This window comes from Drosophila miranda (genome assembly GCF_003369915.1).
Source record: "Drosophila miranda strain MSH22 chromosome Y unlocalized genomic scaffold, D.miranda_PacBio2.1 Contig_Y1_pilon, whole genome shotgun sequence".
Classification (NCBI taxonomy): domain Eukaryota; kingdom Metazoa; phylum Arthropoda; class Insecta; order Diptera; family Drosophilidae; genus Drosophila; species Drosophila miranda.
The window spans coordinates 20,616,933-20,761,111 of NW_022881603.1; the positions used below are offsets into that span (position 1 = coordinate 20,616,933).

Here is a 144,179-nt window from a genome sequence, read left to right on the forward strand (position 1 = left end):
ATAATCGATGACATTGTCATCGAGCATTGCCGAAAAATCATGCACTTAATAAGCGATGATTTTTACCTAAAAATCATGCATTTTATAAGTCATGATTTTTTGGCTTAAATCATCGCTTATTAAATGCATGATTTTTGACTAAAATCATCGCTTATTAAATGCATGATTTTTGCCTAAATATCATGCACATAATAAGCGATGATTTTTACCTAAAAATCATGCATTTTATAAGTGATGATTTTTCCCGAAAAAGCATGCACTTAATAAGTGATGATTTTTCACGAAAAACCATGCATTTAATATAAAATGTAATACATTGTAATTGTTTATTTTTCCAATTATTTTTATTTATTACTATTCATTATTGTCTACTTTGAATTTTTTTTCCTTGAGGTCTTCTGAAAATGACTATTCTTAATGTTGTGAATAGCCTTCCGAATCACTTTGTCTGCTGGCTCGTCGGGTATTTTCATCTTCACCGCCGCTGAAATAATATGAATAAATTAATTAATTAGTTATTATGTTTTTTTTAAGTTCTTTTTAGACCTACATTCCTGGACATTGTAAAATTCTTTACAATTTTATAGCGAGCTCTTCCCCGAAGTACCGTCTATGTTGTATTCGAAAATGAGCTTCGCGTCCAGCACATTTTTTAAGCTGCATGCCATCGATGTGCTCGTCCCCATTAAGTTCCGTAATTTGTTGATCTAATAAAAGAAAATAATGAAAAAAAATAACAACTAGCTGTCATAGAAGGATAGGCTACCACTCACATAAAAATCGGTCAGCTCTGGAGTTATAATAGAGTTTAAATGCTCCAACTCCATCGTCGACTGTATCGGAAATTTTACGAAATTGTCTACGTCAGGCTCTTTTTTGATCTGAAGCTTGAGCAGAGCCACCACCTCCGCCAATGTTTCAGACAGAACATCAACTTTCTTCTCCAGACCAGAAATCGAAGCATCAACTTTCTTTTCAAGACTAGAAATCGAAGCATCAACTTTCTTTTCAAGACTCGAAATCGCAGCCATTAGTCGGCGCTCTGCCGGAACTGCAATAAAAATTTTCATAGTTATTATGCATTATGCACAAAGTAATTAAAAATTCATGTACTTACGCGAAATTTGCTGTTCTTCTGGCACAGGTTCTGTGAAAACAATGTTAATTGGGTCAATACTTATTTCATACATCAAGCACAAAAATTATATACTTACGCTCTGCATCAAAGATTAAACGGCGAATTTTTTGATTGTTGTTGTTGAATGTTGTATTTTCCATACTGAAAATATAAAGAAAATTCGTCTCTTGCAAACTACTTTTTTTTTTTTTTTGTTCTGTCGGACTCTGGCCGGTGAATCTTCCAAAGATATCTTTAGCGCAGGCGCTAAAGATATGCCCGATTCGTAATTCAATTACGCCTACGGACTAAACACCTCCATTTTATGAATTTAAAAATAAGCAAAAAATACTACAAATGAAAATAAGTAAAGGTAGCAAATAAACCTATGGAAAATGCAACAACGGAACTAAAACTAGTTCTCCCTATATGGCAGGGCAACGGCTTTCCGTTCAAAGTCTTCTACCGAAAACTTTTCCAGCTCCGTTGGTGCTTCTAAATTGACTAAGTATATACCTAACCTCAACTTCAATAACTGTTCTTTCTCTCTCGCTCTTTAAACTTTCTGAGCAATAGCGCTCTCTGCTTAGTAGCTCTCGCTATAACCGCTCTCCACTCTGCTCTCTTTTTTTTACCAATTCCGCTTTGAGCGTTGTCTGGCACATTGGTCTGATACCAATTTGTTTTGCAAATAATAGTATATATATAAATAAATAATAAAATAAAATGGAATACGCTGTGGTCTGTGCCAAAAAAAGCTGTAAGAAGCAGATCACCCACGATCAGCCGAATGTCCCCTGCTGGCTCTGCGACAGCGTAGTGCACGCAAAATGCGCTGGATTTTCTGGCCTCGTGAGTGATGCTATAGCCAAACGTAATGGCTTGCATTACAGTTGCGAGGCATGCCGTGCGGTGGAGAAAGACATGGTGGCTTTCATGAGGCAGACGCGGAGTGGCTTTAAGGAGCTGACCGTTGGTTTTAAAAACCAATACGATCGGCTCCTAGCCATGGAGGCTCAGTTTAGCGGTTTAAAACTGCTGAATGAGTCTCCGAGGCGCAAAAAGGTCACTCCGCGGGATCTGCAATTGCCAACCGTCACTCAGCCGTGCGCCGCCGAAAAACTGACTCCGACCACTCCAAGTGTGCAGCAGTTGATCTCGTTTGCCACTCCAAGGGCAACGACAGCTGCTGGCGACGCAGATTCGGTAGCCGAATTCATCGCCTCGGAGAATGTGCAGCCAAGTACGTCTGCAGCGTCCGTGTCCGTGGTGTCCGCAAGTTCGCTAGTTGTCCCGTCTATCCCGATCCCACCAGTAAATAGACGTTCCGGACCTCCGGATATTGCCACCACAGGTACTAGGCCTGTGGTGACTAAACCACTGGTGGGAGTCCCACCAAAACGACAAGTTTTTGTTTCACGGCTGGCCCCTGACCTCACATCTAATGATGTAATTGCTTTTATTCAAAGCAAAATAAAAGCCGTGGCTTTAAAGGTGGAGAAATTTAACTTCTCTTATGCCAGGGAGATAGCCTCGTTTAAGATAAGCATCTCCCCAACTCAATTTGACACCATTTGCTCCGCCAAATTTTGGCCGGAGCATTTGGTGGTGAAGGAGTTTAAGGCTAAGAAGAAGAATAGGCCCCCCATATCCCTTCCAAATCTTTCCAGTGTGCCACCCTCAACCTCAACTTCCTCTTCCTCAACTTCCCGTCTTGCTTCCACCTTTCCAAAAAACTAACTTCTCTTTTAGTAACCTATCAGAATGTAAGAGGCTTGCGTAGTAAGCTCAGCATTCTTTTTTTTGTGGACGTTGACATGCAATGACTGCATCTTTCAAGAGGCGATGCAGTTACTGCACCGTCAAGTGGCCCGTGTGACACCAGCAGAAGGCTGTTACGCGCGGATCCCAGGCAAAACGCAGCCCTCCTCCCGCCCAACCGACCGAGGGGCGCTGCCGCATGACGCGCGGTGCGTAGCCGAACCAAACGCGAACATGCAAGAAAGATAGCTATTAGACTAACATTCGAGGAAAATTAGTACTAAACTTACTAAGAAACTAAGCATGCAATCAAAGTACAAATACCACTACAGTTACTAATTAATAGAAAGGTGTGTAAGGATTAATAATTTAATAAGAGGAAGAGAATTAGTGGTGGATATAATATGGTAGAGGGAATTATAATCCGAGCATAAGACCCTAAACGGTTCATGCAAGGAATAATTCGATCTACAAAGTGGAAGGAACAACGGTATAAAATTTCTAGTCAGTCTAATAGGAATCGTGAAGTTTATGCGGCTCAACAGATCAGGGCTGTCTATGTCACCCCTGATCAAGTTGTGCATAAATATCACACCAAGCATTTTTCTACGGTTAACTAAGGATGGGAGGTTTACTAATAGTAGTCTACTAGAGTAAGATGGGAGTCTTACACCCGCATCCCAGTTAAGGCCCCGCAGAGCAAAGAGTAAAAAGTTTTTCTGTACTGATTCTATACGGTCCTGGTGTACTTTGTACTGAGGGCACCATACACAGGAGCCGTATTCTAAGATCGGACGAACAAGCGAGGTATAGAGAGTCTTTGTTATATAGGGGTCGTCAAATTCCTTTGACCACCTCTTTATAAACCCAAGCACGCTCATGGCCTTATTTACCATGGTAGAAATGTGTTCGGAAAACTTTAACTTGGGGTCTAACATAACACCCAGATCATCCACCAGGGTAATTCTCTCAAGAGAACCACCAAATAGGGTGTAAGGAGCCAACAAAGGGCTAGAACGATGAAATGTCATAACTTTGCATTTCGAGGCATTAAGGTGTAACAAGTTTGCACAACACCATGACTGAAAGTTATTGAGATCGGATTGCAAGCGAGAATGAAATGAAATGTCCTTGTACTGGACACAGAGTTTAACATCATCCGCATACATAAGTACTCGAGAGTATGTTAATACTGAAGGTAAGTGTGAAGAGTAAGGGGCCTAGATGGCTGCCTTGTGGTACTCCCGAAGAAACCTTTACTGGGAAAGAGAGGGAGTTTTTGAAGAGGACTCTTTGAGACCTAGAACAAAGATAGCTAGAAATCCATCTCAGGAGGTTGGGCGGAAACCCTAAAAGGTCAAGTTTATGCGCTAAAAGGGAATGGTTTACAGAGTCGAAAGCTTTACTAAAGTCGGTGTAAATAACATCCGTCTGTAAGTTACCTTGAAAGCCTTTAATAATGAAAGAGGTAAACTCTAACAAGTTCGTGGTGGTTGATCGCCGCCTTATAAATCCATGCTGAGTTGGAGATATAAGTGACTTGCAGAGATGTTGCAAGTGCGGAGTTAGAACCCTCTCAAACATTTTAGGAATAGCGGATAACTTTGCTATACCTCTATAATTTTTTGCATCGGACTTGCTACCTTTTTATGGAGAGGAATTATAAACGATTCCTTCCAGATCGGGGGGAAGCAAGAAGAATCAATGGATAGGGTGAATAGTTTAAGCAAAGGTCCACACAGAGCCTCGGCGCAGTACCTGAGTACACAACCTGGAACCCCGTCTGGACCCGGTGAAAACACCGGCTTAACTAGTCGAAGATCATGAAGTAGTGAACATTCATTTAACAAGGGACTGAAAATGCCGTTCGACCTCGGTAAACCGTATGGGTACGGATGACCAGAGTAGCTTTCCTCAGAATAGGTGGTTTGGAAGAATTGGGCAAAAAGATCGGCAATTGCCTGATCATTATTTGCCGACGTATTACAAAATGATAGCGAGGATGGGTGTGCGGACGTTCTACGCTTACTGTTTACGAAGCTGTAAAACTGTTTAGGGTCCTGAGAAAAACGTATCCTGCATCGAGATAGGTAGTTCTTATAGCATTGAGCATTAAGAACTGAAAAGTTTGACCGAGCTAATACATAGCGAGAGTGAGAAGTAGGAGAACCCACTTCTTGAAATTTTTTATAAAGTCTTGATTTTAAGTTTTTTAGACTGGATAACTCTTTGGTAAACCAAGGGGGTTTTCCAGATCTAGTCGGACAAGAAAGCGGGACACAAGAATCGAAAAATGTGCCAAGAGCATTGTAAAAAATGTTTGTGCCTTTTATGATATCAGTGCACAAGTACAAAGCGGACCAATCAAAATCCCTAATGAGGTTATTAAGCTTCGCAAACTCGGCTTTTCCGGGATAGTGTTGCATTTGCTTCCCACGTTATTGTGTTTACTGAAACCTGGTTAAAGCCGGACATTCTTAGTTCCGAGGTTTTGGCAGGTCGGTACACAACTTTTAGAAAGGACCGTTCGTCTCGACGGGCAGGGGGGGTTCTAATTGCAGTGGACTCTTACTTCACGTCGGAACACTTCACAGTCCAAGTTCAACAGGAACTGGAATTCCTGTGTGTAAAACTGATTCTTCCCGCTTTCGCTATATTCATTACTTGCTCGTATATCCCACCTTCTTCGGATATTTCAATTTATGAGCAGCACTTGTCCGCTTTAACCGCTGTTTCTTTCTCGCTATCTGATAAAGATCGTATGTTAGTTCTTGGTGACTTCAACTTGCCAGGAACTGTTTGTTCTTCGGTAAACGAGTCTAGTATCCTAGTGCCCATGTCACGACATGACTTTGTTGACGGCTTGCTTGACCTATCCCTGTCTCAAGTCAACCATGTGAAAAATTCCTTGGGTCGATTGCTTGATCTGTGCTTTGTATCGGATCCGACCATAGTGTTGTTAACCCGAGCCCTTCCGCTCACTATACCTGAAGACGCCTACCGCCCTACTTTCGAGGTGTCGCTAGATATAGGACCAACTGTATTGGATCGGTCGAGTAGGCTGCCCGAACGTGTCCGCTGCTTTCGTAAAGCCGAGTTTGCGAAGCTTAATAACCTCATTAGGGATTTTGATTGGTCCGCTTTGTACTTGTGCACTGATATCATAAAAGGCACAAACATTTTTTACAATGCTCTTGGCACATTTTTCGATTCTTGTGTCCCGCTTTCTTGTCCGACTAGATCTGGAAAACCCCCTTGGTTTACCAGAGAGTTATCCAGTCTAAAAAACTTAAAATCAAGACTTTATAAAAAATTTCAAGAAGTGGGTTCTCCTACTTCTCACTCTCGCTATGTATTAGCTCGGTCAAACTTTTCAGTTCTTAATGCTCAATGCTATAAGAACTACCTATCTCGTTGCAGGATACGTTTTTCTCAGGACCCTAAACAGTTTTACAGCTTCGTAAACAGTAAGCGTAGAACGTCCGCACACCCATCCTCGCTATCATTTTGTAATACGTCGGCAAATAATGATCAGGCAATTGCCGATCTTTTTGCCCAATTCTTCCAAACCACCTATTCTGAGGAAAGCTACTCTGGTCATCCGTACCCATACGGTTTACCGAGGTCGAACGGCATTTTCAGTCCCTTGTTAAATGAATGTTCACTACTTCATGATCTTCGACTAGTTAAGCCGGTGTTTTCACCGGGTCCAGACGGGGTTCCAGGTTGTGTACTCAGGTACTGCGCCGAGGCTCTGTGTGGACCTTTGCTTAAACTATTCACCCTATCCATTGATTCTTCTTGCTTCCCCCCGATCTGGAAGGAATCGTTTATAATTCCTCTCCATAAAAAAGGTAGCAAGTCCGATGCAAAAAATTATAGAGGTATAGCAAAGTTATCCGCTATTCCTAAAATGTTTGAGAGGGTTCTAACTCCGCACTTGCAACATCTCTGCAAGTCACTTATATCTCCAACTCAGCATGGATTTATAAGGCGGCGATCAACCACCACGAACTTGTTAGAGTTTACCTCTTTCATTATTAAAGGCTTTCAAGGTAACTTACAGACGGATGTTATTTACACCGACTTTAGTAAAGCTTTCGACTCTGTAAACCATTCCCTTTTAGCGCATAAACTTGACCTTTTAGGGTTTCCGCCCAACCTCCTGAGATGGATTTCTAGCTATCTTTGTTCTAGGTCTCAAAGAGTCCTCTTCAAAAACTCCCTCTCTTTCCCAGTAAAGGTTTCTTCGGGAGTACCACAAGGCAGCCATCTAGGCCCCTTACTCCTCACACTCTTTATTAATGACTTACCTTCAGTATTAACATACTCTCGAGTACTTATGTATGCGGATGATGTTAAACTCTGTGTCCAGTACAAGGACATTTCATTTCATTCTCGCTTGCAATCCGATCTCAATAACTTTCAGTCATGGTGTTGTGCAAACTTGTTACACCTTAATGCCTCGAAATGCAAAGTTATGACATTTCATCGTTCTAGCCCTTTGTTGGCTCCCTACACCCTATTTGGTGGTTCTCTTGAGAGAATTACCCTGGTGGATGATCTGGGTGTTATGTTAGACCCCAAGTTAAAGTTTTCCGAACACATTTCTACCATGGTAAATAAGGCCATGGGCGTGCTTGGGTTTATAAAGAGGTGGTCAAAGGAATTTGACGACCCCTATATAACAAAGACTCTCTATACCTCGCTTGTTCGTCCGATCTTAGAATACGGCTCCTGTGTATGTTGCCCTCAGTACAAAGTACACCAGGACCGTATAGAATCAGTACAGAAAAACTTTTTACTCTTTGCTCTGCGGGGCCTTAACTGGGATGCGGGTGTAAGACTCCCATCTTACTCTAGTAGACTACTATTAGTAAACCTCCCATCCCTAGTTAACCGTAGAAAAATGCTTGGTGTGATATTTATGCACAACTTGATCAGGGGTGACATAGACAGCCCTGATCTGTTGAGCCGCATAAACTTCACGATTCCTATTAGACTGACTAGAAATTTTATACCGTTGTTCCTTCCACTTTGTAGATCGAATTATTCCTTGCATGAACCGTTTAGGGTCTTATGCTCGGATTATAATTCCCTCTACCATATTATATCCACCACTAATTCTCTTCCTCTTATTAAATTATTAATCCTTACACACCTTTCTATTAATTAGTAACTGTAGTGGTATTTGTACTTTGATTGCATGCTTAGTTTCTTAGTAAGTTTAGTACTAATTTTCCTCGAATGTTAGTCTAATAGCTATCTTTCTTGCATGTTCGCGTTTGGTTCGGCTACGCACCGCGCGTCATGCGGCAGCGCCCCTCGGTCGGTTGGGCGGGAGGAGGGCTGCGTTTTGCCTGGGATCCGCGCGTAACAGCCTTCTGCTGGTGTCACACGGGCCACTTGACGATGCAGTAACTGCATCGCCTCTTGAAAGATGCAGTCATTGCATGTCAACGTCCACACATGAGTCGAACTTAATGGTTCACTATAAAAATATCTAATGTTTTTAATTATTCTGCCTATAATAAAAATCTTTCCTAATTCCTAATTAATATAATTTGAACACCGTTTTTTCATAAATTTAACTTTTTATACAATTGAGATTTTTTTTATTTAACACGCGCACGACACATATTATTAATTAATTAAAAACTGCACTTACCTGATAATAATAATAATCACAGATTAATAATCACTTATTAAAACTCCAGATTAATAATCACTTATTAAAACTCCGTCTGACGATTGCAATTAGCAAAGAACAAAGCAAAAGAGTTCTGCGACGCAGGCGAAAAGACGAAAAGATAAAACGAAGTTCTCTGCTACTGCGCACGGTCGGCAGAACCGAATTACGTTCGGCACGCGCGGAAAATAGCAAATGCAAAGCGAAAAAAGAAAAAAAGTGCTGTCGACGCAGGCGCAAAGAAGACGAAAAGATAAAACGAAGCTCTCTGCTTCTGCGCACGGTCGGCAGAACCGAATTACGTTCGGCACGCGCTGAAAAGAAAGAAACAAAAGAAAAAACAAAGGGTTCGATTTGGCTGGCGTCAACGCCTCGATCATAATGCAATTATACAAGGTGGTCTCGTCGGCAAAAGTTAGTCCCTTAACGTATGCTAGCAATAAGTGCGAGTGAAGGGCACATAGTATAGTGAGTTTGAGTGAGACGGTATATGTATGTATGTTGATGTTGATTAACCCTTAGCAGGCCCGTGAGTTTTTAAATTTTAAAATAAAATGATTTTACTGATATATTAATATTTAAATTTTATGCAGCCATTAATAATTTTTCTTCAACATTTTTAGTTATATTAAAATGTTCTTTTACATAATATATAATTTATATGCTTTTTATAATTTTGTTGTTGTCGGGACATGAGGGTTAAGAATATATCAAAAAATTCGTCCGTGAACAACCTTCATCATCAACAAGCAAGCATGCACTGACGATAAGGGACAACACGAACTAACTTTGGCTCCCGACGAGACCACCTTGTATAATTGCATCATGCACCGACTCGACGCTGACCGAGGCATTGACGAAGCCGAGTAGCATTTCGGAGGCGAAGGTAGTAGTGATGTAAAAAAACATCGATGCATCGAGCATCGATGTTTTTCTGCCGATGTTTACTGATGTTTTCCGATGTTTTTGCTGCTACCGATGTTGAGTGATGTATCGATGTTTTGCAAAACATCGATCAATTAATTTCAAATTTGTAAGCAGCAAACACAGCAATGCCTGCCTCATTTGAAAGCAATCCTTCGTGTTTTTGGGACGGTATGAAAAGTACCTATCCTAATTTATACAAAATTGCAATGCAATTTTTGACGTTAATGGCATCTTCTGGGTGTATTTTGAACGGGTGTACTCAGCGGCTGCTAACATATTAAGTCGAAAACGTAATAGACTTTCACCTGTGCGACTAAGCCGCATTTTGGTTTTTGCAAAGCATTGACAAATAGTACTTATTTGAAATATTAGTTATCTCTGATGATATCTACAGTGATATGTAAAAGACTGCTATGAAAGCATAATCATTTCTTTAATGTTAAATATTGTTTCGTTTAGTCCTATGATATGTAAAAGACTGCTATGAAAGCTTAAGTTTAATTTTTCCTTTGTTGAATATTCGGTTTTATAATCAAATGGGAAAGTTTTGAAACATCGGTCATACATCGATGCATCGAAGAATAAATCCGATGTATCAATCCAACATCGATGTTTGATTTTGACAACATCGATGGACATCGACATCGATGTTTTCATTCAAATTTACATCACTAGAAGGTAGTGTAAAAGAGAATTGAAGTACCAGCCCCGCGCGCCCGTACTATGAAGCGTCAAACGAAAATTGAAAAAGCATTTGTTCCTCATGCAACATCTTGGTATTGTATAGTCTTTGGTACGACGTAGTTTTCCCTACACATAGCCACACGTACAGTACATACATGTACATATGTGCTGCGTATATAGGGGGAAACATATAATGTACACACCGAGCACATAACACACAGACACACACGTACGCAGACAGAAGCAAAACAAAGCCAGCCGTGGCGTCGCGAGCGTGTGGCTCCACTCAGCTGTTTTAGAAAGTTGCCGTCAGCAGCGGAGCACTGTCGTCGTCCGCTCATTCAACTTGCGAACCCCAAAGCGACCACACGCGGCCCACTCTGCAGTCACGCGAGAGAGCAAAAGCAGCCAGCGAGAGAGAGGCAGGCAAATCTTGGGGTGTTTTTTTTGTTTTGTTCGTGGAGAGCCAAAAAGTGCAGCCAGAGACAAAAAATAATATTGAAATCTAAGCAAAGAAGTTTCATTTCGTTAACAGTCTGTTGGTATTTGTTACCTGCTGCTGCCATTGCTGGACTCTTGTGTTTCGCATTCGTTTGTATTCCGTTTCGTGCTAGTGAGCAAAATCAAAATCAGTGTGGTGTGGGAACAAAACAGAAACAGATACATATACAACGAGGGGGAACGTTGTGAGTTGCTGCGGACACCGCAACTCTACAGTCAGTATGGCTATACTAAGTCAGTATGGCTCCCCTCCGGCAGACGCCGCTAATATAAAACGACACGACAAAGAGTGCGTGCGAGAGAGACAGAAAATCAGTCTGAGCGTGACGTCGGGCGCTGCGTAGCCAGTGCAAATTGATTTGTTCCTTTTGTGTATAAAAATGATCCGATCTGATCCAGATTCAGCAGTCTGATAGATATGGTCATTATCTATGATTCTGCGTTTTTAGTTTTCACGAATCTGCAATATTGTGGATGCAACAGATTTTCGTCCTTTGTGTGGGCGGAAGGGGGTGGAGCGAAATACTGAGATATACGTTTTATAGTGAGATCTAACAGAAGTGCGGATACCAAATTTGGTTACTCTAGCCTTAATAGTCTCTGAGATTTGTGGATGCCCCAGATTTTCGTCCTTTCCGGGGGCGGAAGGGGGTGTGGCGAAATTTGGACACGAAACGGTCAAGGTCCGATATCACAGGAGTGTGGATACCAAATTTGGTTGCTCTGGCTCTTATAGGTTCTGAGATCCTTGAACTCATATTTTGCAATTGGCAAAGCCGACCATGAAACCTGTGTGTTAGAGAGAGACAGAGCGAGAAAGAATGAAATTGTTTTCTTGATTCTGGCTATAATAATTATACGATCTGGTTGAGATCTTACACTCTAGAACATATAGTCATCCTGTACGATTCTGCGTTTTTGGTTTTATCGTATCTTTAAAAATGTGGATGCCACAGATTTTCGTCCTTTGTGGGGGCGGAAGTGGGCGGGACGAAGTTTTGAAATATTTTTGTAGCAGTGACATATCACAGAAGTCTGGATCCAAAACATCGTTGCTCTAGCTCTTATAGTCTTTGAGCACTAGGCGCTGAAGGGGACGGACAGACGGACGGACGGACAGACGGACAGACGGACGGACGGACAGACGGACAGACGGACAGACAGACATGGCTCAATCGACTCGGCTATTGATGCTGATCAAGAATATATATACTTTATGGGGTCGGAAACGATTCCTTCTGGACGTTACACACATCCACTTTTACCACAAATCTAATATACCCCAATACTCATTTTGAGTATCGGGTATAAGACGATTGTTCTGCAGTGTGTGTCGTGTCGGTGCGTGCAGTGTACTCTTCGAAAACGCGACTTCAATTCGATTTCACATTGAAAACGCTAGGCAAAACCGTTGAGAATTCAAATGCAGCTACGTGAACACCCAATATGTCGACGCTGTCAACGTTGCTGCTGTTGTCAGCCGCTTAGAACTAAGAGCAAACAGACGCAACATCAGCAGCAGAAGAAGCCGCAGCAGCATCAGCCAAGGCAGCAGCGAGTGAATAGTTAAATATGAACAGTTGAAAGGAAATGGGATTTCGAATTCGGTTGCAAAGAAAATCGAAGCCAAATCAAATCAATCAAGAAAATCCACAAAAAGTTTAAAAAGTTTTGGATAAACGTGAACATTTTGGAAGTGGAAAAGTGTTTAGCAAAAGGTTGGTAACTAGAATATATGTAAGATTAATAATAATGTATCGTTTATTAATAGTGTTTTTCGAAAAATAGTACAAAGTGTATGATTTAAGATGTGCAATTAATGAGTCTGTTCTTCCGACTTTTTGTTAAACTTTCTGCTTCTACTTCCAACAACCGACTCCCGTATCGATAACCCCTTATCGGTTGGGTCTTTTAAACATCGGTTAAGTCTGGTTATATCGGTTAGGTCTTATCGATGGTATCTTAAGTTCAAATGTTAATTTAGATGGGATAGTGCTAACTGCTTGATACACTGTCCTATACATTCGGCCCTCCTGCTCATCTTCATCTGTCCCAGATGATAATATATCATCGTTCTCTGAGACAAAACGCCATAGCTTCATATTGTCACTGCTCGTTGCTGTGATATTTGGCCCCTCGACTTGAGCAACCTTTCTGACGTCGTAGCGACCGTTCCGCTTTACCTTGGTGCCTTCATATGGGCCTAGATACTCGCTGGCCAACTTGCGTCCTGCGACGAACTGCGTCCTCTTGATCGCGACCATGTCTCCTAGTCTGTAGCCGTGCTCAGGTCGTCGTTTTTTATCATAATAGCGCTTGTAAACCTCTTGCGCCTTCTCAATGTTTTGTTTCGCTTGGTCACGCAGTTCTTGGCGCTCGTTGTTAAACTGCGTAACCAACTCCTCGTTGAGCACAACCCACTTTGGACTTTCAGCTTGTCTGTGCATCTTTGTCCCAAACATGACCTCGAATGGCGACGACTTCAACGTAGAATGCGCATGCGAATTAATCGCCATCTGGACCTGTGGCACATGCTTGTACCACTTCGTTGACTCCTGAGCTGAGAGCTTTGCGATGATACCCAAAACTGAACGGTTCACCCGCTCAATCTGACCGTTGCCTCTCGCCACACCTGTCGTTGTACACACATGTTCGACTTTGTTCTCGTTGAGAAACTCGCTGAATGCGTTGGATGTAAACGCTGCTCCTCTGTCGCTGACTATGCGCTTGGGAAAACCAAACACAAATGACCAATCGCTCAGCCTCTTCACAACTTCTTCGTGACCTGTTGACTTAGTTGGGAACAGCCACACAAACTTGGAGAATGCATCTACCACAGCAAAAATGTACTTGTATTGCTTGGCTGTCGCATCCATTGGTCCCAAATGATCAACGTGCAGCGTGTATAGTGGTGTGTCACCCTTGTCAATGCAATGAAGATACTTCTTGTTTGCCCAACTTTTTGCTGAAAATTATACAACTGATACAATTAGTAATCAACTTATTTACTTTCCGTTCAAGGTGCGGAATCCAGTATTGCTGCTGAACTGAGTGCATTGTCTTCGCTGTGGAGAAATGACCAACTTCATGCGATCCGTGAATGATTTCCCTTTCCATCAGCCTTGGAACCACCAATACGTCATTGCCATTTACAGATTTGAAGAGAAGACCTCCTTTAAGCTTGTAGTCTTGATATGGGTGCTGCTTCAGGATCTCAACTGTGGCTTTGATGAAATCGTCATCCTGCTGTGCTTTCTTTATCCGAGCTGTTAGCTCCGTCGTCACGAACATGCATGTCTGCGGAAAACGACTGAGACAGTCCACGTGTCTCATTCTGTCCCCTGGGCGGTGTACTGCTTTGAATGTAAAGTCCTCCATATACAGAATCCACTGGGAAACTTCTCTGGGTATATCTACTTTCGTTGTTGTCTGCTTAAACGCCGCACAGTCAGTGGCAAGATCAAATTTAATCCCCAACAGATAGTGACGAAACTTTTTGAGTGCGAGGTATGCAGCTTTGACCTCCAAATAGTAACTGTGACGTTTGGACTCGGCTTTTGTAGATTTTTTACTGCATTTGGAAATCGGGTAGAAATTGCCATCAGACTGCTGGAACAGAACTGCTCCGAAACCTTCTTTGGATGCATCCGTGTGGAGTTCCGTTGGCGCTTCTCGTGAGTATAAATGTAATACAGGTGCGATTACATGCAGATTCTTTAAGGTTTGTAGCGACTGTTGCTCTGCTTTGGCAATGTTGAAAACTGCTTCCTTCCTGAGTAGATTTGTGAGCGGCCGGGCAACTTGTGCATAGCCAGGGATGAACTTTCTGAAAAAGCCTGTGAGTCCCAGAAATGCTTGAACTGCTTTAATGCCTTTGGGCGTAGCAAACCGACTGACAGCTGCTGTCTTCTATTTGCCGGGCCAGATTCTCCCGTCCTCAATGATATGGCCCAGAAAGCTAATGCGTGGCTGCATGAAGCTACATTTCTTCCACTTGATCTTTAGGCCAAACTGCGCAGCTGTCTCCAGGACCAACTTTGTCTTCCTCATGCATACCTCGGGCGACGCGGCGTAAACAATTATGTCGTCCATATAAAGCTGCATAATGTCAGAGTTGATTATTTCTTGAAAAATATAGCTTACGAACCGAATGAACGCAGCTGGCGAGTTCTTGAATCCGAAAGGCGCTTTATTAAACTCAAATAATCCCTCCTTTGTAACAAAGTCCGTATACGACTTGCTTTGCTCTTCCATAGGCACATGGAAAAATCCGTTTTCAAGGTCCATTATGGTAAACCACTTAGCCGACTGCAGCTTTTCCAAGACTTCCTCCATGATCGGGACTGGGAAGCAGTCCAGCAATACCATGCTGTTTAACTTCCTGTAGTCTACGCAAACTCTAAGTGTACCATATTTTTTCTTCACGACGACAACTCTGCTCGCTACATTTGAAGACGACTTGCGCACGATTCCTTGCTCGATCCATTCTTCGACTTGCTTCTTTACGGCACTGGCTTCGTCTGTTGATAAACGACTCGGTGAGTGATGAAACGGCTTGATTACTCCGTCGGGAACTATCTTCAGTTGGATTGGAGACTGCTTTGCAACTTCTGTGGGCATTTGGTAACTGTTTCTTATCAACTGTTCAACGTCTTTTCGATATTGCGGCGGAGCTACAAAGGATGACTCTTCAGTTACATTATATATAAGAGCATGCTCATCTATTGGCACAGGATCTGCGTCATGCTTCAAAAACGTGTATCCTTGCATATCAGCGACGAAACGGAACTTTTTAATGAAATCATGCCCCAAAAGTGCGTCGAAATCAATCTGGCTACTGGGGACTACTAAAAACTTCTGTGTGGTCTGCAACTTATCCACGGTAACTTCTGCATTAAAGTATCCAACAGGCTTTGTTGATATCTGACCCAGACCGCGCAACATAGTTGTGCACTTCAAAAGTTTAACGTTTTTCATGGTCTTCAACATACTCTCTTTGATTAGGGTTACATCTGACCCTGTATCCACAAGACAGTCAACAACAATGCCGTTTATTTGAATTTTTTTCATGCGACTGCGATCCAAAATGACGCGAACTTTATCAACTTTATCAGCTTCATAAGGACAGTTACGCGAAATGTGACCATTCTGATTGCACTTAAAACACTTCGTTTCGGCTTTGCAGTCTTTGCGTTTGTGTTCTCCTGATCCACAGTTATAGCAATATTCTTTTTTACCGCTTTGCCCACTTTGCTGCTTGAAACTCGTTTTATGCTGTTCGTTATTGCCCTTCTTCTCCGATATATTCAAACGATCATAGATATCGAACTCTTCTTTCAAGGCCCTGAAGGTCTTACAGCGATACATGGCATACTTATACTCGTTTCTTATGTCCAGGCCGTTTACAATATGGCTTATAACAGCCGCGTGTTCAACATGTCCGACTGCTGCTATTTTTCTCATCTGCAGCAAGTACTCGTGCATCGACTCACTACTCTTCCTCTTTCTTTCTTGCAGCAGCTTATGAATGTCTGCACTGTTATAGCTACATGTGAATTCATCCAATAATACGTTCTTGAGTTCCTCATAGGTGCACACGCATTCAGCTTCAAGGAAAAGCTTAGCTGCACCGGTCATTTTTCCTCTGGCCTGCACATACTTTTGCTTTTCAGTAAGCTCATATGCGTCGGCATTTTTTTCGAATATCTCAAACCATTTTTCTATGGGAACCGATTTTCCATCACAATCGCTCACAACTTTTGTAAAATTATCTGGAGCGATCTTCATTTCTCGTTGCTCATCGCAAAGCAGTTTCAAACTTAGCAACTTTATCATTTGATCAATCTTGTCATCACTATTGTTTTCTGCATTTTCTAAATCTTCCATCTCGTTTGCACTCGGGCGCGACGTTCCTGGTACAGCTTCTTCCTTCTCTCTCTCTTTCCAGTGCAACGGCGGCGGTGTTTGCATCATTTTGCGGCTCTTTTCGACTTGTGTCTGTGTACCCGACGAGTGCTTGTCTTTTCTGTTTATAAGTGTGTATCACACACAACGTGTCTGTGCGTGTTTTTTCTGCTTGTGTACGTACTGCGCACGGACAAGGCGACGCTGCGGCGCGACAATGAATTTCACAATTTTCCAACCGAATTAAACGACCGATCTTTTATTAAACTCCGTGTCTACTGTTAGGCTCACAGAATTTGGATTGTTCAACTTAATGTTTATAGCCACCAACAACAACTTTATGTAGCTACAAACAACAACTTTAACAACTTTTCAACAATCCTCTTCTTGCATCAGCTTCTGCTTTCTTCTGTTTTTCTTTTTCACGCACTCCGAGCTCTGTATTCGACGCGGACGAGCCCCCAAATGTAAGATTAATAATAATGTATCGTTTATTAATAGTGTTTTTCGAAAAAGAGTACAAAGTGTATGATTTAAGATGTGCAATTAATGAGTCTGTTCTTCCGACTTTTTGTTAAACTTTCTGCTTCTACTTCCAACAACCGACTCCCGTATCGATAACCCCTTATCGGTTAGGTCTTTTAAACATCGGTTAAGTCTGGTTATATCGGTTAGGTCTTATCGATGGTATCTTAAGTTCAAATGTTAATTTAGATGGGATAGTGCTAACTGCTTGATACACTGTCCTTTACATATATGTACAAAAGTCCCCCCTATGTACTCCCTGTGTGTTTTTTTTTTTTTATTCCATATTTTATTAGGTAGAAAAACAGAAAGGAAAAGCGTTTACATGGTATATACAGCAGTATAGAATTAGTAGTATAGAAAGAAGTATTAGGTGTTTAAGTAGGTAGGTTTGGTTTGCCAGGTGCTCCTGCGGGACGACCGTCAAGTATTGCGTCGCAGGGCCCGGGCGGGCACTCTATGCCCCTCCTGTCTGCCGTCTTCTGGCGCGCTCGTCCTCGCGTAGCTTACGCATTACTACGCACGCAAAGTTGCATACAGCATCCCATTTGCGCGTGTCTTCCAGCATCACTCTCACAAGTGTTTCCTTGGTCAGCCTTTCTCCACAGCAATCTCCCTCCGCTTCGAATCTCCCGCAGTTGAAGAGTATGTGCTCCGCATCCTCTGGCGTTCCGTCGCAGGCAGGACAATCTCCGTCTATTTCGTGGCCAAATCTATGCAAGTATGCTTTAAAGCAACCGTGGCCGCTTAAAAGTTGCGTCAGGTAGAAGTTTACACTCCCGTGACATCGCGTGCACCACTCTTCGACTCTTGGGATTAGGGTGTGCGTCCATCTCCCCTTCGTCGACCCCGTCCATCTGCGCTGCCACTCGGCCATTGTTTGCTGCCGCTCGCGTTGTCCGATAGCGTCCCTATTTGGCTCCGCCGGCGCTATATCTCTTCGCTGCGAGTATATTTTGGCCGCCTCCCTTGCTAAAAGGTCGATTGGTGCCGTCCCAGCAATGATCAGAGCCGCGTCGTCGGATACCGTGCGGAATGCACTGCATACTCGCATGGCTCCCAGCCGATATGTTGCCTGAATCTTCCTCATATATGCTTTTGCGTTGGCCGCCTTCGCCCAGACCGCTGCACCGTATAGTACTGTCGCCTTTAGCACGTTGTGTAGTAGGAGCCGCCGTCCTTGCTTCGGGCCCATCGTGTTGAGCATTATTTTGTTTAGTGCCCTACCCAGCGCCGCAGCTCTTATGCTCACCTGGCTGAGGTGCTCACGAAAGCATAGCCGTGTGTCAAGCATCACTCCCAGGTACCGTATGGCTCTCACGGACTCTATCCTGCAAGTTCCCACGTTCACCAGCGCTGTTTCGGTTTTTTGCGGCTGCTGATCAGGACTACTTCCGTTTTGTGGTCGGCCAGTTGTAGCCCAGCGGAGCCCAGCCCCTCTCTGATTCTCCTTATTGAGGCGTCACATTTGCCTTCCGCATCCTTGAAATTTTTTGCTACGGCCACTTGTGCCACGTCGTCGGCGAACCCTATCATTTTCGTGTCCTCGGGTACTTGCAGACGCAGGATGCCATCATACATAGCGTTCCAAAGTAGTGGCCCAAGGACCGAACCTTGTGGGACGCCGCCAGTTATCTCGTGTCTCTTAGTACCTTCTTCAGTCTCATACATTAGCACCCGGTCCCGGAAGTAGTCTTGGACCATGCGAATGAGATGGCCTTCAACTCCAAAGCCCGTTAGGATGCAATCCCAGTTGGCAGTGTTGAACGCGTTTCGTACGTCTAGTATCACCACGATGCAGTATTTTTTGGCACCGCCCTTCCAACGGGTGCCTTCGATTGCCTTTGATGCAATGTCTGCCACCGTTGATAGCGCGTCTAGTGTGGAGTGGCCCCTGCGGAAACCAAATTGCATTGGAGACAGGTCGCCACCTCGCTGGATGGCTCGCTCTAGCCTTGTGCAAATGATCTTCTCGAGGATTTTCCCCGCGGTGTCCAATAGCCATATCGGCCTGTAGGACGAGGGCTCCTCTAGCGGTTTGTCTGGCTTCGGGATCAGCACTAGCTTCTGTAGCTTCCATCGCTCCGGGAAGATTCCTTCCGCCCAGCATCTGCTGAACATCCTTGCGAACATTTCCGGGTGGAGCTCTGTTTGGGATGCCATCTGGGCCCGGAGCCTTAGCAACTGGGATACTCCTAGCTGCGGCCTTGACCTCTGCCTCGCTAATTTGCTCTAGCTCACTTTGGTTCTCCGCATACTCCTGCCTTGGTGGGATGCCCCCCTGAGGCATACGGGGGAATAGAGTCTCCACGATATTCTTCATTTTCTCTGCTTCAACCGGTGCCTTCGGTTTCAGGGCATTCATTTTTATACCCGATACTCAAAATGAGTATTGGGGTATATTAGATTTGTGGTAAAAGTGGATGTGTGTAACGTCCAGAAGGAATCGTTTCCGACCCCATAAAGTATATATATTATTGATCAGCATCAATAGCCGAGTCGATTGAGCCATGTCTGTCTGTCCGTCTGTCCGTCCGTCCGTCTGTCCGTCCCCTTCAGCGCCTAGTGCTCAAAGACTATAAGAGCTAGAGCAACGCTGTTTTGTATCCAGACTTCTGTGATATGTCACTGCTACAAAAATATTTCAAAACTTCGCCCCGCCCACTTCCGCCCCCACAAAGGACGAAAATCTGTGGCATCCACATTTTTAAAGATACGATAAAGCCAAAAACGCAGAATCGTAGAGGATGACTATATGTTCTAGAGTGTAAAATCTCAACCAGATCGTATAATTATTATAGCCAGAATCAAGAAAACAATTTCATTCTTTCTCGCTCTGTCTCTCTCTAACACACAGGTTTCATGGTCGGCTTTGCCAATTGCAAAATATGAGTTCAAGGATCTCAGAACCTATAAGAGCCAGAGCAACCAAATTTGGTATCCACACTCCTGTGATATCGGACCTTGACCGTTTCGTGTCCAAATTTCGCCACACCCCCTTCCGCCCCCGCAAAGGACGAAAATCTGGGGCATCCACAAATCTCAGAGACTATTAAAGCTAGAGTAACCAAATTTGGTATCCGCACTTCTGTTAGATCTCACTATAGAACGTATATCTCAGAATTTCGCCCCACCCCCTTCCGCTCCCACAAAGCACGAAAATCTGTTGCATCCACAATATTGCAGATTCGAGAAAACTAAAAACGCAGAATCATAGATAATGACCATATCTATCAGATTGCTGAATCTGGATCAGATCGGATCATTTTTATAGCCAAAGGAAACAAATCAATTTGAAGTGGCTACGCAGCGCGTGACGTCACGCTCAGACTGATTTTCTGTCTCTCTCGCACGCACACTTTGTCGTGTCGTTTAATATTAGCGGCGTCTGCCGGAGGGGAGCCATACTGACTTAGTATAGCCATACTGACTGTAGAGTTGCGGTGTCCGCAGCAACTCACAACGTTCCCCCTCGTTTTTATTATCAACTTGTAGGCCCTTCCCCAGATGTCATGCTCCGCTGAGTCGCAGAGTTCCATAAAGCACTTCCGCTTGCTATCCCGAATGGCTAGCTTCAGGTCCCTGCGAGCAGCTGTGTATTCGCCCTGGAGTTGCGTATAATTTTCCCGGCCACGCGCTCTCTGGTACTGCCTGCGGGCCTGCAGGCATTTCCGTCGCGAATCCTTAGTCTGCTGGTTCCACCAGTAAACCGGCTGGTGGTGACTCCGGTACTCGTAGCGTCTCTCCATGCTCGCCCTGCAGGCGTGCAGCACTGCCTCCATCACTCTGTCTGCCTCGCTAGAGGCATCGGCCGCTGGCGGTGGGTTGACCAGGTTCGCGGAAAAGTCCGCTGTGTTGAATGATCCGGCTTTGAAGCCCATCCTTGCTACCTGGGGGTTCCTTGCCTGGCGGGCTCTGCTGCCAGTGGTTATTTCGCAACATATTGCAAAGTGATCGCTTGCCGTGTAGGTATCGCTCAGCTTCCACTAAGCCCGCGTATAAAGGGAGCTGCTGACGAAAGTCAGGTCTATGCACGATCCGATGCCGCCCCTGTTCAAGGTGTGCTCATTTCCTGCATTCAGCAGGGCAATATCGAGTGAGGCCAGGCTCTCCAGTAAAATTCTTCCTCTGGCGTTTGTTGACGGGCAGCCCCAGTCTTCAGCCCAGGCGTTGAAATCCCCCGCTATCACCACTCCAGAACGACCTCTTGCATCCTCGGCTAGCTCGTCTAGGACGGCCGAGAACTCGTTAGCCTGCAGGCTCGGCGGTAGGTAGCAACTGTAGACCCAGAGTTTCTCGATCTTAGCTCTGACGTAGTGGTTTGCGGACTCCACTGACTCATCCGGCTCGGCCGTCTTCCGCAGACCAAGATCGCCGCCTTTCCTGAAGCGTCCACTGCAAAGTTAGCGTCACTCCTCTTCCTGTACGGCTCACTAAGGATAGCTACGTCCACATTTTCCTCCCTGGTCGTTTGGCTCAACAGATCTTGAGCTGTCGCGCAATGGTTTAGGTTCAGTTGAAGGAACTTCACTTTATACGCTGGGTACGTGAGCCTCCCTGCACCATTGGGCATCTCCTGCTGCCAACATAGTGCTTGGTGTCCTGACGGTTTCCCTCTGTACATACAGAGCACTTTGGCTCCTTTTGGCACGTTGCTGCTTTGTGGCCGCTCTCGCCACACTTGAGGCAGCAACCCGAGCGGTCTACAGCGCTTGTGTAGTTCGCCGCTATATGGCCGAACTGCAGGCATTTATAGCACCTCCTTTGTGCTTGCCGTTCACTGACCCGGCATCTGGTCCAACCAATCCTCAGCCTGCCCTCTCTGAGCAGTTCCTTGGCGACCGACGGTGGGAGGCAAACTATTGCCATTTGCGTGCTGGCGAAGGACTGTCTAAGGCTTTTGACCGCACTGGTAACCACCTCTTGCCCCGCCTGTTTTGCAATTGCAGCAACAACATCCTCTTTTGTGACCAGGGTGTCGAGATCCCTTATCTCCACGCAGGATTCCTCTGACACGGCTCTGATGCCCACTTGGTTTCCAAACGCCAGCTGGATGTCTTCTTTCATCCTCTCGTTGCTGCTGCTGCACACGCCCTTCAGTTCAAGCAGTAGATCTCCCTTCGCTGTTCGCCTGACCCGGTTGACGTTTTCGCTGACGGCCTTCAGCTTGTCGTCCTGCCGCCTGGTGACCATCCGCAGCATATCGCTGTATGTTAGGTTGCCCTGAGGTTGGATGATTATGACATCCGGCCTGTGTCTCCTCCCGGTCCGCTCCCGCTTTGATTTTCTGTCGACGAGTTGCCACGTCTGCAGCTTACTACTGTGGGTATCCACTCTGGTTACTGGTGCGGTTGTGGGAGTGCTCTCGCCGCCCGCTGTCGCATGTCCTTGACCTGGGTCTGGCAACATCAGTTTGTGGGGGACTCGGCGGCGGTCCCTTGTGTGACTCCTCTCGTACCCGCTTGTACACGCTTCCTCTCTTATCTGCCTCCCTCTCTGGCGAGGTCTGTGAGTCCCTCTCTACCATATGTGGGTTTCCCTTCAGCGTTTTCCCTTCATTGGAGGGTTTCTCCTTGGTCGAGCTCTCTAACCACCGTTGTTTGCAGGTCTGCTATTCCTGCCGCGAGATCCCTCATGGCAGTGTTAACGTGCCGCTGCTCGCTCATCATGGTTGTCAATTCTTTTACTCTCTCGCCTAGGCTGATGAGTGCTTCCCTCATATTGGGCAGGGACTCTTGGGTCTTGCTCCCAGTCCTCTGTGCGAGTCGTGCGACTCTTTCGGCCGCCGGGGCAGATTTAGGTGGCGATCTTCCTATGATATTCCGTCTCCCGAATGCCACGTCCTCTGAAATCTCGATTTGCTAAGAAATCAGCACATCCGTCAATTTATTGATGTTGAAGTCCTTTCCTTTAGTGGGTCCCAACTCTAGTCCGTTGGCGACAGCTGTATTGCGTAGTCACCTTCATGATCCCATGGGTACCTTTCCGAGAGTGAGGTCCATGCGAAGGTTCACTCTGGGCCTTATGGGCTGCAGAGTTCAGTGCCAGATCGGTATTGATTGGGATGGAATCAACCAAACCTACGCAGCCAACTTAATGGTGCAGCTGCCGAGCGTTAGAAGAGGACTGCCATGGTTTTAACGGGACGGGGGCGGCAAGGACATTAGCCCATGAGCCATTTCAACAGCGTATCAAGCTGCCTATTGAGGTCATGGAATGCCGTTGCCGTCAGCCCTATAGCAGAAAAATTCTTAAGTGGCTTCCAGTATACCATACGGAGCACCTTACTGGGTTCGGTGCTACGGGCAGGTTGGTAGCCTGCCATTTCCCTTTTGCTGTCCGCTCGCGTGTGCTTTTAACAGGATGGCCGTCGGTTGGAGCAGCCTTTTGCCCGTCTTTTGCGTCCGTTATAAAGCGCCCTCTGGCGGAGGGTAGTCGCCTGGCGGCTCCGGTAGATCTGCGCACTGCGCCCCCTGTTGGTAGGGCTGCGAAGCACCGATCAGCAGCTGGCGGCTCGATCAGCTGGCATGACTTGTTACAATTTGCAACAAATTGATTGATTACAAGTGTTGATTACAACACTAGTGGCATGCTTGGAATGAGAGACAAAGAGGGCAAAATTTTCCGTTTGCAGCGTCTGGATTATTACGCTGGGCTGAGCTTGTGCGCGCTATAGGTGACCATTTGGTACGTAGTCCTCCCCTGTGTACGCCTGTTTCCTGACCGAGCTTTTTTCCTGCAGGTTTTTCTGCTATTTGCCGTCCACACGGGAGCACCGGGAAAAACGCGTCCGCACCTTGATACTTTAACACTGTATTTTTATACCCGATACTCAAAATGAGTATTGGGGTATATTAGATTTGTGGTAAAAGTGGATGTGTGTAACGTCCAGAAGGAATCGTTTCCGACCCCATAAAGTATATATATTCTTGATCAGCATCAATAGCCGAGTCGATTGAGCCCTGTCTGTCTGTCCGTCTGTCCGTCCGTCCGTCCCCTTCAGCGCCTAGTGCTCAAAGACTATAAGAGCTAGAGCAACGATGTTTTGGATCCAGACTTCTGTGATATGTCACTGCTACAAAAATATTTCAAAACTTCGCCCCGCCCACTTCCGCCCCCACAAAGGACGAAAATCTGTGGCATCCACATTTTTAAAGATACGATAAAACCAAAAACGCAGAATCGTAGAAGATGACCATATCTTCTACAGTGCAAAATCTGAACCAGATCGTATAATGATTATAGCCAGAATCAAGAAAACAATTTCATTCTTTCTCGCTCTGTCTCTCTCTAACACACAGGTTTCATGGTCGGTTTTGTCAATTGCAAAATATGAGCTCAAGGATCTCAGAACCTATAAGAGCCAGAGCAACCAAATTTGGTATCCACACTCCTGTGATATCGGACCTTGACCGTTTCGTGTCCAAATTTCGCCACACCCCCTTCCGCCCCCGCAAAGGACGAAAGTCTGGGGCATCCACAAATCTCAGAGACTATTAAGGCTAGAGTAACCAAATTTGGTTTCCGCACTTCTGTTAGATCTCACTATAAAACGTATATCTCAGAATTTCGCCCCACCCCCTTCCGCCCCCACAAAAGACGAAAATCTGTTGCATCCACAATATTGCACATTCGAGAAAACTAAAAACACAGAATCATAGATAATGACCATATCTATCAGATTGCTGAATCTGGATCAGATCGGATAATTTTTGTAGCCAAAAGCAAGAAATCAATTTTCAGTGGCTACGCAGCGCCCGACGTCACGCTCAGACTGATTTTCTGTCTCTCTCGCACGCACTCTTTGTCGTGTGGTTCAATATTAGCGGCGTCTGCCGCAGGAGAGCCATACTGACTTAGTATCGGGTATAACTGTAGAGTTGCGGTGTCCGCAGCAACTCACAACGTTCCACCTCGTTTTTTTTGTGTGTGTGTGTGTGTGTGTGAGGAATGCGTTAAGTTTAATTTTTACTTATTTAGTTCTTTCATCTGCTAACAAAAATTTCTACAAATTGCCATATTAAAACGTACGAGACGTGGGGAAAGATAAAGCAGATAACTTCCCAATCTCTTGACCAAAAAACAACTGATGCTTCATTTTTCTTTTTCTCTTAAGGGTCGTTTTCATACAGCTTTCTCTTATATAAGACAGATTGATAGTGAAAGTATACGTTAATCGGGTTCCTTGGCCAACATATTCTACATATGTGCATCAATCACATTAAATTGACCTTAAAAAGGGAAGCTTTTTCATCATCGTGCCATTCCTTACGGCGCTTTCTTTTATCTCGAATCCGCAACACATGTGTGTGTTGTCCTCTCTCTCTCTCTCTCTCTCTCTCTCTTCCGTTGTAAGATCTTACACGTGGGTGGTTTTAAATGTTGCGCAATTGTCCATAAATCCGTATGATCTGATCTGGGGGCGCACCCATCCCAGCGACAGCGACGGCACGCCACGATTGTGTGTTGCATGGAAAATACCAGGGGTAAGTGATTTAGCTAAATCTCCGAGCACGATTCTGCATCGTAATCAGCTGCTCAGCTACTCAGTTCTGCTCTCCTCTCAATAGTTAATAGGTGCCTCTCGTTCTGCCTGCATGGGGCACACGAATGTTGACACACAGCGAATGCAACAACCAACAACTGACGCCACAATTAGAAAATGTGTCAATTATATTAACAAACAAAAAAAAGTAGTTTCCCGACTTGACACACACACACACACACCACACACGGACACGCATACAAAAAAAACACTCGGGGCGTTTGAGGGAGTGGAACGGCGTCAGCGATAGTGAGGTGGCAGGAGAGTGAGAGGGAGCGATATTCCAATTGCCTTTTCAGTAATTTATGTGTTATACAACAACAACAACAACCACAACGACAGCTATAATAACGCTGAAGGGGGCGTCGAATAGTCTACCAAAGTGTTTCACCCACACACACACACACACTAGTGCATGAGCGATCTTCAATTATTATACTGTATATGCATGCATATGTATGTAAGATTAATAATAATGTATCGTTTATTAATAGTGTTTTTCGAAAAAGAGTGTATGATTTAAGATGTGCAATTAATGAGTCTGTTCTTCCGACTTTTTGTTCAACTTTGTGCTTCTACTTCCAACAACCGACTCCCGTATCGATAACCCCTTATTGGTTAGGTCTTATCGATGGTATCTTAAGTTCAAATGTTAATTTAGATGAAATAGTGCTAACTGCTTGATACACTGTCCTTTACATTCGGCCCTCCTGCTCATCTTCATCTGTCCCAGATGATAATATATCATCGTTCTCTGAGACAAAACGCCATAGCTTCATATTGTCACTGCTCGTTGCTGTGATATTTGGCCCCTCGACTTGAGCAACCTTTCTGACGTCGTAGCGACCGTTCCGCTTTACCTTGGTGACTTCATATGGGCCTAGATACTCGCTGGCCAACTTGCGTCCTGCGACGAACTGCGTCCTCTTGATCGCGACCATGTCTCCTAGTCTGTAGCCGTGCTCAGGTCGTCGTTTTTTATCATAATAGCGCTTGTAAACCTCTTGCGCCTTCTCAATGTTTTGTTTCGCTTGGTCACGCAGTTCTTGGCGCTCGTTGTTAAACTGCGTAACCAACTCCTCGTTGAGCACCTCCAATAGTCGACTTTCAGCTTGTCTGTGCATCTTTGTCCCAAACATGACCTCGAATGGCGACGACTTCAACGTAGAATGCGCATGCGAATTAATCGCCATCTGGACCTGTGGCACATGCTTGTACCACTTCGTTGACTCCTGAGCTGAGAGCTTTGCGATGATACCCAAAATTGAACGGTTCACCCGCTCAATCTGACCGTTGCCTCTCGCCACACCTGTCGTTGTACACACATGTTCGACTTTGTTCTCGTTGAGAAACTCGCTGAATGCGTTGGATGTAAACGCTGCTCCTCTGTCGCTGACTATGCGCTTGGGAAAACCAAACACAAATGACCAATCGCTCAGCCTCTTCACAACTTCTTCGTGACGTGTTGACTTAGTTGGGAACAGCCACACAAACTTGGAGAATGCATCTACCACAGCAAAAATGTACTTGTATTGCTTGGCTGTCGCATCCATTGGTCCCAAATGATCAACGTGCAGCGTGTATAGTGGTGTGTCACCCTTGTCAATGCAATGAAGATACTTCTTGTTTGCCCAACTTTTTGCTGAAAATTATACAACTGATAAAATTAGTAATCAAATTATTTACTTTCCGTTCAAGGTGCGGAATCCAGTATTGCTGCTGAACTGAGTGCATTGTCTTCGCTGTGGAGAAATGACCAACTTCATGCGATCCTTGAATGATTTCCCTTTCCATCAGCCTTGGAACCACCAATACGTCATTGCCATTTACAGATTTGAAGAGAAGACCTCCTTTAAGCTTGTAGTCTTGATATGGGTGCTGCTTCAGGATCTCAACTGTGGCTTTGATGAAATCGTCATCCTGCTGTGCTTTCTTTATCCGAGCTGTTAGCTCCGTCGTCACGAACATGCATGTCTGCGGAAAACGACTGAGACAGTCCACGTGTCTCATTCTGTCCCCTGGGCGGTGTACTGCTTTGAATGTAAAGTCCTCCATATACAGAATCCACTGGGAAACTTCTCTGGGTATATCTACTTTCGTTGTTGTCTGCTTAAACGCCGCACAGTCAGTAGCAAGATCAAATTTAATCCCCAACAGATAGTGACGAAACTTCTTGAGTGCGAGGTATGCAGCTTTGACCTCCAAATAGTAACTGTGACGTTTGGACTCGGCTTGTGTAGTTTTTTTTCTCCAATAGTAAATCGGGTAGAAATTGCCATCAGACTGCTGGAACAGAACTGCTCCGAAACCTTCTTTGGATGCATCCGTGTGGAGTTCCGTTGGCGCTTCTCGTGAGTATAAATGTAATACAGGTGCGATTACATGCAGATTCTTTAAGGTTTGTAGCGACTGTTGCTCTGCTTCGGCAATGTTGAAAACTGCTTCCTTCCTGAGTAGATTTGTGAGCGGCCGGGCAACTTGTGCATAGCCAGGGATGAACTTTCTGAAAAAGCCTGTGAGTCCCAGAAATGCTTGAACTGCTTTAATGCCTTTGGGCGTAGCAAACCGACTGACAGCTGCTGTCTTCTATTTGCCGGGCCAGATTCTCCCGTCCTCAATGATATGGCCCAGAAAGCTAATGCGTGGCTGCATGAAGCTACATTTCTTCCACTTGATCTTTAGGCCAAACTGCGCAGCTGTCTCCAGGACCAACTTTGTCTTCCTCATGCATACCTCGGGCGACGCGGCGTAAACAATTATGTCGTCCATATAAAGCTGCATAATGTCAGAGTTGATTAATTCTTGAAAAATATAGCTTACGAACCGAATGAACGCAGCTGGCGAGTTCTTGAATCCGAAAGGCGCTTTATTAAACTCAAATAATCCCTCCTTTGTAACAAAGGCCGTATACGACTTGCTTTGCTCTTCCATAGGCACATGGAAAAATCCGTTTTCAAGGTCCATTATGGTAAACCACTTAGCCGACTGCGGCTTTTCCAAGACTGCCTCCATGATCGGGACTGGGAAGCAGTCCAGCAATACCATGCTGTTTAACTTCCTGTAGTCTACGCAAACTCTAAGTGTACCATCTTTTTTCTTCACGACGACAACTCTGCTCGCTACATTTGAAGACGACTTGCGCACGATTCCTTGCTCGATCCATTCTTCGACTTGCTTCTTTACGGCACTGGCTTCGTCTGTTGATAAACGACTCGGTGAGTGATGAAACGGCTTGATTACTCCGTCGGGAACTATCTTCAGTTGGATTGGAGACTGCTTTGCAACTTCTGTGGGCATTTGGTAACTGTTTCTTATCATCTGTTCTTTTCGATATTGCGGCGGAGCTACAAAGGATGACTCTTCAGTTACATTATATATAAGAGCATGCTCATCTGTTGGCACAGGATCTGCGTCATGCTTCAAAAACGTGTATCCTTGCATATCAGCGACGAAACGGAACTTTTTAATGAAATAATGCCCCAAAAGTGCGTCGAAATCAATCTGGCTACTGGGGGATACTAAAAACTTCTGTGTGGTCTGCAACTTATCCACGGTAACTTCTGCATTAAAGTATCCAACAGGCTTTGTTGATATCTGACCCAGACCGCGCAACATAGTTGTGCAATTCAAAAGTTTAACGTTTTTCATGGTCTTCAACATACTCTCTTTGCATATGGTTACATCTGACCCTGTATCCACAAGACAGTCAACAACAATGCCGTTTATTTGAATTTTTTTCATGCGACTGCGATCCAAAATGACGCGAACTTGATCAACTTTATCAGCTTCATAAGGACAGTTACGCGAAATGTGACCATTCTGATTGCACTTAAAACACTTCGTTTCGGCTTTGCAGTCTTTGCGTTTGTGTTCTCCTGATCCACAGTTATAGCAATATTCTTTTTTACCGCTTTGCCCACTTTGCTGCTTGAAACTCGTTTTATGCTGTTCGTTATTGCCCTTCTTCTCCGATATGTTCAAACGATCATAGATATCGAACTCTTCTTTCAAGGCCCTGAAGGTCTTACAGCGATACATGGCATACTTATACTCGTTTCTTATGTCCAGACCGTTCACAATACGGCTTATAACAGCCGCGTGTTCAACATGTCCGACTGCTGCTATTTTTCTCATCTGCAGCAAGTACTCGTGCATCGACTCAGTACTCTTCCTCTTTCTTTCTTGCAGCAGCTTATGAATGTCTGCACTGTTATAGCTACATGTGAATTCATCCAATAATACGTTCTTGAGTTCCTCATAGGTGCACACGCATTCAGCTTCAAGGAAAAGCTTAGCTGCACCGGTCATTTTTCCTCTGGCCTGCACATACTTTTGCTTTTCAGTAAGCTCATATGCGTCGGCATTTTTTTCGAAAACCCCAACCCATTTTTCTATGGGAACCGATTTTCCATCACAATCGCTCACAACTTTTGTAAAATTATCTGGAGCGATCTTCATTTCTCGTTGCTCATCGCAAAGCAGTTTCAAACTTAGCAACTTTATCATTTGATCAATCTTGTCATCACTATTGTTTTCTGCATTTTCTAAATCTTCCATCTCGTTTGCACTCGGGCGCGACGTTCCTGGTACAGCTTCTTCCTTTTCTCTCTCTTTCCAGTGCAACGGCGACGGTGTTTGCATCATTTTGCGGCTCTTTTCGACTTGTGTCTGTGTACCCGACGAGTGCTTGTCTTTTCTGTTTATAAGTGTGTATCACACACAACGTGTCTGTGCGTGTTTTTTCTGCTTGTGTACGTACTGCGCACGGACAAGGCGACGCTGCGGCGCGACAATGAATTTCACAATTTTCCAACCGAAATAAACGACCGATCTTTTATTAAACTCCGTGTCTACTGTTAGGCTCACAGAATTTTGATTGTTCAACTTAATGTTTATAGCCACCAACAACAACTTTACAACTTTATGTATCTACAAACAACAACTTTAACAACTTTTCAACAATCCTCTTCTTGCATCAGCTTCTGCTTTCTTCTGTTTTTCTTTTTCACACACTCCGAGCTCTGTATTCGACGCGGACGAGCCCCCAAATGTAAGATTAATAATAATGTATCGTTTATTAATAGTGTTTTTCGAAAAAAAAAGTACAAAGTGTATGATTTAAGATGTGCAATTAATGAGTCTGTTCTTCCGACTTTTTGTTCAACTTTGTGCTTCTACTTCCAACAACCGACTCCCGTATCGATAACCCTTATTGGTTAGGTCTTTTAAACATCGGTTAAGTCTGGTTATATCGGTTAGGTCTTATCGATGGTATCTTAAGTTCAAATGTTAATTTAGATGGGATAGTGCTAACTGCTTGATACACTGTCCTTTACATGTATATGTGTGGGTGGACACGGGCAGAGCTTTGACTATTGCGATGTTTTTATTTGAGCATTACGTCACAAACACATGCGCAACTGCACAGCTGAGCAGGGAACGTCACAGCAGTTAGTCTCACCCACACACAGGGAGTAGGACAGAGTGTTAAAGTATCAAGGTGCGGACGCGTTTTTCCCGGTGCTCCCGTGTGGACGGCAAATAGCAGAAAAACCTGCAGGAAAAAAGTCCGGTCAGGAAACAGGCGTACACAGGGGAGGACTACGTACCAAATGGTCACCTATAGCGCGCACAAACTCAGCCCAGCGTAATAATCCAGACGCTGCAAACGGAAAATCCCGGTCGTCGGCCAGGGGGGAGGGGTGAGATTTTGCCCTCTTTGTCTCTCATTCCAAGCATGCCACTAGTGTTGTAATCAAATGTCACTCTATGTTATGTGCCGTCTGCTTTGTTGCAAATTGTAACAAGTCATGCCAGCTGATCGAGCCGCCAGCTGCTGATCGGTGCTTCGCAGCCCTACCAACAGGGGGCGCAGTGCGCAGATCTACCGGAGCCGCCAGGCGACTACCCTCCGCCAGAGGGCGCTTTATAACGGACGCAAAAGGCTGCTCCAACCGACGGCCATCCTGTTAAAAGCACACGCGAGCGGACAGCAAAAGGGAAATGGCAGGCTACCAACCTGCCCGTAGCACCGAACCCAGTAAGGTGCTCCGTATGGTATACTGGAAGCCACTTAAGAATTTTTCTGCTATAGGGCTGACGGCAACGGCATTCCATGACCTCAATAGGTAGCTTGATACGCTGTTGAAATGGCTCATGGGCTAATGTCCTTGCCGCCCCCGTCCCGTTAAAACCATGGCAGTCCTCTTCTAACGCTCGGCATCTGGACCATTAAGTTGGCTGCGTAGGTTTGGTTGATTCCATCCCAATCAATACCGATCTGGCACTGAACTCTACTTTGGAACGCTATGTATGATGGCATCCTGCGTCTGCAAGTACCCGAGGACATGAAAATGATAGGGTTCGCCGACGACGTGGCACTAGTGGCCGTAGCAAAAAATCTCAAGGCTGCGGAAGGCAAATGTGACGCCTCAATAAGGAGAATCAGAGAGTGGCTGGGCTCCGCTGGGCTACAACTGGCCGACCACAAAACGGAAGTAGTCCTGATCAGCAGCCGCAAAAAAACCGAAACAGCGCTGGTGAACGTGGGAACCTGCAGGATAGAGTCCGTGAGAGCCATACGGTACCTGGGAGTAATGCTTGACACACGGCAATGCTTTCGTGAGCACCTCAGCCAGGTGAGCATAAGAGCTGCGGCGCTGGGTAGGGCACTAAACAAAATAATGCTCAACACGAGGGGCCCGAAGCAAGGACGGCGGCTCCTACTACACAACGTGCTAAAGGCGACAGTACTATACGGTGCAGCGGTCTGGGCGAAGGCGGCCAACACAAAAGCATATATGAGGAAGATTCAGGCAACATATCGGCTGGGAGCCCTGCGAGTATGCAGTGCATTCCGCACGGTATCCGACGACGCGGCTCTGATCATTGCTGGGACGGCACCAATCGACCTTTTAGCAAGGGAGGCGGCCAAAATATACTCGCAGCGAAGAGATATAGCGCCGGCGGAGCCAAATAGGGACGCTATCGGACAACGCGAGCGGCAGTAAACAATGGCCGAGTGGCAGCGTAGATGGACGGAGTCGACGAAGGGGAGATGGACGCACACCCTAATCCCAAGAGTCGAAGAGTGGTGCACGCGAAGTCACGGGAGTGTAAACTTCTACCTGACGCAGCTTTTAAGCGGCCACGGTTGCTTTAAAGCATACTTGCATAGATTTGGCCACGAAATAGACGGAGATTGTCCTGCCTGCAACGGAACGCCAGAGGATGCGGAGCACATACTCTTCAACTGCGCGAGATTCGAAGCGGAGGGAGAGAGTATGGAGCATTGCTGTGGAGAAAGGCTGACCAAGGAAACACTTGTGAGAGTGATGCTGGAAAACACGCGCAAATGGGATGCTGTATGCAACTTTGCGTGCGTAGTAATGCGTAAGCTACGCGAGGTCGAGCGCGCCAGAAGACGACAGAAGTGTGAAGTGAGAAAGTGCGGTCGCGTTTTCCTGGTGCTCCCGCGCGGAAGGCCATTTAGCCAAGTGTCTGCAGGAAAAAAAGCGAAACCGGTGAATAGACAGACCCACACGTGTGGCCGGTACATACCGAGGAGATTTGCAAGGCAGGCGAGGCCGCATGTCCAATTCCAGACGGCAGGAAGGCGAAATGCGTCCCCCCTTGGTCCACCTGGCCAAGGGGGGGGGTGGTGAGTTTGCCCTCCTTTCTTGTTCTCCCTGCTCTTTCAGCACTCGATATTCTTTGTTGTTTTAATTGTAACTTTTCACTCTTTGGCCCGGCCGTCTTGCTCTTGTTCTTCACTGCAAGTGTTACTCGTCAGGCCAGCTGATCGATATATCAGCTGCCGACCAGTGCACTGCAGCGGAACCAATGAGCCACCGGCAGAGGGCATGCTCATGCTGATCTAGGATTATCTACTCCTACATCTGCTACACCTACATGTAGCATAGATTATGTTCCCCCACCAGAGGCCGCCACTGTATTAAGGTGGCTACACAGTGCCAAAATTAAGTTTTTGGACACTGTACTATTGGTGATATGGGACGTACTAGGAGGCAGTCGTACTAAAGGTAGTGGAACCTAATAATAGTACCCACCACGGCGAGCCGCTGCCTGTCGCAGGAGGCGACAAAACACGGCATCAAGGCCGAGACCAGTACAGCCTTGATTATAAAACTGGAAACACCGGCACGGAAAGACGTTTTTGGGCTGACGGCGTCAGTATTCTAGAACTTCAGTAAGCGGAGTGAAATCCTGCTGAAATAGCTTCTAGGCTATTGCTGAGGCCGCCCCCGTCCCGTTAAAAACTGGCAGTTCTCCTAGGTACGCTTCCTGATTCGTCGCCATTAAGTTGGTGGTGCAGGCTCGGTTGAGCAACGCTCCCGACTAGCGCGGATCCGGCTCTGAACTCTTGACCCCGTTAAGGCAAGAGTCAACCCTAGCATGGCCTCACTGCTTGCATAGACAACCATGGGATTAATAACGCGACTGCGCAAGCGAACAGGAACAACGACACGGGAGTTGGGACCCATTAGAATGGAAACACCACAATCACAACCAAAAATTACAGAGGACGAAAACGCATTCACGAGGAGTGCAAGGATGGCAAGATCACCGGTGGAGGTGAGACCTGCGGGAGAAGCAGCAGTAGCAGTCCAGGAGCGGACTCAAAAAGAGCGGAACAAAAAGGAGCTACAACAGAAGGAGCAGACCCAGATGGAGCAGACCCAGATAGGGCAGACCCAAACGGAGCAGACCCAGAAGGGGCAGAGCAGCACGGCGCTACGCGATCTCGGGCAGGAAATTGCAAAGCTGGTGGAGATGCTGGAAGACGGGAAGAGGCGCTCCATCCACCAGCCTATGAGGGACTCCATTGAAAGTATCCGAGCGCTCTACGAGCCGGTGGCCACCCAGCTTCATGACGATAGGGCAAAGGCGGTGATCCGTGCCCACCAGTCCTCCCAAACTTCGCCGTTGTTTAGGACAGCGGTGGAGGCAAAAAGGAAGCAGGAAAATGGGAAAGCACCGAAAAACAAGAGGAGCAAAGGGGTGGACACCCAGACGAAAACCTGCGCGGTTGGAGTGGATGCGAAAACTCCAACTCCAGGAGATAACGACACAGGGGAGACACCGACGGCGCCTCCGAACAGGGAGTGGAGGAAAGTTGAAAGAAGGCCGAGAGTAAGGAAGCCGAAGCCTTCTAGGGTGATGACGAAGAAGGCACGCCCGGATGCCATCATCATAGCGGCGAAAGACCCGAGCAGCTACGCAGAGATTCTGCGAAAGGTAAAAGGAGACGAGAAGCTACAAGGGCTAGGAGAGGCGGTGGAAAGAATCCGCCGCACCCAAAAGCGGGAACTCCTGCTCCAGCTCAGCAAATCAGGAGAGGAAACCTCGTCCTTCCAGAGTCTGGTCGGCGAGTTGCTAGGGGACGCAGCAGAGGTCCGCGCCCTCCAACAGCGAGTCATCGTTGAATGCAGCGACTTGGACGAGGTGACCACCAAGGAGGAGATAAAGGACGCCCTCATGTCCCAGGTCCAGTTTGGCAAACGTGGCACTGGACGGCATATCAATAAGGAGAGGGTACGGACAGACGCAGATTGCAACTGTCCGACTTCCGACAGAGGACGCCCGCAGGGCACTCAAAATAGAAGGACTGAAGGTCGGCTGGGTAAGAGGCAGACTTAGGGAAAGGGTCAGCGTCACCAAATGCTTCCGCTGCATGGAGTTCGGCCACATGGCCAGACAGTGTAGGAGCGATGTAGATCGTTCTAAGCTGTGCCGGAGATGCGGGAAGGAGGACCACCTTGCAAAAGACTGCGACAAGGACCCCCAGTGCATGTTCTGCAAGGGAAAGAAGGAAGAGTGGAGGCATATCGCAGGAAGCGGCAGGTGACCCCTCTTTAGACAGGCACTTGCAAAGAGGATAGGATGAGGTGCATGCAGTTGAACCTTAACCACTGCGAGTCGGCACAGGCACTACTGAGCCAAGACGCCAGGGAGAGGACACCGGACGTGGTCATCGTATGCGAACCATACAAACCGGTGCCAGGCAGCGGTTGGGCACAAAGTAAGTGCAGGAAGGCCGCGATCTGGGGCGTCGATACCCCGCCGCTCGATGTGGATTCGTCAAAGGAGGGCTTTGTAAGAGCTAGACTCAAGGGTGTAACTTTCTACAGTTGTTACGCACCGCCGAGTTGGGACCTGTCGCGTTTCCAAACTATGTTGGAACACATCGCGGAAGACACTCGTGGGAGGACACCCTTCGTCTTCGCAGGGGACTTTAATGCGTGGGCCGTCGAATGGGGCAGCAAAGAGACCAACGCAAGAGGGTACTGCCTACTGGAGCAGTTCTCGTCTCTCGACGTCGGACTGGCAAACGACGGGAAAAAGAAGACCTTCTGCAGGGCGGGAAGATCCTCAATAATAGATCTGACATTTCTGAGCAGTTCGCTATGTAGACATTCCACCTGGAGAGTGGGTGACGAATTCACATTTAGCCCCAGGAAGCCAAAAACAACGGGGCCAAAGTGGAAGGATAGTCTACTGGACGTCGCAGCCTTCTCGGACTCCTTCAGGCAACACGAGTGGAACCTAGCTGGTATCTCAGCGGAGGAAGCGGCACGGGAACTGACGCAGAGGATAGCCGACGCATGCGACCAGTCCATGCCAAGGAGGAAGCCGTCTCTACGAGGAAGACCTTGCTACTGGTGGACGCAGGAAATAGGCGAGCTTAGAAGGGCTTGTCTCCGAGCGGGACGGCGTGCCCAAAGAGCGAGTGGCCGCTACGCCTTCGAAACCAGGCAAGAGGAATTTCGCACGGCAAAACACGGGCTGAAGATGGCCATCAAGAAGAGTAAGAGCGACTGCTTCCGCCACATATGCGACGAAGCGGAGGTAGACCCCTGGGGTACTGCTTATAAAGTAGTCACCAAAAGGATCAGAGGAATAAACACTCCTACCCCGACGTGCCCGCAACTACTGCATAGGATTGTGACAGCGCTGTTCCCCAGGCACCCGCAGAAGGAAGAAACTAACCTGGACCAGGAGGAACCACCATACGAGCCAGTATCTACACTGGAGGTCATAGAAGCAACCAGGAGAGTTGGCGACCGGAAGGCACCAGGGCCGGATGGAATACCCAACAAGGCCCTAAAGCTCGCGGTGGCCACCCGACCGGAACCCTTTGCGGAGACTTTCAACAGTTGCCTCAGGGAGGGAACATTCCCAAAACGATGGAAGAGGCAGTGTCTAATTCTGCTGCCCAAAGGCAACAAGCCAGCAGACGATCCATCGGCGTACAGACCAATCTGCCTGTTGGACACGGTGGGCAAGCTGCTTGAAAGAGTGCTGGACAACAGGCTTCTAGAGTTCGTGGAGGAAACAGAAGCACTCTCAGAGGCGCAATATGGATTCCGGAAATCCCGCTCGACCGTGGACGCCATTATGGCGGTAGTTAGCATCGCAGCGAAGGCAATAGAAGGAACAAGATGGAGGTGGGGCACCAAGGAGTACTGTGCCATCGTGACGCTGGACATCCGAAACGCTTTCAACTCGGCCAACTGGTCAAGGATCGAGACGGCGTTGTACCGAATCGGGGTACCGGTATACCTTCTGAGGATGATCTCCAGTTACTTCTCGGACAGGGTGCTGGGCTACGAGACGGACCAAGGAGAGATAGCGTACGAGGTTACGGCAGGAGTCCCGCAAGGATCAGTCTTTGGGCCGCTCCTGTGGAACCTCATGTACGACAGCGTGCTCAGACTGCAGCTACCCCCAGGTTGCCAGCTAATCGGTTTCGCTGACGACCTGGCCCTAGTCGTTGTAGCTAAGGAGGTCCAGAAAGTCGAATTGGTAGCCAATACAGCTATTGATCTAATTTCTGGATGGATGCGGGAAGCCGGTCTGGATCTGGCTGGCCACAAGACGGAAGCAGTCCTCATCACGAGCAGGAAGAAGACGGAGTACGCCACAGTGCGAGCAGGAGCAGACTTGATAAAATCGCAAGACTCCATCAAGTATTTGGGAGTGATGTTGGACAACCGCCTAACCTTCCGCTCGCATGTGGAGTATGCTAGCCAGAAGGCAGCGAGGATGCAAGGAGCTCTCTCCCGCATGCTTCCAAATGTTGGTGGACCAAAGACTGGATGCCGAAGACTGATGGCAAGCGTAGTGTCCTCCATCCTTCTCTACGCAGCGCCAATCTGGGCGGCTGCGGTCATAAACAAACAAAGCCTGCGAAGGAAGTTAGCTGCCCCATACAGGCTAGCCGCGCTGAGGGTCATCTCGGCTTACAGGACTGTGTCCGAGGACGGTGGAATCAGAGCGTCAAAGGGAGGTGGACGCATAAATTGATCAGTAGCGCGAAGGAGTGGATCGGAAGGAGAAGAGGCAACGCGGACTACCACATAACACAATTCCTAACCGCGCATGGGGGCTATCGTAGCTACCTATATAAGTATAAACACGATACCAGCCCATACTGCCCTACGTGCCCAACCGCAATCGAAGACCAGGAGCATGCCAGCATGACAGCATCGGAGGATAACTATATATACGTGTACCGTCTCATCAAGCGCATCCAGGATGACCTGAGACGATGCGAGAAAGAGCGGCATGTAGCGGCCTAGAATAGGCCCCCCCTTCCCGCGAAGCAATACCTAACGGTGATCCCGCGGGGGGAAGAGGTGTGTATGTGTAGGGGGTGGTTTTAGTACGTATGACTTGACTAGAGCAAGGAATCGTGCATGCCAATGGCACGGGTCATTGGTATCTCACTCCTCATGGCGCATCCATGAAAAAAAAAAAAAAAAACACACACACACACCGGAGTGACAGTGTTTTCCAAGTGCGGTTGTGTTTATCACGAGCTCCAAGTTTTCCAAAAAAATCCGCGCCACGCCTGGCAACTGAAAGGAAAGCTGTTAAGAGCAGGCCACTGAAGCACCGGTACGTACTGCGTATGAAATCGGCCCTCGCCGACCACCCGTTCTGCTGCAGGGGCATATCCAGTGCGCTCCGTGCAGGACGGGGAGAGGGGTGAACTCTTGTTTGGCGCCTTCCGCTATACACATTGTTGGGGGAGTTGAGGCAAAACAATTTTCTCACTCAAATTTTTCTTTCTTTTTCTGTTTACGGTTCTCGCCGGGAGCCTCCCACGCAGCAGCTGATCACTGAGCTGCCAGTCAGGTGATCGCGCAGGGTGGCAGCTCGGACGGTGTTGCCGGACAGCCTCGTACGGAGTGCCGGAGCAGAGTAACGCGCCAAACGAAATTTGAAATTTCAAATTAAAATCGACCCAGAATTAACTGGAACATCGAGCAAAGGAATGGAAGAGGACGAAAACCTGGCTTTCATGAAGGGCAGCAAGCTCGCCCGATCGCCAGCAGCTGCGTCAGCTCCAGGAGCAGAGTTACAGAGCATGGACTCGGACGCCCGGGAGACCCCTAAGAGGGTACGGGACCCAGCCAGACCAGAGAGTTTGCAAAGAAAAACGCCGCCTAAGAGAAGTAAGGCCTGCCAGGAGGCAACCAACCTACCTCCAAGAGCTGGGAAATATCTTGGATGAAGTCCATAGCAGAATGATGGATAAGAATACGCGCCACATCAACATGGCGACGAGAAACATGTTCGTGCGAATGAAGGAGCTTCACACGAGCATCATCAGTCCTGTGCTCAAGAACCGATTATCTTTCGTAGTGATCAGACGTGTTTTTGTTTTGCGCTCCGCATTTTTTCCTTTTGTTTTGAATAAACAGCCGGTGTTTTCCTAACTAAATTCTAATTATACTTCCTAACCAGACAACAATCTGGAAACCTATTCTATTACGCGAGTGCATGCCTTTTGATTTGTGTTAAAACATTATTTAACTTTTTATTTTTCGGCGTCGGCTTGTGCTTGCGCTTGTGTTTGTGTTGTTGCAGTGAGTGAGTACGCATTACATTGCATTGCAGTCCGCTCTCGTCTGGTAGCTTTTGTTGTTTTATCACTCTCTCGCTATCACCTCAACTTCAATAACTGTTCTTTCTCTCTCGCTCTTCAAACTTTCCAAGCAATAGCGCTCTCTGCTTAGTAGCTCTCGCTATAACCGCTCTCCACTCTGCTCTCTTTTTTTTACCAATTCCGCTTTGAGCGTTGTCTGGCACATTGGTCTGATACCAATTTGTTTTGCAAATAATAGTATATAAATAAATAATAAAATGGAATACGCTGTGGTCTGTGCCAAAAAAAGCTGTAAGAAGCAGATCACCCACGATCAGCCGAATGTCCCCTGCTGGCTCTGCGACAGCGTAGTGCACGCAAAATGCGCTGGATTTTCTGGCCTCGTGAGTGATGCTATAGCCAAACGTAATGGCTTGCATTACAGTTGCGAGGCATGCCGTGCGGTGGAGAAAGACATGGTGGCTTTCATGAGGCAGACGCGGAGTGGCTTTAAGGAGCTGACCGTTGGTTTTAAAAACCAATACGATCGGCTCCTAGCCATGGAGGCTCAGTTTAGCGGTTTAAAACTGCTGAATGAGTCTCCGAGGCGCAAAAAGGTCACTCCGCGGGATCTGCAATTGCCAACCGTCACTCAGCCGTGCGCCGCCGAAAAACTGACTCCGACCACTCCAAGTGTGCAGCAGTTGATCTCGTTTGCCACTCCAAGGGCAACGACAGCTGCTGGCGATGCAGATTCGGTAGCCGAATTCATCGCCTCGGAGAATGTGCAGCCAAGTACGTCTGCAGCGTCCGTGTCCGTGGTGTCCGCAAGTTCGCTAGTTGTCCCGTCTATCCCGATCCCACCAGTAAATAGACGTTCCGGACCTCCGGATATTGCCACCACAGGTACTAGGCCTGTGGTGACTAAACCACTGGTGGGAGTCCCACCAAAACGACAAGTTTTTGTTTCACGGCTGGCCCCTGACCTCACATCTAATGATGTAATTGCTTTTATCCAAAGCAAAATAAAAGCCGTGGGTTTAAAGGTGGAGAAATTTAACTTCTCTTATGCCAGGGAGATAGCCTCGTTTAAGATAAGCATCTCCCCAACTCAATTTGACACCATTTGCTCCGCCAAATTTTGGCCGGAGCATTTGGTGGTGAAGGAGGTTAAGGCTAAGAAGAAGAATAGGCCCCCCATATCCCTTCCAAATCTTTCCAGTGTGCCACGCTCAACCTCAACTTCCTCTTCCTCAACTTCCCGTCTTGCTTCCACCTTTCCAAAAAACTAACTTCTCTTTTAGTAACCTATCAGAATGTAAGAGGCTTGCGTAGTAAGCTCAGCATTCTTTTCCGGGATAGTGTTGCATTTGCTTCCCACGTTATTGTGTTTACTGAAACCTGGTTAAAGCCGGACATTCTTAGTTCCGAGGTTTTGGCAGGTCGGTACACAACTTTTAGAAAGGACCGTTCGTCTCGACGGGCAGGGGGGTTCTAATTGCAGTGGACTCTTACTTCACGTCGGAACACTTCACAGTCCAAGTTCAACAGGAACTGGAATTCCTGTGTGTAAAACTGATTCTTCCCGCTTTCGCTATATTCATTACTTGCTCGTATATCCCACCTTCTTCGGCTGCCCGAACGTGTCCGCTGCTTTCGTAAAGCCGAGTTTCCGAAGCTTAATAACCTCATTAGGGATTTTGATTGGTCCGCTTTGTACTTGTGCACTGATATCATAAAAGGCACAAACATTTTTTACAATGCTCTTGGCACATTTTTCGATTCTTGTGTCCCGCTTTCTTGTCCGACTAGATCTGGAAAACCCCTTTGGTTTACCAAAGAGTTATCCAGTCTAAAAAACTTAAAATCAAGACTTTATAAAAAATTTCAAGAAGTGGGTTCTCCTACTTCTCACTCTCGCTATGTATTAGCTCGGTCAAACTTTTCAGTTCTTAATGCTCAATGCTATAAGAACTACCTATCTCGATGCAGGATACGTTTTTCTCAGGACCCTAAACAGTTTTACAGCTTCGTAAACAGTAAGCGTAGAACCCATCCTCGCTATCATTTTGTAATACGTCGGCAAATAAGGATCAGGCAATTGCCGATCTTTTTGCCCAATTCTTCCAAACCACCTATTCTGAGGAAAGCTACTCTGGTCATCCGTACCCATACGGTTTACCGAGGTCGAACGGCATTTTCAGTCCCTTGTTAAATGAATCTTCCCTACTTCATGATCTTCGACTAGTTAAGCCGGTGTTTTCACCGGGTCCAGACGGGGTTCCAGGTTGTGTACTCAGGTACTGCGCCGAGGCTCTGTGTGGACCTTTGCTTAAACTATTCACCCTATCCATTGATTCTTCTTGCTTCCCCCCGATCTGGAAGGAATCGTTTATAATTCCTCTCCATAAAAAAGGTAGCAAGTCTGATGCAAAAAATTATAGAGGTATAGCAAAGTTATCCGCTATTCCTAAAATGTTTGAGAGGGTTTTAACTCCGCACTTGCAACATCTCTGCAAGTCACTTATATCTCCAACTCAGCATGGATTTATAAGGCGGCGATCAACCACCACGAACTTGTTAGAGTTTACCTCTTTCATTATTAAAGGCTTTCAATGTAACTTACAGACGGATGTTATTTACACCGACTTTAGTAAAGCATTCGACTCTTTAAACCATTCCCTTTTAGCGCATAAACTTGACCTTTTAGGGTTTCCGCCCAACCTCCTGAGATGGATTTCTAGCTATCTTTGTTCTAGGTCTCAAAGAGTCCTCTTCAAAAACTCCCTCTCTTTACCAGTAAAGGTTTCTTCGGGAGTACCACAAGGCAGCCATCTAGGCCCCTTACTCTTCACACTCTTTATTAATGACTTACCTTCAGTATTAACATACTCTCGAGTACTTATGTATGCGGATGATGTTAAACTCTGTGTCCAGTACAAGGACATTTCATTTCATTCTCGCTTGCAATCCGATCTCAATAACTTTCAGTCATGGTGTTGTGCAAACTTGTTACACCTTAATGCCTCGAAATGCAAAGTTATGACATTTCATCGTTCTAGCCCTTTGTTGGCTCCCTACACCCTATTTGGTGGTTCTCTTGAGAGAATTACCCTGGTGGATGATCTGGGTGTTATGTTAGACCCCAAGTTAAAGTTTTCCGAACACATTTCTACCATGGTAAATAAGGCCATGGGCGTGCTTGGGTTTATAAAGAGGTGGTCAAAGGAATTTGACGACCCCTATATAACAAAGACTCTCTATACCACGCTTGTTCGTCCGATCTTAGAATACGGCTCCTGTGTATGTTGCCCTCAGTACAAAGTACACCAGGACCGTATAGAATCAGTACAGAAAAACTTTTTACTCTTTGCTCTGCGGGGCCTTAACTGGGATGCGGGTGTAAGACTCCCATCTTACTCTAGTAGACTACTATTAGTAAACCTCCCATCCCTAGTTAACCGTAGAAAAATGCTTGGTGTGATATTTATGCACAACTTGATCAGGGGTGACATAGACAGCCCTGATCTGTTGAGCCGCATAAACTTCACGATTCCTATTAGACTGACTAGAAATTTTATACCGTTGTTCCTTCCACTTTGTAGATCGAATTATTCCTTGCATGAACCGTTTAGGGTCTTATGCTCGGATTATAATTCCCTCTACCATATTATATCCACCACTAATTCTCTTCCCCTTATAAAATTATTAATCCTTACACACCTTTCTATTAATTAGTAACTGTAGTGGTATTTGTACTTTGATTGCATGCTTAGTTTCTTAGTAAGTTTAGTACTAATTTCCCTCGAATGTTAGTCTAATAGCTATCTTTCGTGCATGTTCGCGTTTGGTTCGGCTACGCACCGCGCGTCATGCGGCAGCGCCCCTCGGTCGGTTGGGCGGGAGGAGGGCTGCGTTTTGCCTGGGATCCGCGCGTAACAGCCTTCTGCTGACGTCACACGGGCCACTTGACGGTGCAGTAACTGCATCGCCTCTTGAAAGATGCAGTCATTGCATGTCAAGGTTCACAAAAAAAAAAAAAAAAAAAAAAAGAAAAAAGGCTCACAGCGCACCAAGAGCATCAGCATGGACAAAGAGCAGCAGACAACGACAGTCTGGAAGAAGGATGCCGCGGCGCAAACGGAGCCGTGGCGTAGGCTAAGCCAGCCACTGGTGGATCCGGGTCCCCCCCCTCCCCCACGCGCCCAAGGCAGCCAAAAGGCGCCAACGCAACCAGGAGGCCGCAGAAGAAAGCCCCGTTGCCGCCACAAGAAGACGTGGCGTTATGAGCCAAACTAAGAGCCCCGAGATTCCGGTCAGCGGATGGAGGGAGGTGGCCAAGAAGACGAGGACAGCCAAGAAGCCGGCTAGGAAACCTCACCGCCCGGACGCCGTGGTCGTCGAGGGGAAAGGAAAAACCTACAGCGAGGTGCTGGCCCTGGTTACCCGGAGAGAAGACGGTCAGCTTCAGGACCTTAGTACGAGCGTCAACAAGGTCCGCCGTACTGCAAATGGTAACCTGCTCCTTGAGCTGAACAGAGGCGATAAAGAAAGCGCAACAAGGATTAAGGAGAGCCTCGAATCGGTACTGGATGGAGTAGCGGAGGTACGAGCCCTTTCCGAAGACACGAGGACGAGGGTGCTAGCGATCAGCGACCTGGACCCGCTAGTAACCGCGGAGGACCTTGTCAAGGCCTTAGCGGAACAATTTGCCATCAAAGCCGACTCGGTGAATGTGAGAAGCCTACGCCCATCATACCGGGACACCCAGACTGCCGTAATTGGACTGCCGAGCAAGGATGCTCAAGTGGTCCTCGGCAATGGCAAGGTCAAGGTGGGATGGACGGTATGTAAGATCAAGGAGAAGGACTCGCAGCCTAGGTGCTACAAGTGCTTGGAGATTGGGCACATTGCGCCAAACTGCCATAGTGCGGTGGAACGAACTGGGTGCTGCATTCGCTGCGGCGTCAATGGGCACAAGATAGCAGACTGTCCAAACAAGGCAACCTGCTTCGTCTGCGCCGGGAGAGGCCGAGAGGACAGAGGCCATCAATCGGGAAGCCGGCAGTTTCCCTTCTCGAAGCTAGGAGAGGTAGCCGGAACAAGAGGATGGAAGTGATCCAGCTCAATCTGAATCACTGTAGGGCCGCACAGGACCTGCTCCTGCAGACGGTGAGAGAACTCAAATCGGACCTGGCCATACTCAGCGAGCCGTACAAATCAGGTGACAACGAATCCTGGGCGACCGACAGAACAGGGAAGGCATCCCTGTGGGCATGCGGAGGCGATCCCTGCAAACTCAGCAATGTGCTGGCAGGAGACGGATTTGTGCGCGCGAGAGCTGGCAACCTATGGGTATACAGCTGCTACCTAGCGCCCAGTCTACCCCTCGAGTCCTTCGCCCGAATCATTGAGGAACTAGCTGAAGACGCAAGAAACCGCGTGGCAGTCCTAATCGCCGGGGACTTCAACGCGTGGGCACACGAGTGGGGCTTTCAAGTCACCAACGCAAGAGGCCGAATCCTGCTAGAAACTTTAGCATCGCTAGACCTAGCGCTGCTGAACGAGGGCTCCCAGCAAACCTTCTGCAGGGGTAGCGCTGGGTCAATCATTGACCTAACGTTCGCGAGCCCTTCGCAGCTGCGCAATGCAAGGTGGCGAATAGGAGACGTGTACACCGGAAGCGACCACGAAGCCATAGTATGCACCATTGGCGAACGCCCCAGGCCCAGCAGATCAAGCGCGAGGAGCAAAGCCTACATCGTGGACACGCTCAACACCAGAGCTCTGGCTAGAAGCCTCGAGACGTGGGAGGCCCTCGGGGACACAAGTGCCAACGAATCGGCCAACCAGCTCGCCTTGCGAATGGAGGAGGCCTGTGACAGGAGCATGAGACAGCGGAAGCCATTCATGCGGCACCACGAGCCAACGAGCCACCACGAACGCCGACAGCGACAGGCTCCGGACAACGTGTCTAAGGGCCAGACGAGCTATGCAGAGAGCGCGACGCACGACTCGGTTCGTCACATCGCATGAGGAGTATAGGACCGCCAGGAAGGCACTGAAGCATGCAATTCGGAGCAGCAAGCGGGAATGCTTTCTCCAGCTCTGCGACACAGCGGAACAAGACCCCTGGGGCAGGGCTTACAACATCGTTATGAAGCGGCTAAGTGCCGGGAGCAAGGCGCCAACGGACCCCAGCACCTTCGAGGACATAGTGCACACCCTGTTCCCCAGCGAGCAACAGAGGCGTCCAGGCCCCTTAGAAAGCGACGCACCGATCACGGACATCGAAATGATCACGGAAGCGGAGATCCTGGAAGCCGGTAGGAGCCTGCCCAGCAAAAAAGCCCCAGGCCCGGATGCAATCCCAAATAGGGCTTTAAAACTGGCATTGGCACTACAGCCATCCGCCTTCGCCGAGGTCTTCAATAAGTGTCTGCTAGAAGGTACCTTCCCCGATAGGTGGAAGATTCAAAAGCTACTGCTGCTCAACAAGCCAGGGAAACCACCAGGCGAGCCTTCCTCGTACAGACCAATTAGTCTCCTGGAAAACGCGGGGAAGGTATGCGAAAAGCTCATTGCACGTAGGCTCAGCCGTGCCATTGAAGATGCCGGCGGCTTGTCGCCCAACCAGTATGGCTTCCGGAAAGGCAGATCAACCCTGGATGCCATTGGCATAGTCACCAACATAGCGGAGAATGCAATAAGTGGGACCCGCTGGAGAGCGGGCCAAAAGCAGTACTGCCTGCTGGTTACCCTGGATATAACAAACGCTTTCAACTCTGCGGACTGGGGTAAAACGATGGAAGCCCCACGGAGGCTACGGATCCCGGAATACCTCCTGAGAATAGTGGACAGCTACCTCAGTGAGAGGGTGCTTCTGTACGAGACGAGCGAAGGGATAAGATCATATAGAGTGACTGCTGGAGTCCCGCAGGGGTCGGTGCTGGGGCCGCTCCTGTGGAATACGATGTACGATGGAGTTCTGCGACTGAACCTTCCCAAGGGCACGACGGTCGTCGGGTTTGCCGATGACGCAGGACCTTGCAGCAGTTGAAGCAGCTGCAAACGGGGCAATCCGTGCCGTGGAGACGTGGCTCGCCATAGCGGGATTACAGCTGGCGGCCCACAAGACCGAGGCTGTTCTGATTAGCAGCAGGAAGAAGGTGGAGACGGCCCGAGTGTCGGTCGGCGGACACGACATTACTTCGCAAAGGGCTCTTAAATACCTAGGAGTAATGCTGGACACTAGGCTTTCATTTAGAGAGCACTTGGAGTACGCCAACACAAAGGCCGCACAGACTTGCCGAGCACTCTCGCGAATTCTGCTCAACACCAGGGGGCCAAAGCAAGCAAGGAGGAAGCTGATCACCAGCGTCGTCTCCTCTCAGCTCCTGTATGCTGCCGCAGTGTGGTCCAAAGCGACGAAGGTGCCGAGCTATATGCGAGGAGTCGAAGCAACGCACCGCTTATGTGCCATCAGGATCGCCTGCGCGTTTAGAACCATATCCGACGACGCAGCACTGGTCATCGCGGGACTAGTCCCAATAGCAGAGCAAGCGAGGGAAAGGGCCGAGGTGTACGAGCTATCTCGCAGGGACACCCACAATCCTCCCACCGGAGTCGAGAGAGAATCACCCAGGCACGAGACCGTCAGGAGGTGGCAGATGAAGTGGAATTCCTCGACTAAAGGACGCTGGACCCACCAGCTGATCCCGGATATCAAGCTGTGGTTGGAGAGGAAGCACGGACAGGTGGACTTCCACCTCACTCAGATTCTGAGCGGCCACGGATGCTTCAGATCGTACCTGAAGCGGTTTGGACACGAAACGGAGGACTGGTGCCCATCATGTGGTCGAGGTATCGTGGAGGACGCTCACCACGTCTTCTTTGAATGCCACCGTTTCGAGTACGAGAGGCGCCAGCTAGAGGATGAGCTAGCCACCAGCATTAGCGTCGGAGGGATCGTGCCGCTCATGGTAGCGAATCCCAAGGCGTGGGATGCCACCACTAGGTTTGCCGCCACTGTAATGCGGGAACTACGGAGAGCGGAGAGGGAAAGGAAAGTGTCGGAGGAGTAAGGAGGAACGGCTGTGCGAAGCACGCCCCATTACCCCACCAACAAACCACAGTCTCAGACCCCCACAACTAATTGCTAACCTTATATAAGAACTAGTATTAAAGCATAATAAAAGTAATAGAATACAAAAAAAACACACACACACACACCCGTGTGGTGAGCGGGCAGTAGAATACCACCACAGCATGTCACAGCTTGTCGTATGAGGCGACTAAGAAGACACGGGGATGTTCTGCTCACTCTAAAGAGCACTAAAGCAACTCGTAACCGCCGGCACATGCCAGGTATCCCCCGGATAGGTCTAACACACTTGTGAAACACCTAGCTAATACGAGAAGGCGACTAAGACGGAGACCAGTAAAGTCTTAGGATAGGAACTGGACCCCCCTTTTTTGGATTGATGACCCCAGGGCTGACGGAAGCCAGCATTCTAGCACTTTAGTACGCGGAATGAAACCCCGCCGAAATGGCTGCTAGGTTAATGCTGCTTCTGCCCCCGTCCCGTGAAAAATTGGCAAATCTCTAAGCACGCTCCTTGTTCCGTAGCCATCAAATTGGACGTACAGGCTCAGTTGAGTCACTCCTGACTAGCGCGGATCCGGCTCTGAACTCCCGACCCCATAAGGGCGGGAGTCAACCCTCGCATGGCCTCCCTGCTTGCATAGACACCCATGGGATCATAACGCGACTGTACAACAGACAAGGACAACGGCTTACGAGTTGGGACCCAACAAAATGAGTAAAAATATCACACCCATAACGACGAACGACTCAGAAGGCTTCAATAAAAGCAAAAAATGGCGATAACGCCAACTGGTGAGCGGACCGACGCCCCGCTGCCGGCCCTCCCTGGCCCGGAGCAGCACCAAAAAGCTCAGGGCAGCACAGCGCTGCGCGATCTAGGACGAGAGATCACGCAGCTAGTGGAGATGCTCGATAATGGCAAGAGGCGATCCATACACCAACCCATGCGGGACTCGATCGAGAGCATAAGGGTGCTGTATGAGCTGGTTACTATCCAGCTGCACAGCTCCAGAAGGAGCTAAGGCGGTGATCAGGACCCACCAGTCCTCTCAGACGTCACCGATTTTCAGACCTCTCCCGGAGCCTAAGAGGAAACAGGCTGCAGGTGCACCAACACCCCGGACAAAGAGGACCAAGGCAGTGGTCGAGGTCCAGACCACACCAGGAGTAGCAGTTGAAAAGGACGCCCACGCTGAAAGGGAGAGAAAGGAGCCGGAGGAGACCCCATTTCTGACGGTGACCAACCGGCGCAGAAGGAAGAGGCCGCAAAAGCCGACTGGAGCGCTCGCGGACAAGACGCGACCAGACGCCATCGTCATTGCCACCAAAGGTGAAAAGACCTATGCAGAAATACTGCGCAAGGTTAGGACGGACGAAACCCTGCGTGGACTCGGTGATGCGGTCGCCAGGATCAGGAGGACCCAAAAAGGAGAGCTACTGCTACAGCTCAACAAGTCGGGAGCCAATACGCTGAAGGAGCACGCAGAAGTCCGTAGCCTGTCGCACCGGGTGACCGTAGAGTGCAAGGACCTGGACGAAATAACCACCACGGAGGATATATGCGAAGCTCTGAGAAGCCAGGTGGAATTGGCGGAGCTGTCTGCGGATGACATCCAGCTGAGAAAGGCATACGGCGGAACCCAGACGGCCACAATCAGGCTGCCAGCGGAGAGCGCTCAAAAGGCTCTGAAAATAGGAGTCCTAAAAGTAGGCTGGGTAAGATGCAGACTGCGTGAGCGAATCAGCGTCACCAAATGCTTCAGATGTCTCGAGTTTGGGCATATGGCACGACAGTGCAGTAGCAAAGTAGATAGGTCCAAGCTGTGTAGAAGATGTGGAAAGGAGAACCACCTGGCAAAGGACTGTAGCCTGGAACCACAGTGCATGCTCTGCAAGGGAACGAGCGCAGACTCGAAGCACGTGGCCGGCAGCGGTAGATGCCCCCTGTTTAGGAACGCCCTGACTAAAAGATCAGCATGAGGTGTACTCAGCTGAACTTAAACCATTGCGAAGCTGCTCAGTCTCTCCTGAGACAAGCAGTCAGGGAGAGGAAGACCGAAGTCGTGCTCATCTGCGAGCCATTCAGGGCGATACCAGGAAGCGGTTGGACCAGCAGCAGTTGCGGCAAGGCGGCCATCTGGGCCGTACAAATCCACCCCCAGGAGATATGCGCAGCAAACGAAGGATTTGTTAGAGCGATGCTTAGAGAGGTAACCTTCTATAGCTGCTATGCCCCGCCGAGCTGGGACCTAGCGCGCTTCCAAAGTATGCTAGCGCATATAGCGGAAGACGCGCGCGGAAGAGCCCCCGTAATAATAGCGGGAGACTTTAATGCGTGGTCCGTAGAGTGGGGCAGTAAGGAAACCAACGCCAGAGGCACGTGTCTGCTCGAGGAATTTGCGTCCTTGGACGTAATACTCGCAAACGATGGCAGGAAGCTAACCTACTTCAAGGCGGGTCGAGGGTCCATTATCGACCTAACCTTCATGAGCGTCTCACTCCATAGGGGATCTACGTGGAGAGTAAGCGAGGAGTTTACGTTCTGCGACCACCAGGCGATCCACTTCGAATGCGGAGCAGCAACGAAAAGACAGCTAGCCAAAATTACCGGACCTAAATGGAAGGGCGTCCACCTGGATGTGGAAACCTTCACGGAATATCTGCGCAACGCCAGCTGGAGCCCTGCGCGAGAAACGGCAGAGGGCCTGGCTCAGAAACTGGCGAAGCTCATGGAGGAGGTATGTGATGTGGCAATGCCAAGAAGGAAGTCTTGCAAAAGAGGAGCGCACTGTTACTGGTGGAATGCGGAGGTTAACCAGCTAAGGAAATCCTGCCTACGAGCAAGACGGTGCTACCAGAGAGAACGAGGTCGGCCTGAGTTTGAAACCAGGGGAGAGGAACTCCGATCAGCGAAAAGAGCCCTTAAACGTGCCATAAAGGAGAGCAAGTCAGCATGCTTCAGGCAGATATGCGAGGAGGCTGACGTCAACCCTTGGGGGACGGCATATAAGGTCGTCACCAAGAGGATAAGGAGCCAGTCAACACCGGAAGTGACCTGACCGATCCTGCTTCGTAGCATCGTGGAGGCCCTATTCCCACAGCACCCGTATAGGGAGGAGAGCGTCTCGAGCCAAGACTCCGAGCTGTGGCAACAGATTTCTGTTGAGGAGGCGATAGCGGCTACCAGGAGAATTGGGGATAAAAAGGCACCAGGACCGGACGGTATCCCAAACAAGGCATTGAAGCTTGGAGCAACCACCAGACCAGAAGTATTTGTTGACACGTTCAACAAATGCCTACGGGAAGGAGTGTTTCCAGAGCAGTGGAAAGTGCAGCGGCTAATACTTCTGCCCAAAGGAAATAAGTCCCCGGAGGAACCATCAGGATACCGCCCAATATGTTTGCTGGATACGGTCGGCAAAACCCTGGAGAGAATCGTCTACAACCGACTGCAAGTTGTGATCCAGGAGAAGGAGGCCTTATCGGAGTCCCAGTACGGATTCCGGAAGGCCAAATCAACGGTCGACGCCATCAAGGCACTCACCGACATTGCATCCAGAGCGATCGAGGGAAAAAGATGGAGATTTGGCACAAAGGAGTACTGCGCGGTGGTGACCCTGGATATCCGTAACGCGTTTAACTCAGCGAACTGGTCTCGGATAAACGAGGCGCTCGGGAGAATTGGAGTTCCCACCTACCTGCTTCGGATAATAGCCAGCTACCTGTCGGGTAGGGTACTGAGGTACGAGACGGAGGAGGGACCAAAGCTCTACAGGGTGACAGCCGGAGTTCCACAGGGATCAGTCTTAGGACCTCAACTGTGGAACATAATGTACGACGACGTCCTGAGACTCCAGCTCCCGCAGGGATGCACGCTTGTCGGTTTCGCTGACGATCTCGCCCTGGTCGTGGTAGCCAAAGAGCTCCGAGATGTCGAGGCGACGGCCAACGAGGCAATCCGGATCGTATCCAACTGGATGGAAAACGCGGGATTGGACCTGGCTGGCCACAAAACGGAGGCTGTACTCATCACGAGTCGGAAGAAGGTGGAGTACGCGACGTTTCTCGTGGGTAATGCGACTATTAAGTCGCAGGAGTCAGTTCGGTACCTAGGCGTGATGCTGGATAACCGATTGAACTACCGGGCCCACATCGAGTACGTGAGTCAAAAAGCCTCCCGGATGCAGGCAGCACTCGCAAGGATGCTCCCCAATATTGGTGGACCCAAGGCAGGTCGACGCTTACTCCTGGCGAGAGTAGTGGCCTCGATCCCACTGTACGCTGCGCCGGTGTGGTCTTCAACCCTTTCCGGCAACATGAGTCTTAGAAGAAAGATTTCAGTGCCATATCGGCTCTGCGCTCTTCGAGTAGTGTCTGGATATAGGACGGTGTCGGATAACGCAGCCCTGGTCCTCGCGGCCATGATACCGGTGGATATACTAGCGCTCGAGATGACGCATGTATATGAAGCGCGCGCAGGGATGCGAACTAATGCATCGCTAGAGACCATCCGTGCGTCGGAAAGGCGGGCGTCGATAGAAAAATGGCAGGCAAGATGGGACACGGCCACAAATGGACGGTGGACCCATAGACTAATCCCGGACATTGAGTCATGGATAGGGCGGAGAAGCGAAGAGATGAACTACCACCTCACCCAAACCGAACCGTGGCGTAAACTTAGCCAGCCATCCGTGGCCGAAGGTCCAATGGGGGAGCCGGGAACCCCACCTACGCGCCCAAGGCAGCGAAAAGGAGCTATCGCAACCAAGAGGCAGCCCAAGAGACCGGGAATCCCGGACAGCGAATGGAGCGTGGTGGCCAAGAGGCCGAGAGCAGCACGCCGCGATCGCCCAGACGCGGTCATAGTTCAGGCCTCCGGGAAGTCGTACAGCGAGGTTCTGGCAATGGTCACCAGACGACACGACAACCAGCTTTCCGACCTGGGAAGATGCGTCTCCAAGGTACGCCGCACCATAAACGGCAACCTTCTGCTGGAGGTGGCAAAAGACAGCGTGGAGAGCGCTGAGGGCATGAAAGCCAGCATCGCACGTGTCCTCGGCGATGGAGCGTCTGTGCGCGCAATGACGGAAGACTCGAAGGTGGTCATATTGGAGATACGGGACATCGACTCCCTCGCGACGGAGCAGGAGATCTGTGCCGCTCTAACTCGCCAATTCAACATTGACGAGGGTCGAGTAAGAGTCCGCAGTCTGCGCCGCGGATACGCGGAGTTCCAGCTGGCGGTGGTCAGCTTGCCCTTCTCCCTGGGCCAAGCGGTCCTGAAAGGCGGCAAGGTGACGATCGGCTGGACCATATGTAGAATCCGGGAAAGAGATGGACTCCAAAGGTGCAACAGATGCCTGGAACACGGGCATATCGCACGGAACTGCAAGAGTACGGTGGACAGGAGTGGCTGCTGCATCAAATGCGGGGAGAAAGGGCACAAAGTTGCCGAATGCAAAAAAGAGCCTGCGTGCTTCATCTGCTCAGCAGCTGGAAAGAAGGAGGTCACGCACCAGGCAGGCACTAAAAACTGCCCAGCCACGCAAAACGGGGTCGGCAAAACCAGGACGACATGCAGTTGATTCAACTCAACCTGAATCACTGCAGGGCCGCACAGGATCTCCTGACGCAGACGGTGCGCGAGCTTGGCTCTGAGGTGGCACTCCTCAGCGAACCACATAAGGTGGGCAGCAGCAGCGATTGGGCCACGGACCTTACTGGCAAAGCGGCCCTGTGGCTCTGTGGCGTCGACGCGCCACAATTGCGCGACTCCAAGTCGGCAGACGGGTTCGTCCGAGGGTATGTAGGCGGCATATGGTTCTACAGCTGCTACCTGGCACACAGCCTCTCACTGGAGACTTTCAGCCGCATTATGGACGAGCTGAGCTGCGATCTGCGAGGACGGAACAACGTCGTAGTCGGAGGCGACTTCAACGTCTGGGCCCTGGAATGGGGGTCCTCCCGTACAAACGCCAGAGGCCGCACGGTGTTAGAGGCTTTTGCCTCTCTGGACGTCGTCCTTCTGAACGTAGGGTCCCAACACACTTTCAGCAGGGCAGGTGTAGGGTCGATCATCGATCTCACCTATCACCTATCAGGATCAGCGACGTATACACTGCCAGCGACCACGAGGCAATACTATGCACCCTGGGCACCCTTGCCCGATCGAGAGGTACCCCGTTCCGGCATGGGAAGGCGTACCGCCAGGACACGCTGAGGGCCCAAGCCTGCGGTGATGCCGCCGAAGAGGACCCCTGGGGAGGCGCGTACAGGATGGTGGTGAAGAGGCTGAACGCGGGCAGCAAAGCTCCAACAGATCCAGAGGCACTGGAGGGAATAGTCAGCGCACTGTTTCCTCGAGGACGGCAGATCCCTAGCTCCCTGCGGTTCGAGCATAGCCCGAGCGACATCTGCGGGGTTACGGAAGCCGAGGTGTTGCAGGCAGGCAGAAACCTGATACCTAGGAAGGCTCCGGGTCCGGATGCGATCCCCAACAGCGCGCTGAAACTGGCACTTCTTCTACTCCCGAGGGAAGTTGCGGGCCTTTTCAACAAATGCCTCCAGGAGGGGACGTTCCCCGAGAGGTGGAAAAGGCAACGGCTGCTACTATTAACCAAGCCGGGCAAGCCGCCAGGGGTGGCCTCTTCCTACAGGCCTATCTGCCTTCTGGACTCCATGGGAAAAGTCTTCGAAAGGGTGATCGGTGCGAGGCTGAGCGCAGCCATCGATGCAGCAGGCGGTCTCTCCCAGAACCAATACGGGTTCAGGAAAGGGAGGTCGACGCTGGACGCTATCTTGAGGGTCGTACAAACGGCGGAGGAAGACATTGCTGGGACTAGGTGGAGAGGTAGAGACCAAGTCCTATTGTCTGGTGGTGACACTGGACATAAGGAACGCCTTCAACTCGGCCGACTGGACCCGGACGCTGGAGGCACTGAGGTCCTTCAACTTCCCGGGCTACCTACTGAATATAGCGCGCAGCTATTTCAGCAATAGGGTGCTGACAATGGACACGTGTCAGGGCTCTAGGGCATACGAAGTCTCAGCCGGAGTCCCGCAGGGCTCCGTTTTGGGACCTCTGCTCTGGAACGCCATGTACGACGGGGTCCTACGGCTCCGGATGCCAGCCAACACTAACCTGGTGGGTTTCGCTGACGACGTCGCAATAGTGGCGGTAGCGAAGGAACTTGCCGCAGTGGAGGAGCTTGCCAACGTCGCCATACAAGCCGCTGAGGCGTGGCTAGCCGCCGCGGGGCTGGAGCTGGCGGCCCAAAATACGGAGGCGGTCCTGATATCCAGCCGTAAAGTGGTCGCGACTGCCAGAGTGCAGGTTGGTGGGACCGCGATCCAATCGCAGAGGTCCATCAAGTACCTAGGAATCCTCATCGACACGCGCCTGTCCTTCAAAGAGCATCTGGAATACGTCCACACGAAGGCCGGTGGGACCGCGGGAGCGCTATCCAGGATGCTGCTAAACACCAGAGGGCCAAAGCAGGCAACGAGGAAACTGCTGACGAGCGTCGTGACGTCGCAGATGCTCTACGCCGCACCGGTGTGGGCAGAAGCCGCGAAGGTGAGGAGCTACATGCGAGGAGTGGAGTCAACGTACAGACTGTGCGCCATTAGGATCGCGTGCTCGTTCCGGACCATCTCAGACGAAGCTGCGTTAGTCATTGCCGGGCAAGTTCCGCTCAGGGAGCTGATAAGGGAGAGGAAGGAGATCCATGATGCCATGATGGACAGTGCAGCCGAGGTACGCTCCAAAGCAGAAATTAAGGACGCCGCCAGAAGGACCAGCATAGACAGATGGCAGACTCGATGGGACCACTCACCCAAAGGCCGATGGACCCACACCCTCATCCCAAGCATAGCATGCTGGGTTGAAAGGAAGCACGGCCAGGTGGATTTCTTCCTTACCCAGGCACTGAGCGGACATGGCTGCTTCCGCGGCTACCTCAAGCGCTTCGGCCACAAGACAGAGGACTGGTGCCCCGAGTGCGGCACAGGCATAGAGGAGGACGCTCGCCACGTCCTCTTCGACTGCCACAGGTTTGACCTCGAGCGTCAGACATTGGAGACAGCAGCAGGGTATAGGGTCAGCACCGAGACTCTGGTGCCGCTGATGCTGGCAGACCCGAAGGTGTGGGAAGCGGCCGCGGAGTTCGCCTCTAGCGTGATGCGAACGCTTAGGTTCTTGGAGAGAAGGCGGAAGGAGCAGACGGAGTAGGTGTCCACGCCACTGCGAAGCAATGCTTTGCGGCAGTACCGCAGTCCGCGGGGCCCCTAGTCCCAACAGTACTCTTGTCCGTTAAATTAAGTTAAATATAAATTGTATAGTATATATTATAGAGCAAATAAATAAGTATATGAAAAAAAAAACAAAAAAACACACACACGCACACAGATAAACCGCGAATTTTTCGAGTGCGGACGCGCCAAACAGCTGCTCTGCAAGACACAGACAAATCGCGAAAGATACCTGAAAAAAATACCCGAAATTAGCTCAAGCTCTTGCTGACACCGCGTGCTCACCTGGGAGGATCGAGTCTCACCCCGACTGGCTTCTGATCCGGGCTGCGCGTACGGCGCGCACGGTCACCCAAAGGGGGCAGGGGCGCTGGGGCCCACCGTGAGTGCTTTGGACGGCGCTTTTCACTCATCACTTGGAGATTCCCACCTTTTTTCATCCTTTCTCTCCTTTGGGCCGGTTCTCCCGTTCTTCTTCACTCCAGGCCTCGCAGCTGATCGACTGGGGTACCAGGGCTGGATAGTGCAGGCCACTAACCAGCTGATCGACTGCAGTGCGGTGAAGGGGCACTAGGTGCCAAAGCATCCAGCCCTCGACAGAGACCGCTGCGGAAGATAACTGCGCCCACAGCAGCTAGCTTCTGTCAGCGACCGCACCTGAGGGAAGGTACTGCCTAACTCCTAGGCGGGATCACTTGCAAACCGCACACACACCTACGCATAAGTTCCATCCCAAATTCACACGCGTGGAGGAATCCCGGGGCGCGGACCCTGGAGGCCCTGAGAGATGTTCCCCCGAATCCTGCTTCGCCGGTGGCACACTTGGCCGACGAAGCAAAATGCGCTACAAGCCAAGGAGCAATGGCTTTCCAAAAAGCCTCAAAGGTGGCCCGAACACCGCCACAAGCAGCTTTAGCACCGCCAATGAAGCAGAGCTCGTTGCACAGCTTTGCCAGTGGGGCCACGCAGGACGGCGGCAAGGGCACTGATACTCCGAAGAGGCCGAGGGACCCCCCTACACCATCGAGTAGCGGGAGAAAAACCCCCCCAAGCGAAGCAGGAACCGCTTACAGGACATAGACGAGATTGGCGCAATTCTGGACGACTCTACCAGATGAACGAGAAGGGCCAGAGGTCGATCAGCATGGCCATCAAGAAGATGGTAGCACGCATGAAGGAGTTGCAAGTGGAAGTCAAATCCCATCTGCAGGCCCCAGAGGATAAAAGGGCAGCGCCAGGAGGATGCCAGTGCCATGATCACACTGCAGGCCCAACTGGCCCCCTACCCAGGATGACCAAGCCCAGTGCAACTAAGGCGACGCAAACGGCATCAGGAGCCCACAAGACCGAGGCAACACCCCGAACTGAGGAGAAGAGCGCGCGCGGAAGGCCCCGGCAAGGCCACCAAGCTGACGCCACTCGACAAGAGGAAACCAAGATGCAGTGCGGCAAGGCGGAAGACACCAACCGTACACAGAAGTGGAGTGAGGTGAGAGGCAGGCGTGCGAAACGCAAGCAGACAGGCCGACCAGACGCAGTGCTGGTCAAATGCACCGAGGAGGCATCATACGCCGACATCCTCAAACTGGTGAAGGCAGCACCAACGCTCCAGAACCTCAAAAACAAGGTTCAGGGCATCAGGAAGACAGCCTCGGGCGAGCTGCTTCTAAGGATGCAACAATCCTCAGACCCCGCCACCCAGGAGCTACAGATGGCCATCCAGGCAGCGCTTGGGGACAAGGCAGCCGTGAAGGCCATGCAGGAGACAGTCGCGGTTGAGGTACTCAACATAGAAGAGCTCACGACAGGCGACGAGGTATGTGAGGCCATAGCTGCAGCGATCGACGGCGACTTACCACAAGGAGCAGTGCCGTACATGCGGAAAGCATATGGCGCAACGCAGGTAGCTACGCTGAACCTTCAGCCCGCACTCGCAAAGAAGCTCCTGGAGCTCGGAAAAGTTCGGATCGGCTGGGTTGTCTGCCGCGTGCGGCAACGGATTGCGGCCTGTGTCAAGCAATGCATGCTACAAATGTGGTGGGGAGGGGCACAAGCACAACCAGTGCAACAACCCGCCAATGTGCATACTATGCGCTGGCAAGCCAGGAGACGTCCGCTCAGCAGCCCACTCGGCCCTCAGCCGCAGCTGCCCTGAGTATAAGAAGGCACTAGCCAAACTGGTTGATGGTTAAACTCCTGCAGCTCAACCTAAACCACTGCCGAGCTGCTCAGGATCTGATGGCGCAAACAGTCCTGGAGCAGAAGATCGACATAGCGCTACTCAGCGAGCCGTACGGCAAAAAACACGAAGGAGTCTGGCAGCAAAGCTCAGACGGAGGAGCAGCAATCTGGAGCTGTGGCCCACAACCAGGCCAGCTTACCCACAGAGCATCCAGAGTGGGATATGTGAGAGCTAAGCACAGCGGGACTTTTGTCTACAGCTGCTACATAGCACCAAGGTTCACGCAGCAGGAGTATGAGGCGATCATCAGCAACATCGCTAACGACGCACGAGGCAAATCGCCGGTCCTGATAGCGGGCGACTTTAACGCCTGGGTCACGACTTGGGGCAGCGCCAAGAACACACCCCGTGGAACATCGCTCCTGGACGAGTTTGCAAGCCTGAACGTGTGTCTCCTCAACACAGGAACCACACCTACGTTCAGCAAAGCAGGGCGGGAGTCTTTTATAGACCTCACCTTTGCAGGCCCAGAGCTCGCACGCCACGCGAAGTGGCAAGTGCTGAGTGCTTACACCCATAGCGACCACTTAGCCGTAATGACGGAAACCTTTGCACCCAGGAACACAACAAGGATACAGAGGGCGCTCCAGGCCGGGTACAAGGGGGAAAGCCTGAGCAGAGCCGCGCTCCTCTCGGCAGCAGAAAACCTAAGCGCCGCCGGGGATGCTTAAGCATCCGCGCTTGCCGTTTACAGGACCGTCAAAGCGGCCTGTGATGCAGCCATGAAAAAAAGAAAGATCGGAGGAAGCAGGCACCGGCCAGTACCGTGGTGGAATGAGCACATTGCCAAGGCCAGGAGGGAGTGCTGCGCAGCTCGGCGTGCCTATCAGCGAGCAAGAGGCTCCGCCCAATTTGGCATAAATGGCGCGGCATTCAAGGCCAAAAGAAAAGAGCTGAAGGAGGCCATAAGAAGCAGCAAACTCAAATGCTTCAATGAGCTCTGCGATGCGGCCGATGCGGAACCTTTTGGTGGAGCATACAAACTAGTCATGGGGAGATTAAACAGACAGCCTATGCCCAAGGATCCGGTGCATATGAGAGAGATAGTCGGCACCCTATTCCCTAGACAACCACCCTTACAAGAGGGAGCTAGGGTAGAAGGAGCTAGCCTGAGGGACACCACCACCATCATCACTGCCAGAGAAGTACTCGAGGCCACGGGTAAGCTGAAGATCGGGAAAGCGGCAGGTCCAGATGGAGTCCCTAATGCAGCACTAAAATGCATAATTAGAGCCCATCCGGAAGCATTCGCCACAATGTACACCCAGTGCCTAGCGGAGCGGACAGTCCCACGAGCATGGAAACGGCAAAGGCTGGTTCTGATACCCAAGCCAGGCAAAGAGCTCAACGACCCATCGTCATACCGGCCGCTGTGCATGCTGGATACCATGGGCAAGATTTTCGAGAGGATGGTATTTGGAGAGGGGTATATCTCAACAAATCACACGGACTCTGCGAAGCTATTTTACGGACCGCGTCCTGATCTACGACACGGAAGAAGGAGCAGAACCAAATCACCGGAGGCGTCCCACAGGGCTCGGTCCTAGGGCCGATACTGTGGAACGTGATGTATGACGATATCCTGCGGCTTACATTACCGGAAGGGTGCACCCTGGTGGGCTTTGCCGACGACATAGCACTGGTGACAGTGTCGAAACACGTAAGAGACGCACAGGAGAAAACCAACGTAGCAGTCGGGATGATAGTTGCCTGGCTCGCAGCCAACGGGCTAGCTTTGGCGGAGAAGAAGACGGAGGCCGTGCTAATGAGCAGCAGGAAAAAGGTCGAGCAGGCATGCGTGAGAGTCGGTAGCACGATCATCAGGACCAAGCCTGCGCTAAAGTACCTAGGGGAAATGATGGACCAGTGGCTGAACTTTAAGGCCCACCTCTATAATCTTATATGGATCAGCAGTGTGGGCACCAGCAATGATGGTTTCCACATACAGCAGAGACTGCAGAAGCGCATACCGACGCTGTGCCCTGAGGGTTACATGCTTCTCCTGCAGCTGAGCGGCAGAGCGGAGTGGAGGTAGCCAGCGAGCGGCGAGAGCGCACCATCGCCCAGTGGCAACGGCGCTGGGACCAAGCGGCAAAAGGGGGGTGTACCGGACGTCTCCTTCCCCAGCTTAGCCCATGGCTGCGAAGAAGGCACGGCCAAATTAACCATTATTTGGGCCAACTGCTGACGGGGCATGGCTGCTTCAAGCAGTACCTGCATCGCTTTAGGCATGCTGACGACCCGTATTACAGCTGCTGCGGGCCTGGAGTCGACGAGGATGCACAGCACGTCTTCTTTGTATGCCCCTGCTTCTCGCAAGAACGAACGAGGCTAGGGGAGACACTTGCAGAAGTGAATGTGAACACCCTCACCGACCAGATGCTAGCCGATGAGCAATCATTGAACGCGGTCGCCGACATGGCAGCAAGCGTGATCAAGGAGCTGCGCAGGCTGGAGCGAAGCCGGACAAACTAAGCCAGAAAGATGACCCCACAGCCCGCACCGCGAAGTAATGCCTAGCGGCAGTCCCGCGGGAGTACTGCGTATGAAATCCGCCCTCGCCGACAACCCGTTTTGTTGCAGGGGCATATCCAGTGCGCTCCGTGCAGGAGGGGGAGAGGGGTGGACTCTTGTTTGGCGCCTTCCGCTATACACATTGTTGGTGGAGTTGAAGCAAGACAATTTTCTCACTCAAATTTTTCTTTCTTTTTCTGTTTACGGTTCTCGCCGGGAGCCTCCCACTCAGCAGCTGATCACTGAGCTGCCAGTCAGGTGATCGCGCAGGGTGGCAACTCGGACGGTGTTGCCGACCCAGAATTAACTGGAACATCGAACAAGAGGAATGGAGGAGGACGAAAACCTGGCTTTCATGAAGGGTAGCAAGCTCGCCCGATCGCCGGCAGCTGCGTCAGCTCCAGGAGCAGAGTTACAGAGCATGGACCCGGACGCCCGGGAGACCCCTAAGAGGGTACGGGACCCAGCCAGCCCAGAGAGTTTGCAAAGAAAAACGCCGCCTAAGAAAAGTAAGGCCTGTCAGGAGGCAACCTGCCTCGAAAACCTCCAAGAGCTGGGAAATATCTTGGATGAAGTCCATAGAAGAATGATGGACAAGAACACGCGCCACATCAACGTGACAACGAATCCTGGGCGACCGACAGAACAGGGAAGGCATCCCTGTGGGCATGTGGAGGCGATCCCTGCAAACTCAGCAATGTGCTGGCAGGAGACGGATTTGTGCGCGCGAGAGCTGGCAACCTATGGGTATACAGCTGCTACCTAGCGCCCCGTCTACCCCTCGAGTCCTTCGCCCGAATCCTTGAGGATCTAGCCGAAGACGCAAGAAACCGCGGGGCAGTCCTAATCGCCGGTTACTTCAACGCGTGGGCACACGAGTGGGGCTGCCAAGTCACCAACGCAAGAGGCCGAATCCTGCTAGAAACTTTAGCATCGCTAGACCTAGCGCTGCTGAACGAGGGCTCCCAGCAAACCTTCTGCAGGGGTGGCGCTGGGTCAATCATTGACCTAACGTTCGCGAGCCCTTCACAGCTGCGCAATGCAAGGTGGCGAATAGGAGACGTGTACACCGGAAGCGACCACGAAGCCATAGTATGCACCATTGGCGAACGCCCCAGACCCAGCAGGTCAAGCGCGAGGAGCAAAGCCTACATCGTGGACACGCTCAACACCAGCGCTCTGGCCAGAAGCCTCGAGACGTGGGAGGCCAACCAGCTCGCCTTGCGAATGGAGGAGGCCTGTGACAGGAGCATGAGAAAGCGGAAGCCATTCATGCGGCACCACGAGCCAATCGTGTGGTGGAACGCCGACATCGACAGGCTCCGGACAACGTGTCTAAGGGTCAGGTATAGGACCGCCAGGAAGGCACTGAAGCATGCAATTCGGAGCAGCAAGCGGGAATGCTTTCTCCAGCTCTGCAACACAGAGGAACAAGACCCCTGGGGCAGGGCTTACAAAATCGTTATGAAGAGGCTAAGTGCCGGGAGCAAGGCGCCAACGGACCCCAGCACCCTCGAGGACATAGTGCACACCCTGTTCCCCAGCGAGCAACAGAGGCGTCCAGGCCCCTTAGAAAGCGACGCACCGATCACGGACATCGAAATGATCACGGAAGCGGAGATCCTGGAAGCCGGTAGGAGCCTGCCCAGCAAAAAACCCCAGGCCCGGATGCAATCCCAAATAGGGCTTTAAAACTGGAATTGGCACTACATCCTTCGCCGAGGTCTTCAATAAGTGTCTGCTAGAAGGTACCTTCCCCGATAGGTGGAAGATTCAAAAGCTACTGCTGCTCAACAAGCCAGGGAAACCACCAGGCGAGCCTTCCTCGTACAGACCAATTAGTCTCCTGGAAAACGCGGGGAAGGTATGCGAAAAGCTCATTGCACGTAGGCTCAGCCGTGCCATTGAAGATGCCGGCGGCTTGTCGCCCAACCAGTATGGCTTCCGGAAAGGCAGATCAACCCTGGATGCCATTGGCATAGTCACCAACATAGCGGAGAATGCAATAAGTGGGACCCGCTGGAGAGCGGGCCAAAAGCAGTACTGCCTGCTGGTTACCCTGGATATAAAAAACGCTTTCTACTCTGCGGACTGGGGTAAAACGATGGAAGCCCCACGGAGGCTACGGATCCCGGAATACCTCCTGAGAATAGTGGACAGCTACCTCAGTGAGAGGGTGCTGCTGTACGAGACGAGCGAAGGGATAAGATCATATAGAGTGACTGCTGGGTCGGTGCTGGGGCCGCTCCTGTGGAATACGATGTACGATGGAGTTCTGCGACTGAACCTTCCCAAGGGCACGACGGTCGTCGGGTTTGCCGATGACGTCGCCATCGTAGTGGTAGCTTAGGACCTTGCAGCAGTTGAAGCAGCTGCAAACGGGGCAATCCGTGCCGTGGAGACGTGGCTCGCCATAGCGGGATTACAGCTGGCGGCCCACAAGACCGAGGCTGTTCTGATTCGCAGCAGGAAGAAGGTGGAGACGGCCCGAGTGTCGGTCGGCGGACACGACATTACTTCGCAAAGGGCTCTTAAATACCTAGGAGTAATGCTGGACACTAGGCTTTCATTTAGAGAGCACTTGGAGTACGTCAACACAAAGGCCGCACAGACTTGCCGAGCACTCTCGCGAATTCTGCTCAACACCAGGGGGCCAAAGCAAGCAAGGAGGAAGCTGATCACCAGCGTCGTCTCCTCTCAGCTCCTGTATGCTGCCGCAGTGTGGTCCAAAGCGATGAAGGTGCCGAGCTATATTCGAGGAGTCGAAGCAACGCACCGCTTATGTGCCATCACGATCGCCTGCGCGTTTAGAACCATATCCGACGACGCAGCACTGGTCATCGCGGGATCCCAATAGCAGAGCAAGCGAGGGAAAGGGCCGAGGTGTACGAGCTATCTCGCAGGGACACCCACAATCCTCCCACCGGAGTCGAGAGAGAATCACCCAGGCACGAGACCGTCAGGAGGTGGCAGATGAAGTGGGATTCCTCGACTAAAGGACGCTGGACCCACCGACTTATTCCGGATATCAAGCTGTAGTTGGAAAGGAAGCACGGACAGGTGGACTTCCACCTCACTCAGATGCTGAGCGGTCACGGATGCTTCAGATCGTACCTGAAGCGGTTTGGACACGAAACGGAGGACTGGTGCCCATCATGTGGTCGAGGTATCGTGGAGGACGCTCACCACGTCTTCTTTGAATGCCACCGTTTCGAGTACGAGAGGCGCCAGCTAGAGGATGAGCTAGCCACCAGCATTAGCGTCGGAGGGATCGTGCCGCTCATGGTAGCGAATCCCAAGGCGTGGGATGCCACCACTAGGTTCGCCGCCACTATAATGCGGGAACTACGGAGAGCAGCCAAGGGGACAGGCGCTCTTAGAATGCTTTGCGACGTTGGATGCCGTACTGCTGAACACAGGCACGCAGCAGACGTTCGGCAGAGCTGGAACGGGGTATATAATAGACCTTACGTTCGTGAGCAGCAGCCTCAGCCGCAGGACAACGTGGGAAGTTAGGGGCTTATACACCGGGAGTGACCACCAAGCCCTCATATGTGAAATCCAGGAAGCGGGCGCACCTAACCCGTTCATTGGCAAGCAGATCGGTTAAAAGACCGAAACGCTAGAGCCGGATATGGTCCGGGCCATGTTTGAGGACTACGAGACCAACGGTACGGCTGAAGAGAGAGCAAGCCAACTGGCCAAACATACGCTGGAAGCATGTGATGCCTCCATACTAAGGAAAAGAAGAAGCCGGAACAACCGCAGGCCAACGTATTGGTGGAACGCTGCAATAGGTAGCGCCAGGCAGGAGTGCCAGCGGAAAAGACGACTATACCAGCGTTCGAGAGGTTCCCCGGAATTCGAGAGGCTCCAAGGAGAATATAAGGAAAGCAGACGCTGCGTGAAGAGGCAGATCAAGGATGCCAAGCGCAAATGCTTCGAAAAGCTCTGCGATGACGCAGATGCGAACCCTTGGGGCTACGCATACAGGCTGGTAATGAAGAGACTGCGAGTGTTCAGTCCCCCGCCGCCAATGTGTACAGATGTGCTGGTTAACATAGTAGAAACCCTATTTCCAGAGAAAGTGGCAGCCCAGAGGGTGATGGATAGAATTCCGCCACTTGAAATAGAAGCCACCACGGGAGCAGAAGTCCTCGAAGCTCTACAACGGAAGCGACAGCGGCTAGTCCTCTTTCCCAAGGGGAACAAGCCGACCGAGGAGCCATCATCCTATAGACCACTCTGCATGCTCGACACAGTGGGTAAGATCCTCGAGCGCATAATCCATACCAGGCTGGAGAAGGCAGTAACGCGTCAGCTCTCACCGAGACAGCACGGGTTTCGCAAAGGCAGGTCCACGGTGGACGCAATCGGCGAGGTATGTGAGATAGCAAAGCGAGCTATCGATGGCACCCGATGGATGTACGGGACCAAAGAGTATTGCATAGTGGCAACACTCGATGTCCAAAATGCATTAAACTCTGCCAATTGGGATCACATACTAGAAGAATTGAGAAACTTTCAAGTACCGCCGTATCTGCAGAATATCATCACCTAAGAGACCGAGTGCTCATATATGAGACGGATAAGGGGACACGTGAGCACCAAATCACTGGAGGAGTTCCCCAAGGATCGGTCCTCGGCCCGCTGCTGTGGAACATCATGTATGATGGAATCCTCAAGATGGATATGCCAATGGGCGCCACGGTGATAGGCTTTGCCGACGACATAGCAATAGTCGTAGTGGCAAAACAGAAAGAAGCGGCGGAATAAATCTGCAACGACGCGGTAGAGAGAGCCAGAACATGGCTATCGGGGAGGGATCTCTCATTAGCCACCCACAAAACGGAAGCGGTGCTCATAAGCAGCAGGAAAGTAGTGGAGACGGCCACGATCCGAGTAGGAGACTGCACTTTTAGCTCCAGTCCAAGCCTGAAGTACCTGGGGGTGATTATTGACCACAGACTCAGCTTCAAGCATCACATGGCGTATGCAAGCAGCAAAGCAGGAAAGACGGCAGTGGCCACGGCAGCATGGCCAACACTGGAGGCCCGAAACAGCCAAGGCGAAAGCTACTAGCGAGGGTAGTTGGCTCAACGCTAATGTACGCTGCACCAATATGGGTTGATGCAATGAAGCATAAAACATATGCCCGAGAATGCAACGCAGTCCAGAGGCTGTGTGCCCTGAGGGTGTGTTGCGCATTCAGAACGGTATCCCAAGACGCCGCACTAGTGGTAGCAGGAATGATTCCCATCCATCTGCTTGCAAGAGAAGCCGCAGGAATCAGGGCACAGCGAACCCTGGGGACTACGGACCAGGACACCAGAGGTGCCTTAAGGCAGCGCACAATCCTGCAATGGCAAGATTCGTGGGATAACAGCAGCAGAGGGCGATGGACCCATAGGCTAATCCCAGACCTGAAGAGTTGGCTGAACCGTAGCCATGGACAAGTGGAGTATCACCTGACACAACTGCTGACAGGACACGGTTGCTTTAAAGCCTACCTGCATAGGTTTAAGCACGAGGACGACCCCTTCTGCGTGGTCTGCGCAGGGGTCATCGAAGACGCAGAGCACTGCTTCTTCGAATGTCCAGGATTTCGGCAAGATCGAGAGGATCTAAGCAACAAGCTTGGAAGAATGCCAGCTGTGACAAACCTGGCAGAATGCCTGCTGGAGTCGGAAGAAAACTGGGCCGCGATTAGATTCATGGCCGTAACTATGGCTACCAAACTGCGTCGCGAAGAAAGAGCACGCAATGCAAGGAGATAAAGGATAAAGGAGATTATTAAGAGAAGAGCCCTACGGGCATCTCCCCCCGGCGAAGTAATATCTCGCGACAGTACCGCCGGGATCCGGGATAGGTGTGGTTGGTTTTAGAGCGGTTAGAGTCCCTCACTTCGGCTTCGGCTGAGTCGGCATGAAGCTTTCCTATAGTCACACAAAAACAAAAAAAAAAAAAAACAAAAAAACACACACACATCCAATTATAATCGCGGGCAGTCCAACAGTCTCGATGTAATTTTATACGTGCGCAGTTGGAAATTTAAATGAAGTGAGCGGCCAGAACGGAGAGCGGAGCAGAACATAGTGAGGAGTGGAGTGGAGTGGCGGGGGGCGCTGGGGCTGGGGTAGGGGCTGAGTGAGTGGAGCACAGAACGAAGTTGTCGCACTCTGGAAGTGGAGGTGGGGAGGAGAGAGCGGGAGAGCGAGCAATGGAACTACTTGCGGTCATTTGCTTTTGCCTGCTGCTGTGACGGAGAAGAACGAATGTGCGTGCCCGTCCGTTCATTCTGTGCTCTCGATTTGCAAGACGGGTATAACGTTTTGGCTAAAAATAAAACGTGCCATCGGTGTCTTCAACTTACTCTCACTCACACTCACTCGCAGTTCTTTGGCTAGTCCTGTCCTGTGCGTCCTCCTCCTCTAGCTGGCGGTTACTTCAATTCTCTCACACACACACACACACACGCACTCAAGACAGTGTGAGCGAGACGGTCTCACGTGCTCTCGTTACAGACCTCTCACACACCACACACTCTCACACGTGGGGAAGAAGAGCGCCGAGAAGAGCCATAACTGGACTGCGTTTCTTTACAATTTTTGTTTTTGCTGCGCACATGTGAGCAGAGCCAGAGTATATTAATAGTAAGGTGCAAAGCAGCCGTTGACAAACTTGATTCAGTGTGTGCTTGTCCCATCTTCTATTGCGATACCTTGAGCAATGTTGTGTGTGTTTGTGCTTGCGAGTGAATGATTGAGCGAGAGCTGGCTCGAATGCCGTTTAACTTTATTTGTTGTGTAAGAAACAGGGTGTCTCTGTCTCTATCAGTATCTTGCTCTGTATAATGGATTTAATTACGCTTTAGCTTACAGTATAACAATGTTGCTCAATTATTTAATTTTCGCTGCTATTTGTTGTAATTAATCTTGGAGTATTTCCTTTTTTAATCATTGGTCTTGCTTTCTTGCACTCTCTCTCGTTGCAGCAAACAGCAAAAATAATGGAATTTTAGCGTTTTGAAAGGTTAGTTGTACTGCAAAACCTTGAAATATTACAACTTTCAACTGTTTTGTTCAAATGCCTCTTATCTCATGGCCCTCTCTCACTTGTCCGTGTCAAAAGAGTCGATAAAATCCCCTACAATATCATGCATGTGCCTGTTCCATGTGTGTATCTGCTACACAACAAAGCGAGACAGATGGAGAGAGACAGTGAGATAGATATTGATGGAGGGGGAGGTAGGCAGGCTGTGTGACCATGTAACCCATCAAAGGTGCAGCCCCCTCAAACAACGACACAACGCTCGCTCAGCTGTGAAGCCATGGGACGGTTGATCACATACACACACACACACACCACGCGCGCATACAGACAGATAGAATAATGGGTATTTGTAAGGTCGACTTCGAGGTCAATCAGCGACACGAAGAGTCTCGATACACTTCTAACGATCATCCCAACAGCCAGATGGAGTGGTGTGTTGTCATATTGTAAAACGAACCCGAAGAAGGCCACGACTCAACTCCACCGCTTCCGCCTTAGATGACACATTTAATGGGGCGATGGGAGGAAAGATGGAGAGACAAAAAGAAAGAGGGAATTAATGACTGCAATGAATGAAGCTTTTGTCATGACGCATCTTTCTGGATGACTAAGGGAAAACGAATTTGATGATAATTGCCATAAATGTTCGTTCGCGAATTCGTTCTGCAGCAGTCACGTGTGCAATATTCATATCCAACCTTTGGGACCATTTCATAAGACACACAACAAAGAAAAAGAAAAAGAAGAAAAAAAGGGGAAGCAAAAAGCAAACGAAAGGCGCACACAGACGGACGCGACACGGAGGGACAGAGGACGGAACTTGTTTTCAAAAGTTGCAACATATTTTTTATTTCCACTGGCTTTAGTTGTAGTTGCTGTTGTTGCCGTTTTCTTTGAACGGGTTTTCTGTTGCTGTCGTGCAGCGCCCTCTGGTGGTATGGTGCCTGCTGCCGCCTGCCTTTCACTTGGCGCTCGCTTGAGGCGCACGGGGGGCCAACAAATATAAAATGCAATGCTGTAATGTGCGTCAAAAAAAATACATTCATAGGCAAGCATGAGACACTGAGAGACAGGAAAATGAGCAATAAATAAATAAATTAACCAAGACCAATGCAAAACGCAAACCGTATTGCAAAATCAAAAAGCATGCCAAGGACGGTGGCCAAGCCAAATGAAATTAGTTCAACAATGCGCTCTCTCCCCCCGTAACCAGATTCCCTGCCCCCATGCCTTCCTCCCTCCTCCCTACGCCACCTGTCGGACGGAGGCAGCGTGTGGCTGGCGCGATCGGCTTGCCAAGAAGTGCATCCAATCAGCGCTGATCGAAGGGGGAGGGGTGGAACCCTGTGACAATGTTTTTTATACCCGATACTCAAAATGAGTTTTGGGGTATATTAGATTTGTGGTAAAAGTGGATGTGTGTAACGTCCAGAAGGAATCGTTTCCGACCCCATAAAGTATATACATATATTCTTGATCAGCATCAATAGCCGAGTCGATTGAGCCCTGTCTGTCTGTCCGTCTGTCCGTCCGTCCGTCCGTCCGTCCGTCCCCTTCAGCGCCTAGTGCTCAAAGACTATAAGATCTAGAGCAACGATGTTTTGGATCCAGACTTCTGTGATATGTCACTGCTACAAAAATATTTCAAAATTTCGCCCCGCCCACTTCCGCCCCCACAAAGGACGAAAATCTGTGGCATCCACATTTTTAAAGATACGATAAAACCAAAAACGCAGAATCGTAGAAGATGACTATATGTTATAGAGTGTAAAATCTCAACCAGATCGTATAATTATTATAGCCAGAATCAAGAAAACAATTTCATTCTTTCTCGCTCTGTCTCTCTCTAACACACAGGTTTCATGGTCGGCTTTGCCAATTGCAAAATATGAGTTCAAGGATCTCAGAACCTATAAGAACCAGAGCAACCAAATTTGGTATCCACACTCCTGTGATATCGGACCTTGACCGTTTCGTGTCCAAATTTCGCCACACCCCCTTCCGCCCCCGCAAAGGACGAAAATCTGGGGCATCCACAAATCTCAGAGACTATTAAGGCTAGAGTAACCAAAATATGAGTTCAAGGATCTCAGAACCTATAAGAACCAGAGCAACCAAATTTGGTATCCACACTCCTGTGATATCGGACCTTGACCGTTTCGTGTCCAAATTTCGCCACACCCCCTTCCGCCCCCGCAAAGGACGAAAATCTGGGGCATCCACAAATCTCAGAGACTATTAAGGCTAGAGTAACCAAATTTGGTATCCGCACTTCTGTTAGATCTCACTATAAAACGTATATCTCAGAATTTCGCCCCACCCTTTTCCGCCCCCACAAAGGACGAAAATCTGTTGCATCCACAATATTGCACATTCGAGAAAACTAAAAACGCAGAATCATAGATAATGACCATATCTATCAGATTGCTGAATCTGGATCAGATCAGATCATTTTTATAGCCAAAAGGAACAAATCAATTTGCACAGGCTACGCAGCCCCCGACGTCACGCTCAGACTGATTTTCTGTCTCTCTCGCACGCACTCCTTGTCGTGTCGTTTAATATTAGCGGCGTCTGCCGGAGGAGAGCCATACTGACTTAGTATCGGGTATAACTGTAGAGTTGCGGTCTCCGCAGCAACTCACAACGTTCCCCATCGTTTTTTATTTTGATATGCCCTTGTTGATGATATTGAGAATAGAAGAAGTATTTCTTATAATGTCGCATATAATCAACAGTTCCTCGATTGCAAAATAATCTATCTGCAAGCGAAAGTTGAAGATTTCGTGGCTAATGACATTTTGAGTACCGTCGGGGGACTGCTTGCCAAAACCGAAACCGTTACCCCGAAAATCACAGCCACTCAGCAAAATGTTTCATAGCGTCGTCGTCTCGTCGCCCTGCCACCAATAAATACTTTACACGTTCCAGTCCAATCCGTTCCCTTCCGTTTCGTTACGCTCGTTTTGTGATAGTGTAGCGGATTTCCACTGCTTCATAGCAAAGACTATACAATACCAAGATGTTGCATGAGAAACAAATGCTTTTTCAATTTTCGTTTGACCCTTCATGGTACGGGCGCGCGGGTCTAGTACTTAAATTCTCTTTTACGCTACCTTCGCCTCCGAAATGCTACTCGGCTTCGTCAATGCCTCGGTCAGCGTCGAGTCGGTGTGAAAGCATGTCAGTGCTGCGTGCCGAAACCGTAGGGCAGCGTGGTCGCTGATGTCTTTGGCGCGGCAAAGTGGGGACTCAGCCGAAATAGTCAAAAAATTGTATGAGTGCTTTAGATAAATTTAATGTACGCATCTAATAGAGAATTTTTCAATCGAATTTTCAAGATAGTTTTAGTTTAGAAGATATAAGCACTCAAAGTTTAACATTTTTTCAGTGTGAAAATATTTATTGAACTCATATTCACTAACTAATTTAGTAAGCTGAGACGGTCAAAGGTCCCACTGTGCCGCTCCAAAGACATCGGCGATCCGCGACCACCGCTTCGACGGTGCTGAGGCTCGAGAGTCCAGAATTATTTCGTTGCTGGTGAAGGCATTGAAGGCCCTAACAGACGAAACCGATGGGCAGCGGGGTCGCGATAGAGACGAAGTACAGGCGAAAAGGGAATTGAAACCCCGCGCGCTCCCTCGTGCCTTTTGGGTCCTAATGTTAGGACCCGCCATAGAACAGCTTTTTGGTCGCTCATGCAGTATCTTGGTATTGTATAGTCTTTGGTCATAGGCAACGCGCGCTGAGCGAAATTTTCGAAAAATGATTTTCCCGTTTTCGCTGTAACTTTCGGGCGGAGTGATGAAATATAAATGATAATGGACAGATGAAATGGAATAATCGAATACATAAACACTAACAATATTAGTATAATATATGTATGTAAGATTAATAATAATGTATCGTTTATTAATAGTGTTTTTCGAAAAAGAGTACAAAGTGTATGATTTAAGATGTGCAATTAATGAGTCTGTTCTTCCGACTTTTTGTTCAACTTTCTGCTTCTACTTCCAACAACCGACTCTCGTATCGATAACCCCTTATCGGTTAGGTCTTTTAAACATCGGTTAAGTCTGGTTATATCGGTTAGGTCTTATCGATGGTATCTTAAGTTCAAATGTTAATTTAGATGGGATAGTGCTAACTGCTTGATACACTGTCCTTTACATTCGGCCCTCCTGCTCATCTTCATCTGTCCCAGATGATAATATATCATCGTCACTGCTCGTTGCTGTGATATTTGGCCCCTCGACTTGAGCAACCTTTCTGACGTCGTAGCGACCGTTCCGCTTTACCTTGGTGACTTCATATGGGCCTAGATACTCGCTGGCCAACTTGCGTCCTGCGACGAACTCCGTCCTCTTGATCGCGACCATGTCTCCTAGTCTGTAGCCGTGCTCAGGTCGTCGTTTTTTATCATAATAGCGCTTGTACACCTCTTGCGCCTTCTCAATGTTTTGTTTCGCTTGGTCACGCAGTTCTTGGCGCTCGTTGTTAAACTGCGTAACCAACTCCTCGTTGAGCACCTCCAATAGTCGACTTTCAGCTTGTCTGTGCATCTTTGTCCCAAACATGACCTCGAATGGCGACGACTTCAACGTAGAATGCGCATGCGAATTAATCGCCATCTGGACCTGTGGCACATGCTTGTACCACTTCGTTGACTCCTGAGCTGAGAGCTTTGCGATGATCCCCAAAACTGAACGGTTCCCCCGCTCAATCTGACCGTTGCCTCTCGCCACACCTGTCGTTGTACACACATGTTCGACTTTGTTCTCGTTGAGAAACTCGCTGAATGCGTTGGATGTAAACGCTGCTCCTCTGTCGCTGACTATGCGCTTGGGAAAACAAAACAAAAATGACCAATCTCTCAGCCTCTTCACAACTTCTTCGTGACCTGTTGACTTAGTTGGGAACAGCCACACAAACTTGGAGAATGCATCTACCACAGCAAAAATGTACTTGTATTGCTTGGCTGTCGCATCCATTGGTCCCAAATGATCAACGTGCAGCGTGTATAGTGGTGTGTCACCCTTGTCAATGCAATGAAGATAGCCTTCTTGTTTGCCCAACTTTTTGCTGAAAATTATACAACTGATACAATTAGTAATCAACTTATTTACTTTCCGTTCAAGGTGCGGAATCCAGTATTGCTGCTGAACTGAGTGCATTGTCTTCGCTGTGGAGAAATGACCAACTTCATGCGATCCTTGAATGATTTCCCTTTCCATCAGCCTTGGAACCACCAATACGTCATTGCCATTTACAGATTTGAAGAGAAGACCTCCTTTAAGCTTGTAGTCTTGATATGGGTGCTGCTTCAGGATCTCAACTGTGGCTTTGATGAAATCGTCATCCTGCTGTGCTTTCTTTATCCGAGCTGTTAGCTCCGTCGTCACGAACATGCATGTCTGCGGAAAACGACTGAGACAGTCCACGTGTCTCATTCTGTCCCCTGGGCGGTGTACTGCTTTGAATGTAAAGTCCTCCATATACAGAATCCACTGGGAAACTTCTCTGGGTATATCTACTTTCGTTGTTGTCTGCTTAAACGCCGCACAGTCAGTGGCAAGATCAAATTTGATCCCCAAGAGGTAGTGACGAAACTTCTTGAGTGCGAGGTATGCAGCTTTGACCTCCAAATAGTAACTGTGACGTTTGGACTCGGCTTGTGTTGTCTTTTTAATCCAATAGTAAATCGGGGGGAAATTGCCATCAAACTGCTGCAACAAAACTGCTCCGAAACCTTCTTTGGATGCATCCGTGTGGAGTTCCGTTGGCGCTTCTCGTGAGTATAAATGTAATACAGGTGCGATTACAAGCAGATTCTTTAAGGTTTGTAGCGATTGTTGCTCTGCTTCGCCAATGTTGAAAACTGCTTCCTTCCTGAGTAGATTCGTGAGCGGCCGGGCAACTTGTGCATAGCCAGGGATGAACTTTCTGAAAAAGCCTGTGAGTCCCAGAAATGCTTGAACTGCTTTAATGTCTTTGGGCGTAGCAAACCGACTGACAGCTGCTGTCTTCTCTTTGCCGGGCCAGATTCTCCCGTCCTCAATGATATGGCCCAGAAAGCTAATGCGTGGCTGCATGAAGCTACATTTCTTCCACTTGATCTTTAGGCCAAACTGCGCAGCTGTCTCCAGGACCAACTTTGTCTTCCTCATGCATACCTCGGGCGACGCGGCGTAAACAATTATGTCGTCCATATAAAGCTGCATAATGTCAGAGTTGATTAATTCTTGAAAAATATAGCTTACGAACCGAATGAACGCAGCTGGCGAGTTTTTGAATCCGAAAGGCGCTTTATTAAACTCAAATAATCCCTCCTTTGTAACAAAGTCCGTATACGACTTGCTTTGCTCTTCCATAGGCACATGGAAAAATCCGTTTTCAAGGTCCATTATGGTAAACCACTTAGCCGACTGCAGCTTTTCCAAGACTTCCTCCATGATCGGGACTGGGAAGCAGTCTAGCAATACCATGCTGTTTAACTTCCTGTAGTCTACGCAAACTCTAAGTGTACCATCTTTTTTCTTCACGACGACAACTCTGCTCGCTACATTTGAAGACGACTTGCGCACGATTCCTTGCTCGATCCATTCTTCGACTTGCTTCTTTACGGCACTGGCTTCGTCTGTTGATAAACGACTCGGTAAGTGATGAAACGGCTTGATTACTCCGTCGGGAACTATCTTCAGTTGGATTGGAGACTGCTTTGCAACTTCTGTGGGCATTTGGTAACTGTTTCTTATCATCTGTTCAACGTCTTTTCGATATTGCGGCGGAGCTACAAAGGATGACTCTTCAGTTACATTATATATAAGAGCATGCTCATCTGTTGGCACAGGATCTGCGTCATGCTTCAAAAACGTGTATCCTTGCATATCAGCGACGAAACGGAACTTTTTAATGAAATCATGCCCCAAAAGTGCGTCGAAATCAATCTGGCTACTGGGGACTACTAAAAACTTCTGTGTGGTCTGCAACTTATCCACGGTAACTTCTGCATTAAAGTATCCAACAGGCTTTGTTGATATCTGACCCAGACCGCGCAACATAGTTGTGCACTTCAAAAGTTTAACGTTTTTCATGGTCTTCAACATACTCTCTTTGATTATGGTTACATCTGACCCTGTATCCACAAGACAGTCAACAACAATGCCGTTTATTTGAATTTTTTTCATGCGACTGCGATCCAAAATGACGCGAACTTTATCAACTTTATCAGCTTCATAAGGACAGTTACGCGAAATGTGACCATTCTGATTGCACTTAAAACACTTCGTTTCGGCTTTGCAGTCTTTGCGTTTGTGTTCTCCTGATCCACAGTTATAGCAATATTCTTTTTTACCGCTTTGCCCACTTTGCTGCTTGAAACTCGTTTTATGCTGTTCGTTATTGCCCTTCTTCTCCGATATGTTCAAACGATCATAGATATCGAACTCTTCTTTCAAGGCCCTGAAGGTCTTACAGCGATACATGGCATACTTATACTCGTTTCTTATGTCCAGACCGTTTACAATATGGCTTATAACAGCCGCGTGTTCAACATGTCCGACTGCTGCTATTTTTCTCATCTGCAGCAAGTACTCGTGCATCGACTCACTACTCTTCCTCTTTCTTTCTTGCAGCAGCTTATGAATGTCTGCACTGTTATAGCTACATGTGAATTCATCCAATAATACGTTCTTGAGTTCCTCATAGGTGCACACGCATTCAGCTTCAAGGAAAAGCTTAGCTGCACCGGTCATTTTTCCTCTGGCCTGCACATACTTTTGCTTTTCAGTAAGCTCATATGCGTCGGCATTTTTTTCGAATATCTCAAACCATTTTTCTATGGGAACCGATTTTCCATCACAATCGCTCACAACTTTTGTAAAATTATCTGGAGCGATCTCTCGATTTCTCGTTGCTCATCGCAAAGCAGTTTCAAACTTAGCAACTTTATCATTTGATCAATCTTGTCATCACTATTGTTTTCTGCATTTTCTAAATCTTCCATCTCGTTTGCACTCGGGCGCGACGTTCCTGGTACAGCTTCTTCCTTCTCTCTCTCTTTCCAGTGAAACGGCGGCGGTGTTTGCATCATTTTGCGGCTCTTTTCGACTTGTGTCTGTGTACCCGACGAGTGCTTGTCTTTTCTGTTTATAAGTGTGTATCACACACAACGTGTCTGTGCGTGTTTTTTCTGCTTGTGTACGTACTGCGCACGGACAAGGCGACGCTGCGGCGCGACAATGAATTTCACAATTTTCCAACCGAATTAAACGACCGATCTTTTATTAAACTCCGTGTCTACTGTTAGGCTCACAGAATTTGGAGTGATAAACTTAATGTTTATAGCCACCAACAACAACTTTACAACTTTATGTAGCTACAAACAACAACTTTAACAACTTTTCAACAATCCTCTTCTTGCATCAGCTTCTGCTTTCTTCTGTTTTTCTTTTTCACACACTCCGAGCTCTGTATTCGACGCGGACGGGCCCCCAAATGTAAGATAATGTATCGTTTATTAATAGTGTTTTTCGAAAAAGAGTACAAAGTGTATGATTTAAGATGTGCAATTAATGAGTCTGTTCTTCCGACTTTTTGTTCAACTTTCTGCTTCTACTTCCAACAACCGACTCTCGTATCGATAACCCCTTATCGGTTAGGTCTTTTAAACATCGGTTAAGTCTGGTTATATCGGTTAGTTCTTATCGATGGTATCTTAAGTTCAAATGTTAATTTAGATGGGATAGTGCTAACTGCTTGATACACTGTCCTTTACATGTATACATATGTGGAAATAAAAGCGTGGCAGACTGTAAACTAATCAAATATTATTTAACTCTGTCCGCATTGTACCGTCGTTCCGTTCGCTTGCCCCCATTTTAATACAAGTTTTCTTTCGTCTGTGTGCGCGCGCGTGTGTTGAGTGTGAATGTTGTCTATTGTGGGCCAAGTGTATTTGTATGTATGTATCTATGGATGTGCCATAAACAAAACGTGACACACACTCACACTTACGCGTATGTACATACAAATTCACACGCTCACATTCATGGAGCTGAACAAACATTGCCAACTGATTGCAAAGCAATACAAAAATCAGATGTTTTCTAACACACATACACACACACACACAAACTTAGCATATAGAGAGCATTAAACGAGAGCGCGTTGCCACTCTCCTCTCTCGTGGTCACTCCCTTTCGCGTGCCAGTTATATATTGTCCATGCAGGTCAAGAAGAAACGCAAAAACAAAAGCAAAAGTAAAGACAAACATGTTAACCTAACCACCAGAGAGCGAGCACGCGCTCTCGCAACATGCTGCCAGAGCGCACAAATACATGTGGAGCGCGCGGAACGCGTTGCTGCAACAGCTGTTTTTTGCATACAAACTTTTTATACCCGATACTCAAAATGAGTATTGGGGTATATTAGATTTGTGGTAAAAGTGGATGTGTGTAACGTCCAGAAGGAATCGTTTCCGACCCCATAAAGTATATATATTCTTGATCAGCATCAATAGCCGAGTCGATTGACCCCTGTCTGTCTGTCCGTCCGTTCGTCTGTCCGTCCCCTTCAGCGCCTAGTGCTCAAAGACTATAAGAGCTAGAGCAACGATGTTTTGGATCCAGACTTCTGTGATATGTCACTGCTACAAAAATATTTCAATACTTCGCCCCGCCCACTTCCGCCCCCACAAAAGACGAAAATCTGTGGCATCCACATTTTTAAAGATACGATAAAACCAAAAACGCAGAATCGTAGAGGATGACTATATGTTTTAGAATGTAAGATCTCAACCAGATCGTTTCATTATTATAGCCAGAATCAAGAAAACAATTTCATTCTTTCTCGCTCTGTCTCTCTCTAACACACAGGTTTCATGGTCGGTTTTGCCAATTGCAAAATATGAGTTCAAGGATCTCAGAACCTATAAGAGCCAGAGCAACCAAATTTGGTATCCACACTCCTGTGATATCGGACCTTGACCGTTTCGTGTCCAAATTTCGCCACACCCCCTTCCGCCCCGCAAAGGACGAAAAACTGGGGCATCCACAAATCTCAGAGACTATTAAGGCTAGAGTAACCAAATTTGGTATCCGCACTTCTGTTAGATCTCACTATAAAACGTATATCTCAGAATTTCGCCCCACCCCCTTCCGCCCCCACAAAGGACGAAAATCTGTTGCATCCACAATATTGCACATTTGAGAAAACTAAAAACGCAGAATCATAGATAATGACCATATCTATCAGATTGCTGAATCTGGACGAGATAAGATCATTTTTATAGCCAAAAGGAACAAATCAATTTGCACTGGCTTCGCAGCGCCCGACGTCACGCTCAGACTGATTTTCTGTCTCTCTCGCACGCACTCTTTGTCGTGTCGTTTAATATTAGCTGCGTCTGCCGGAGGAGAGCCATACTGACTTAGTATCGGGTATAACTGTAGAGTTGCGGTGTCCGCAGCAACTCACAACGTTCCCCCTCGTTTGTTGTTGTTTTGCATTTTTTTGTATGTGCATGTTTCTGCAGCTTCCCTCCATCCTACGTATTGGTTTAATCCACCATTGAAAATTGGTAGGGATTCTATTACCTTTAATGTGGTGTCATCTTTTATTGTCTCGTCTATTGTTTCTGCCTGATAATCTGATACCTGATCGGATTTAGTTTCTATTTGTTGTTTTAAATTTACAATTTGCTCCTGTACTTGTGAAATTTGAAGTGCTATCAATTGTTTGACCAGATCTGCAGTGAGATCGGTCCTTGTTTGTGAGTTAATCATTTTTAGTTTTTCAAAATCTAAAGTTAGTTGATCCACCTTAAATTTTTCTTATATGTTTGTTTTTATAATCTAATATAACCTAATTGAACTTATATATTTATTAATACAACTTTTGCTCACGAACTATCCGGTAGGGGTCGTCCTTCTTAGTTTGGCTGACAGATCTTCGAACGGGTCTTCCTTCTTGATTTGGCTGACAGGTCTTCGAACGGGTCTTCCTTCTTAAATTTCTTTGTTTAACTGGGTCTTCTGGGAGTCTTCCTTCTTTGGTTTAGCTGATAGTTTCACTTTCTTTGTGTTTTGGTTTGGTTGGTTTTGTTTAAAAACTTTGGTTTTTTTGGTTTTTTTGTATTTTTGAATTGTCTTGATTAGCTTTTGTATTTATTTGTATTGTATTTGTATTTGTAGTTGTATTGTATATTATATTTATTTTTGCACACCCTAAGCTCCGGTTTGTTTCCTTTTTATCTCACTTTTTCTTATCTTATATCTCACAGTCACTCCGCGTTTTTATATCTGAAGGATTTATTCCATTAATTAATTGTCCTTCGGGTTTCGGCACGACGCAACACTTTTATTATTCGGTGCTTTTTATACAACGTCGCCCCACGTTGGGCGCCAATTAAATAACTGCGGTAGCGGATTGTGTTTTTAAAAAGTTTTTATTTTACTTCTAACTTCACTGATATAGATTTAAGTAGAGGGTCACAAAGGATTCCGGGCAAAGGGCTTGCTCTTTCTTATTTTTTAGCTCGACTTTGCGGTGTCGCTTCTGGATCAAGACTGACTTGAACTTTCTGATCTTTGCATCGTTGATCCCTTTCGGGAATAGTTTTTCTATAAACATTTCAATTGATTTCGCCATCCCGAGTATTGGATTTCGTCATCCAAAGAGAGAACTGTAAAATGCCTAAAGTGCAGGATCTGCAGAAAGCCGGGAGTGAGATTGTTTATGAGAAGCCGGGTGTGGGCAAACATTGGTTTTCCATTTAGGCGAGTGTCAAAGATTGGGATTGCGGCGGGAGCCCTTGCAATTGTACATCTTAGAAATCAATTAGGCGGAGGCCCAAGATTGAAATTGTTTTCGTTTTGGAAAGCCAAAGATTGTTTACAACTCGTATAAGAGCTCAATAGAATTGGGTACGTTAACTTGTATGTGCATGGCGTCGCTGCTGTTGCTAAGCGCGGTTTAAGAAGAACAGAATTGCGTCAGAGTAGACGAGAGAACGGAACGCGAACTAGTCGAAGCTTTGGTACTCTTACATGAGCTTTTACTCGCCTTGAGTGGGACGACAGCCTTGGGCTGCTTAATGTATTTGCAGCGACCTTCAACGTACCATACAGGCACAATTTTGGTGCTGCTGCAAAGCTTGGCTTGGCTCGGCACTGACGTCACAGCGTTAGCAACATGCTGGCCTTAGCTTTTGAGTGGGAAGAAGAGTGCGCTGCGCGTGCCGAAAGGAGGGATGGCGATGGGGTAGGGTGGATGGTGGGAGAGGGGGGTATAGAGAATTGTGCTTTGCCAAATGCACGACATGTTGCACACACAACTGGGCTTCAGTCTGGTTAAGTAACGACCTGGTTTTTTTTATACCCGATACTCAAAATGAGTATTGGGGTATATTAGATTTGTAGTAAAAGTGGATGTGTGTAACGTCCAGAAGGAATCGTTTCCGACCCCATAAAGTATATATATTCTGGATCAGCATCAATAGCCGAGTCGATTGAGCCCTGTCTGTCTGTCAAAGACTATAAGAGCTAGAGCAACGATGTTTTGGATCCAGACTTCTGTGATATGTCACTGCTACAAGAATATTTCAAAACTTTGCCCCGCCCACTTCCGCCCCCACAAAGGGCGAAAATCTGTGGCATCCACAATTTCGACGATACGAGAAAACTAAAAACGCAGAATCATAGAAGATGACTATATCTTCTAGAGTGCAAAATCTGAACCAGATCGTATAATTATTATGGCCAGTGTTAAGCTATTAAGCGTTTTTAACAACTGTTGCAATTTGAAGTTAATGAAAGGCTGTTTATAATTCACAATTTATTTGCATATGTAAACCAACTTATCGCGTATTCCAGATGACGTCTTCAGCACAGCAACTCGGGCAACGCCATCTCGTCCAGGCAAAAGCTCGACCACTCTCGCCAGTGGCCACTTCATGGGAGGAAGATTCTCATCCTTGACAAGAACCAAATCTGCGACTGCTAAACTAGGCTTCGCAGTGCGCCACTTTGAGCGCTGCTGCAGTGACGTTATGTACTCCTCCTTCCACCGGGACCAAAATAGCTGCTGCAGGTACGAAACGCGTTGCCAGCCGTCCAGGCGATCGAAGTTTAGCTGCGTGACGTCAGGCTCAGCGAACGAAGCAGGAGGGCCACCATTCAAGAAATGCGCTGGAGTTAGTACATCTAGATCGGCAGGGCTCTCTGAAATTGAAACTAAAGGTCTTGAATTAATCACTGCCGTGATGTGGCACAACAGCGTCCGCTGCTCGTCAAATCCAAGAACCGAGTTGCCTATCGCACGGTAGAAGTGGTACTTGGCCGTCTTCACTGCAGCCTCCCATAGACCACCAAAATGAGGGGACCGCGGAGGAATGAAATGCCAGTCTATAGCCTCGACCAAGCAAAAATCCAGCAGCGCCTTCTGATGGTCATCGCTGAGGACCAGGCGCTTTAATTCCATCAGCTCATTCTTAGCGCCGACAAAATTGGTTGCGTTGTCTGACCAAATTTGCCGCGGCTTCCGTCTGGTACATATGAAGCGCTTTAGTCCATGTAGAAAAGCAACTGTGGATAAGTCCTTTATAAGCTCCAGATGAACAGCCTTGGTAGCGAAACAAATGAAGACGTAGACGTAGCACTTGATTGGTGCCTTGTTGCGTGTCTCCGGTTTGTAGAAAAACGGCCCACAGAAGTCCACGCCTGTGATCTCAAAGGCATGAGAACCATCGAGCCGCTCCTTTGGAAGATCCGCCATAATATGCTCCAATACCCTGGGCTTCAGTCGAAAGCATCTTACGCATTTGTTTACTGCCTTGTTTACCGTCTTCCTCCCCCCAATAGGCCAATATTGGGATCGAATTAGTCCAAGCAAAGCTCGAGGACCAGCGTGCAGATTCCGCTCATGAAAATGGGAGATTATTGCAAGAGTCAGTGGATGGCTGCTGGGCAAGATGATGGGATGGCGGCCATCAAAATCCAACGAAGAGTTTTTCAGTCGACCATCTACCCTGAGAAGTCCAAACTGATCCATGAATGGCGATAACGATGCGATTGAGCTCGATGAGGAGACTGCTCCCCTTGCCCGCAGTGACTTCATGTCCTCCCATAGCTGAGTACGCTGGACTAGTCGTAGCAATACCTGGGTTCCATGTTCAATGTCTGAGACAGTGAGTCCGGGGCGCCGAATTAGGTTGCAAAACTTGTGAATGTATCCGAAAACGCGTTGCAAAGAAGCAAACGAATTCGCATACTTGGAATCTGCAATAATGTCCATGTAGGGCGATTTGACCAGAAGATCCTTCCGAAGTTCAAGGGCTGGCTTATCAGGTAGCACAGTGGATGGCCAGTCATCTCAGGAGCCGCAAAGAAATGGTGGACCATGAGCCCAAAGAGGTGACTCATTCAGCTCAGTCGGATGAGCCCCTCGAGACAGAATGTCGGCTGGGTTTAAAGCTGTGGGAACATAGCGCCATTCCATTTTTTCGGTCATTTCCTGAATCGTTGACACTCTATTTGCAACAAAAATATTAAATCTTGACGGCTCGTCCCGAATCCAAGAGAGCGCAACGGCAGAATCACACCAACAGTAACACCTTCCCTTGAATACATTCATTCCAGCTATCTCAGATATGAGCCTAGCCAGCAACTCCGCTCCACAAAGCTCCAACTTTGGTACTGTAAGTGTCTTCAAAGTAGCCACACGAGATTTGGCACAAAGTAAGTGACTGCTGAAATGCTGACCCTTAGAAACGACATAAATGCATGCACCATAAGCCTCAATGCTGGCATCGCAAAATCAGTGAATTTCCAGCGTAGAGTCTGGAAGGAGCGCAAGCCGAGGAAATTCAAGTCGACGAATCTGACCAAAACTGGTGCATATTTCCTGCCACTCGGTGTTCAGTGCGACTGGAAGGCTTTCATCCCAGGACAACTTCTCTTGGCACAAACGCTGGAGAAAGATTTTGGATTTAGTAATTACGGGACCAGCTAGTCCGAGAGGATCGTAGAATCGCGCTATGGATGACAAAACAGAGCGCCTGCAGGAATTCAAAGAAGATTGAAGGGCCGAGAACGAAAATAATAGTAAATCAGAAACCGGATCCCACGCAAGTCCTAAAGTTTTAGTCACATGGCTGCCATCGTCGAACTTCAAAAATGTTTCCTTGTCCTCTTCCGGAACTCCATCCAGCACAGCAGGGACGTTCGAACACCATTTCCTCAATCTGAACTGACCTCTAGACAAAATTCCAGTAGTTTGCTCCCTAATCCGGATAGCCTCCTCCTGCGAGCTGGCTTTAGATATCAAGTCATCCACGTAGAAGTCACGGCGAAGGATTTCAGCTCCAACTGGAAACGCCATCTGCTCGTCTATTGCCAACTGATGCATCGCTCGCACAGATAGATAGGAGGCAGGCTTCGTCCCATAAGTAACGGTGTCCAATTGAAACACACGCAAGTCTTCTTCCCTGGAGTTTCTCCACAGAATACACTGCAAGTTGCTATCCTCGGTCGAGACTCTTACACAACGATACATCTTACAGATATCTCCCGTAATCGCAACGGCGTATGACCGAAATCGAGCAAGAATATGAAACAGTTTGGGTTGGATTACGGGACCAGCCATTAAAACGTCGTTCAGGGAATATCCTGATGAGGTTGAAGCGGATCCATCAAAAACGACGCGAAGCTTGGTTGTAGAACTATCTTTCTTCATGACGCAATGGTGAGGCAAAAAATATCGGCAGTTGCTGATTGACTGGGTAGGAACCTGAGACATATGGCCTAAATCAAGGTACTCCTTTATAAATGCTGCATACTGAGATTTAACATCAGGGCGACGATCTAACTTTCTCTCAAGGGTCAGGAATCTACGAACCGCTTGATTGTAAGATTCTCCAAGGAGATCCAAATTATATTTTGCTGGCAGCCGAACACAATAATCGCCTTTATGTAGTCGACGGAAATGCTGCACAAAGTGTGCTTCACAATCTAGCTCTTCTTTGGTAGACTTTATTATTGGTTCGGTTCAATTTTCTACCTCCCAAAACCTCCGAAGAAGCACCTCAAACCGATCCTCTGGACTATTATCCTCAGCAGCTACGGCCCGAGCGCGAGAGACCATCAACGAGGAACCTTTTAAACGTGAACAACTTCCAGACACAACCCATCCCAAGCGCGTTTTCTGAATTGAAGGCAATCCTGGCAGTAGCTTGACCTGACCAACACACAGGAGCTCGAAAAACAGACTTGCGAAAATTAGCAGATCGACGCGCTGCGGCTTATAAAACTCCGTATCAGCTAGTGGTATGTTAGATGGAATGTTCCAGTTTTGAGTGTCAATTCCAAAGCTTGTCTGTCGATCGATTATGCTAGAGGCTACAATGGCAGTGATGAGAGTTGAGTAATCCGATGAGCGAGAGTGCAGGCTAACGTTGACCGAAAATCCATCCGTGACGAAGCTAGAGTCGCCTATTCCCGAGACTGCAGTCGATTATTTCATTTTTCGAAGCTGAAAAGCTGATTCGCGAAACGAGAAGTTATTAGATGCAACTGGGAGCCGGAATCCAGCAACGCTCGGCAGGGAACTAAAACTCCGGAACGATTTTTGACTAAGACCGTGGCCGTGGCAAGTAAAACAACACCATTCCTGAGATCTTGGGCAATAAGGGCAGACGAGGTAGCCGCTGAAGTAGAGGGCGCAGTGGTATGCTCAGACGGCGTAGACTCAGACAGTGCAGACTGAGATGGAGTATACGGCGCTGATTTCCCTTGTACTGCGGTATCTTCAGGGCTACTTCTACTTCTGCCCACCTGATTGCTCAACGCATAGCTTGCCATAGAAAAGTCCATCGTCTCCAATGATCTGCATCGCTGCTCCAAGAACGAGGCCATAGATTCCCACGACTGAATTAAGTTTGCGAATGCGGGGTCGTTGAATCGTTCCTCCCACTTCTCTTGGCTCGCTGGATCCAGTTTTTGGAGAATTTCCTGCACGACGATGCATCCTGCGATCTGCTCAGTGGTGCCCAAACCCTGGAGCGCGCGCATATGTGAATTGAACTTGTCTGAAAGCTCCCGAAGCATGACCACTGACCCAGGTTCCACAGCCTGGAGCACCAAGATCTCATTGATGTGTGCCTGAAAGACCAATCGCCGATTATTGAATCTGTTTTCCAAAAACTCTAATGCCACAGCATAATTGCCATCTGAGATTTCCAGCGACCGAACAGTCTCCAATGCCGAATCCCGCAGACAGGAACGCAAATGCTGGAGCTTTTCTATGTTTGTTAAGTCCGGATGGCTGTCGATGATGATGGCAAACATTGAATAAAAGTCCGTCCAGTTCGCATACCCGCCGCTAAACGCCGGCAATTGTATAGGAGGCAGGGATGGTACTTGTCTACGGTGAGGTAGAAATTGCGAGCCGGCAAACTCAACCGTAGTATTTCCTCCGGCCAAGGTAGAATGAAACGGCATGCGGCCGCTACTCTAAGCCATTTCCCTCATAATCGCCGCCTTCAGCGAGCTTGAAAGTGACTCAAAAATGTCACACAAACCACTGTGAATTTCGCTTCGATCCAATTCCTCAAGCTCGCCGTGAAACATCTCAAATTTGCTGATCAACTTCTCAACTTGCTCTTGCTTTACCACGAGCATGTAGTAGTCACAGTCTGACGACTCATTCTGCCAAGCGGTAGCTAACCCTTTAATTTTCTCGCATAATTCCGTTGACTTAAGCTTCAAAAAAGACACCCTGTTTTGCTCACTGGTCATTGGAATTTCATTAGCAGCATTAATTTCCATGGTAGCGGCAGCGTTAGCAGAAAGACCAACGTCTCTAGCGGGAAGATGATCGCAAAGAGTAACACCAGCAATAGACGACAAGAACCGAGCCCAGCAAGCGAACAGCTATGTACGAACTGTATATACAAAGGCGACCGGTGTATGAAACGTTTCTTGCGGGAAGATGACCGAAAAGAGAAGCGCAAGCCAACAGCTCCGTGCACTACCGAATATGCAGGGGAGGCCGGTGTATATATGTATGGATAACTTATGTGGTCGATGACACTGGTTGAAATGGCAATTAGTTAAGATCTTTGAATGCTATATTAGTTTGTGATTGCACTGATGGATTATTTATTGGAAAATCACGTCGGGGTCACCAAATGTTAAGCTATTAAGCGTTTTTAACAGCTGTTGCAATTTGAAGTTAATGAAAGTCGAGAGGCTGTTTATAATTCACAATTTATTTGCATATGTAAACCAACTTATCGCGTATGTACACATATGGGGATGATTGGGGCGAACGATTGATGCGAGGATGTTAGTCTAATAGCTGCGACGATTAGCTCAAGACTGCCCATGCAAGGGCTGACAGGCCAAATTGCCGGGCCCTATGCAGCAAGCTTAGACGCGAGCGAGAGCGTATGAGCTGCTCGGGGACGATGTTAAGCCGAGTCCGAGAGATTGCGACATAAGGAGACGAAAGAATTCCGCTGCATGCGCATATGCGGTAGCAAATGATCTTTTCAGTGGGGGCATTGGAAACGACAACACCAAAATGCATTTCCTTTGGGCCGCACCACTGGCAATAATTTAAAATATTTAAGCTGCTTGACCCGACAGCCAGAATCAAGAAAACAATTTCATTCTTTCTCGCTCTGTCTCTCTCTAACACACAGGTTTCATGGTCGGTTTTGCCAATTGCAAAATATGAGTTCAAGGATCTCAGAACCCATAAGAGCCAGAGCAACCAAATTTGGTATCCACACTCCTGTGATATCGGACCTTGACCGTTTCGTGTCAAAATTTCGCCACACCCCCTTCCGCCCCAACAAAGATCGAAAATCTGGAGCATCCACAAATCTCAGAGACTATTAACGCTAGAGTAACCAAATTTAGTATCCGCACTCCTGTTAGATCTCACTATAAAACGTATATCTCAAAATTTCGCCCCACCCCCTTCCGCCCACACAAAGGACGAAAACCTGTTGCATCCACAATATTGCAGATTCGAGAAAACTAAAAACGCAGAATCATAGATAACGACCATATCTATCAGATTGCTGATCTGGATCAGATCAGATAATTTGTATAGCCAAAAGGAGCAAATCAATTTGCACTGGCTACGCAGCGCCCGACGTCACGCTCAGACTGATTTTCTGTCTCTCTCGCACGCACTCTTTGTCGTGTCGTTTAATATTAGCGACGTCTGCCGGAGGAGAGCCATACTGACTTAGTATCGGGTATAAGTGTAGAGTTGCGGTGTCCGCAGCAACTCACAACGTTCCCCCTCGTTTCAATTATATTCTTTTTAGGCCAAATCGGGGCCGTGTCAGTGTGTCGTGTCGGCAGTGGCAGTAACAGACATCGACAGACAGACAGGCTAGCCTCTGGTTCTGGCCATTGTTTGGGTCGTGTGCGTTACTTCCGAATCTTAAGGATAAAAAGTAAACCATGTCAGCCTTATATAATACATAAGAAAAAAAACGGTGGAGGGGGAGGGGGTGGAGACCTTCAAAACATAATTCAGTTTGATTTTTCCCCATCAATGGACTTGTCCGCCCCCGCCCCCCGCCGTGTTGTGACCTCATTCGCATTGTGACATTTGACATTCAGAGTGGGTTCGAGGCCACAGAGGGGGAGTGAGTGAAGGCCTCTTGGTATATCCTGTGGGCAGGTATTTTATTGTCCTCATCTCAGTTCCCGAATAAAGTCAATGATTTTTCTTTCAGTGTACTTCCGGTGCAAGAACAACTCAAGCAGTAGCAGCAGCCGAGGCTGAAGCTGCGGCAGAGGCAGCAGTAGGAGCAGTGCAGCAAGGACATCAAGAAGGACACCCGACCATGATACCCACCAGCGTCACCAATTCCCGCCGCCCGCCAGCCTGGCCCAGAACGGAGCTGTTGCTTCATCCCTGGTCTCGGCGGCAGGCACTGCTACCGCAGGTGGCGTCGGGGGTGGAGCGTCTGCATCACCATCTGCAGCAGCAGTAGCAGCAGCAGTACCAGCGACAGCGGCACAGAACAACTACAGCTCGATTGTGTTGGGACTGGCGTCGCTGATCCTCGAGGGCAGACCCATTGCGGATGACGAGTACCAGCCGCTGGCGGTAGCAGGTGGAGGCGGAGGCATTGTAGTGGGGGGCGGTGCAGCACCAGTCAGTGGGGGTCGACTTTCGCCGCGACCCTCCACTTCCCGGGCGGCCATTAATATAACAACGAATCCCTATGCAGGCGCCAGCACTCCACGCTCTCCCCATGGCAACGGGGCAGGTGGCGTAGGCGGAGCAGGAGCAGGAGGGGGAGCTGGGACACCGACCAGCACTACGACGACGCACCAACGTTGGACGCAGAAGCTCTGCCAGCTGCGACAGATATCGCCGGCAGCGCAGAGCATGAGTGCCGAGCCAGAGCTGGTGTCCCTGGCCATCAATGATCTCAACACTGGGGATCATGGAGACTACGAAATAGTCCGTCGAGTGATGCTGAATCGAGCTGGAGGATTGGGCATGGGAATGGGCATGGGCAATGTAGGAGTAGGAGTAGGTGGAGGTGGAGGAGGAGGAGGAGGAGGAGCTGGTACAAACAATTCCAGTGCCGCCAGCTCCCCCGGCTCCAACTCCTCGGACAACATATTGCACTCGCTGCAGTCACTGGCCACCACCTGCCTTAGAGGCGGCCCAGCCATGCCCATAGCCCAGCCCTCGCCATCAGAGACGCGTAACCTGAGTCTGACCTTTGGTTGGACAGCATCAGGATCAGTGGGACCCGGAGCAGGAGCAGGCGCAGGCAATGGCAACAACACGATCAATACCAACACTGCCAGTGCCACTGCCAGCAGCGGAGCAAGCAGCTCTGCCACCACAACCACCACCAGGCCCAAGCACGGGCCACACTGTGATCAGTTCCTCAGGAAGATGGGTCTGGCCAAGGGCGAGGCCACAGCCGAATCTGAGGAGCACATCTGTGATATGTCCTTCCTAAATATGACCGTAAGTAGTCGGAGACTCCCCTCTACTCCTCGAGACTATCCACTGATACTCCTCCTGCCTCTCGCTTTCAGTGTAATCGTTGGCGTGCGCACTGCATGAAGATGGAGGCCATTCTGGCCCGCCGTGATCCCGTTTGCATTGAGGTATACCTGGGTCCAGTCAGCCACAAGCTGCTGCTTGAGCAGTGGATCATCAGCGGCAAGGAGAAGTAAGTAGATCATCCATCTGTCCAGCCCCCACTAATGTCTCTCTCTTCCGATAGAGTGCCGCCTCCCAAGATGACCCTGCCCTCGCTGTGCAGTGCCATACTCAGCCAGCTGTACTTCTCCCAGATCGTGGCCTGGTGCGACCTGCTGCGCAAGTGCGATCCCTCTGTCTACGACAGCGGACGCGTTGTATTTGCCAGCCACAGCGCAGGTGATCTGGCTGGCAGCGGCTGTGGCTCCCATGGGTCGCGTCGGCCTCGTCTCAACATCTTCTACAGAATCAGGCAGCATAATCCCGCGATGTCGACCAATGGCTGTGGCAGCCAGTACCTGGAAGAGAGCTGCTTCAGTGCCAAGGCTTTAGTGCACAATTTTCCCAACGTGAACATCTCGGAGAGCTTCAGCGTGTCCGTGTGCGTGAAGAGTCTGCCCCGGATCAATGGTGGCCTGCCGCACATAGAGCCCCCGCCCCTGCCCCTGCCGTTGCCGTTGCCGACACTACCAACGCGATCTCTGCGTCCGCCGACGCAGCCAGCCAGCACTCCCACAGGTGGCGGGGGCTTTCATGCGGCTTCACCCACGGGCCTGGGGGCACGCACCACTGCGATGAGCAGTTCGCCACCGACAACACCTGCAACACCAGCAACACCAACAACGCCAACGACGACGACGCTGACATCCAGCTCCAACTGTGATAATAATGGCAAGCAGCTGGTGGTGCCGTCAGGCGATGAACTAGACGTTGGATCGGGAGAGTTTGGGAGTGTGAGCCACAGGGAGCGCCAGCTGCAGAAGTACCGCAAGCGGATGCAGCGACGGGACAAGAAACGAGACCAGAAATCATCGACTGAGCGCCTGCAGGTGGAAGAGCCCATGGAGGAGGGTAAGGAGACGACTACACAGTCAGCTTCCCAATCCCACTCCCAATCGCAGTCGCAGCAGCAGGTCATGGTAATGACCCTGTCGTATCCACACCCACGCCGCATAGCCATGATATCCACTGGGACCCAGACCTCCCTGAGCAGCTGCCAGCTGTGCGGGAGCGAGAAGACGCTACTCTGCTTGAACTGCACAGCCGGGGAGGGGGAGAGGGAGGAGAACGATGACGATACGACGGCCTCGGAGATTGAGGACACGTCCAGCTGCAGCCTGAGCAGCGGTGATCTCATTGTGGGCACGCCACGGAACAAGGCCGAGCTCCTCCTTCAGGCCATACAGCGCACCCCAAAGAACCGAAAGCCCCACCAGGCGGCACAACATGATCTCAATGGAGGGCAGAACCAGCCCAAGGCGGTGCCTGCCAGCGGATGTCAGGTGTGCAAGCGACAGAAGACGCAGCACAACTTTGCCAACGGCCGGGGGCATGCCAATGGAGGCCGCAGCAATGGCTACACCCGAATGGAACAGGAGCCAGAGCCAGAGGCAGAGGCAGAACGAGACGCGGCACAGGTAAGCCCAAGCAAGTCTTGCTTAGAGATTGATTCCAGTGATTGATTCCAATGCCAATCCCACAGGTGGCGTGCACCAAACTGTCGCCGAACATCGAGCGCTGCTCCCTGCTCAATCCTCAGTCCACAGATCGCTGCAAGACCCCACCGCCAGGCGTGGCCGACCACATTGTGGTTCAGTTCAAGACGCCCATTAGTCATCTGCCCCTCACGCCGCAGCCCGCCCCGTCGTTGGGACGTCCGTCGCCGAAGCCCAGCCAGCTGCGTCTCAACTGCAGCGGATTGGCGGCGGAGAGCGAGACACCGCCCCCGACATCCTCGCCACTGATGCGCAAGCCCCTGCCCAAGGTGAATCTGACGACCATCTTTATCAGCTCGGATCCGGTAGCCATTGGATCCGGGAGTAGAGGAGGTGGCGGAGGTGGTCAGAGCAGTCCAGCATTCTCTTTCGATTTGGCTGCCCTGAGCCACGCCCACTCACAGCTAATCACCCCGGAAGCGGGAAATCTGACCGTGCAGAAGTCCTTCTCGGCCCCCACGCTCCCCAATGCATCGCTGTCGGTGTCGCCGCGGTTTGCCAAGCAGGCGGCGGCCTTCTACAAGCGACGCTCTCGCCACCTGAGCGATCGCTCGGACCGCAGCTCCCTGGGATCCGACGAGCAACTGTCCGACGAGGATCTGGAGTCGGGCATGTGCAGCCCAGCGGGATCACCGCTCAAGAGCCTGGCGCGACTGGCCACGCAGTTTGCAGGCCGTCCGCTGCTGGGCAACCTGGAGGAGTCGCTGCTGCAAAAGCGTCTGATGCCCAAGATCGAGGTGATGCGATTCAAGCTGCAGCTGGGAGCCTCCGGCGGCTTCTGTCCCACCCAATTGACCATCCCGGCTGTCTCCTACTTTTACGAGCTGCATGGCGAGACCCTGAGCACCCCCTACCTGGTGAGTAATCCACGTGGAAGTGCATCTGGAAGCTGGATCTCAACAATCTGAACTATCCCCTTTTCAGTGCGAGATTCGCTTGCCACGCAAGGGTTACTCTGTACCCAGGACGGGCACGGTGCAGGCCACGCTCTTGAATCCGATGGGAACGGTAGTGAGGATGTTTGTGATACCATATGATATGCGGGATATGCCGCCCCTGCATCGGACCTTCATCCGTCAGCGGATACTGGCCGCGGAGTGCCCGCCCGCGTGCAATGGCCAGCAGCAGCCGCAGGAGGAAGTGCACCAGGACCAGCCACCGATTCCCCGCAGTCCCACAGGCAGCACCACGAGCACCACCACCAGCAAATTGGGACACTTCATAACAGCTGAGGAGATGAAGCGCCTGCGCTACTCCATACACCTGAGGTAGGATTGGGTAACTGACAAGTTCTCCGGATATAGCTGATTCTCTAAACACAACCTCTTTTGCCCTCGAAAACAGGTTCCAGACATCCCGCTCGGGACGCCTCTCGCTGCACACGGACATCCGTTTATTGATCTCACGGCGCACCGACTGCGACACGGCCGCTGCCCACGCCAAGGGCGTGCTGGAGGCACCCAATGAGCTCGTCACCGACACCCTGACGCCCACAGAGCCGCGCTACAGTGCGTGGCAGGAAAGCGCCGGCAAGATTTAGTAGTTGCTAAAGGCCTTGGGGGCACCTACCAGCTCATACGCCGCCTTTGCCTGCAGCTCCACGCCCAGCTCTGGCACCGCTTCCAGCAATATCCAAAATATCAATTGTAGTAGTCCCTTGGAAAGCAGACGGACGGACGGAAAGAAGGAAGGAAGAAAGGGGGGGAGAGAACAGGAATCGAAAGAAATTCCTATGTGAAACACCAATCGCTTTCTTAGTTATTCTTTAATCTACCAAAATAATTTAGTTTTTTTTTGCAAATTTTCCCCACTATTTCCCATTGCGTGGAAAGTGCGTTTTGTTCTAGTTTAGTTTTGAATTTTTTGAAAATTCGTGGAGAAAACATTGCGTTGTAAAAATGTTGAACAAGTTGAATATTTAAAAGCAATCGAAAAGCCAGATAAAAGCCACTAAACTGGGTTTTGATCCTTCTAATCGGATACACACTGTGCCTCCGGCTGCAATCGGGCAGAGACGGAGACACCTAGAGTTGTTATTATATAGGCATTTTGCTATGGGACAGTGTTAGGTACACAAAGGAGGAATATAAATTATAGAGAAAGTAGAAAGGTTCAAGGGCATCGAATCCGTTTTTCAGGAAACACTTAAAAAATACCTCTAAACTATCACATTAGATTCATTGCAAAGGGATGACCTACCTGTTTGAGGCTTGTTTGAATCGCAACACGGGACCAATCGTAAAAACAGGTTCATTGACAGTAAGAGGGAGGAGAGAGAATATAAATGAGCGAAGGATCGATTTGAGAGGATTTTCATGGTTGAGAAACAGGATGGAGATCGAAGTTAGTTCACATTATCAGCGATAGGTGGCGCCACCAAGTAGTAAAGGATACGGGACGGTCATATTTTAGACTGAATTACCAAATTCGCAGCATGTTGCAGCAACATATGCTTAAGAATGTGCAGCTTGGCAGCATGTTGAATGTAAATGTGCATCATATTGCTATGTTATTACGTGATCATGTTAAATAAATACTTATAAGATATTTTATTAACATTGAATTGGGAAACAATTTCTGCTATGTTATTAACTGGTCAAGTTAAATAAATACTTATAGGATATTTTATAAGTATAGAGGGTTGAATGGTAAGAGAACACAAATTAATGGAGATATATACAGGAGCACACAAAGAATAAAATTATAATAGGAAGACATAAAAATTAATTAAGCTACTTATATTAAATATACGGTCGTCCCTTATCCTTTACTACTTGGTGGCGCCACCTATCGGTGATAATGTGAACTAACTTCGATCTCAATCCTGTTTCTAAACCATGTAAAATCCTCTCAAATCGATCCTTCGCTCATTTATATTCTCTCTCCTCCCTCTTACTGTCAATGAACCTGTTTTTACGATTGGTCCCGTGTTGCGATTCAAACAACCCTCAAACAGGTAGGTCATCCCTTTGCAATGAATCTAATGTGATAGTTTAGAGGTATTTTTTAAGTGTTTCCTGAAAAACGGATTCGATGCCCTTGAACCTTTCTACTTTCTCTATAATTTATATTCCTCCTTTGTGTACCTAACACTGTCCCATAGCAAAATGCCTATACAATAACTACTCACAGCTAACAGCTAGTACATAAACTAGTAATCTTTCAACAACGATGGATGACCTTGAAATCATTTTTATCGATTCCCAACCGGAATCAACCATAAATCTGGACTCTCAGCCGAGCTCCGAAGACCTGTCCTTGATTTTTGGGATTAAGACACAAACCTATCTCGAGAGCAACTTGACCTGGTTAAGTGACATTAAATGGGATGATGACGACGATGACCCAAGGAATGCAACGCCTAATAATGATAATCCATCATACATTTTCCCGGATGATGACAACATTTTCGATTTAGTAGATAATCAGGATGATGATAAAAGATCTCAACTCCAGGAACTACTTCGGGATGAAGATGATGAACCCTTAATTGCTGCGGTAAAATTAGCTGAGGCGAAATTTTAATAATACGAATACATATTTATATAATAAGAATATTTTATGTATTTTTCTAAAAATAATATAAACATATGTATATAATAAATATAACACATTTAACCACTATTTACTTTAAATGTTTGCTGTTTTACTTTTGATTGGTTGAATTTCACTTCCTCTTATTACAAGAGAATCATAGGATTCGTTTGAAACAGGTTTCTTCCAAGTGAGGATTACATAAAAAGAATAAGTGGATTTCAGGTAGAATAGAGGTTGTAACCTTTCCCTCATATTATTAGATTGACCCAGTAGGAATCGTTTGAAACAGGTTTGTGAGCAGGTACTGTTTGTTTTGGATATAAAAGATTAAGAAGGTGTTTGGGGGCCTAAAAAGATACCATTTAAAAAGGAAACCCTTAGTCCTATTTCAATAGTAAAAGTGGTTAGTTCGATAAAAAAAAAAAAAAAAAAAAAAAAAACAACTTAAAATGGCATCAAAAGTTAAGTGCAACATGTGTGATAAGTCCGTTGACTTTTCAGAGTTTCAATCTCATTATGAGAGATGCTCTGATTATCGTAATAATGTGGTGTGTGATCTTTGCTCTAAGTCCATCGATTTAATAGAGTTTGATAGTCATTATGAAGCATGCTTGGGACCTAGGAATGCTTTTGAGATTCTTATGAGCAAAAGATCTAATTCAAGTGATCTTCAAGGTCCTTCAACGTCAGGAGCTTCAAAACGGCCTCGATTGGATACTCCGATGGAACTAAGGATTATTGACTGTTCAATTTGCGGTGAAAGTTACCCTTCGTCTAGGGAAAGACGCCATATGATGTCGGACAAACATAAGAATGCAAGAGCAGCTCAACTAGAGGAAAATGAAAACGTTATTGTGGAGATAATGTTTTTTATCCCCAATCGGCCGACTAATTATTTCGAATTAAATAAAACTCGGCGCAGAAATAAAATTACGATATGTTATTTAATGCGTGACATCCAAATTGCAAGTGTGGCTTGCCTGCCCTTTACATTGCCGCTCCGATCGCTAAGCGCAGCTTCGCTCGGCCGACGTCGGTAGGCAGACGCAAAGCGGAGATAGCGAAGAGCGAGCTGGCAGAGAGCGTTTAGCAGGGCAAAAAAGCGTAGAGCTTTAACAAACAAATGAGTGACATAGACATAAGTAACAAACAAAATAAGCGGCTGAGGGCCAAGAATTAGGTGCTATTTGGCAAGCAGCTAATCGGCTGGGTTCTGCTCCGAACATTCACCCCCCGTTGGAAGGCAAAGGCTTTCAACAGATCCATCCTGAAGGGGCAGAACCGCTATTTTTCCAACGGCCCTCTTGAAAAGGCCTTTTTGAGTGCGGATGACGGCTACTCTGATGGTTCCATCTTTTCCTGGGATGACGCTCTCAATGCGGCCAAGCGGCCACCTTAATGGTGGCAGCGTTTCCTCCTTGATCATGACGAGCGCTCCTAGCTTGATGTTTGGAGACGATGACCGCCACTTGCTCCGCTCCTGAAGAATCGAAAGATACGCCGTGCTCCATTTTCTCCAAAACGCCTGCTTCATTTGACACAGCCGCTGCCATCGACTAAGTAGGTTGACCCGGAGATGCGCCACATCTGGCTCGTCGAATGCAGCTTTCGGGGCTCCATTGAGAAAGTGGTTTGGCGTGAGCACATCTAGATCATCGGGACTTTCTGTAATTGCATAAAGCGGACGGGAATTTAACAAAGCAGAGATTTCACAAGCCAAGGTCTGAATTTCATCAAGAGTAAAAATGTAGGTCCCGACGATGCGATGAAAATGATATTTAGCTGCTTTAACAGCCGCCTCCCACAAACCCCCAAAATGAGGTGAGCGAGGGGGGATGAATTTCCAGTCGATTCCACTAGAAACGCAGAGATGTGACACAGCCGACGTATGAGGATCGCTGAGGAACATTTGCCGAAGCTCCAAAAGCTCATTTTTTGCTCCTACAAAATTTGTAGCGTTGTCTGACCAGATGATTCGAGGTTTGGGACGTAGACTTATAAAACGCCTTAATGCTGCCAGAAAGGATTCTGTAGATAGATCCCGAACGACTTCCAAATGAGTTGCTTTGGTGCTAAAGCATACGAAGACAGCGATGTAACATTTGATAGGAGGCCTGCTTCTGACTTCCGACTTGTGATAAAAGGGTCCGCAAAAATCAACGCCCGTTGTGTGGAATGCTGGATTAGTCCTTACGCGATCCGCAGGCAAGTTTCCCATGATATGTTCCCTCAGCACTGGCTTCAAACGAAAGCATCTAACACATTTGCGAATGATTCCCGCAACATATTTGCGTCCGCCAATAGGCCAGAATTTTTGCCGAAGCAGTCCGAGCAATCCTTGAGCTCCTGCGTGGAGAAACCTTTCGTGAAAGAAGATAATAATAGAGACAGTGACAGGATGTCCCTTAGGAAGCAGGATCGGGTGCTTCGCGTCGTAGTCCAATTCGGCATTTTGGAGGCGGCCTCCAACACGTAGCAATCCAAAGCTATCCAGAAATGGATTCAGTGAGGCCATCGTGCTTTTTGGGGGTAGGGCCTGTTTGCTGGCGAGGGCCCTTATCTCTTCCGAAAATTGTTGCTGCTGTATTGCCCTTATGAGCAAATGCGTACCATTTTTGATGTCGATTACGGTAAGTTGACCCTTCGACCGCGCTATGCCTTTGTCCTTGAGAATGTAGAATCGATATATGTAAGCAAAGACGCGCTGCATGGATCCGAATGAGTTTTGAAATTTGCAATCGTACGATACATCCCTTTCGTTTGAAACAACCAATGCTGCATGACGACGTTCTGGTACATCGGTCGGCAATTGCAAGCCTGCAGGCCACTCTGAGCTCTCAAGACGCAAGAATGGTGGTCCAGAGATCCAAAGGCTGCTATCCATTAGTTCAGCGGGCGTGGCTCCACGTGATATGATGTCGGCAGGATTCAACTTTGTGGGCACGTGATGCCAAGTCATTCCAGCGGTGAGCTCCTGAATCCGCTGAACTCGATTAGAAACAAATATATTAAAACTCAATGGTGATTCTCGAATCCAGGCAAGGGCTATGGACGAATCCGACCAGCAATGTATTTGGCATGGAGCTGATAATCCCTTAACTATGGTGGACACTAGTTCGGCTAATACGAGGGCAGCGGACAGCTCAAGCTTGGGGATAGTCATACTTTTCAAGGGCGCGACTCTGGATTTAGAGCATAAGAGATGACTTTGCACAATGCCAAGAGCTTCCGAACGCATGTATACACAGGCGCCATATGCTGCTTGGCTCGCATCACAAAACGCGTGCATTTCTAATCTGGCTTGCTGCCGAAGCACGTAACGTGGAAACTTAAAGTTTTTAACCATCGACAACTGCGAAGTCAGCTCAATCCAAGTCGTATGTAGATCCTGGGGCAGGCTTTCGTCCCAATTCAATTTTAGGCTTTCGTTCCATAGCGACTGCATAAATATTTTAGCTTTTGTGATGATGGGAGAGATGAGCCCTAGAGGATCGTAGAACCTAGCTAGTGTAGACAGGACCGAACGCTTCGATATTGGGCCTGCAGCGGTTCCGACGTGAGCGAAGCTAAACAGAAGATTGTCCGTGGTGGGATCCCAAACTAGACCAAGCGCCTTGGTTACTTCAGTCCCATCATGAAAGGTAAGGAACTTTTCGCGATCCGCCTCCGATACGCCTTCCAAAGCAGCGGGTTCATTGGAACACCATTTACGTATGGGAAAACATCCTTTCGAAAGTAGCTCCTTTACCTGCTGACGAATTTTGATGACAGAATCAATGCTGTCCCCTCCAGATATGAGATCATCGACATAGAAATCTCTTCGAACAACATCAGCGCCAAGCGGAAAACGCAACTCTTCATCATTTGCCAATTGATGCATAGCACGAATTGCTAAGAAAGCGGCAGGTTTGGTTCCGTAAGTAACAGTCTCCAACTTGAACACCTGAATCTCCTCCTTCGGGTCATTGCGCCATAGGATGCACTGCACGTGCGTATCGGGATGGGAAACGCGTACACAGCGGTACATTTTGCAGATATCGCCACACAAGGCGACTTTAAAAAAGCGGAAACGAAGCAGAGTTATCAGAATTTTAGGTTGGATGGTGGGTCCAGCCATAAGCGCATCATTCAGTGATACTCCAGACGCTGTTTTGGCAGATCCATCGAACACTACGCGTAATTTGGTGGTTGTACTATCCTGCTTGTGGACGCAATGGTGAGGCAAGAAGTACTGCGGGAGGTCTGACTGCCGCGAAGCTGGCGACATGTGTCCTAAATCACGATACTCCTGAAGAAACTCCATATATTTTGCCTTAAGCTGTGCACTTTTTGCTAGCTTCCTCTCCAAATTGAGAAATCTACGTAGCGCCTGCTGATACGATTCTCCTAATTCCTCTAGACTGAATTTGGTTGGCAAACGCACGGAGTAAGCTCCGGACTCTAGGCGAATGCAGTTTGTGACGAAATGCTGTTCGCAATGAACATCTTCCTCCGAAATTGATGAGGGCGAATAATCTCCATCGACTTCCCAAAACCGCCTTACAATATCGCACAAATTAGTCTCGCAAGCGGAGATGACAGGGGGATCTTCAACGGCTGCTAGCGCCGCACGGGCTTTCTCAGAGTTTTTAATACTTCCTGACACTATCCAGCCAAGTTTCGTCTTCTGCAATGTTGGCAATTGGTCTGACAGTCGAATCTGTCCAACGCACATTAATTCGAAAAACAAACCAGCACCTATCAACAGATCGACACGCTGGGGCTTGGCGAAATTAGGATCAGCTAGTTTTAGGTTATTTGGCATTGGCCAATCCTTTGCGTCTAGGCCGAAGTTAGGCTGCATTCCTGTGATTGAGGCAGTGATAATTGCAGAGAGGAAACCGCGATAGCTTTCGTCTTGAGATTGCAGGACGATGTCCACAGCCTTGCTGGATGGTAGAATTGACTCTCCAATACCGGCGATTTTAACGTGAGACGGGTGAGGATCTAACTGCAGCTGATTGGCGAGTCTCGATGTTATAAAGTTAACCTGAGAAGCGGAATCTAAAATGGCACGACATGGAATAAGCGATCCAAAACGGCCCCTGACATATACGATTGCAGTAGCTAGCAGCACGTTTTGGCTAGGCAGAGATTTTTGACTCGAGGGGGAGGGCTAATATATTTGCTTGCTACTAGGGCACTTGCAGGATCATGCTGGGTCGATTCCGTGCTCGGCGACGGCAACTCAGCGTCAGCGCCCGACTGCATGTGGAGCAGTGTGTGATGCTTGGCTTGGCAATTTCTACATGCCCCTGACTTGCAGCGTTGCAATGAATGGCCTTTGTTGAGGCAGTTTAGACATAAATGGCGCTTCTTCACCTCCTTGTATCGAGAAAAAACAGGGAGATCTATAAATGCCTGGCATCGGGATATGTAGTGCTCGGAGGATTTGCAATACTTGCATGTTGAGCTATTATGATCGTTAATGGAGGTGATTAGGGTGCTAGGTTTACTTTCTCCCACCTGCTGGCTAGGAATTGTTACCATAGCCGATCCCAAATTTTCCAGCATCCGACATCTTGCTTCCAAGAATGAGGCCATGCTTGACCACCGAGGCAATCCTGACGTCGGCAAGTTCTCTTCCCATTTCTCCTTGGTCTTGTGGTCCAATTTCGTGCCTATGATGAAGATCAGCAACCCATCGGAAATCTCCTGCGGGGTCGCCAAGGTCTGAAGTGCACGCAAGTGCGAATTGATTTTATCGCTGAGCGCGCGCAAGCCGATAGCCGAGCCCTTCTCCACCCCTTGCAGCCCGAAAATAGCCTTGACGTGTGCCTGAAAATGTAACAGTTTATTATCGAATCGCAACATTAGTAAATTCAACGCCTTGTCGTAATTCTCCTCAGAAAGCTCCAAGGAACGAATCGTATCCAGCGCAGCACAATCTAGACATCCACGAAGGTCTTTGTGCACCATTGTCGAAAACATCGCGTGGAATTCTGGCCAATCCATGTAGCTCCCACTGAATCGCGGAAGCTGCAACTCGGGCATTCGAGAACGGCCTATACTATTATAGGCGAACAACGACGAATTCCCCTCGAGAGTATGCCGAGCCGTTGAATTGGCAACATTTACCGTGCGAGCAGCCATCAACTCCCGCGACAGCCTGGACCTAACCTTGACATAAACATTCGAAAAGTCCAGCCGGGCATCATGGGCTAACTGCAGGAAATCCAGCCTTTCAAGGCTCGTTTGAGCGGCATCGAAATCCGCATTCATTCGCTCGATTTGCTCTAAGCGAGCTTGAAGTTCTGCCTCATCTAACTCGGCAAGCTCTTCCTTGGTAAGAAAGCGATCCATGGCCTTTAGTTGGCGCGCGATGGACTCGGCCTTGTGCTTGTAGAAATCTACATCACTCGGCATTGCTGCGTTCGCGACATTGGTAGGCTCAGGTGCTGCCATGTTGAGGTTTTAAAAGAGTCACTCAGCACGACCGAAAAAGACACCCTGTATACGTATAAACGTGGGAACCGAAAGCAAAGGGATTACAGCTAATGCCTTTAGCGGTGCGGCTGTGCGAGCTGTCCGACTCCGCTTTGTACTCCGCTTGTGTGTATTAGTGAGTTCGCTGCACTGCCTACCGCACTGCACTGACCGAATTGTCGCGACAGAGAAATTAATAGCCAGCAATGCGTGTATGTAGGTGTATGTAAGTGTGTTTTAGCACCGAATTGTGCTTAACCGCCGAAAATTTGCTAGGGCTAACGAATGTCGATCGCGAATGATTATTAATTGACACTGCAACTCAGAGATCACGTCGGGGTCACCAAATTTTATGTGGAGATAATGTTTTTTATCCCCAATCGGCCGACTAATTATTTCGAATTAAATAAAACTCGGCGCAGAAATAAAATTACGATATGTTATTTAATGCGTGACATCCAAATTGCAAGTGTGGCTTGCCTGCCCTTTACATTGCCGCTCCGATCGCTAAGCGCAGCTTCGCTCGGCCGACGTCGGTAGGCAGACGCAAAGCGGAGATAGCGAAGAGCGAGCTGGCAGAGAGCGTTTAGCAGGGCAAGCAAGCGCAGAGCTTTAACAAACAAATGAGTGACATAGACATAAGTAACAAACAAAATAAGCGGCTGAGGGCCAAGAATTAGGTGCTATTTGGCAAGCAGCTAATCGGCTGGGTTCTGCTCCGAACAGTTATTTTAATTTCAACGGAGTCGCGATTTCCTTTAAAATCATATCGTGTTCACTCAAATAAAAGTGAACAGATTGATTTAAAAGAGTTTTTTCATGATTGCAAAAATGATATTATCAATTTATTGCGTCACTGCATGAGTGAGTACAGATCCATAAAATACAATTTAAAAGTATATGGATTATACGTTAAAAACACTGATGATGAAAGCTTAACAGAAACAATGAAGCATTTCATTACTCCATACAAACCAATATATGAAAACGAGCTGATTGATGATCATCTAAATGATACCATAGAAAATTTGATAACTCTCAGCAGTGAATTCCAGGAGAAGGATTCAGGTTGGGCAATAAAGTGTTTTAAATATTTTGAACTTACCATGATAAAACTAGAGCATATCGCTGCAAACAGGTTTATCCAAGCTCCCAAAAAAATTAAGTCACGAAATGCACTCATAAATGTTAAAAATGACGATGATTTTTGTTTCAAGTGGTGTGTTTTAGCATCATTGGCCTATGAAAAACACCTTAAACTATATATCAAACAGCAGCATTAAAAAAAATTTCCCGAGATAAGTTAACAATACCATCATCCTATCGATGCGGAAACATACGGCAAGACATCATTTATTATGAAGGAGTAAGATTAAATTTTTCCGGAATTGAGTTTCCAATAACAAGCAAAGGAATCAAGCGATTCGAATCAGCAAATGAGGATTTTAGCATCAATGTTTATGAAGTCGATGAGAATGGAAAAAACGTTGTGGGACCCACAGTGAGGACTAAGAAAATTCGGACTCACCACATAAACTTGCTTGGAATTAATAGTGATAATATGCAAATGATGCATTATGCATATATAACGTGCATGAGAAAATTATGTTATTCACAACATAGTAAATCCCATAATACTGCATATTTTTGCGAGAACTGCTTGCAATTTTATAGTACAACAAATACTATACATGACACTAAAGAGTGTGGAAAAGTTGCTGCTTTGTATCCTGAACCTAATACCAAAACTGTATTCAAAAGTTTTTCTAGAAAACTATCTCCACCAGTAGTAATTTATGCTGACATCGAAGCAGTTTTGGAAAATTACCATATAAATCTTAATGATCCATCAAAATCATCAACTACTATGGCACAGAGGCATACAGCATGTGCAGCATCATTTTATATTGTACATAAATACAATGAACATCTAAATGAGATGTGGACATACGAAGGTAAATAATTTAACATTCCAGCAAAGGCAATAAACTCATAAACATTATGATTTCGTTATTTCAGGACCGGATTGTATCCAAAAATTTTGTCAAGCACTTAGGATGAAAACCGATGGACTTTATGAGATGTACTGGAAGTCCTATAAAAAACCAATCTATCAGTTTAACATTTGGGATGAGGATTATCAGGAACACGGTGATTGCTATGCCTGCGAGAAACAAATTTCTGATGATGATCGAGAAAAATTCTTTGATCAGTTTACAGGACAATATGTAGGTCCTATTCATAAGCTGTGTAAACAGACATTTAGATTAAGCGATCCCTTTTTCCCGGTAGTTTTTCATAACTTGTCTCGTTATGATATACATTTATTTGTTACGTCAATAAAAGATGAACTAAGACCCATTCCTTGCAATAAAGAGTTATATATTGCGTTAACTCAAAATTGTAAGCTCGATGAATCTTATCTTCATCAATATAAAATTAGATATATAGATTCAAATAGATTTTTAAATTCAAGCTTAGAAAAATTCGCTAGTTATATGAACATAGCGAATTTTAAAATTTTGAAAACTAAATATCAAGGTGAAAAATTTGATATGCTACGACGAAAGGGAGTATTTCCCTATGATTATTTGGATAGTTTTAAAAATTTGATGAATCCCTGCTTCCTTCGCGAGATAATTTTTATAATTCACTGAATGATGAGGAATGTAGTGTTGAAGACTACAACTTTGCTCAGAAGGTTTGGAGCGCATTTAATTGCAAATCTATTAGAGATTATTTAAAATTATATTTGGAAAGCGATGTTTTAATTCTTGCTGATGTATTTGAGAATTTTAGGAGTCTTTGTTCCCGAGTGTACAGGTTAGACCCCATTAATTATGTTACTGCTCCTTCAGTTTCATGTGATGCAATGTTAAAATACACAAGGGTAGAATTAGAACTTGTTAGTGATCCTGACATTTATAATTTTTTAAAAACTGCTGTTCGTGGAGGGTTGACCCAATGTACTCAACGGATTGCAACAGCAAATAACAAATATTTAAATAATAAATTTAAGCCTACCGAACCCATAAATTTCCTTTCATATAGTGACGCCAACAACTTATATGGATGGGCTATGAGTCAACCCCTTCCATTTTCTAATTTTAAATTTCTAAGTAACGATGAAATTTCATCTTTCAACGTTCTTAGCATATCGGCATCTAGTGATGTTGGATATATTTTAGAAGTAGATACAGTTATGTATAGAGCAAGGTATGATTTTAGAAAAAATATCTAGAGTTTTATCATTTAATCAGTCCTGTTGGCTGAAACCTTATATTTTCCTCAATACATCTCTTAGAAAATTAGCTAGCAATGACTTTGAGATAAACTTTTACAAATTAATGGTTAATGCCGTTTCCGGTAAAACAATGGAGAATGTAGAAAAACGTCGTGAGGTTGCATTAGTTAAGCATTATGATTCAAGACAAAGCTCAGCAGGGTTTAGACAACGCATAGCAAGACATAATTTCCACAGTGTTGAAATCTTTGGAGATAATTTGGCTGCCATTGAATCAACTAAGTCCCGAATTTTTTATGATAAGCCCATATACATTGGAGTTAGTGTACTAGAACTTTCAAAATGGTTAATGTATGACTATTTCTATAATTTTCATTCTGTAAAATGTCCATCATCAAAAATACTCTATATGGATACAGATTCATTTATTATATCATCAGAAGAAGATTTTTATGATTTAATTAAATTCAATCCTAATCGATTTGATACAACCAATTACATAGCCTCAAACAGATTCGGTATCAATCTCGCTAATAACAAAGAGCTTGGATTAATGAAAGACGAAAATGCAGGAAAAATAATGACGTCGTTTGCAGGATTAAAAGCGAAAGCATACTCATATTTAATTGCTAAAGATGATAACACTGACTATAACGTAAAAAAGGTTAAAGGCGTAAAAAAGTCAGTAGTGAAACGATTAACTCATACTCATTATATTGAATGCATTAAACATAAAAAAACTTATTATGGACAACAGAGAGTTATTAGAAGTAGAGGTCATAAAATTTATACTGAAATTGTAAATAAGATAAGTCTAAATTATAAGGATGACAAAAGATTTATATTACCTGATAATATTTCAACATTAGCTCATAATCACTATGAAATTAAAAATATTTTAGGTGCTAGTAATAATACACAAAATATGGTATAAGTAAATTTAACATTATATTATTATTATTTTTTAATTTTTGTATAATTAAAACTATATTTCAATGTAAAAAATACACAAAAATAAATTAAATCTGATAAATATTTTGCGTGCTTAATTATTTTAATATACTCTTTTTATCTATCCATGAATTGTGTGTTTCATCGAAACCTAACCATTTAACAAAAACTTGTTCTTTTTTCCTTCTGATTATTTTTTCCACTAAGAAAGCATTTTCATCTTTAACTTTTTGGAGTTCTTGATCATAAAATGAGCCTTTGATCATTTCCCCCTTATAGTCCTCCAGTACATATGTTACAGGATTAGTAGACTTTACTTTTAAAATTTTAAAAACTTCGGTTGTCCAGTTTGGATCATAGCCCTTTGTAAAAATACCTTTATATTTACTTTTTCTAACAGGATCACCAATGGAAAACTTGTGTTTAGGAAATACCTTACAAATATTATAAGCTGTTTTCAAAATAAACTCTTCATTTTGTTTGTTTACATCTATAGGCCTCATTTTTATAGTACGGTGATATGAATTATTATAATCTTTTAGTAAGTCATGCAAGGTATAAATCCACGTATGATTACCCTGCATACTAAAGATTTTCCACATACGATTTTTTAATGTTCTATTAAAACGTTCACAAATAGATGCCTTAAGGTGTGTATATGTGTGTATATGTATACATTAAAAAACTCCTTTCCTTGATCAGACTGAATATTTTTAGGTTTATGTTTAGATATTTTTAATATTTTCTTCAATGCTGATAAAACATCTAAAGCTATTTTAGACTTAACGGGAACTGCATATGCATACTTCGAGAACGTGTCAATTACTGTCAGCAAGTACCTATATCCTTTGTTTTCCTTATAAAAGGGTATCATTTCAACTAAATCGATTTGCCACGTGTCATTAATTCCCTTTTGTACGAATTTACGACGAATGAAATTTCTTCTAGCAGGCTTATGTATTTCATTAACAACTTGTTGCTTACTCATTTTTAATATAATTTTTATTTTCTATTGTTATGTTGGGATGATTGCTTATTTAAAAGTGTTTGCTTATACTCAAGAACATTGCGTTTTATTTGATTACACATTTTTTTGGAAATTTCAAAGCATAAACGGGTTAAATCTATTTGCACATTTCTATCATAAGTACCGTCAAAATCAGCTAGTTGAACATCAAATTTTTGTAAGGCTGCACACTTAGGAATAATATTATTATAGTAGAGGTATATAATTTGTTGCTTAAGTATCGTATTCCAATATAAAAATGTGGTAAAAAAAATGCCTAATCTTAAAAACGATCTCCAGGACTCACTATCAAATTCAATTTTATTTCCAAACTGATTTATTATAAACACATTCTGCTTATCTGATTTTCGAAATCTAAAATTACACTTAATTGTGGGCAATAATGGATGGTCTATAATTGTATCAGGCATCAAAAAATCATACTGATCAAGTTTCAATTGGATATACTCCTTGTATGTAACCAATTGCATCCATTCATCTTTATCTAAACCGACGAAATTGTTTTTGCTTTGCTGCATCCATATCATTGGAGTGAATTTTCTTGTAGTTGAAAAACCGCATTTAAGTTTTAAATTATGTACTACATAATATTCGAGACCGAAAATGACTTCGTGATCCTGCTTCTTTCTAGTGGACCTAATTCTTTTTGATTGAAGCGTGTCCATTTGGGTTGAATGCTTTTGTTAAACTAAGAACTCTTACTAAATTGGGCTGTATATAAAGGAGATAGGAATCAACGACTCATTCAGTTTATTACAAAATCTCAACCCAACATGAACACAATCGACAGGAATTCAAGCGTTATAGTTGATTTTCAATATCTCTTTGGAAATAATAAACAACTTTTTATTAAGGAATTGGCGTTTATGCAAACCGGAACAGTAACACCAAACTTCTTTCATTTCAAACCACCATTTCAACTGAATGAATTGGATAATGAAATGATTAAACAACAAAATATTAATCGTCAAACCATAAATGGATTGGAATGGTCAGATGGTGAAATATCATATTTAAGTTTAGGTGAACTACTTTCACCACTAAATAGATTTAGCACCGTTATTGTACGTGGTGAAATTAAAAAAAAGTTTTTATCTAAGTATTTAACAAATAATATTATTGATATCGATATAGGAAAAAGTCTCACATTTTATCCAAATTTTTTTACAAACTGTAGAATCCACAAAAAAATTCCTCTGAGATGTGCTCTAAATAATTTATTTAAGCTATTTGTTATCTTGGAAAATTCTAACTACGCTATCTACTGTAATAGTGACTCATATGTTTAGATTTTCAGTTTATATTCAGCACTTGTAGTAACTAGTTGTTTAAAATGGATTCATTTAAGCGTTTGTTTGAAAAGGATCCTCACAAAAGCGGATACACACAAGTTGTTTATTGTAATTATTGCGGATCTGATACTCACTTAGAAAAAAACTGCCCCAAAAAGCGCGATCAGGAGACGCGTAATTAGAATATCTTAGATGTTAGAAAACATTTATAAAATATTAATAAATAAAACATAACCCAAAAATGTTTAAGCAATTTATACATCCTTTTACAATGCTTATTTGCGGACCTTCAGTATCTGGTAAGACAACGTTCTTAGAAAATTTAATAAACAAAAGGAATGATTTGCTGAGCATTTCAATTAATTGAATAATTTGGTGTTATGGAGAGGAGCATGCTAAGCCAAATTTTAATACCATCGAATACTATAAAGGAGTTCCCGAAACAATTGAAAATGAAAATCATGAGCCTATTCTTTTAATACTAGATGACTTAATGATGGGTGCATTTAATAAAAATGTCTGTGAGCTATTTACAAAAGGATCACACCACAGGAATTTATCCGTAATAGTGGTTACACAAAATATATTTCATAAATCATCACATACTCGAGATATTTCACTAAACACAAAATACATCGTTGCGTTCAAAAATCCTAGAGATAAGCTACAATTTCAATGCTTAGCAAGACAAATTTATCCTGAAAATTCTCAGTAGCTCTTCAGAATATATAAGGAGGTGACAGATGAACCACATGGTTATTTACGTATTGATCTTACTCAGGGAATAAATGATCTCCTTAGATTTCGTACAGATATTTTTAATTCTGAGTATACGGTTTGCTTTTCAGATGAAAATGGTTTACAAAAAGAATCTAAATCGACTGAAAGCGAACAAACATTTATTGTATGTGCTCAAAAGGGCAAATAATAAACTTCGAAATGCAATTATAAGTAATTGTGACATTGAGTTAGTAAAAGCATTAGTGGAGATAGTGTTGAATACTCTACGAGGAAATCATAAGATATCAAAAAAGCAACTATATGCTCTAAAAAAGTATAAAAATGCATTACGTCTTATTTCATGTCCAAAACGGTCAATAAATTCTAAGAGAAAAGTTCTCATCCAAAAAGGAGGATTTTTACCTGTTTTAATAAGTTCATTGCTCTTGGGGATTTTTGGAAAAATATTGAACAATGCTTAAAAATAAGCATCAATTAACCAAAGTTATTTTAATGCATCCGAATGCATATCAAAAATTGGTAAATAATGCCCAGAAAAACGATTTAATAAATATAACGTTTTTGCCTATTTTAAATGATAAAAAAACTAGTGACTTTAATAAATGGATTAAAATACGTCAAGAATTGTGTTACTATCAAAATAAAAAAATAAATAAGACAATGGATATACGAACTACGCAGAACAAACGACTTTCACCATCTCAAAGCATTGGAATACAAACACAAGACGAGTCAGTTTGGTTAAATGTAAAACCTAACACTTCCATTCTTAACAATACAAATAATGAGTCCTCAAAAAAGGAACTCTCTATCACAAATGAGTTCTCTGATTTACCTAACGACATCGATGATGAAGATTTTCTGACCGAAAAATCTTTCAACTCAAAACCTAATAAGCGTAAAGTTGAGGATACTTCATTTTTAGACACTCAAGCATCAAAAAAATCAGCATTGACTAAAGTGAAGCTTACTGATAAATAGCGAAAGCTAAGAGTAAAACTTAAGAGGTATAAAAGTGAACCAAATCCATTTCAAGACTTGAAATACGTAAGTGGACGAGAAAAGTTGATGAGGGCTGTTAGAAACAGTAAGGCCGTGCAAATTGGAAAAAACAAAATTAATTGGTTTTCCTATAATTAATAAGCTGCAAAGAACGTAGAACTAAAAATGGTAAATGTAACAGAGTTTTTCGTGACAGTACTTAGTAATGATTCGTTAAATGTATATCATGATAACGTTAAGTGTGCATTTACAAACATTGTAAATATTCCTGAAAACATGAACGATGACTGGGAAGTAGGAATTACAGACTTATATCTAAATAAATGTATAAAAAGCAGGCCTGAGAATACCTCAATCGCATCTGAAGAAACAACAGAATTCGTTATTAGCTTAGTAAATGGAGAAACATTTCGATATGAAAATGAGTCAATAGAGTCTGAACAGTTTCAAAATGGGTTCATTTTTGTTTACACTGACATTATCAAACCAAGATGTGTTGGAAATAAAAGACCTCGATGTCTTCGAGTATTACATTATAATGGAAAAGAGCAACTTATACAATTCAACAATATTGAATATTATCCCATTGAAATATGGTCTCCAAAAGAAATTTCGATCTTAATTACCGATTCCAAAGGGTATAAAGTACCATTTGAATCTTCAGCAATTCCAATTTTTGTTACCCTTCACTTTAAAAAACGAAAAGAAATGCTATAAATAATACTGTAAAGATGGAAATTTATTCAGAGTAGAAATAACCACCATGACGAAATCTTATCAACAATATTATTTAAATCAGTGTGGAGGAGGGTTGAATCATATAGGAAGTCTTTATGTTTCACCCAGAGTTATCCAACAAGGTAGAGGAATTGGGAATTTTTTTAGTGGTCTTTTTAATTACATAAAACCACTATTCCTTTCGGGGATAAACGCTATTAAAAACCAAGCTTCTGAGACTGGAAAGGCAGTAATAAATGAGTTTGGTCGAAAACCTTTAAGAACTATTATCCAAGAACAAAGTAAAATTGCTTTGCAAAACCTGTCAAATAAAGCCATTAATAAGTTAACCCGATTCCAGAATGGGGCAGGTAAAAAGAATAAAAAGAGAAGGTCTAGGAAAAAACGATCTCATTTATCATCTAAAGAAGGAAGCAAACATACGCAGTCGAGACCCAAAAAAAAAAAATCAACAAAGAAATTAACTATAAGAGACATTTTTTCTAAATCAAAATGACCACCCATATTGAATGTATGAAAAGCGAATTGGATCTCTTTGAGCCACATCCTACACAAAGCTCTATTCTGAGAACAGAAGAAGTTTCATATAACCCCATAGCTTCGTTGGACAGTGCTTCTTCAATTGAATTCGTTTGCTTAGGAAATGGGGAAACATATCGAGACCTGTCAAGTGTTTACTTAAGACTTGTTGTGCAACTAAGAAAAAGTGATAATACCAACATTGAAGGAAACGATGTTGGAGTAGTGAATAATATTTTGCATTCAATGTTTAGAAGTTCGTCCGTATATTTAAATAATATTTTGGTTTCTCAGAGTGATAATAACTATCATTATAGATCGTATTTGCAAACAATTTTAAACTATGGTAGTGATGCCAGTGAAAGTCACTTAGCCACTCAAGGTTATTATCCTAATTATGGTAAATTAATATCTGGTAGATACGTTAACACCGATGGATCCATTATGCTCAAAAATATTTTTCAAAACAGTAATAAGGTTGAACTATTCGGAAAAGTTCATGGAGATATATTTAATCAACCAAAACTGCTTATAAATAATGTAGATTTGAGGATTACTTTTAACATTGAAAAAACAGCATTTTATTTAATGGAATCTGAAACTGAATCAAATCTTAAAATATTGGAGGTCCAACTATTCATGAACCACATAACTATTAATCCGAGCATTTTATTGGCTCATCATCATGTTTTACAAACTAAAAATGCCATTTATCCATACAGCAAAGTTCAAGTAAAATCATTTACAATATATCCAGGAAATAATACATTATCAATTGACAATGCAGTTATTGGACAGCTTCCCAATTTTTTTGGCTTTTTGCATGGTAAAAAACAAATCATATTCTAGAAATCGGGCATTAAACCCCTTCCATTTTGATCATTTTAAAATTCAACGCTTTAATCTATTGGTTAATGGAGTACAAGTACCATCGCAGGCACTTGAGTTTGATTTCTCGAACTCTGAAAATGCTCAAAGCTCTAGAGGATATAATATGCTATTCAGATCAAATGGAATAAAACATTATGATCGAGGCTTACAAATTACAAAGGAAATGTTTGATAAAAATAGTTTTATATTAGCATTTGACCTAACTGCAGACCATCACAATTCAACAGTATGCTCAAATTTAATATCACAAGGAGCCATCCGAATTGAAGGACGATTTTCGGAGCCTCTTACAGAAGCAGTTACTTGTCTGGTATACTGTGAATATGACTCAATGATTGATATTGATAAACATAGAAATATTCGTGTTCTATTGTAAAAATGAATACATTTCAAATCGATAAGTTGCTTCCAAGCATTCAAAAACAAAAACAATTTTTAAAGGAGTTTATCCCTCTGATCAGCTGCCTCAAGTAATTTCGAAATATCCTGCTTTAATAATAGCAAACACAGATTCTTCAAGCCATTCAGGAACTCATTGGGTTGCTTTTTACTTTGAAAACAAATATTCAGCAGAATTTTTTGATTCATATTCATATCCCCAAAATAAAGATTTTTTTAAAATATTAAGGAAAAATTCCACAAAGTTTACATTTAATAAACAACCACTGCAAGGTTATTTTTCAAATACATGCGGTCATTACTGTATCCTATATGGAATATTTAAAAGCAGCAAAAAAACATTAAATTGTTTTTTAAAACAATTTAAGAAAAATGATTTTAACTATAATGATAAGTTAATAATACAAATGTTTAAGAAAATTCGTTTAAAATAAAACACAATATTATTTCAGAGACATTTAAGATGTTTATTGATTTTTTGAGCTGGGATACAATCTTTTATTTAAGTTATAGTACTTTAACATTAGGTCTATAGCTTCTGCTTTCTTATTTGGTAGGGTATGCCACAGGCATGTGTCAGGTCCGTCCGTTGCATCGTCATCACTCCAGGGGCATAGCTTATAATGAAAGCCAAACTTGGAGTACTGAAGCTCCTTTTCCTCCAGATCCTCCAAAATGCTCATCAAATTTTCAAGAATTTGTACGTGCTCCTCGAAGATCATCTCCTCGAATTGCACTAAAAAAAGTTGTATTTGTTTGGCATGCATCTTGCAGCTGTCTTCTTGACTCTATTACTGATAATGATTCAAAGAGCAGGACTCTTTATATCCACGTCTTTGCTCTGTTTCCCTTATTTTTTTTTTTACCCATGTATTGGAAATGATAAGTACTATATCTAGCCATCTCTTTTTTACATATGTATATTCTTAACCTTTTTGTTTATTTTTGTCTTTACATGTATAGTTGTCTCTTCTTCTCTTACATATATATATAATGGGAAATCTTTATTTACTCTTTACATATAAATTGGAAATGGGCAGTGCTATATCTATTCATCTCTTTTCCTTTATATATAAGATGTGAGATTCCATGCTCCTTCAACATCTTAAAGGGCGTTTTAGTGGAAAATTTGGTTACATAACTTTTAGGTAAAAATATCCAAAGCGGTTCGTTGTCCTTATCAGTTAAATAAAGGACTACTTTATTTCCAAATGATGGTTTTTTTATTTTACATCCTTTGATCTTGTACTCAAATCCTATGCACAGGTCCTCAACCTTTGTGTATCCAACCGCCGGCTTTGTCTCGTTAAGTAATTCTAGGAAAGCCTAGGTATATATTTGATTAAGTGCTTATAATTTTCTATATAGAGATTTAAATATTCTTACATACCATTATAGTAATAGAAACTATTCAAACTACTAATGATTTTATACTAAATTATTTGAAAGATTGCATGATCTTTTATACTCTCATTAATTAAATTTTATACAAATGTGATCTGAGCAGATTGGTAGTTGAGTGATAATAAGTAAATGGTTTTAAAGCTGTAATGGCCAGATGTCTTAAGTCTGATTGGTGGTTAAGTAATAAGGGATGAATTATGGATACACTGCTGTATATTGGTCCAAATATTATATTTACATTTTTGGTCTTATATAACAGTCAACATGACAAAATTATAAAACGGAACAAAATGCATCGAATTTTTGTTTATATTCTGATCACTTCCTATATAAGAACTGTAAGTTACTGAGATAGGTTAGTTCACTTTTACTTCGAAATGAGGACATTTCATTGCGAGTTGTGCTATTTAAAAACATCTTTTAGTTCCCGCAATGAACTGAAAAAACACACCTTAAAAATCCACAACTTTAGTTATTCAAAATCAAAATCATAATTTTATCGATGTTACTTATGTCCAGGAACTGAACTGTTTTGGTTGAGAATTGACTTCAATATGCATATTTTATTTAAGCATAACATGGAATTAAAGCGAAAAATATAAAATAAATATTCAGAAATGAAATAATCTGTGCGTTTTTAAATATAAATACCTTTACATAAATTTACCAACTAAGTATAATATGATGTAAAAATGACTCAATAAATTCATTCAAAAGCATCAGTATTCTACCTGAAATCCACTTATTCTTTTTATGTAATCCTCACTTGGAAGAAACCTGTTTCAAACGAATCCTATGATTCTCTTGTAATAAGAGGAAGTGAAATTCAACCAATCAAAAGTAAAACAGCAAACATTTAAAGTAAATAGTGGTTAAATGTGTTATATTTATTATATACATATGTTTATATTATTTTTAGAAAAATACATAAAATATTCTTATTATATAAATATGTATTCGTATTATTAAAATTTCGCCTCAGCTAATTTTACCGCAGCAATTAAGGGTTCATCATCTTCATCCCGAAGTAGTTCCTGGAGTTGAGATCTTTTATCATCATCCTGATTATCTACTAAATCGAAAATGTTGTCATCATCCGGGAAAATGTATGATGGATTATCATTATTAGGCGTTGCATTCCTTGGGTCATCGTCGTCATCATCCCATTTAATGTCACTTAACCAGGTCAAGTTGCTCTCGAGATAGGTTTGTGTCTTAATCCCAAAAATCAAGGACAGGTCTTCGGAGCTCGCCTGAGAGTCCAGATTTATGGTTGATTCCGGTTGGGAATCGATAAAAATGATTTCAAGGTCATCCATCGTTGTTGAAAGATTACTAGTTTATGTACTAGCTGTTAGCTGTGAGTAGTTATTATATAGGCATTTTGCTATGGGACAGTGTTAGGTACACAAAGGAGGAATATAAATTATAGAGAAAGTAGAAAGGTTCAAGGGCATCGAATCCGTTTTTCAGGAAACACTTAAAAAATACCTCTAAACTATCACATTAGATTCATTGCAAAGGGATGACCTACCTGTTTGAGGGTTGTTTGAATCGCAACACGGGACCAATCGTAAAAACAGGTTCATTGACAGTAAGAGGGAGGAGAGAGAATATAAATGAGCGAAGGATCGATTTGAGAGGATTTTACATGGTTTAGAAACAGGATTGAGATCGAAGTTAGTTCACATTATCACCGATAGGTGGCGCCACCAAGTAGTAAAGGATAAGGGACGACCGTATATTTAATATAAGTAGCTTAATTAATTTTTATGTCTTCCTATTATAATTTTATTCTTTGTGTGCTCCTGTATATATCTCCATTAATTTGTGTTCTCTTACCATTCAACCCTCTATACTTATAAAATATCCTATAAGTATTTATTTAACTTGACCAGTTAATAACATAGCAGAAATTGTTTCCCAATTCAATGTTAATAAAATATCTTATAAGTATTTATTTAACATGATCACGTAATAACATAGCAATATGATGCACATTTACATTCAACATGCTGCCAAGCTGCACATTCTTAAGCATATGTTGCTGCAACATGTTGCGAATTTGGTAATTCAGTCTAAAATATGACCGTCCCTTATCCTTTACTACTACCTAGCAATACTGGAGGAGAGAGTATGCCCTGTGCATAGAGGAATATAACATATAAATATACGAGTATATATATTTATATATCATATATATGTATGTATAATCGTCGTGTAGCGGTCATCTAATCTAAACAATTTTAAATGCAATTTATCGAGTAGAAAGCTAGAATTTTAGTGCATTGAATTGATGGATGGAAGGGATGATGTGATGATGGAATGAGAGGATGATGTGAAAGTGGTATTGGGATGCGCTCATATCGATCGTTGTTGTTAGTGTCTAGTGTGTGTTTTTAATCAGCCTAAAAGACGACGCACTGCCCCCCTCCTCCGCAGTGCAGTGCGTCTGTCGAGTGGCAATCAAATTCTAAACGTATTTTTGAGTGCAAATTTGTTTGAGTCTGTTCCGTTCCGAATTTTGTGTCTATTAAGCGTGCCTGTGATACGATATGAGCCGCATGAGCGCGGGGTATATTTCTAATAGGGTTTTTCTTTAGTTAAATACAATTGACAAATTACCATATGGTAGTTTTTGGGTTGTTTGCAGTTGTGTCTCCTTTAATTAGTTTTCACTGTTTTTTTGGTTTTCAAATATGCAACAAGTGCTTATGGATGCACCCACTATATACTTCAATAAAAAAAAACTATTACGGATATGTGTTGAAAGTCTTGACGACAGTTCTTATTCTATTTTCCATTGATACCTGACTATAACTACAACTATAATTGATGTATACTTACTTACAGCTATTAACAAAACAAGCAATTGCAATCTATGTAGGTGGTATGAGCAATTAAACTATATACGATTACTAACAAGTCCAGTGAGCAGAGTTTTATAGCAAGCAGCTTCAGTGCAGTTGTAATTTCACCAACACCAGTGCAATTAAATTCGTTCCTTCGAACCAGTTTTTAAACTGTTTATAGCTAAAGCAGGAAAAAAGTGAATGCTTTTGAGCCTTGTTTTACACACAATCAACCAATGGGAGTACCTGAATTTAGCTAGTCAACTAGAAAATTAATTCGTTAATCGGAAAAAATTATGTGGGCATGGCTAAATGTTCTATATAGCTAATAATATTCGTCGGAACATCAAAATTGAGCAATATGGTTTCCAATCCGTGACGGAGAACGATTAACCTATTATAGGCCAAGGGGTAATTCAATTTTCCACCGAAAATAATGAAATTTTTTTTAAGTTCAGACGTAAGATGCTATGTATCTACAAGCAGTATTTACCTCAAGTAGTTGAACTATTTAAATAGAAGGGGCTTAGGTGGGCAAAGTTCGGTTTTTCATCAAAAGAGACGCTATATTGTTGTTGAGGCTATTTCAAATCGTGCTACCGTGCATCATTTATTCCAATGGATTGCATCTAAATACTTGACGCGCATTTCTATTTGGCGCTCAAGTTTGGTGGGACTTTTTTGGTATTTTCTCTGATGGAATTTTTCCTCGCCACAATGTCCCTTTTCAGCTCAACAATGTCCCAACATTCCATACTTACTTACTTTTTCTTAAGTCTTATGTTGCTGGCAACATTAAAACAGCTTGGAAAAAAGTTTCTTCATATAATATTAGCGAAACAGGGTATACTTGTTCAAAAACTCCGGTTGACGTGACATTTCATACTCACTTGCTGACCTTTTTTGTTTAAACCTTGCTGTAGTCAATAAAAAGGAGTACTTAAAAATAGCCAATCTTGTAGAGAATTCATCAATGGCCTAAAATTATATGGGCAAAGCTAAAGATTTTACTTAGTCCGCATTATTCAACGGAATATAAAAATTGAGCAATAGGAACGATTTTTCTCTTACGGTTTATTACGCTATTACGTTTTATTTTTTTTTACCTTTTTCGCTAGAACGTTTTTTCAGGCAAAATCCAAGCAAAAGCAAGTATTAAGAATGAGCCAGTTAAGTAGAAAATTGATTCATCAATCGGATAAAATTATGTGGGCAGGGCTAAGGGTTCTATTTAGCTAGTAATATTCCACGGAATATCAAAAGGAAACAATACAGCTGGAATTCGTCAGTATATTTTCAAAATGAGACGGAACATTTTGGTATATTCCTGAGGGTCGGACGGTATCTTTTATCTATAAGTTCGCTAATAATACTAAATAATATTACCTAATTCTCCAGAATGATACGTTCCCAACTGTTTTCTGGGGCAGCACGATTGCTGAGATACGACAGAACAAGGACACTACTGATACGCGGCAAGCGCAGCAAGGCCACCACACACAGCGGCGGCGGCCGGTGGCAGCGAAAAACCGGGCGGCGTGCAAGAGGCAGCGGATCAGCAGAAACAACAACAGCTGCCCGCACGTGCACCGCTGGTGAAGAACTTCTTCATTGGGGCCGTGGACAAGGAGCTGCTGGCCTATCCGGAGGTCATAGCCCGCGAGGACATGTCGCAGCTGCAGAACGCGCTGCTGCCCCTCAAGAACTATTTCAGTGAACGCAAGAAGCAGGAGCCAGAGCAGACGTCGGGGGACAATCTCAAGCAGCTCGGACTCTACGGTCTGAATGTGCCCACCGACTACGATGGCAGGGGCTATGGCTGGAGTGCCAGCTTGATGGCCAGCGAGCCGGACTCGGCGGAAACCAGCATAGGCCTGGGATTGCAGGCTCATCGGGTGGTTGTGGACCTGTTGCGCGAGGTGGGCACCCAACAGCAGCAGCAGCGTTATCTGCCGGCTCTGGGCAGTAGACAGCTGATTGCCACCGAGGCCATCTATGAGTATGCCCCGCCCGAGGACGACTACTTCTGCACACAGGCCACATTGACGCCTGAGTCCAACTCGTGGCTGCTCAACGGAGAGAAGGCCTATGTGGTGTGTGCTCCCGGTGAACGGCAACTGTTCCTGGTGCTGGCCCAGACACAGCAGCCCAACGTTCCCGGATCCTTGGGCCGTGGTACTACCATCTTCCTGGTGGATTCCCAGCAGCCCGGCGTTCGGCTGGGCGAGCAGCATCCAACAATTGGCTGTGGCGGGACCCAGATGCGGCGTGTTCAATTCGACAACGTACAGATAAGCGGGGATCAAGTGGTGGGACTGCCACATGACGGCAATCGACACTCGGAGAAACTGGTGCGTGCTTCCCGACTGCGCAGCAGCCTCGTAGGTCTCTCCCTGGCCAAGCGGCTGCTCAACGAGCTGACCCAATACAGCGTGGACACCACCCAGTGTGGGGTGCATATCAAGTGAGTGGGCAGCAGCCCAGCCGGATGTGAATTCATCTTCGACTTACTCTTATTAATGTTTCACCTCTGCAGAGACCTGGAGATGACCCGCGTCCACCTGTCCAGGGCCATGTGCTCGGTGTATGCCATGGAGAGCATGCTTTACCTAACCGCCGGACTGCTGGACGAGTTCCAGGGCCAGGACGTGACGCTGGAGAGTGCCATAACCAAGTACTACACCCTGAAGCAGCTGTACGCGATTGCCTCCGACAATCTGGGCATCGTTGGGCCCAAGAGTCTCCACAGCGGTCAACCCACAGAGCTGGGACTGAGGGATGCCGCCCAGCTGTACACCCAGGGGGAATCCATCGACACGTTGAGTATGTTTATTGCCCTCACAGGACTGCAGTATGCCGGGGTAGGATCTCCAATGGATTGGAGTCCCACATCAAATAATTACCACTGTTCTTTTGTTTCTCTTAGCAACATAGCTCGCAAATAACTGTTGACACTTTCGGCGTGTCTGATAAAAACCTCTCATTGACGGACACATTGAGAAAATGGACTGAAAAGACCCGATCAAATCTGTTTTTGCTCAACTCGCTCTTCGCTCAAGCAAAGACCGATTTTTTCACTTCTCTTTTGTTCCTGTTTTTCACTAAGCATCTTGTCGCGAGTGAACGAACAAAGTGTCTTTTGCGTATGTATGCGTGCTTGTACGTGTGATTCTTATGGCAACTATCAATTTTTGTGAATTCTATACGGTTTGACTATTCGAGCTTAAAATGAATCGTGAAAAGCAAAACGAAAATGTTCGTTTGCCAATTTTGCAAATAAATATACATATTACAATACAATAGCCCAAAAGATGCGGAAAACATGAATAAATAAACATACACACGAAAAAAAAACTAAAAACACTTTACTCAGACACTTTTTTTGTTCTGCTCATCTAAAGACACTTTTGCTTTGAGCGCTTGACCAAAGTGTCTTTCTAAGTTGTTATTGTGAGACACGATCGTGTGTCGGGCTCACCCGAAAACCCGAAACACATAACACAAGCGAAGAGACAAAAAGTGTTCTGCTCAGTGAGAGACCGTGTCTTCGTGGTCTTTTTCGGTTTTGTCAGTGACGAGACAGCAAAGGGAAAAAGTGTTGACCGTCGTTTGCGAGCTATGCTTAGCAAGCGATGAATTCGGGCGTGCGCAAGTCCAGGAATCCGCTCTTCCATCCTGGCCACATCTTTGGCAAGTTCCTAGAGACCACCAGCGTTGAGAACCCGAAGACCAAAATGCTATTATCGGAGCATGTGCATCCCTCGTTGGACGCGGCGGCCCAATGCATTGAGCAGTCGGTGGCCCGCCTACAGATGGCCGTCGAGCTGATGTTCACCCGCCACGGCAATGCGGTGGTGGAGCGCCAGAGCGAAATGCAACGCCTGGCCGAGATCTCAACGACCATCTACGCGATGTGGGCCAGTGTGGCGCGTGCCTCGCGCTCCTACTGCATCGGCCTGCCGCTGGCCGATCACGAGCTGCTCGCGGCCACCGCCGTCTGCTCCCAGGGCCCTCCCAGGGATGTGGTCAAGACCCTCTGCACAGAGATCTTTGGCGGCAATTTCGTGAACAACGACAACAACCTGGTGCGGCTCTCCAATCAGCTGACCAAGAGCAAAGGCTACTTTGCCGTGCATCCGTTGACGTTTAATTTCTAGGTTGTTGATGAATAGTTAATATCATAAATTCTATATAAAGTAAACGATAGAACCAACTCCCAGTGCAGTGTACGATTAGACGGAAGGGAATTCCCAGAGACTGCTTCCCCGATGATCCCATATTTCGAAAGAGAAAGGAGACAACGAAATGTGCGACTCGAGAAACGGAAATTCCTCTCCCCCAAACGCAATTTAAACCCCGCCTCCATCGCACCAGATACACCGGGCCCCCAGAGGACTGATTAGAGTAGAAAATTTGAATTCGTTTAACTGGCAGAACGACTTAAAGTGTGTGTGTTTCAAATTTTGCTGGGACCTAAAAACGTTGCCCGACAACACTATTATGGTGAAGATAATGGTATATTTCATCAATATAATTTTAAGGGTATGTTAAATAACATACGGAATAGAAACTTCCATACGGTGGATTATTTAACTTCCACTCTCTCAAACCGCACTGCATCATTTATTCCACTGGATTGCATTCAAATCCTTGTCACTCATGCACTTTCAAACAATTTCTCTTTGGCGCGCACCTATCGTAACCAGTCGATAGTATCGATTTTACTTCTTTTTCGCTTAAACCTTATTTTAGACACAATCCATTAAAAAAGATTCCCTAAATTAGGGAATCTTTTGGATTCATTAATTGGATAAAATTATATTTTCAAAGCTGAAACTCCTATTTAGATAGTGTGGAGATAATGTTTTTTATCCCCAATCGGCCGACTAATTATTTCGAATTAAATAAAACTCGGCGCAGAAATAAAATTACGATATGTTCTTTAATGCGTGACATCCAAATTGCAAGTGTGGCTTGCCTGCCCTTTACATTGCCGCTCCGATCGCTAAGCGCAGCTTCGCTCGGCCGACGTCGGTAGGCAGACGCAAAGCGGAGATAGCGAAAACGAGCTGGCAGAGAGCGTTTAGCAGGGCAAGCAAGCGCAAAGCTTTAACAAACAAATGAGTGACATAGACATAAGTAACAAACAAAATAAGCGGCTGAGGGCCAAGAATTAGGTGCTATTTGGCAAGCAGCTAATCGGCTGGGTTCTGCTCCGAACATTCACCCCCGTTGGAAGGCAAAGGCTTTAAACAGATCCATCCTGAAGGGGCAGAACCGCTATTTTTCCAACGGCCCTCTTGAAGATGCTTGCTTGGGCGCAGCTGGCGGCTACGCTGGGATGATCGTCGAACGCAGCAATCGGCGCTTCTTTACGAAGGCGGCTTGTCGTGATTACGTCTTGATCATCGGGAACCTCTGTAATTGCATAGAATGGCAGGAAATTTGGCAATGTAGCAATTGTTGAAAGTTGAATTTCATTTAGCGTGGTTATGTAGGTTTTTAATATATGGAAAAGTTCGCGCTGCAGTTCCTGATTCTCCGATCGCAGTTTTTCCACTTGCACCTGGCACTCGAGCAGCTGCTTCCTGCATTGCTGCTCTAAGTTTTGGGTCTCCAGCGTTGTGGGTCGAAAATCGTCAATAGAGATGCACGAGGAATTTTCAAAAGCGGTTAAAGCTGCACGCTTATTCTCCGAGCTATCAATGCTTCCTGATACTATCCAACCAAGTTTTGTCTCCTGCAATGTTGGCAATTGGGCTGATAGTCGAATCTGTCCGACGCACATTAAATCGAAGAACAAACCAGAACCTATCAACAGATCGATACGTTGGGGCTTGGAGAAATTAGGATCAGCTAGTTTTATATTATTCGGCATTGGCCAATCCTTTGCGTCTACGCCGAAGTTAGGCTGCATTTCCGTAATTGAGTTGGTGACAATTGCAGCGAAGGAAGCTCGATAGCTTGCGTCCTGGGATTGTACAACTATATGTACAGACTTGCTCGAAGGTAGAATGGAATCTCCGATTCCAGAGATGTGAACATAAGACGAGCGATGATCCAACTGCAACTGATCAGCAGGTCTAGATGTTACAAAGTTTGCCTGTGATTCATAATCCAAAATGGCACGACATGGGATAAGTGCTCCATAACGATCTGTTACATGGACGAGGGCAGTAGGTAGCAACACGTTCTGGCTAGGCTGAGATTTCTGGATCGAGGGGGGGTGGGCTAGAACACCCGCTTGCTAGAACACCAGCACAGTTGCGGCCTCTTGCTGGATCGATTCCTCGGCCTCGGAATGTGGAGTAGCGTGTGATGTTTGGCCTGGCAATGCCTGCAAAGTCCTGACCTGCACCTCTGCAATTCATGGCCTTTGTTGAGGCAGTTCAAACACAAGCGGCTCTTCTTTGCTTCTTTGTATCGTTCAAACGCAGAGAGATTCAGGAATGCCTGACATCTAGATATGTAATGCTCGGAGGAATTGCAATGGTTACATATGGGGTTAGGATGGTCGTTACTGGAGGTGATAAGGGTGACAGGTTTGTCTTCTCCCACCTGTTGACTAGGACTTGTTGCCATGGCTGATCCCAAATTCTCCAGCATCCGACATCTCGCTTCCAAAAATGAGGCCATGCTTGACCACCGAGGCAATCCTGACGTCGGCAAGTTCTCTTCCCATTTCTCCTTTGTTTTGTGGTCCAGTTTCGTGCCTATGATGCGGGGTCGCCAAGGTCTGAAGTGCACGCAAGTGCGAATTGATTTTGTCGCTGAGCGCGCGCAAGCCGATAGCTGAGCCCTTCTCCACCCCTTGCAGCCCGAAAATAGCCTTGACGTGTTTTTGAAAATGTAACAGTTTATTATCGAATCGCAACATTAGCAAATTCAACGCCTTGTCGTAATTCTCCTCAGAAAGTTCCAAGGAACGAATCGTATCCAGCGCAGCACCATCTAGACATCCACGAAGATATTGGAATTTTTCGATGATTGGTATACGATGGTCTTTGTGCACCATTGTCGAGAACATCGAGTGGAATTCTGGCCAATCCATGTAGTTCCCCCGAATCGCGGAAGCTGCAACTCGGGCATTCGAGAACGGCCTATACTATTATAGGCGAACAACGACGAATTCCCCTCGAGAGTATGCCGAGCCGTTGAATTGGCGACATTTACCGTGCGAGCAGCCATCAACTCCCGCGACAGCCTGGACCTAACCTTCACATAAACATTCGAAAAGTCCAGTCGGGCATCATGGGATAACTGCAGGAAATCCAGCCTTTCAAGGCTCGTTTGAGCGGCATCGAAATCCGCATTCATTCGCTCGATTTGCTCTAAGCGAGCTTGAAGTTCTGCCTCATCTAACTCGGCAAGCTCTTCCTTGGTGAGAAAGCGATCCATGGCCTTTAGTTGGCGCGCGATGGACTCGGCCTTGTGCTTGTAGAAATCTACATCACTCGGCATTGCTGCGTTCGCGACATTGGTAGGCTCAGGTGCTGCCATGTTGAGGTTTTAAAAGAGTCACTCAGCACGACCGAAAAAGACACCCTGTATACGTATAAACGTGGGAACCGAAAGCAAAGGGATTACAGCTAATGCCTTTAGCTGTGGGGCTGTGCGAGCTGTCCGATTCCGCTTTGTACTCCGCTTGTGTGTATTAGTGAGTTCGCTGCACTGCCTACCGCACTGCACTGACCGAATTGTCGCGACAGAGAAATTAATAGCCAGCAATGCGTGTATGTAGGTGTATGTAAGTGTGTTTTAGCACCGAATTGTGCTTAACCGCCGAAAATTTGCTAGGGCTAACAAATGTCGATCGCGAATGATTATTAATTGACACTGCAACTCAGAGATCACGTCGGGGTCACCAAATTTTATGTGGAGATAATGTTTTTTATCCCCAATCGGCCGACTAATTATTTCGAATTAAATATTAATGCGTGACATCCAAATTGCAAGTGTGGCTTGCCTGCCCTTTACATTGCCGCTCCGATCGCTAAGCGCAGCTTCGCTCGGCCGACGTCGGTAGGCAGACGCAAAGCGGAGATAGCGAAGAGCGAGCTGGCAGAGAGCGTTTAGCAGGGCAAGCAAGCGCAAAGCTTTAACAAACAAATGAGTGACATAGACATAAGTAACAAACAAAATAAGCGGCTGAGGGCCAAGAATTAGGTGCTATTTGGCAAGCAGCGAATCGGCTGGGTTCTGCTCCGAACAGCTAGTAATATAAAACCGAATATCAAAGTCGAGCAATATGATTTCGGACCATCGAAAGATAACGATTAACCCATTGTCGACCAGAAGGTATTTAAGCACACACCACGAAAGTGATGAAACTTGAATAATTTAAGCGCAGTTCAGAAGAAAGATATCGTGGGTTTCTTGTAATTAGAAATTAATGATAGGATGGATCTACAAAAATACTTTCAAAACATTACTATTTTCCACAGTTCAACTCAAGTTGTTCACCTGTTTAAATAGAGGGGGTTAACGTGGGCTAAACTCGCTTTTCATGGTGCATATTTGAATGAACGGCCTTGCCGCCATCACATTTTTCTGTCGAACCGCTCGGACGTGTGTGGAGGATACATTTAGCAAAGACAATTATGCGGGGATCTACCGCTTAGCTTCGACCCGCGGTCGCGCGATTTATTAGTTTTATTGGAGAATTATATTAAATCAAATTTAAGCAGAAAAAACGTTGGAAATTGCGCGTGTGCGGGTGGTGGAAGAACAGTGACATTTTGTGGCGACCGTGTGAAAATCGCCAAGAAAGAGGCAAAATAAAGAGCAAAAAAGAAAAAGAAAACCGCCCGCGGCGAAAATTGTTTCCCGTCGCTGAGCGTTTGCGTCTGTGTGTGTATGTGACTGTTCTGTGCATGTGTGTGCAAAACGTGAAAAAATTGGAATATAATATTTGCACAAAAGTTTAAATCAAACCAAATATAAAGAGAAGCTCCAGAAATTAAAAAAAAATAAGAGTATATGTGGGCGATAAATGATTGGGCGGCGGCAGGCAAAAGTCAATCAACGATAAGCGTCGCGTCGCTGAGGAGGAGGAGACGGAGAAGCGCTTAAACTGGACACAGGTAAGGTACGTTTTTTTTTTTTTTTTACCAGGGAATCGAATTTGAGCTCACATTGTGGATCGAATTGCGTGTGTGTTTGTTTGTGTGTGAGTGAGCCTGGTTTTTGATGGGGCGGAGAAGCCCACAAAACAGAATAAACTTACGATTGGAGTCGCGGAAGGGGTGTAACGATTTTTGTAACAGGATTCCATATCTTCTCCTATTATTAGACATCCCCCCACACCTGACAGCAGTTGCTTCATAGCCAGCGTCCGTGGCCTACAGTTGATACCCTACAAAATAGTTATGTATCTTTCAGGACCTATTTTCCGGCAACTATGACGGCTTTCTATGACATATATCGACGAACGTAGTCGAAGATGGCTGACAAAATTCGGTGCACATCAATATACCTTCGACAAGGATATAACAATAAAATGAGTAGCATAAGAAGTAAAAGAAGCAGCAGGAGGCAGGCAGTCGCAGCAGCAGCAGCGTCGCAGAGTTCAGCAGAGGGTTCTGCTGGCTGCTCTGCTTCTTGTAGGTGTATTTCTTTTCACGGGCTTTGACTTCGACGGCGGAGGCGGCGGTTGACAGTGGCACACGACACAGGCAAACACACAAATACAAATACAAATGCAGCGGCGGCAGAGCCAAGCAAGGCAAGGACACTGGAGAGAGGAGTCAGTCCCAAACTTCGGGTTTTCTTCTTTTTTTTGCGCTCTTGCCCTGTCCGCATATATGTGCCTTGTGTGTGTGTGCCTCGCTCGTACAAATACAATTCATCAGCAGAAGAGCTCCTCAGTCAGCGGGAGCAGAGGCAGAGGGCAAAGGCAGCGACGTCGCGTTCTGCGCGCTTTTATTTGAGATTTGCGCACGAATGGCTTTTGCCCAATTGAAGGGGGGAGCTGGGGAGGGAGTTGTGTGTATAAATTGTGTTTGTTGTTGGATGGAGTGGGGGGAAGGGAAGCAGAAGGTGGGGTGGCTAGTTATACCCGATACTCAAAATGAGTATTGGGGTATATTAGATTTGTGGTAAAAGTGGATGTGTGTAACGTCCAGAAGGAATCGTTTACGACCCCATAAAGTATATATATTCTTGATCAGCATCAATAGCCGAGTCGATTGAGCCATGTCTGTCTGTCCGTCTGTCCGTCCGTCCGTCTGTCCGTCTGTCCGTCCCCTTCAGCGCCTAGTGCTCAAAGACTATAAGAGCTAGAGCAACGATGTTTTGGATCCAGACTTCTGCGATATGTCACTGCTACAAAAATATTTCAAAACTTCGCCCCGCCCACTTCCGCCCCCACATAGAACGAAAATCTGTGGCATCCACAATTTTAAAGATATGAGAAAACCAAAAACGTAGAATTGTAGAGAATGACCATATCTTTAAGACTGCGGAATCTGAATTGGATCGTATTATTATTATAGCCAGCATCAAGAAAACAATTTCATTTTTTCTCGCCCTGTCTCTCTCTAACACACACGTAGCATAGGCGGCTTTGCTTAGAGTAAAACATTAGCGCCTAGATCTCAGAGACTACAAAAGCTAGAGCAACCAAATTTGGTATCCACACTCCTAATATATCGGACCGAGACGAGTTTGTTTCAAAATTTCGCCACACCCCCTTCCGCCCCCGCAAAGGACGAAAATCTGGGGATATTAAAAAATCTCAGAGACTATTAAGGCTAGAGTAACCAAATTTGGTATCCGCACTCCTGTTAGATCTTACTATAAAACGTGTATCTCAAAATTTCGCCCCACCCCCTTCCGCCCACACAAAGGACGAAAATATGTTGCATCCACAATATTGCAGATTCGAGAAAACTAAAAACGCAGAAACATAGATAATGACCATATCTATCAGATTGCTGAATCTGGATCAGATCGGATCATTTTTGTAGCCAAAAGCAAGAAATCAATTTTCAGTGGCCACGCAGCGCCCGACGTCACGCTCAGACTGATTTTCTGTCTCTCTCGCACGCACTCTTTGTCGTGTCGTTTAATATTAGCGGCGTCTGCCGGAGGAGAGCCATACTGACTTAGTATCGGGTATAACCGTAGAGTTGCGGTGTCCGCAGCAACTCACAACGTTCCCCCTCGTTTTATACTAGAGTCGTGGACCCACACACACCCGTGCACGTACACGTACATAGGGCCCGCACAAAAGAAAAAAGAAGCAGAAAAAGGAAGGAAAGAGGATTGGGTCTTTGGATTTTGTCTTATACGCTTGGCCCTCTCCCCCGCGGTTTCTTTTCAACGTTTCTTTTGCACCTCCTCTACTTCGCTGTAAATTAACAAAGCATATTTGTATCCCTTGCCCCCACCACTATCCCTTCTCATTGCGTTTGTTGTTTCTCAAATGTTAATTGCTGCTTTTGAACTTTCAGTTGTTAATCAATTGCTTTTGAGTGTGGGTGTAGTGCTTGGGAGCTTGAGAGCCGTTCGATTTCGGATTCGGTCAAAGTCGTCGTAATCAAGGCAAATATCCGAGAGTTAACCCGAGCGTTCGTCCAGGGCTAATTAGGCACCGTTTCGTCTGGGGGTTGATTAATGATGATTGGTGGCTTTGCGGGACAGGTGGAATAATGATGGCCATCTTCTCTCTCATAACCAGTAGATATTCAATGCGCTGACGGTGGGTAAGCAGTCTGTTCCCATTGTTTTCCTCACTGTACATACTTATGTACAGATTATATGACATCTTGTTTTGCATAGAATTAGCTAAGGTGTTTGCAAAGAGCAAGTAGTCCATTCAGTAAGCAGTCAGCATCAATCTGATTTTTTGCTAAGCAGTTTCTTTTCCCATGCTTTTGATAGCAATGCACTGCTTCCGGTTTAAACAGTAAATTATCTTGTATATATGTAGCTTGCTTCTCCCTCGCAATGTTGTCGATCACCTGCAAGCAGTACATGAACTCGGTTTTTCGCTTAGTGTAAGGTAAGCAGGGTAGAGTGGAGAGCAAAGGTCGCCTGAAGTTGGGGGACGATAGTAGATGTCGCTACCGTTGCCGCAGTTGCGTTGCTGTTCTGCTGCCTGCCCACAAATCGATTTCAATTGAGCCCTTTTCTTTCTCTCTCTCATTCAATTACCCCCCCCCCCCCCCCTCCCGCTCACTCCTCTATCACCCATGCACACATGCACTCACACTCCCCTCAAGATTGAGTGTTTGTGGGCTTGTGTGAGTGGGTGGCCTGCCAATAAGCTTCCCTCTAGTACCAGGCAACTAGTTCCGCACTGGTGCCGCACTGGCTACCATTCTCACCTCCCTGGTTCCAGATCGATTACCCGCAATTTATTTCAGCGGAGAATTTAACACATGCATGTCCTAGGGCGGAACCACCCCTGGTTCCCGCTCGATTACCCTTCGATTACCTGTAGCTAGCTCTGACCTAGTTACCAGTAACTAGTTCCGAACTGACTACTGGTAGTAGTCAATCTGACAGTCTGGAATAATACAAAAATAAAAACACAATGTCTTTCAATATAACGAATAATTTTTAATTATATGATGCTTAGCCTACTCCTGGTTTTTGGCACCATTTTCTTCATCCTTTGCATTGCCTTCCGTACAGTGTTTTCGGGGGGCTCATCGCCAGGCGGAATACATTCTGTAATTAATATTTATTTTAATTTATATGAAAAATTTTTAAATCTCTAGAAGTGTAAATGGTATTTTACCTAGCAAAGCTGCAAAAAATTCTTTGTGGGTCCTAAGGGCCTTCTTCCCTTGGACCCCATCGACGTTATATGCCAGAACAATGTCCTCACTCAAAAAAAAGTTCAAGCCGCTCAAAACGCCAGCCGGCTGGAGAATTGATTTCATTGCTGTTATCTGTAAGTGAAACATTAAAATATAAAGATAAGACAGAGAAAAAAAGTCATAAAATTTAGAGTTTAGATTTACTTACATAAATGTCCCTATTTAATTTTAATTTTTCTTCCAGTTCTATAAGCTCTTCCTCACGTTTTATTGGGAACTGTCCCCGAATGGGATTCAATTCCCCCTTCTCCTTTACCAGCTGCTTTATTAAAACAGTTTGATCCGCTAAAATTTGGACCACTGCTTTCAATTGATCTAAAAAAAATGTTGTTAATTAATTTGATTATAAAAATATTTTTCTATTAATCTTTTAATTGATTGATGTTATAGGTTCCTCATAGGAGCTCCTAATATTTGAAAGCCTTTGCCCTATAATTGCCCCTCCCTCTTCTTCAGTAAACCCTTTCACCATAATTGGAATATTTCCGTTAATAAAAAAAAAATTATCTGGTTCCTTTACTGACAAAAAAAATTATTAAAATAACACTTACTACCCACTATCTAAGGATGTGTGTCCTGGCGTGCCGCTAATAAGCGCTCTTGCTGGAGCATCGCAAACTACTGCCCTAATAACTATGTTTATATCTCTGCCACAAATGGTGAGCCTGCCATTCCTTAACGCTTTAAATTCTAGACAAAATTTTGCTAAAAACTCTTCACAGCTATGGGGCTTACTTTTCCCTAAAAATATACCGACTGGAAATACTGGAACATTTGGATAATTGTTAACTCTAACTAATATTGGCCATAGCTGTGCCCTTGAACTTCTAAATAATGGAAGTCCGTCAACATTTATATCAATATTGAGTTCTTCCATTATATCTATATTCTGAAAATGTCGTTCCAGCTGCCAGGCTAGGCCTATGTGAAGATAAGATCCGCCACCAACTAACTGAATATCACCTCTGTGCTGGCGTTTTGATTTATAAAACGGACAAACATCTATATTTTCCCCTTTCAAAATACTTACTAAATCAAGTGTACATTCACGCGTTGGCCTATGCTTCATAAACCACTGCCTAAGTTTGTCATTTAATGACTATTCATTTGGCTGAGTTTTGGGATTCTCATAGATGAATTCCTCCTCTTCTATCAGAATTTCTTTTTCTTCCACGTTTTCTTCCACGTTTTCTGCCACTTTTCCTACCACTTTTCCTGTCACTTTTTCTGCCTCTTTTTCTTCCCTGCACAACGCTAACTTTGCAAGGTTAGCTTCCCTTTCACTCTTACGGAGTCTACGCAAATGCCTATTGCTCATCATTTTATTTGAAATATATAATATATATTTGCACGTACCTGTTTATATTAATTTGATTTATTTTGTTAATTTATTAATTTCTTTTCTCACTTTTTTAACAAATGTTCACACAAAAGACTCTTCCAGCGATTAGATCTTGTACAGAAGTGAACAAAATCAACGCATAAAGCAAACGAGGAAAACAACTGCATTATGTTTGTGTAAATTCTTGTCTCTTTCATTCCACGAGCGCAACTACAGTAAAATATCACGATTAACTTACCATTTCGGTGCTTATTGCATGGCGTGGCTCGGTAAAAACTAGCTAAGTGGGCACTGTAACTCCACGGAATTGCGGTTATTTGCCGACTTCGAAAACAAAACGAAGGCGGCTTCGTTTTTCGGTTCTTTTTCGACTGGTCCGCGTTCGCTTCCCGCGTAACTAGTTGCAGAACTAATACATTGTAGTCGACGAAGACCTGGTCCGCGTTCGCTTCCCGCGTAACTAGTTACAGAACTAGTACATTGTAGTCGACGAAGACCTGGTCCGCGTTCGCTTCCCGCGTAACTAGTTGCAGAACTAATACATTGTAGTCGACGAAGACCTGGTCCGCGTTCGCTTCCCGCGTAACTAGTTGCGTAGCTAGTTGCGCGGTAAACAGCGCAGAACTAGTTAGAGAGGGGTCAATTGACCCCTTTGGTTCTACAGGGTTAACATAAATCATTATAACGGCACATCCATATGAGAGGCGAGCACATGCATACATAAATACATATATACATACATACATACACCATGTACTCTGCTCCTCTTTCTGCTTTTTGCTTTGACTGTCTCTCTCTCTCTCTCTCTCTCTCTCTCTCTCTCTCGCGGCAGAGGCGGCAGGTCACATGTGTGTACTTTTCTTCTTGTGTATTCCGTTTGTCATTTCATATTGAACATTATATGGGAATCGCATAAAATCGATTTCTAATCGTGTAAATAAATGGCGACAAATGCTCTACTCCTCCTTCCCAAAAAAAAACGAGGGGGAACGTTTTGAGTTGCTGCGGAGACCGCAACTCTACAGTTATACCCGATACTAAGTCAGTATGGCTCTCCTCCGGCAGACGCCGCTAATACTAAACGACACGACAAAGAGTGCGTGCGAGAGAGACAGAAAATCAGTCTGAGCGTGACGTCGGGCGCTGCGTAGCCAGTGAAAATTGATTTGTTCCTTTTTGGCTATACAAATTATCTGATCTGATCCAGATTCAGCAATCTGATAGATATGGTCGTTATCTATGATTCTGCGTTTTTAGTTTTCTCGAATCTGCAATATTGTGGAGGCAACTGATTTTCGTCCTTTGTGTGGGCGGAAGTGGGTGGGGCGAAATTCTGAGATATACGTTTTATAGTGAGATCTAACAGAAGTGCGGATACCAAATTTGGTTACTCTAGCCTTAATAGTCTCTGAGATTTGTGGATGCCCCAGATTTTCGTCCTTTGCGGGGGCGGAAGGGGGTGTGGCGAAATTTGGACACGAAACGGTCAAGGTCCGATATCACAGGAGTGTGGATACCAAATTTGGTTGCTCTGGCTCTTATAGGTTCTGAGATCCTTGAACTCATATTTTGCAATTGGCAAAACCGACCATGAAACCTGTGTGTTAGAGAGAGACAGAGCGAGAAAGAATGAAATTGTTTTCTTGATTCTGGCTATAAAAATCATACGATCTGGTTGAGATTTTACATTCTAGAACATATAGTCATTCTCTACGACGGACAGACGGACAGACAGACAGGACTCAATCGACTCGGCTATTGATGCTAATCAGGAATATATATACTGTATGGGGTCGGAAACGATTCCTTCTGGACGTTACACACATCCACTTTTACCACAAATCTAATATACCCCAATACTCATTTTGAGTATCGGGTATAAAAACATCGAACAGGCTTGACTGAATGTCAAATGGGTAGTAGGAAAGTGCACAGTGGGGGGAGATTGTGGAGAGTAGCTGCCCGCAGATTGGGTTTTGGTTGGGGATAGGAGGAGGTCCGAGATACGATAGGTTGGTCCCTGTCACAGTGGAGGGGGGGTTCCAACGATTGCGTTTTGTAATGCACACACACGAACGCAGAAATTTTATTTGTGTTTTTCCCTTTGCCAACCTACACCCTACACTCCTCCAATGGCACTCTTCAAACACAATTCAAACTGTAAAAAGAAAGAGAATGGTAGCCAGACTCTCTCTCTCTCTCTCTCTTTGGGGGGCTATAGCTACATGGCAGGATAGCTGTAGATTGAATTTATTGTTTTGGGCTGCAGTTTGGATATATTTTCAGTAGTTGAATGAATGCCCCGTTTGTGTCGGACTGGGCGGGCAGAGAGAGGTGCTAGGCATACGGTTAGGCATACGGCACAACACTATCGAAAACTGCAATGGGTAAGATGAGTGAGCACCGACCCCCTCGCCGCACACCCGTATCAAATCCGATGTGGCATTGTCCACTGCAGCAAAACATGAAATTTAAAAAGGGTATTGTAACTATTGTGACACGTTTGACCCAATCATCGACGTATAAATTCAAAGAGTAAAATATCTTCGGTGCGTTGCAGCTTCAACTTTTCTGGTGAAATTTTGAGGTAGAAATTCTTTCATTTGCCAGTTTTATCCCGTTTATTTGCCGGTCTTATTTCTGTGTTACGAAATATTCTTTCATTGGTTTGTTTTTAATTAAATTTTTCTTCGACTGTCGGCGAAACTGTTAGTCGATAAACTTTATATATGTACATATACAATATTTGCACATTTTATACATACATGGAATGGGTGGAGTATGGATTATTGGTTGTTGCACGCCCTCGACGAACGCTGCATAAATTACGACACTTCGGTTGGGGCAATATATTGAACGTGTCCTTTGTGTTTGCTTAATCCGGCTTTAATAACGGAATAACTTGCATTCCTTACTAGATTTTGCTTGGAAATCTATTCCTAGGCAGAAAATAATAATTCTTGGTTTAATCTGAAAACAATTAACAGAAGGTGTGTGTGTGTCCTTATTGTTAATGTGCTTTTTTTAAATTGACAGATATTTCCGTTATTTTTGTTGTTTTCATCCTTCCTTCATCTCTTTTTGGCTTCTTGCTCGGCTCGGTGAGTGGGCAACCCTCCTGGTGGATGCCTCTACTTCATTATGTGAATGTGCACACCCATAAGCATGGCCACAGCATATGTGTGTGTGTGTGTCTGTCTTCTCTCTCTGTCTCTGTCTCTGGCTCCCTCTGTTTCTGTATGGGTGGGCAAAAGGTAGCGTCACCATCTCCGCCTCCGTCCACGTCGTCTATAGAATCCTGCTTATTGCCAGAGCGCGCAAGTGGCGGCATTTTCGTTGCACCCATTTTTAGAAGTGATGGGCGGGGAAACTATGCAGAAGCCAGAAGATTGAAGCGGGAGGCGGTGGAGGCCAGGACTTTTCGTTGTTGGTCCTGGTCGTCAGATGGCGGCCGTTATCCCAGCCACGAGTTATATGCATCCTAGATGCTACATGTGCTGTTGTTGCTGCTGCTCGATGCGCACTGTGTGCAGCATGCCCTGTCCAACAAAAGCGGGGGCCCTTCGTATCCACTTCTGGGTTTCGAATAAAATATACAAATCAGTAAGTAAGCGGCATGCTTCTTTGGAGAGTAGACCCTTGCGATACCCTGTGGCTATTGTGGCTCCTAATGTTGCTCTTGGGGTCTCTATTTCCCACAAACCCTTGTTGTGTGTTGACGAGTGTAATGCAGGGTACTATCACTGTTTGCATGAAACGAGAGCTCAGTCGAGGACCAGAACTCTGCTCGGGTCGTTGTCGGTGCCGCTGCCACTGAGGCACCTCTCCGCTGCCAATGCCTGTGTGCCTTCTGCTCCTGCTTCCAGTCCTTACCTCCTCTGCTCCATCGGCATGCAGCGAAAACTTTGCAATGTCGCTTTTGTGGTACTCCCGCTGCTGCTGCTGCCCCACGTATCACCATATGTGTTTTGTGTGAGTGTGTGGGTATGTGGCGTACATGCATGTACATATCTGCAACTGTTGTATCTGTATCTGCGCAGCGAGCATTTTCTTGACTATTGTACAAATTATACAAATGCAATGCTCTGAGACGCTGGCGATGCGACGGCAACGGCAACGGCGGCGCTGTCACCATCCTTGCCACTCACATCTCATACTGTTTGACTCTCGCATCTGTGCGATACATTAGAACGGGCTGGCAGATACAGATACAGATACACATTCTGTATCTATTTCTGTGCGGTGTACGGGAAATTGTTGTAATTTGCATGGCTTAACGCTGGATGAGCAGCCGCTGCCGCTGTCACTGCTGCTGGCTGTTGTTGCATCTGCAAGATGCGTGGGCGTGGCTCTCCAATCATTAGATTCACTTGAGATACGTTCCTTGGAAACCCGCACTACACCTGCAACCTCCCTCATTTTCTCTCTCTCTCACTCTCTGTCAATAATTCATCGAATACATAAGAGTTGGCATCCGTTTTGTATTTATCTGCTAATTGAGATAGTCTTGTAGCCCCCCTCTTAATGAGGATCAGACTCCCCATAGTCATTGATAGCATTAGAGAAAAAGCCAATTACGACTTTCCTGATTTCTGGCTCCCGTAGAATGGTGTGTTGAAAATCATGGATTATAAATAATTTCTACAAAGGGAGTCCCCCATTTAAGCAGTGCTAAACAGATGAATTGAAAGCCAGAACGAGACAAAAGTAGGCAAGGTTGTTAATGAAGAGGTGTGCTTTAAAGCAGTGCCTGGAGTTAACGCGAGTGTTGAGGCGGCTATCCTTAAAGCAGTTCGTTGCGGTTATTTGCTTGCTGAGAAGGAGACTAGCCCCTACGTTAATTTTCAAAGCAGTTCTTCTTTGTTAAATTATTTATAGCAGCGTTTTAAGCAGTTCCTGGGGGAAAGCAAATTAAAGTTTGCTCTTTTTGTCCACTTCCGTTGGCTGTCTCTCTGCTGTCGCCCCTTTTCGGTAAAAACTAAAATCCCAACTAATCATGGCGAAACGTGTGCCGCCGACTGCTCTGCTGGGATTGCTTTTGAGCTGCGTGCAGCGACGGGGACACAATCCCAATCAGCTGCCCGAAAAAAGCTCTCCGCAGTGCCAATTAAGCTGACTTTGAGGAACTTCGTGGTGTGGCCAGCATGGTAGAATACCTCTCTCATCCGCTCTCTCTTCCTCTTCTCTCCCCTTTGGCTTGCGGCTTGCGCCACTCACTCATTTGCCGCTTTGTGTGCTCCACTGATGAACATTAACAAAAAGCAAAAACGTTGCTCGAGCTTTTTTTATACCCGATACTCAAAATGAGTATTGGGGTATATTAGATTTGTGGTAAAAGTGGATGTGTGTAACGTCCAGAAGGAATCGTTTCCGACCCCATAAAGTATATATATTCTTGATCAGCATCAATAGCCGAGTCGATTGAGCCCTGTCTGTCTGTCCGTCTGTCCGTCTGTCCGTCTGTCCGTCCGTCCGTCCGTCCGTCCGTCCGTCCGTCCGTCCGTCCGTCCGTCCCCTTCAGCGCCTAGTGCTCAAAGACTATAAGAGCTAGAGCAACGATGTTTTGGATCCAGACTTCTGTGATATGTCACTGCTACAAAAATATTTCAAAACTTCGCCCCGCCCACTTCCGCCCCCACAAAGGACAAAAATCTGTGGCATCCACATTTTTAAAGATACGATAAAACCAAAAACGCAGAATCGTAGAAGATGACTATATCTTCTAGAGTGCAAAATCTGAACCAGATCGTATAATTATTATAGCCAGAATCAAGAAAACAATTTCATTTTTTCTCGCCCTGTCTCTCTCTAACACACACGTAGCATAGGCGGCTTTGCTTAGAGTAAAACATTAGCGCCTAGATCTCAGAGACTATAAAAGCTAGAGCAAGCAAATTTGGTATCCACACTCCTAATATATCGGACCGAGACGAGTTTGTTTCAAAATTTCGCCACACCCCCTTCCGCCCCCGCAAAGGACGAAAATCTGGGGCATCCACAAATCTCAGAGACTATTAAGGCACTTCTGTTAGATCTCACTATAAAACGTATATCTCAGAATTTCGCCCCACCCTTTTCCGCCCCCACAAAGGACGAAAATCTGTTGCATCCACAATATTGAGGATACGAGAAAACTAAAAACGCAGAATCATAGATAATGACCATATCTATCAGATTGCTGAATCTGGATCATATCAGATCATTTTTATAGCCAAAAGGAACAAATCAATTTGCACTGGCTACGCAGCCCCCGCGTCACGCTCAGACTGGATTTTCTGTCTCTCTCGCACGCACTCCTTGTCGTGTCGTTTAATATTAGCGGCGTCTGCCGGAGGAGAGCCATACTGACTTAGTATCGGGTATAACCGTGAGTTGCGGTGTCCGCAGCAACTCACAACGTTCCCCCTCGTTTTTTTTATATTTATATACTTATTTATTTGCTCTATAATATATACTATACAATTAATATTTAACTTAATTTAACGGACAAGAGTACTGTTGGGACTAGGGGCCCCGCGGACTGCGGTACTGCTGCAAAGCATTGCTTCGCAGTGGCGTGGACACCTACTCCGTCTGCTCCTTCCGCCTTCTCTCCAGGGACCTAAGCGTTCGCATCACGCTAGAGGCGAACTCCGCGGCCGCTTCCCACACCTTCGGGTCTGCCAGCATCAGCGGCACCAGAGTCTCGGTGCTGACCCTAGACACTGCTGCTGTCTCCAATGTCTGATGCTCGAGGTCAAACCTGTGTCAGTCGAAGAGGACGTGGCGAGCGTCCTCCTCTATGCCTGTGCCACACTCGGGCACCAGTCCTCTGTCTTGTGGCCGAAGCGCTTGAGGTAGCCGCGGAAGCAGCCATGTCCGCTCAGTGCCTGGGTAAGGTAGAAATCCACCTGGCCGTGCTTCCTTTCAACCCAGCATGCCATGCTTTGAATGAGGGTGTGGGTCCATCGGCCTTTGGGTGAGTGGTCCCATCGAGTCTGCCATCTGTCTATGCTGGCATAGCGTCCTGGACGCTGGCGGCGTCCTTAATTTCTGCTTTGGAGCGTACCTCTGCTGCACTGTCCATCATGGCATCATGGATCTCCTTCCTCTCCCTTATCAGCTCCCTGAGCGGAACTTGCCCGGCAATGACTAACGCAGCTTCGTCTGAGATGGTCCGGAACGAGCACGCGATCCTAATGGCGCACAGTCTGTACGTTGCCTCAACTCCTCGCATGTAGCTCCTCACCTTCGCGGCTTCTGCCCTCACCGGTGCGGCGTAGAGCATCTGCGACGTCACGACGCTCGTCAGCAGTTTCCTCGTTGCCTGCTTTGGCCCTCTGGTGTTTAGCAGCATCCTGGATAGCGCTCCCGCGGTCTCACCGGCCTTCGTGTGGACGTATTCCAGATGCTCTTTGAAGGACAGGCGCGTGTCGATGAGGACTCCAAGGTACTTAATGGACCTCTGCGATTCGATCGCGGTCCCACCAACCTGCACTCTGGCGGTCTCGACCACTTTACGGCTGGATATCAGGACCGCCTCCGTTTTTTGGGCCGCCAGCTCCAGCCCCGCGGCGGCTAGCCACGCCTCGACGGCTTGTATGGCGACGTTGGCAAGCTCCTCCACTGCGGCAAGTTCCTTCGCTACCGCCACTATTGCGACGTCGTCAGCGAAACCCACCAGGTTAGTGTTGGCTGGCATCGGGAGCCGTAGGACCCCGTCGTACATGGCGTTCCAGAGCAGATGTCCCAAAACGGAGCCCTGCGGGACTCCGGCTGAGACTTCGTTTGCCCTAGAGCCCTGACATGTGTCCATTGTCAGCACCCTATTGCTGAAATAGCTGCGCGCTATATTCAGTAGGTAGCCCGGGATGTTGAAGGACCTCAGTGCCTCCAGCGTCCGGGTCCAGTCGGCCGAGTTGAAGGCGTTCCTTATGTCCAGTGTCACCACCAGACAATAGGACTTTGTTCCGCCTCTCCACCTAGTCCCAGCAATGGCTTCCTCCGCCGTTTGTACGACCCTCAAGATGGCGTCCAGCGTCGACCTCCCTTTCCTGAACCCGTATTGGTTCTGAGAGAGACCGCCTGCTGCTTCGATGGCTGCGCTCAGCCTCGCACTGATCACCCTTTCGAAGACCTTTCCCATGGAGTCCAGAAGGCAGATGGGCCTGTAGGAAGAGGCCACCCCTGGCGGCTTGCCCGGCTTGGTTAATAGTAGCAGCCGTTGCCTTTTCCACCTCTCGGGGAACGTCCCCTCCTGGAGGCATTTGTTGAAAAGGCCCGCAACTTCCCTCGGGAGTAGAAGAAGTGCCAGCTTTAACGCGCTGTTGGGGATCGCATCCGGACCCGGAGCCTTCCTAGGTATCAGGTTTCTGCCTGCCTGCAACACCTCGGCTTCCGTAACCTCGCAGATGTCGCTCGGGCTATGCTCGAACCGCAGGGAGCTAGGGATCTGCCGTCCTCGAGGAAACAGTGCGCTGACTATTCCTTCCAGTGCCTCTGGATCTGTTGGGGCTTTGCTGCCCGCGTTCAGCCTCTTCACCACCATCCTGTACGCGCCTCCCCAGGGGTCCTCTTCGGCGGCATCACACAGCTTAAGGAAGCATTCCCTCTTGCTTTTCCTTATGGCGGTCTTCAGATCCTTCCTCGCCGCTTTGTAGGTCTCGCTGCATCGGGCCAAGCGCGGTGTGCCTCTGGCTCGCTGGAGCAGCCTTCTGGCCCGGTGGCAGGTTCTACGGAGAACCGCAATCGCTTCGCTCCACCAGAAAACTGGATCCTTGTGCTTCCGGAACGTCCCTCTCGGTAGCATGCTCTGGTCGCAGGCGCCTTCAAGTGCGTCCGCCAATTTGGTCGCCATATCGTTGGCTCCGTCTGCATCGTTTGCAGAGTAGCTCTCAAGGGCGCTTGCGAAGGCTTGGGCCCTCAGCGTGTCCTGGCGGTACGCCTTCCCATGCCGGAACAGGGTACCTCTCGATCGGGCAAGGGTGCCCAGGGTGCATAGTATGGCCTCGTGGTCGCTGGCAGTGTATACGTCGCTGATCCTCCATCGGGAGTGCCGGACCAGCGTGCTGCTGGCATAGGTGAGATCGATGATCGACCCTACACCTGCCCTGCTGAAAGTTTGTTGGGACCCTTCGTTCAGAAGGACGACGTCCAGAGAGGCAAAAGCCTCCAACACCGTGCGGCCTCTGGCGTTTGTACGGGACCCCATTCCATTCCAACCCCATTCCAGGGCCCAGGCGTTGAAGTCGCCTCCGACTACGACGTTGTTCCGTCCTCGCAGATCGCAGCTCAGCTCGTCCATAATGCGGCTGAAAGTCTCCAGTGAGAGGCTGGGTGCCAGGTAGCAGCTGTATAACCATATGCCGCCTACATACCCTCGGACGAACCCGTCTGCCGACTTGGTGTCGCGCAATTGTGGCGCGTCGACGCCACAGAGCCACAGGGCCGCTTTGCCAGTAAGGTCCGTGGCCCAATCGCTGCTGCCCACTTTATGTGGTTCGCTGAGGAGTGCCACCTCAGAGCCAAGCTCGCGCACCGTCTGCGTCAGGAGATCCTGTGCGGCCCTGCGGTGATTCAGGTTGAGTTGAATCAACTGCATGTCGTCCTGGTTTTGCCGACCCCGCTTCGCGTGGCAAAGCAGTTTTTAGTGCCTGCCTGGTGCGTGACCTCCTTCTTTCCAGCTGCTGAGCAGATGAAGCACGCAGGCTCTTTTTTGCATTCGGCAACTTTGTGCCCTTTCTCCCCGCATTTGATGCAGCAGCCACTCCTGTCCACTGTACTCTTGCAGTTCCGTGCGATATGCCCGGGATGCAGGCATGGGTAGCACCTTGGGAGTCCATCTCTTTCCCGGATCCCACATATGGTCCAGCCGATCCTCACCTTGCCGCCTTTCAGGACCGCTTGGCCCAGGGAGAAGGGCAAGCTGACCACCGCCAGCTGGGACTCCGCGTATCCGCGGCGCAGACTGCGGACTCTTACTCGACCCTCGACAATGTTGAATTGGCGAGTTAGAGCGGCACAGATCTCCTGCTCCGTCGCGAGGGAGTCGATGTCCCGTATCTCCAATATGACCACCTTCGAGTCTTCCGTCATTGCGCGCACAGACGCTCCATCCCCGAGGACACGTGCGATGCTGGCGTTCATATCCTCAGCACTCTTCACGCTGTCTTTTGCCACCTCCAGCAGAAGGTTGCCGTTTATGGTGCGGCGAACCTTGGAGCCGCAGCTTCCCAGGTCGGAAAGCTGGTGTCGTCTGGTGACCATTGCCAGAACCTCGCTGTACGACTTCCCGGAGGCCTGAACTATGACCGCGTCTGGGCGAGCGCGGCGTGCTGCTCTCGGCCTCTTGGCCACCACGCTCCATTCGCTGTCCGGGATTCCGGGGCTCTTGGGCTGCCTCATGGCGCTGGCCGTTGCCACGTCTCCGTGTGGCCGCAACGTGGCCTTTTTAAGGGTCCTCTTGGTTGCGATAGCTCCTTTTCGCTGCCTTGGGCGCGTATGTGGGGTTCCCGGCTCCCCCATTGGACCTTCGGCCACAGATGGCTGGCTAAGTCTACGCCACGGTTCGGTTTGCGCTGCGGCATCTTTCCTCCAGACGGTCGTCCTCCTTGGGCGTCGGAGCCTTCCTGCAGCGCGCTTCTACCCGCTGCAGCCTCTTGGCTCGATTCGATGATGTTTGAGTGCAGCTCCTTCATGCGCACGAACAGTGCTCTGGTGGCCATGTTGATGTGGCGCGTATTTTTGTCCATCATCCTGGTCTGAACCTCGTCAAGGATTTTTCCCAGCTCCGAGAGGTTCTCAAGGCAGGTAGCCTCCTGGTGGGCCTTGCTCTTCTTGGGCGGCGTTTGCCTCTGGGAACTTCCCGGGCTGGCTGGGTCCCGAACCCTCTTGGGGGTCTCCGTAGTCAAGGTCCCGACTCTGCGCCGCTGCTGCTGGAGATGGAGATGGCTCGGGTGCCGGCGATCGGGCGAGCATGCTACCCTTCCTGAAGGCGAGCTTTTCGTCCTCCTCCATTCCTATTGTTTACTTTAGAATTTGAATTTCGAATTTAAAATCTCACTCCGTTGGCGCGCAACTCCAGCTCTCTCCAACACTCTGGCAGCCCTGGGTCGATCGGGGCTGTCTGGCAACACCGTCCGTGTGGCAGCTCTACGCGATCACCTGTCTGGCGGCGCGATCAGCTGCTGTGTGTGAAGCTCCGGACGAGAAGAAGAAGAAAGAAGAAAAGTTGAGTGAAAATTCCTTTTTTCCCTCCACCAACAATGTGGAAAGTGGAAGTGGAAGGCGCCAAAACAAGGGTTCACCCCCCCTTCCCCTGCTGCCTGGAGCGCACTGATTGTGCCCCTGCAACAGAGCGGGATGCCGGTGGGGCCGGTTTTTATACGCAGTACGTACCGGCGCGACAGCAACCTTCTCTCAAAAACGTTTCTTCCAGGTAACACGCGCAGCGCGGATGCTAAAAACGGAAAATCAGGAGCCCGTGATTCAAAACAACCGCACTTGAAAACGCTCAACTCTGTGTGTTGCTCGAGCTGTTGTGCCTGTGTGTGTATCCGTGTGGTTGGTTGGCTTTGCTTTGCTTTTGGCCCCATTGCGCTCATTTATTTTGCCGTCGGTTGCTGTCGCAGAGGGAGCAGCAGCAGCAGCAGCAGCAGAAGCCGCAGGTTCCTTTTCTTTACAAAAGCAAAGGGAGTCGTCGTCGCCGCAGCCTCTGATGCGCTGATGCTGATGCTCCTCCACTCTCATTCCACTCAATCCCTGCTTCTCTTACTCTCCGGCACACACACACACACTCACACAAACTTTGAGACACGCATGTACTTATAAATTTTTTCTTCCCCACATTTTTTATGCATGTGTATTCTTTGGCTGCAGCTTTGGCCAGCGAGAGAGAGAGGGAACAACAGGACAGGCAAGAGCTTGGGAGAGGTAACGAGCGGTGGAAGGGGAAGGGATAGCAGCAGCAAAACTTGGCCGGCGTTGTTGTTGTTGTTGGCAATGCCGCTGCCTGCCACCTTCTGCTCGGCACGACACGGCGCGTCTGTTGCATCCCTTGATGCCATGCCCTACCCCCACCCCTACCCCTTCCACTTGCCCCTCCTCTTCGGCTCTGGCATTTCCTTTATTCCGCTCTTGCTCTCGCTGTCTTACCCCTCCGCAGCCCACGGCCATGGCAGGCAGCCAGCCTGCCAGCCAGCGAGGCTGACGAGCAAGTTTGAATTGTAATCCTTGTCGTTGCTGTTGTTGCAGTGGCACGTTCTCCCCTTTTGCTGTGCTCCTCTCCTCCAGCCTGTTATTGCAGCAGCAGCAGCAGCAACTTTCGGTCCGTCTGTCCCTCTCGTGTGTGTATGCCCCACCCCCCCGCCGCACAAGCCGACCAAACGAGCGACCACCAACCCAACCCGACAGCAGTCTCTGCTTTGTCTGCATCTCCTGTCCTTTTGTCTCCCGCTCCCGCGCTATGCACGTCTCCCATCCTTGTCGGTTGCCCTTTTACATTTTATTTCGCTTAAGGTCCACCAGACTCGTGCTCTTTCACTCTCTTCTCCAGCTTACTCTTAGCTTTCTACTGCTTGGTTTTAGTTGCGGTAATCAAAATATGGATGTCGATTAAGCCCTAGATCAGGACCCAAGTCCACCATAAATCATTCCCCCAGGTTTTCCTAGTTATTTGCTCTGTAGGGTATCCGCCTATGCGATGCGAGTGGCGCAGTTTTTCTTTTTAGTCGCTTTTTGGCAGAGTTTTTGTTTTTTTATACCCGATACTCAAAATGAGTATTGGGGTATATTAGATTTGTGGTAAAAGTGGATTCCAAAAGGAATCGTTTCCGACCCCATAAAGTATATATATTCTTGATCAGCATCAATAGCCGAGTCGATTGAGCCATGTATGTCTGTCCGTCTGTCCGTCCGTCCGTCCGTCTGTCCGTCTGTCCGTCCCCTTCAGCGCCTAGTGCTCAAAGACTATAAGAGCGAGAGCAACGATGTTTTGGATCCAGACTTCTGTGATATGTCACTGCTACAAGAAAATTTCAAAACTTTGCCCCGCCCACTTCCGCCCCCACAAAGGGCGAAAATCTGTGGCATCCACAATTTCGACGATACGATAAAACTAAAAACGCAGATTCGTAGAAGATGACTATATCTTCTAGAGTGCAAAATCTGAACCAGATCGTATAATTATTATAGCCAGAATCAAGAAAACAATTTCATTTTTTCTCGCCCTGTCTCTCTCTAACACACACGTAGCATAGGCGGCTTTGCTTAGAGTAAAACATTAGCGCCTAGATCTCAGAGACTATGAAAGCTAGAGCAACCAAATTTGGTATCCACACTCCTAATATACCGGACCGAGACGAGTTTGTTTCAAAATTTCGCCACACCCCCTTCCGCCACCGCAAAGGATGAAAATCTGGGGATATTCACAAATCTCAGAGACTATTAAGGCTAGAGTAACCAAATTTGGTATCCGCACTCCTGTTAGATCTCACTATAAAACGTATATCTTAAAATTTCGCCCCACTTCCTTCCGCCCCCACAAAGGACGAAAATCTGTTGCATCCACAATATTGAGGATACGAGAAAACTAAAAACGCAGAATCATAGATAATGATCATATATATCAGATTGCTGAATCTGGATCAGATCAGATCATTTTTGTAGCCAAATGGAACAAATCAATTTGCACTGGCTACGCAGCACCCGACGTCACGCTCAGACTGATTTTCTGTCTCTCTCGCACGCACTCCTTGTCGTGTCGTTTAATATTAGCGGCGTCTGACGGAGGAGAGCCATACTGACTTAGTATCAGGTATAACTGTAGAGTTGCGGTCTCCGCAGCAACTCACAACGTTCCCCCTCGTTTTTTTTTGCTTTATTGTCCGGCCACGAGCGAGGGAAGAGCGCGCTTACAATAAAAGTGCTCCCATTAGTTGCAGCAGCAGTTGGGGCATCGCTGACTGGACTGACTGCGCCGTCGAACGAGGGCTGGCTGGCTGGCTGCATTGAACTGCTTGGGAATGATGGTTCTCCAGGTTGTGCAACTGTTGTTTCTGTTTGGTTTTGTTTCTAATTCTGCGCCGAATGACATTTAACACCTACACACATGCGTACATACACGTCTCTGCAAGAGCAGCAAGTCTTTCCTTCCAGCAAATTCCATTGAAACATGTCTTGCTTGTTCATGCCATTTCCCCAGTCTTTTATCATGCGCTTGCAGCGCAATTCCATTTTTTATCCCCAATCGGCCGACTAATTATTTCGAATTAAATAAAACTCGGCGCAGAAATAAAATTACGATATGTTCTTTAATGCGTGACATCCAAATTGCAAGTGTGGCTTGCCTGCCCTTTACATTGCCGCTCCGATCGTTAAGCGCAGCTTCGCTCGGCCGGCGGCGGTAGGCAGACGCAAAGCGGAGATAGCGAAGAGCGAGCTGGCAGAGAGCGTTTAGCAGGGCAAGCAAGCGCAAAGCTTTAACAAAGAAATGAGTGACATAGACATAA

General features: G+C 46.8%; 1 protein-coding gene and 2 pseudogenes across 2 annotated transcripts; 2 read left to right on the plus strand and 1 right to left on the minus strand.

Annotated features, from left to right (window-relative positions):
- Positions 1-386: 386 nt before the first annotated feature.
- LOC117192113 lies at positions 387-8,667 on the minus strand. Of its 2 annotated transcripts, XM_033396807.1 has the most exons (6): positions 1,504-1,655; positions 1,215-1,279; positions 1,118-1,147; positions 774-1,051; positions 551-707; positions 387-484 (listed from the first exon to the last, which is right to left on the minus strand). In XM_033396807.1, the coding sequence occupies exons 2-5, from the start codon at positions 1,276-1,278 to the stop codon at positions 582-584; spliced, it is 498 nt and encodes a 165-aa protein (XP_033252698.1). In that variant the 5' UTR covers position 1,279; positions 1,504-1,655; the 3' UTR covers positions 387-484; positions 551-581. The 2 variants fall into 2 exon arrangements, 1 of the variants encoding a protein (XP_033252698.1); XR_004474211.1 differs by lacking the exons at positions 551-707; positions 774-1,051; positions 1,118-1,147; positions 1,215-1,279; positions 1,504-1,655 and adding an exon at positions 8,547-8,667.
- Positions 8,668-11,988: 3,321 nt separating this feature from the next.
- On the plus strand, positions 11,989-92,390 carry LOC117192112 (annotated as a pseudogene).
- A 24,501-nt stretch (positions 92,391-116,891) lies between these two features.
- Positions 116,892-119,743, plus strand: LOC117191060 (annotated as a pseudogene).
- The last annotated feature ends 24,436 nt before the right edge of the window (positions 119,744-144,179 follow it).

Bases quoted from the DNA above. Each gene is read 5' to 3' on its own strand.
- LOC117192113 (XM_033396807.1), bottom strand. From the start codon at position 1,278: ATGGAAAATACAACATTCAACAACAACAATCAAAAAATTCGCCGTTTA. The intron at 1,148-1,214 runs GTAAGTATATAA...TTGTTTTCACAG, and splicing joins TTTAATCTTTGATGCAGAGC to AACCTGTGCCAGAAGAACAG. The intron at 1,052-1,117 runs GTAAGTACATGA...TTTTTATTGCAG, and splicing joins AGAAGAACAGCAAATTTCGC to TTCCGGCAGAGCGCCGACTA.